General features: G+C 42.3%; 3 protein-coding genes across 4 annotated transcripts; 1 reads left to right on the forward strand and 2 right to left on the reverse strand.

Moving 5' to 3' along the window:
- Positions 1-5686: 5686 nt before the first annotated feature.
- use1 (unconventional SNARE in the ER 1 homolog) lies at positions 5687-12970 on the reverse strand. Of its 2 annotated transcripts, XR_013964468.1 has the most exons (9): positions 12137-12970; positions 10160-10209; positions 9433-9511; positions 9006-9158; positions 8582-8597; positions 8426-8450; positions 7738-7900; positions 6352-7526; positions 5687-6315 (listed from the first exon to the last, which is right to left on the reverse strand). XR_013964468.1 is itself a non-coding variant. In XM_080769485.1 (8 exons), exons 1-8 carry the CDS (start codon positions 12236-12238, stop codon positions 7344-7346), a joined length of 771 nt encoding a protein of 256 aa, XP_080625611.1. In that variant the 5' UTR covers positions 12239-12970; the 3' UTR covers positions 5687-7343. The 2 variants fall into 2 exon arrangements, 1 of the variants encoding a protein (XP_080625611.1); XM_080769485.1 differs by having other exon boundaries at positions 5687-7526.
- Positions 12971-15207: 2237 nt separating this feature from the next.
- LOC308319419 (myosin IXB) lies at positions 15208-93483 on the reverse strand. Its single transcript, XM_080769484.1, is given in 46 exon segments — positions 15208-15971; positions 16659-16798; positions 16903-17024; positions 17991-18029; positions 18253-18376; positions 18857-18988; positions 19106-19211; positions 19638-19766; positions 21208-21400; positions 21798-21871; positions 21982-22093; positions 22199-22240; positions 22806-22976; positions 23134-23241; positions 24132-24313; positions 26199-26302; positions 31588-31697; positions 31893-31962; positions 32317-33633; positions 33834-33994; positions 34265-34414; positions 34529-34651; positions 34815-34925; positions 35050-35130; positions 35233-35355; positions 35516-35555; positions 36786-36899; positions 38787-38879; positions 39503-39578; positions 42287-42482; positions 42737-42878; positions 43660-43781; positions 44288-44422; positions 44876-44992; positions 45500-45589; positions 45759-45888; positions 47056-47156; positions 47943-48042; positions 50547-50609; positions 53582-53676; positions 68793-69253; positions 69256-69271; positions 69276-69302; positions 69545-69764; positions 70449-70643; positions 93050-93483. Coding segments are annotated over 45 exon segments (7050 nt in total). The 5' UTR covers positions 70583-70643; positions 93050-93483; the 3' UTR covers positions 15208-15417.
- Positions 93484-98475: 4992 nt separating this feature from the next.
- Positions 98476-99937, forward strand: s1pr4 (sphingosine-1-phosphate receptor 4; the record flags this gene model as incomplete). Its single annotated transcript, XM_080769952.1, has 1 exon — positions 98476-99937. The coding sequence occupies exon 1, from the start codon at positions 98717-98719 to the stop codon at positions 99935-99937; it is 1221 nt and encodes a 406-aa protein (XP_080626078.1). The 5' UTR covers positions 98476-98716.
- Positions 99938-122092: the final 22155 nt, after the last annotated feature.

Consider the following 122092-nt stretch of genomic DNA (forward strand, 5'->3'; position numbering starts at 1 on the left):
TTTCCTACTACAGCCAGCCCCAGTCCCACTTTTAAACGCTTAAGAACTATAGCCTGTACTTTGTCGTACGATGAATAACACACACACACACACACACACACACACACACACACACACACACACACACACACACACACACACACACACACACACACTAGGGCTGCACAATATATCGTTATCGTATCGATATCGAGGTATGAACATGCACAATATCAGTATCGCAAAAAGACAACGGTATCGCGATATAGATATATCGTCGACATATCGATATATCGTCTATATCGACAATATATCGTCCACTTCTAAAGCCAGCCCTCTATTTTAGCCTGTGCCCCTCGGAAAATAAACCATCACTCGTTTGTCCCTCTGTCCTGTTGTAGCCTGGCTCCAGCCCTGCATCGCTAGCCAGGTCCATTAAGAAAATATGTTCTGGCGATTCAGGTCTGGAGTCTCCCGACGACGGTGTCAGCTAGGGCTGCACGATATATCGTCATCGTATCGATATCGAGATATCTGCCATATATATCGTGATATGAATTTTTGTCCATATCGTGCAGCCCTAACACACACACACACACACACACACACACACACACACACACACACACACACACACACACACACACACACACACACACACACACACACACACACACACACACACACACACACACACACACACACACACACACACACACACACACACACACACACACACACACACACACAGGCTCACAAAGCCTTAGTACCGGCAGCTGCCGCTACCTTCAATGCAACCCGCTGGGAGATCCAGATACACGAAAAGGTGAAAGAGCAAAGAACCAAGAAATTAAGCTTCTCAGCAGCTCTACCTGGGTTCTATACATCAAAGGCTGAGCAGCAACCAGTAGGGAGGTGTTTGTTTCACTAGGGACTGTTTCAGCTACGCGCTGCCTGACAAATAGGCTGGAAGGTTCAGTGCGTTAACTCACATGTTGACACTTGGCTAGGCACTCTTGGGGATAGAGGAGCAATAAGGGTTTGCTGTGAATGACATATAGATTGGGTTTGTGGGGTGCTCATAATACTTGATTCCATTCCCACAAATGCACGCAAGCATGAACGAATACATAGACATCCATCCATCTTCAACCACTTATCCGTAGTCGGGTCGCGGTGGCAACAGCTCCACCAGAGTGCTCCAGACTTCCCTCTCCAGAGCAACATTAGTGACTTCCTCCTGGTGGATCCAGAGACGTTCCAAGGCCAGTGAGTCGATGTGTTTCCTCCAACTGCGCCTTGGTCTGTCTTGGTCTCCTCCCAGTGGGACGTGTGTTGAGGACCTCCCTAGGGAGACGCCCGCACATAGACAAGTACAATATAATCTCAGGAACAAAACCCTTGTGGCCAGCCATATATGATATTCTTCTTCCAGTGGAGGAATATGATGTTGGAATGGACATTTCCATTTCTACAGTGCACACAAAAGAGGGAGCAATCAATGGACAGAGGCTCTGTGCTGCAAGACGACGCATTGCTTTTATGGTTAAGGTGTCATCCGGTCCACCAGTAAATTAGCTGGCTACGAATATGGAAGTAGCTCTTATGACCTTATGTATATTAGTATTCCATGTTTCAAATATGCTATTGTCAGTAAAGAATACAGCACATAGATAAGACAACTGGGGCCGCAGGGAGCTGCTTCAACACAGATCTGTCTGTGCGTGTGTGTGCATGTGTCTTTTGTTGGCAGCGTTGCAGGAAAGGAACCCTCATTAGGTTGGATGGAGACACAGACAACACAACCACACACACACACACACACACACACACACACACACACACACACACACACACACACACACACAGTTGCACACAGTCACACACACACACACACACACACACACACACACACACACACACACACACACACACAGGCAGGTGGGTTCTCTCGAGGGAAACGGTAACGGCAAAACGAAAACAGGGAGACCTCCACAACACCTGTGTATTGTCAGGAGAGATCATGAGATTGAGAGCGACACATTGGTTCACAACATCAACTCCGGGAGGATGTGACACAGACCAGACATGGGCCAACCTAGCTATCTGCAATTAAATTTATTGCAAGTTCAATTAACAGTCAATTTAGCTACTTATGGCGTTGAACTCTGCATAAATTGCATAATATGAATCTTTTGAAAACATTCTGCCATCAAAGATACAACTCTGTATACTGCATAAAAAAGAGGCTCATAGCTGTATCAAAAGAGAGAGCGAGCGAGCGAGCGAAAGAAAGAAAGAAAGAAAGAAAGAAAGAAAGAAAGAAAGAAAGATAGAAAGGTAGAGTAAGTGATTTCACTTAATTCAAATATCACTTATTTTTTTGTTTTGTTGTGATAATCCTCTCTACTATAGAGTGTGCTGACCATATAAGGAGTTCCTCCCTGTCCCCAGTTAACCCCTGGGGGTCAAAAAACCTTAGGTTTTGTTTTTGACTCTCTATCCTGATTGGACGAAGGCTTAGGTCCCACAGCCAAAAACGAAACCTAAGGTTTTTTGAGTGAAATCACTTACTCTACCTTTAAAAGACTGGAGTGGGAGTGGGTGTTAAAAGCTGCAGATCTGCACTGTGGAGGAATTACGTGTTCTTCTGCTCTTCTAGAGGGATCAAACCAATTAACATGTGCGCACAGATGTACGCACATGTACGTGCACCACACACACACACACACACACACACACACACACACACACACACACACACACACACACACACACACACACACACACACAATCTAATCTAATCGCATCTACTTAAATGTACAGGTGCATCTAAAAATATATATATTGCGGAAAAGTTTTCTTCCGTAATATAATTCAAAATGTAAAACGTTCTTAAATTCTAGATTAATTGAATATAAAGTGAAAATAATGAAAACCTTTTTTTGATGATTCTGGCACACACTCTTGAAAATCAAAAAAATCCTATCTTAAAATAACAAACATTTGTATTGTTGAATCTAGTCTCTCACACCTTCCTCTTGACAATAAAACATAGATTCTCTGTGTGGTTCAGGTCAGGCCAGTTGGACAGTAATACCATGGTCAGTAGTTTTGGCTCTGTGGGCAGGTGCCAAGTGCTGCTGGAAAAGGAAATCCGTATATTCTTAAAGCTTGTCAACCTACGGAAGCACACAAATGGTTGTGTTGACTCTACAATTGACAAAACACAGTGATGATTTGGGGCCATGCTATCTGCATTATCTGGCTGCACTGTCAGTGAAAACTTCACACTGGAGTAAACACAGCCATCTACCAGGATATTTTAGAGCACTTTGTGCTTCAGTATGTTGACAAGCTTTATGGAGATGCTGATTTTCCTTTCCAGCTCGATTTGGCACCTGCCCACAGAGCCAAAACTACTAGAAATTGGTGTAGGCCTACTGACCATGGTATTACTGTGCTTAATTGACCAGCCAACTGGCCTGACCTGAACCCTACAGATAGTGTATGTTTTATTGTCAAGAGGAAGGTGTGACAGTAGATTAAACAATACAAATGAGTTTAAAGCTGCTATCAAAGCGAATCTGGGCTTTCATAGTGTCACAGACTTATCACCTCCATGCTACGCCCCATTGATGAAATAATTTGTTTAAAAGTAGCCCAGACCACGTATTGAGTGCATAAATTAACACACTTTTCAGATGGTCGACATTTCTGTATTATAAATGGTTTTGTAGTGGTCTCATAAAATATTCTAATATTTTGAGACCGGATTTTCTTTGAATTTCATGAGCTCTATGCCCTGATAAAGATTAAAACGAAAAAAGCTTTAAAAAAATATATATATATATTTCTGTATGCGCAATGAATCTAGAATATATGAAAGTTTCACTTTTTTAATTATATTATGGAAGAAAATGAACTTTTCTACGATATTCTAATTATTTTAGATGCACCTGTATACTAACCAAGCCCCACAAGTCCATCTATGTAGGACAGTGTGTAGACAGGCTACAGCACAGAGAGCAGGTCATCTTTGTGGAATTTCAGTTAAAAGGGGTGCCATAACAATTACAAACATGCCAAATCCCACCAGTGACAAACTAGCTGTTCAAGTTCAAGGGGCCGCAAACGGAACTATGCCTTGAACAGCCAATCAAACATTGGGCGGCAATGGCCTGAGAATGGACGCTCAAACAGCTGCTGTGCCTGACACAACCTCATTTGGTCTCTTGGTGGACCTGCATACCTCAGCTTCCGAAAGCAAGAAATACCCCAAGGGGATCCCAAAATATACAGCAGGCAAGCAAAGTCGGGCCCTAGCCCAGCCAGCCATGAGGTGAGGCAGCAGCCAGGGAAGGGCCAGGGCCAGGGGCAGAGCAGCAAGCCTGGACAAGCCAGCCTGCTACGCAGACCTCAGAGTTGTAGTCTGCATTCAAACCAACAGAGACATTACTGTAACTTCATTCTTAACTTAATTAGAACTTATTGGCAGTTACTCTCTCTCTTTCTTCATTATATCCTTGCTGCCAGTGTTTTGCTAGTGAGCGTTGATGCCTAACTAGTATAAAGTTGAGCAATAAAACAGAACAGAGCTCTACTCTGAAAGATTACAGATGGCCCCGCACGGTATGTGCCGTGTTCAATTCTGTAGCCTACTGCCTTTATTTAGCCATACCTCCATCCTCAGTTTTAAATAGGTAGTGGAGTTAATTTGGGATTCGTGGCTTGTTTGGGCTATTGAGGTCATTGGGGTTATCTACTGCCATTCTAATGTCACGTCTGCCACCTGGTGGCCACGTCGACTTACTGCATTACAGACACAAAAGGTACTGCACACAGAACACTGAAGTCAATTTTACATACCGGTACCCTCCATTAATTAACGTTGGTTTAGAGTTTAGACAGTTTCCATCACATGTACGGTATACAAGAAAAACGAATATATTTCCAAACAAGGGAAAGTGTGCATCATTTCTAGTTGAGATACAGCATGTCACGTGTGAAATGGCAAGTTTTAAAATCCAATGTCTATTCTATGATTAATAGTTCAGAATGTATGATGTAATTTATTTATTTTGTTAATCAATAACCGACTTTCTTGGCCACGAGTCATGACCATCAAATTGCACCATAATATGTCAGATGAGTTACAGTTCTCATTTAGATGAACTACTATACCATATCAAAGTATACTCAATGTCACTCAAACTACCACTTCTTCCACATGATGTGATCCACATGCCCCAAAAATGCCTGGAGTAAAATCCTACCAGTTTTTCCTTCTGAGCCTCTTGTCTGGGATAGGGACGTTGCAAATACATGTAGAAACTGAACTGTTTCAGAAATACAAATGTCAGTGGAATGTTGGCCCAAAACTTCAGTCAGTCCACAATGACCAAATACACTTACTGTATATTACATCTCCAACTAAGACATACTGTATATCTGAATTTTATGGTCAACGGTTAAGATCAAAAAGGTAAATTACTGATTGACATATTGTTGCACATAACTTCTCAATGATTCATCATGGCCAGATTTAAAGCTTGTCCAAAGTGACTCTTTCCATGCATTACTTCCCAAGATGACCTACGATACTAAGTAAGCATTTCACATTACAAAGATAATGACTTGGTGTTTTTCTGGTCAACTACGCACACCTCAGTATTAACCTTGTCTGTCTATTGCTGAGGGAAGGGGATAACCTTTCACAATAATTTACTGTACACAAAAGACAAAACACATCATCACCACCACCACCACTACAGTCATAACATCAAGACACAAAACAAACCAAGCATACGACTGTCATTAACCAATGTAAATTTGGGGAATAACGTGCAAACAGAATGACCAAATTATACAAGAGAAAGCAAAATAATGCATTTGATAAGAGATAAAACAGCAATTATTTTTTTCTTTTGACCTCTTAATACTGAATGACACTAGGCCTTAGGTGAAAATGTGTCTGCCATTAGGCCAAACAATATTCAAATTTCAAAGCAAAAGATTTAGCAATCTAGTTTAATGAAGTCAGATAAGTGATGACACTACTAATTGTCAGGGCCACCTAATTTTATTGCTGGACACTTCAAAGTATGTGAAATATCACTTTAATCACCAGGAAGAGACAGACTGAGCATGCTGGCACTGCAGAACTAACAGCCTAGCTAGCTAGTGGAACAATTACACACCAGGAGCGTGACGAATAACCAACCCAAAAATGCGTTGTGAATGTAATGTGAAATATTTTCTCATTTACCATATTATGGTTGATGCCTCATTAACCTAGGTTGCTCCTTTTATTTACGAGGAACGTTTTCCACATTGCTTTGTCGTCACATGCTGTGAGAATCTACACATGACACAAAACACATTAAAAATATATATATTATCAGGCAAATTAACGACACTAGCCCAGCCAGCCTGGGCTGGGTCCCGGTGTTTGAGGACATTAAAGGCAGGGGTGTCATAGGCCGGGTATCTGAAGATGGAGGGGGGGGATTAGTGTGGGGAAGGGATTTGCGTGCATTAGAGAGCACAATTATTTTCTTTTTTCACCTAAATTGAACACAATCAACGGCCAATATACTTTCATATAGGGGAAACAGAGTTGTCTAATCACAGCAGGGCTTTTCTAACTCCGGCGGGATCATAATGCATCACAGACATCCAAGCGGGAAAAAACAGCCAGTCAAAGTGGTGGGGACGACGTCACAGATGTGTGAGAGTGGAGGTGTCACGTCGAACTCACCATATATATGGGTGTGACGCCCATGATTAACGGACCACTCATCCATGTTCAACCTTATCTTGAATCTTCATGTAGTCATCATCAATGGCTAAGAAAAACTACAGCCGTTCTCTTCCTGGAAGCATGTTGAAATGGAGCATAAAAAACAAACCTACTAGTGCCACTAGTAGGACGATTTCTTACCTGTCCACACAGCCCTCCTCTGAGACGCAGAGTGAGTGGACAGACATGGTTACATCTTGAGAATTGAGGACCAATTATATGAAGATGAAGTTATCCGTTCCATTGGATATTAAGACAACGCTTTAGTTTCTGATGATCGTCAGTTCCTTACCCTTTCCCGAAAATGATACTGACGTTTAAAAACATAAAGATTCCTATAAGCCTGCAAAGTAAATAAAACATTTAACTTCATAACCTTTCGGTCCATCAAAAAGAGCTGATGTGGAACTGACCCCAGCTGTGCTGTATAGAACGCATACAGTACAGAGTCTACATACGTAGTGTATAATAGATATGTGCAGGCCTATATTCTTATATTGTTCTGTAAACCGATGTTGGTCATGGAATTTAGGTTTCCAGGCGGTGCACACACACACGGCGGTCATCTGAGCCTGGGGAAGATTCTGATGAAGAGGATCATGCTGATGAAGGTGAAGGAGACCAGGATGAGCATCAGCCACAGGAACCAGTTGACAGCCTTTTTGGTGTGCTGCTCCAGACGCTCTGACTCCGTCTTCAGCTTCTCAAAGTTCAGGTCTGCCTGACGCATCGACTGGCTAAGAGTCTGCATGGACAGAAGGAGGGAGACCCAACAATACAAATATTGTCTGTGACATGTGAACACACACACACACACACACACACACACACACACACACACACACACACACACACACACAACAATACATACCCTCAGGTCATGTCAAATAAATATTGTCTGTGAAATGTGAATAAAATGTTTGAACACACACACACACACACACACACACACACACCTGGTTGTCCTGTTTGATGAGGCTCTGGGCTGCCAGGGTGTTGTTCTTCAGGTTCCTGGCCAGGTTGAGCATATCTTCAGCGAGCTTCTCCTGCAGGTTGTGGTGATGTTGCAGCACAGCATCCAGCTCTGCAGCAGACTGACGCTCATCCACAGGCACACCTCTGCAGATGGAGAGATGATTGCAATCATATTTAAAGGCATTTAACATTCAGAATATTAATAATACATACATTTTATTTATAACGCACTTTACATTTGAAACAAATCTCTACATCAAGATTTGTTTTTTTTAAATGACTAAAATAAGAATAAGCACACAGGGCATCTAAAAGTCCCCTTTTAAAAGCATCCACGGATTGTGGTGCTCTCAAGTGGCATTCCACAGCAGAGGAGCAGTTGAGCAATAGGCCCGGTCCCCCATAGAGTGTCGCAGTTCCTTGAGGGAATAATGCATTAAATCTAAAGTGGTGCATTAAATCTAAAGTGGTGGAAGGCCGAAACACCCGCTGATTCAAAGGCACACTACTGAGGATGTGTCCCAAAATTGACATCATACACTAGTTAAGAAATACACCTCCAATGCCACTCTTAACATCAAGGCAATCTCATGTGAGCCCACACCATCTATTGGCACAATGGACAGTATTAACATCACGTCCCGTGTTTTATGATTCTTAAATATTTACCTTCTGTTTCGCAAATCTGAAGTGCCTATGAAGGATAGAAGAAAATCACACCAATAAATGTTCATTCATCCATTAAATAAATAATATTCTAAATGTGCAGCTATTTTATAAAGGGATACTGATATAGATGTCTCTTGAGTTCATTATGAGTCTTACCTTTACCAGACATTCCCTGTGAAGAGACAGAAAAGATGATTCAGGATGTATGCATGTCTTTCATCATTTTACTTATTGACCACCCAAAATTGGTGTACAGAAATATTTTTTTTTTCTTTCTTCCAAGTAATGTTTATTTGACATGTTCATCAATATCCTTCATGGTGATGTGTACATCACCATGGTGATCACCTTCATGGTGATGTGTACATCACCATGGTGATCACCTTCATGGTGATCACCATGAATGGTATTGATGAACATGTCAAATAAAATTACCTAGGTATGTTAAGAAAATGACTGCGGCTTGTTAATGGACCAAATGTAGAACCAGTGCACCGCTTCAATGCAGAAGGAGGAATCAGGCTACCATGTAGCAAAACCTGGAGCATAATGAAAACCTGGAGCAAATAGGTCATCTTACCGTGCCCAGCAACTCATTTCTCATCTCCCCTGTACAGCGAGCTTTGGTCTGCATGTGGACAGTCTTAGTGGCTGACATTCTCTCGTTGGCTATTGTGGGTGTCCGGCCAGGAGCAAGGAACTGATTAGCTAAGGCTTTCTCTGTTGGTGAAGACTGCACACAAACACATGGGAGAGCCATAAGATGGGAATCCAATGCTGGCAGAAGCATAGAGTACATTACTTTACAATTTAGCAGAGGCTTACTGTATAGTTTTTCTAATAACTCAAATAAATAAATTGCATAAGGACTAGAATGTAATCCGCAGTCCGGATTAAATTTCCGAAATAATGTTTCAGAAAATTGAGTGACAATATATACATTCAGTTTAGAATAAATGAAATTCTTGAGAATAGGTAATAATGTTTTAATTACTATTAACACTGACCAGTTTCTCTGCTTCGAGAAGTCCTTTGAGGAAATCTACTTTCCTTGTGTAGTCTGACAGGACCTCTGGTGTGGGCTTGCTGGGGAGAAAAAAGCAAAAAAAAAGCTGCATAATCTTAGAATAACATGGTATTACTGAAACTATGTAAATCAGTTATGTAATTAACACATCCAAAGGCCCACGACGGGCTGGATTGCCGCAAAGGTGCTAAAACAGACAGAGTTGTGTTAACTCAATGCGTCAACACCGCCCCTCCTCGTCTAAGTACCTCCCAAATATAATACTTTTATACGACCTCCTAAAGTGGTTAATGTTGTAATGTGATTTGTCAATTATAAGATATTTTCTAGGCTATGAATTAGCCATTGTGAATATATCATCAAAAAAGATGTGAAAAATGTATTAATAACAATGACTAATAATGCTGTAACAATGACAATAATAAACGCCAATGTTGATTGTTGGCTGAACAAAGTTTGATTAACTGCAAATTTTGAATTACTAAAATGCCATCTTTCTACCTACATCCAATCCGTCAATAGCAACAACATATCTGGCATTGGCAGAGAAGATTTGTCTTTTTTTCATGGGCACAAATGCATGTTCCTTATGAATGGGGTACAATTTAAAGGGAAAACTGTCTTCCCAACTGTATAAAGGTTATTGCCAAGAAGCATTGTTACAGAGACATAAATGTACCTTTTTGTTCGAATGTTGTCTGACTTACCTTGAACTCTTCCTTAAAGCCACCATCATCTCCTCCAGAGCACCAACATACTAGAAGTGAGGAATTTAAGACCATTGTTTGTCTGTTAATTCATATTACACTGTAGTGTACTGTAGTTTAATACGAGTAAGTGCGATTGTCAATAGCTCACCAGAAGTAGTAATCAAATACAAATTACTGTAACCTTGTCCTTAATTGGAACAAGACTATCATAGTTGTATATTATCTAATAGTAATCTCAGCAAGGCAAATGGCTTCTTGGTTAGAATGGGTGACAATGTTATCACACGTAAAGATGAAATTACCTACCTAGGTTCCATCCTGGAGGCTAATCTTTCCGGTGATAAAATGGCCACTAACGTAATCAAAAAGGTCAAGAACAAGATTCCTTACAGGATCTCCTCACTGGTCAAGAAAAACACCTTGAAGACCTTAACAGGAGCCCTCGTACAAGGTTTCATTGACTATGCACAGCACCTCAAAGGCACTTAAAACTAGGCTCCAGACTTCCCAAAACAAACTGTTCAGGCTCCTACTTGGCCTCACCCCCCTCACCCCTGACCACTTTGACAGGCTGGAATGGCTTAGGGTCGATGACAGAGTACAGCATCTTGCAATGGCTTCTGGTCCACAAGATTCGACACACCACCAAGATACCCATGTACCCGTCTAGAACCCATTCTGGGCGGGAACCCCTATTGGTATCTTACCCCCTCAGGCCGGGCACCCATATTGGGGTTCTGTACAGTATGTACAGTATTAAAAAATGTAATTTTTTTGATGCTGCTATATAAATATTTGAAGTTTTTCAGAAACCTTAGGTCAGGATTTAGAGGCGTTTTTAGAATCGGCCTTAGGCCTAAATGGGTTAATGTTAACGAAGTCCACACCAACAACATCAGAGGGAGTGCAACGAACCATGTACAACCCAGATTCGGCACAAACAAGGGACTAAATTATTTTCGCTCCTATGCCACCAAAATGTGGAACGCCCTACCAACAGTCATTAAGACATGCGAATCCATTGACTCCTTCAAAACTGCTCTCAAAGGGCACCTACGGACGGCTGCAATTCAAAACTGGCCCCGTAAAATCTGAATCCCCCACCACCCCACCCCCTTTCCCCCCTCACTGTATATGTTTCTTTCCCCTTTTTACCTCCTTTATGATGAATTCCTGTTCTGTTCTTTGACTATATAGAAGTGTCTATTTGTACATCTCTAAATGTTTTGATGAATTGAACATGGTGGACCCTCTTGTAAACAAGTGTAATGCTTAATTGGCCAATTGGGTCGTCCACTCACAGTTAACAGTCTTTGTATTAAGTTTGTGCTTGAAATGTACTGTAATTCTGCAAACTGTTCATAAATATTTCAATCAATCAATGACATTTGCATAGCTATCATACGAAAGTAAAAGTCAGATCAAATAAGGCCATTATTGTAGAAAAGACGAGGCAGATGGTAAAACATACCATAGAATTAGATTGTATGCAAATGAAATTAACATACAATTTTGATACCAAATGCCAAATGGATCAAAGTCAAACATCATATTTTTGGTCCCAAAAATCACATAATGACAACATTAAAACAGACAACAGACAAACAAAACTATACATACACACAGCAAGGCGTCCAACTCACAAGAACAGTCACATAATGTTTCAGCAGCAGTGGCACCTTTTTAGAATAACGCACGCTCATCATACTTTAAAACAGATATCCAGGACCGGTGGAGATTTATAACGAGTATTAAATGTCATGTAAAAACAGTGTCAAATATAACTCAGTTGTTGACTATTTCGGTATAAATGACATGTCATTGCGGTCAGTGGCGACGTGGCTATCAGTCTTTTAGGCTTCGCAGCGCTGACTGTCAACAACGCTGTGACATGTCACTCTTTTCTTTCTACTAAACGTTGAAGAAGCAATGCTGCCTTGAGAAATAAAAAATAGCGGCGATTCGTCCATTTACCTTTTCTAATCTCCATTCCTCTTCCCCTCGTTTCTCAGAAGCTATGGACTCGCAACGGGACAACAATCGGATAAAATTGATTTCCAACCTAGACGAAGCCATGTTGTCTAAAACTGAAAAGACGTCGCGAGGATTTGACGTAGGCAGAACTCGAGTGGGCGGGCCTTAAATTGTAACTCGTTTGCTATCGTTCTGCGCCTTGTTTATGTTATGGATATACATACATACTGTACAACTTTGTCATGAATAATTTAACAAAAAATACACGCACAAATAAATTGCATTAAACAGTGCTGCCGGTGTTCCATTTCAACAGGTTCCCATGTTATCTGGTTTCTGGGCTGGTGGTGCGCGTTCACGAGGCAGTTTTTCAGCAGATGTTTGATTGATTGATTTATTTTTTTAATGTATTTTTCCATAATTGATTTTTTTCAATATTGTTAATATTGAACTCTGAATAAAAAAAAATTAACCCGAAAATACGTACAACTTCAACCAGCAACCAGAAAAGTGCTATATAAAACATTGTATGAATGTTATAAATTTGTATTTTGATTTTGATTGGTATTCTGAATTCAGTTCACCTGTTGACGAAGGAAAATATGAAAAGAGGGCGGCATTTTTCCTTTTTTTGATGACGACAAAATGGACTCTTCGTTGCATTTACATTTAAGATACAGCAGCGCCATCTGGTGTACAGCATAATCAATCACAGCCATGTTTTAGGATGGACAGGTGGATTTCTGCTGTACCTGCTGAATGCTGATGTAAGCATGATGCTTTTGTTTGACACAAAACAATCAAGGTTAGACTTTTGATAGGCCTATAAACAATTCCCAATATATATTTTTTTAAATGGTTGTGTTTGAATTTGTTAACTCACCCCAATATGACTGCAGAAGTTGTCTGATCTTAAAGGCAGAAAAATAAATACATATTTTTCATTTCAGGTCATCTTTAAGTAAGTACAGATAGGCAAGCCATTTATTTAACGTCTTCAACAGGTTGATAATCAAGGGAGATTGCTGAATAGGGTACACGTGATGTTATGATTTTTGGTAATCATATCTGCCAGCATGTCTTTGCCATGAGGAGTGAATCCTTCATGTGGAACCAGGCATCTTCCACCAGCAACCTGCAGCCCAATTTGCAGACCAGAGAAGAGACCATTCCTATGGCCTAGCATTTGACTGCCTGCAGGCAGATGTCTCCGGATTTCATCACGATATCAGTATAATTTATCCGTCAGTCCAAATACCATACCAATATCTTACAATTACTCAACGACTACTACTGTACCATCAAGTCAAATATGAGCTTTACCAAAGTGAGAAAATAAATACCTGCCAACCATACCACTGCTGCTGTCAAATTTCAGGTTAAGGATAAAAAATGTAGACATGCAGTTCTCACCCCCGGCTAAGATTAGCATTTACGACAGCATAATTACACCTTGTGAAAGATTGAATACAACCAGACAGGGTAATGACCGTGTTCTTCCCATGTGGATGTCAGACTTCATGTAGACAACCTATGATGTCGATCATCAACGATGCATGACGTTTTGACAATGCTCTCCTCCAGGAGATGTCTCCGACTGTTAATGTCAATGTTGTAGTCCGTCTCCAAAAACCCTACAACTCTGTTAGTTGATAATGCAGTGCACTTAATCCATGGGTTTATCTGTCTGCAAGTGATGCACTTTGCCACTTTGTCAGGACAAATTGAAGTAAAAACATACGCTACGGTGTACTGTAGATACAGAACATTAAATACAGATGTTACTGTAGTTCAGCAGTGATAAACATTCTGTGTCTTTTTTAAAATGACATCACCACAGCAAAGGTGGTGGGCCAATCAAAACAAGAGGGCAAGTGTTAAACGCACCATGTTCTGTATTGTCCTGTTAATAGTAAGCATTACAGCTCACATCATTCACTCCCTGTTCACATCAACACATCACCTTCCTTATCATACAGACAGACAACAAACAGCATCCAATCAGCAGTCAGAGAGTAACATTAGTATTACATTATCATACAGTGGGCCTAAGCCATGTTCCAACAAGTCTGACATATTAGCGCATGCCATTGACTGGCAGGTACGGTACAGCTAAATGCTGCTTCATACTCATAAGACAAGTGTCTTTTGACAGATTTCCCATTTTAGAATTAGTTGTTTTTGCCCGTCGAGTATAAAACAACCTTAAGAGAAGCCGTGTTTGTATTTAAGAGAACAGTCAAAAACCTTTGAGCTTCAAAGACATCATGGCACAGCCCTGGTATCGTAGCTGGGTTGGTGTTTCTCCGTTCAGCAGGGAAAGTGCCGCGTGCTGCTCCCATTGCCCTTTGCCGAGTGAAAAGCGGTTCAGCATTGTTCCTTCCTACAGTATACTGTGTTGTGCTATGGGTCAAAGGTGAAGGAATGAGGCTGCTGACCAAGGCACCAGAACGACATTCACAATGTGTTTGTGCATGCGAGTGGGTCAAGTCCTTGGTTAAACTTTAAACACATCTTGAGTTGGTTGAGCACAATAAACACAAAACGTATCATACAAAAGGTACTCTCCTAACCCCCCCCAACCCCACCCCTGTGGCTCCATTGAGATACAGGTAAAAAGGACCCATTGAGTTTGTACACTGACAGCTTTACAATACAAAATCAAGGCACTAATTAACAGAGCACACTCGTTTGGCTTGCTCTTTTGGAGAACTATGGAATGGAAAGGTGCAAATTCATAGCTTGCAATATTTCCTTGAATTACGTAAAAAAGAAAAGAAAAGAAAAAGCAGAAAAACAAACCAAAAACAATGGTCCATCAGATGAGGCTGTCCAAACAGCCAAAATGTGATTTTGTTATTTCAATAGTAACCTCAATATATTAACAATGATAGAAAAAGTGCATGGCAACATCTTGTCCTGTTACGTTCATTGTCATATGTCAATGAGAGTTTAAACAAAATGTGCAGTTCTTTTAGCTCCCATGACAACCGTAACTGTAACAGTCTCCATTTGTCTCTTCCCGTTCGGCCTTGTTACCCCGCCATAGAAATTACCCATCTTTTGTTACGACGTTGGTCAATTACTTAATTCAGTTCTATGGGTTAGGATCCTCCTATGTATTTCCTAGTTCCTATCCTCTCCTGGTTAACCTAAAACCTAGTTTTATTGTCATCTATGATATCTACTATTGGTGTTTTTCCTACTGGGTTGTATGCAAGGGTGTCTTTCTATGCCTGTCATTCTCTATATAAAGTGGAGCCTTCTTGCCCCAATCAGACCTAATCATCCATATATGGGATATCTGGGTCAGAAAAACGTCTATGGCCTTTCGCGGAGGAGGTTAGTATTTTGGTGTGCTGGGGCTGAGGAGAGGATGTAACCATTGTAAAGGAGGAGGAAGAGGAGGAAACAGAGGAGGGGCAGGAGGAGAAAGACAACAATGGATCAGAGTTGTTGTCAATATACAGGGACTGGGTGCCGTCTCTGCGTTGGCTTGGTTGCTCTCTCTTCCTGAGGAATTTAAATGACGATCGATGATTTCCAGAAGGAGTCAGACCCTGGGCGTGGCCTGGAACTACAGGTTGGCCATGGACACCGGGAGGGAGCTTCACTGTGCCAGGAATGATGGGGTTTCGCCTCTGCAGCGGGTGCCTGGAGGATGCAGAGGAGGACGCTGAGGTGGAGGAGGCCGAGCTGCACACAGAGGAGGAAGAGCTAGCGTGGCTGAGGCTTGGCACAAAGGAATGCCCACCAGGGGCTTTAGCTCGCAGAGGCAGGGCACATAGTTTAGGAGGGCAGGCTGGCTTTGATCTCCTCAGGGGACTACCTCGCCCTGAGACAGAGAGAGAGAGGGAGAAAGAGAGAGAGAGAATAAACAGTCAGGAGTAACATCCTTTCCCTGATACATTTTAAGGTCAAACACAGCCATCCTGAAATGGTCTCATGGTGTCATGGAATATCATGTCACCATGTTAACCAGTAGTGAAGCATGACCTATGCACATCAACAGTGGGTGCTGGGTTAAGTGACATTTTGTAGGATAGCATGGCAAGCTACTAAGCTTCTATCCTAAACAAAAACAAAACACATGAAAAAAATGTAACTGTGTAACAGGGAGGCAAAATATTTGGCTTCAGCATTTGAAACTTGTGAATGTGCACAATGCATAAAACTTTGGTTTTGGTGAGCCAAAATGCTCAATTATTTAATCGACAAAGTTTGAGCATGCTACTTTGCAATACATGCATATACAGTACATGCCTTCACCAATGTACAGAAAAGCATGCAAGCGTGCGCACACACACACACACACACACACACACACACACACAGTTGCTCCAACCTGCTTTTCTACAGAGCAGACGGCACCACCACCATCACCATCACTGCTCCAGACCTGCACCACAAAAGACAGTAAGGGCCAAACCCAGGGGCCCCGTGGACTGATCAGAAACCCACAGGTGACTGAGAGAAACAGGTAGAAGGAAGCCGAGGCCAGACTGTATAACTGTATACCGACCTTCAGGTTCTGAGCCTTGGGCAGGGCAGCGCTGCTGTTCATCCAGGAGGCTCTCTGAGCTCAGCGAGGCTTCAGAGTCCAAGTTCTCCTGGTCTGAGCCGGGCTGCTCCAGCTCTGGCAGTCGGCACGCCAGGTCCTCTCTGGAGGGAAGGGGGAGGACACTCACGTCAGATAAAGGTGTGCACAACAAGCTCATGAAAGACGTCATTCCAATGTAATGACGACAGAGTTAAAAAACACGTACTTCTCCTGCTTGATGGACTTAATGCGCGCCATGAGGTTCTTCTCGGTCTCAGTCTCTGTGTCCGAGTCCAGTGGCTCGTTCTCAGGGACTGGGCTCAGCTCAGAACTGGCCTTCTCATGCACCTGCAATCAGACACGCCATCATCACACACGCCTCACACAACCGGTCTACCAAAACGGGGCAAAAAATGGCTATTTGTTTTCTTCATAGAACATACTGAATACTTGCCATACCATACAGGGGCCAGTAACTAATATTATGTCCATTTCTCGTAAAGAAATCAAACATGATTTTGACCCATATGTGAAATCTAAACCACCTTGGTTAGTGAATGGAAGTGGAAAGGACAGGAGGGTGGATGACGCCTGTGTAGAGTCATGCAACCGCAGCACAACATGTCGAGTCATGCAACCGCAGCACAACACATCTTGCAGGCCTTCGGCGAGATGCAATAACTTTCAAACCAAAGTTATTAGGTAGGGGTGGAAATGCATACAGTGCCTCAAACAAACCTAGTGCACAGAATTCCACAGTTTTAAGAAACCCTGCTGTACACAGTAGGTGGAGCTTTGACGTTAGACAGGACCCATCACAACAATTAAAAAAAAGAAAACATAATTTCAATGGAAAAACACTCCTTTGTAAATACCATAACTTTCAAAGCATTCGTCTTTCCATAAATATCCCATTTCATGTAGACAATGTATGAATTAACTGGAAAATCATGAAACATACACAAATTTTTATTGTTATTGACGTAATACTTTGAAAGTCATGCTGTTCACAGGAAATGGCCTTAAAAAAGAAATAAAATAAAAAAACCTATTTTGCAAATGCACCAGGGATAACAGGAGAGAACCTTCACATCACAAACGGAACTGATGCCAAGCTAACACAGTCATGCAATGCACTACCAGGTTAGTAAGAAAAGAGTTAAGGGATTATAGAGGAGATCATTGAAGTGAGGTCACACAAGTCACCCACATCTACATGCCATGCGTAACGATTCTGCAGGGCACACTACCACTACTGCTACTACTGCAGCTACTGGAACTACCGGGAGAACTTGATGCATGAATGATACATACCACCACTCCTTTGTAAGAGAGAGGTAAATGCCAGTAGTGCTAAAGAGAGACAAGGAACATTGCCCAAGTTACCTATGTGACTGGAGGCACAGTACTAGAATCTGTTGATTTTACAACAACAATCTGAGGATGACTGGTCAAGAGATAATTAGGGGTATGGCGTAAGAAATAAGTTATGTAAAAAAACATGTAAATGGCAGTATGTTAAAATCCATGTGAGCCGAGGCTGAAGTGGGACCAGGGTCCAGACTGTATCCCTCACCGTGTTCTGTCTCTTGAGTTTCAGCTGGTTGACGGCCAGAGTCTCGGCGTACTCCAGCTGTTCAATCTCCTCCATCTTCTCATTGTAGCGTCTGGTCTGTTCTTTGATCACCATCTCCACACACCTGCACACAGACACAGGGAATGATAGGGAAAATCACACCTGTGTGAAGTGAGCGGTGCAACTCTATATATATTGTTATAGTTACTGTACTGTGGTCTGTATACTGTATTGTAGTGCACTGCACTGTGCTCTCTATTGCAGGGGTTCTCAACGTTTTTTGGCTGAGGACTGCCAAAAAAGCTTTGGCCATGTCTGCAACCTCAGGTTAACACATTATGTGCCCTTTCATTCTTTCAAAATGGCGACGTGGGGTGCCCACTTTTAGACGTCCACAGACGTCCTGGGCACTACATGCGGTAATTCCTAGGACGTCTGTGCCCAGTCAGGGCAGTCTCACATGGTGGTCTTGAACTACAACTACAGTGTACCCAGCCAGGGCAGTCTCACATGGTGGTCTTGAACTACAGTGTACCCAGCCTGGGCAGTCTCACAATCACATGGCGGTCTTGAACTACAGTGTACCCAGCCAGGGCAGTCTTACATGGTGGTCTTGGCGACGTCTTTCATGCTCGTCAGAGGATCGGCGCTGTCTGGACATCGCAGGATACAAGGGGCAAACACTATGGCCAGTGAGTTAGAAGACATGCGGTTGTGAACCTCCATTTTGGACACTCTGCAAGATAACAGTCACACACAGCTGGAGTTCAGGTTAAATGTGACCGAGTGGGTACAGTGCTATAGCATTGTTGCCCAAATATTTCTGTTGAGGCTAAGTGAGTTCTCTACCTACCGGACTAGATGGAAAACCAGTCTCTCCAGTGTGTTGAAGTTGGCTGTAGGCAGCTCTTCCAGCATCTTGTAGATGGCGTGGAGTTGTTCCTGCTTCTCTGGAAGCTCTACATAGGGAGGGAATTATGGAATAATGACTCACTTACTGGCAATAAACAGATACGACAGATCTTTATATTCAGTTGTTGTAATAACATTAAGTGTGAATAACAATAAAATAAAATAAATGGCCACAATGGAACCAGTGCATGAATATACATTATATAACCTATGAATTACAGACAATAATCAGTGGATATGAGTGTGCACTGTACATCAGTACATTACAACAGTGGGTATCTGGATCATTTAGGAGATAGTCAAAACCAAGTTCACTTTAAATGTTGGGTTGGTTAATGAAATAAACCATTTCATTCAGCAGTAGGAGCCCAAACCACTACAAAGACCGATCACAGGTGCAGTTCTTGTGAAGGAGCCCAGCTTACAATTTAAATTGTTAAACAATGCCCTCTAGTGGGGACTGGCATCCTTACCCACAGCACGCAGGAAATCATTGTAATGAGTGAAGGTCATGAGGGGGTCAGGCAGCTCCCTCAGCCACTGTTTCAGCAGACCTGTCACTGTGTGGATGGGGTAGTCCTCCAGACACACCATATGAGGGTCTGGAAACAACACCACATCAATACAACATTAACAAACATAGACAGAAGGACCTGGTCGGAATAACATGTTCCTTCCACATCCGGCCGGCCCGTCAGGTGAAAAGAAGCAGCGTGGACTCCTTATGCATAGAAGGAAGCATGAGGTCAGTCCACTGCCCTCCCCAGGTTGGCAGAGGAAGTGTAACACCCAGGATTACATTAGATAATTGACACAGGGTGGGAAAAATGGGTTGGAAAATCATGGCATAAATATTTAAGAAAAAACAAACAAACCCCAAAATAACAAAAATGTTACTTTTCAAGATTCAAATTCAACATGTATTCTTTTGAGCGGTATACTTTGATTTTGTTTTTGTATTTGTATTTAATCTGCTTTAATCTATTCTTTCTTTCTTTCTCTGTAGAAAACAGAAAAAGCTCGTTATCATCATCTAAATTCAAAGTATGGACTAGAACAGTGGAGAGACCCAGTGCTAACACACCTACGTCTACAGTTTTCTAAATCAATCATGATTCATGATACCATACCAATATGACAGGCCCACCCTAAAGTTTTGACCATACCAATATGAAAAAAAAATCTCCAAATTGTTTCCACACATTTTCAGATGTCAACAGATGTATCGGTAGGTCGTAGGTGGAGGTCTTTGATTGTCGGTTGGGTTGGTAATGGTAGTCAGAGAATCGAGGTGATAGCCTTATGTTATGACATCCCAATGTAATCAAGGATAATAGTACATTGACATAATGTCTGCATGAAAATTAGACAGCATCTGAACACACAAAATTACAGTAAATGCAAATTACAAGTTATTGAAACCCAAACTGACAGATTTAATTTGAGTTAATATATTTACTAAGCAGCACTGTAATTTTAAATTTCATAATATTTAACAAATGCCATATAGTATCCCATGATCATTCATGCATACAAAAGTAGCCACGTATCCAATGTTAGTACGTAATTATTCCTGCCAGGCTGAAGCGGCCAGAGGTGGGGATTATGTTTTCGCCCCCGTGATTCTGTGAGTCTCTCTGAGTCTGGGAAATATCTTCCCAGAGGGGCACACTATTTTATTTGCTGATGTGTAGAGTGACGTTCACGATATATGCATGTCACTGTAGCTCAAAGTAAATTATATTACATCATAGTTTTACCATACGGATAGTCGCGTACTGGGAGAAGGTATCCACTATCCAATTAATAATGGTTATAACTTGTGCATGTACACATTTTGCCCTACAGTTTGGTAGGGCAAAATTGTGTTAGTGATACAGTACATCGATGAAGGTCGTAAGACTAAAACGTTGCAACAGGAAGCAGTGTTTACATGATTCACTAAAACTTTCAATCAACTAATGGATTATTCACCCTAAGTGTAATACACACAGAGTCAGTCAGTATGTTATCGGTTAATACAACTTGGCTAGGAGGACTGACCGTTCTCCAGAAGCTGGTGCAGCTCCTTCATGCGGTTGGCAGAGCCAGACTTGCGGTAGATGCCCTCGGTGTAAAGGCCGTTCATCTCCACATGCTCCAGTAACATCTCCAGCACCATGGGCACAGGGTTCTTATCGCTGATCAGGCGGCACACACGCACCCCAAAGTGTTGAGCGCCAGAGTCCTCATCACTCTGTGAATGGACATAGCATCACAACAGTGATCAATTCAATAACATTCATCCAGATTCAACAGTAAAATCACAATTTATTTAAAGCTGCAACCCCCAACTTATTTTAATGACTAAAACTGTATTTGAAGCAAGGTAGACTGAGTATGTTAATACAATATGACCAGCACATTTACAGTGGTTGGAGGTGGTCCCCCTACTCTGCCGTTGAATAATTTAGACCTCGGTGTCAGCTAGGGCACCTACTGGTTGACAAGTAATACTGCCTGAATTTCAAAGGGCAATATAAGCGGGTGTTCTGTCATTGCTCAATGTGGCATATCTGGGAAGGACATCTGACTAACAGATTGCAGCATTAACTCTGAGAGTTGTGCAAATGTAACCAGAGTGGACAGCTTACCTTTTTGGCACAGAACGTGTTGCAGTCTGTCACTATTTTGCTGATGCACTTCTTATGGCATACCATCTTGCAATCTAGAAAAAAAACATAAAATGTTTTAAATAAAATGTATGACTCTTCAGTAGTTGGATATACAGAGGCAAAACAAGCAAGCCAAGTAATTAGTTTTGGTGTTCAAACGTACCACTGCACATGTAGGCCTTCTCCATAGCCCAGATGTAGGAGGTGCACTGGTCACATGACTGCATGATGCTCACCTGGTAGTTGCTGAACTCATGGTCCATTGGACTCTCCATCTATCACACAATCAATTATGAAATAAACTCACATAGAGAAACAGGCATTGCAAGAGTGACATACCACAGCAGACGAATATGGCTGGTCACCCCATGCATACTTACACTCTTGTCCTTTTTTCTCCTATTCTTCCTGGTTTTAGCAGGCTGGAAGACAGATACAAACAGTAAAAACAAGTTAAAAATCAAGTCAAAATTGTATTTATAAAATATTTGGTTTAAAGTTAAGAGATTCCAGGTCACATAGACCGTTAATTATGGGCTTTGGCCATTTGTTATGACAAATACCGGAAAGTACAGTATATCTCCCTATATATATAGTATATCTCTAAAATACAAACAAAAACAAAACAAATCCCCCTACAGACCTCTTGGTCAGTAAAATACAAACAAAAACAAAACAAAATACAAACAAGAAACGGGGCCACAACTCCATACTAACGTTACAAAGACAGAGAAGAGACGTTTCATTTTCTATGCAATGCCATGTTGTCCTGTACCACAAATGAACAATGCACATGCATTTAAAGATGAAGCAAAGATGTTCAAGATGCAAAGTTCTGCTGTATCTTTGTACCTATCACTGCAAGCTTGTGTTATGTGCAGGTGAAACCATACTGCTAATCACAAAAATAGAAACCACAAAACGTTTGCTTATTCAATTTATATGTATAACCCTCATTTATACATAATCACTGCATTCTTTCTCTACCTTGGCAGGTTCAGCCGCTTCCTTCTTGATCTCTCCCCGGATGAATCCGTCGAGCACCGACTGGAACAGGTTGACCACCAACTGGACCTCTCCTTTCTGATGGTCCCCCGCCAGATGGATCACCTCGTTCTGGTAGCCTTTCATCAAGCCTTTGTAGCCAGTGGTGGGTTTCTGGTACAAGTTAAGGGAGAGGACGACAAAAGGGAGTGGAGGTTAGAAAGTGTGACTGAGAAAGTGTGTGTGTGTGTGTGTGTGTGTGTGTGTGTGTGTGTGTGTGTGTGTGTGTGTGTGTGTGTGTGTGTGTGTGTGCACATGTGTGCGGACTCACTGGCAGAGAATACATGGCCTTGATGGTCTCTCTAAACTGCATGGTGGCTGTAACAAAGATGGCTTCTGTGGCTGACAACTGTTTCCCTCTGGAGCGGAAATCATTCACCTGCACAGGCAAAGAAAGGTTCATCAAACAAAAGGCGAGTAATTTACTGAGACAGAAACCAACCAAATGAATCTGTAAGGGCCAGTTTAGTAAACACTGAGGATTTGACTGCGTACAGAAACAGTATAATAATGCGGTCCTCAGTGGCGTGCACAGATAGACACTAGGGGATGCTAGAGCACCACCTGCCCTTGCCCTCTGGACAGCAATGTGCCCTTTTGAAAAAAATGGCACATTTATTTTTGAAGCACTGAGAAAACTGTTGAGCCTTTCTTCGTCCTTTTTTTCTTCCAAACTTGACTACGGTAGTAAACTTTGACAGAAAAAGACTTGCTCACCGTATAGAAAATATAAGTAAAACTCCTTGGACTGAGACTTAAGAAAATATTTTTGATTTTATTTCATCATGCTCATAAAGTGCTCTGTGCTCAAAGTGCAATTAAAAAGCAAACGTTTCGGTCCTAAGACCTTCGTCAGTGCTATCATAGCACTGATGAAGGTCTTAGGACCGAAACGTTTGCTTTTTAATCAGTGCTAATTTTTTAATTGCACTTTGAGCACAGAGCACTCACTTTGTGAGCATGATAAAATAAGATAAAAAATATTTTCTTAAGTCTCAGTCCAAGGAGTTTTACTTCTATTTTCTATACGGTGAGCGAGTCTTTTTCTGTCAAAGTTTCCCTTACATTTCTTTTTGTACAGTGTATAGTTTGTGGACCATGGTGACATTGATCAATTCTTGATAAAAAAAAGCTTCTAATTTATTATTTATAATCTATAAATCTCACACTATTAAGGCAACCGCCGGTTCCATAAGGTGCCCTTTTTTTCACGTGAGCACCTGCCCCTCTAAATGTCTGTGCACGCCACTGGCGGTCCTCGTATAATACCTGGTTGCCCAGGATCTCGTCTAGGTATCGTAGCTCGTTGGCGTTGGTGATCTCTCTGTCCAAAGAGGCGTTCCACTGCTCGGAGACTCGTGTTGCCCGGCTGATCTTTATGGTTGGGTTGCGGCTCAGGCCTTTACCATGAGCGTCCCCATGGCTCTGAGATTGTGACCGAGACGCGTGCCCTGATGTGAGGGAAGGGAGAGATATCACAAAGGCTTTGATGAGAATCAATGACGCTATTACAAGATTACACTGTGAAATCTTAAGTGGTAATTAATGGGTCAATGTATTGCCATTTGTACACTCTCTGGCCCCTTTTCCACCGGTTGGTTCCCAATGGAAACCGGTTCAGTTCTTTTTGGTTTTTAGTCCATGAGCCTGAGCTCCAAAATTGAAACGTTAATTATGAATTGAGTGGGCAAAACCATGCCTATATTAGATTATTATCACCATGAAATTTCCCCAATTGAGTACTTACACGAAGACAATGATTTATTGTATTACAAATTTTACATTTTTAAATATGCAAATGAGGCATTATGTAGGAAAATATGCAAAATAGTCGAAAATATGATAAAGCTACTACTGTGGAAGGGTTATCATGTATTAATTTACTTGTATTGATCCTATAAACAATTTAATATAGGGTATAGTTTTCCCACCAATTTTGGAGCTCTGGCTCAAACCAAAAAGAACTGAACCGGTTCCCATTGGGAACCAACCGGTGGAAAAGGGGTCCCTGAGTTAAAGTAATACTATGGATTTTAATTGGTATACTACAGAAATAAATATTGATGAAAAAAAAAGAACTTAAAGTTCAAAGGTGACAAATTCTAAATGGGCATTGCACAGAACGGTTAAATAGTATCCCTATTCAGTAAAAGTAGCAAAAGTTCTACAGGGTCACAAAACGTTTTCGGCAAAGATACTACTTTCGCCGGTGCCTTAACCCTTACCTCTAAACTTCTTTACCTTTTTTTACAATTTTGAAAAACATCTTTAAATAGTTCAAATAGCTGATCTACAAGCTCACATGTCGATGTAGATCAGCTATTTGAAGTATTTTAAAATATATTTTCAAAATAGTAAAAAAAAGAAAAAAAAAAAAAAAAAAGGCAAATAATTTCAGGAATAACAGGTAAGGCATCAGTGAAAATAGGGGATGCACTCGCAGATTAGAAACACCAACATGCGGAAACAACGGTCGGACATGCGATCGAACATGCGCTGCTCCCGTGCTTGCGGTTAGGTTAGTGTTTGAGGTAGGTTGACGGTCTAATGACAGTCGGACCAACAGTATGTCTAAACTAAGCCCTGTACCCAAAAATGGAGCCCTTAGTGTCTAGGGAAAAAGCAGGGGGCCTAGTATAGACCCCATGGGGTACAGCGGTCAACTAAGTATGTAGGACTTAAGTTATTATTAGTATTCATTAACACTCAGCCTCCTCTTCCAACCAAAGCAGAAAGTATGCATGAGCTGCATAGTCCAAACAGCACTGTGAGCTCACAGTTATTTTATTAGCATTGAGCCTGATCCAGCACGGGACACTATTTACCCAGAAAGCAAACAGCTTGATTAGTTAAGCCCCTGGAATTTTTATAATAATAATAAACCTGTGTTTTCTTTCCACATTTCACTCCAAGAACTGGAGTTGCTAGACATTCGAGGCCCAGCTCCACGTGACGTTGAGTAATGCTTAACGTTGTTGTGCGACAAAGTACGAGGCTCCAACCTCCTGAGTCGTGACGTCTTCAGGATAGATAGCACACAGGCCAAGCGTCACAGTAACATCTGATTGTACTGCACCAGCACCACATTTATTGTGCAATTCTCTTTATCACATTATGTTTTATACTTTTTGAAATGAACGTTTTAAACAAAAAATGTATACTGACTGAAACTGCCAAAATATTGAGATTATTGATGTCATAGTACTGACGTACTAATGCTGACGTCATAGACTGGCCACATGACATCCGAGATCCACATGGAAGCAAAGCCGTTATTAGACCCCGTCTTGTTTTCCAAGTGAAACGTTCATCCATAACAGTTTCTATATTAATTACCTTCTTCGAGAGACTGAGCCATTGTCAAATCCCCATCATCTGGAGTGTGTGCCTCCTTGTGAGGAGGACGCTTCTTCAGAATCTTCCTCAGGAAACCCGACGGCCTGCATGTCACAAACACAAAAACTCTGTTATCAAACATACACAGTTAATCAGAATCCTGCTCGAGTTGTCCTGCTTTTTGTGTTGCAGAACAAATCCCTGTATAAACAACTGAGATGTACCTCAAAAGTTCTTCAAATTCCCTAAATGAGCAAAGGGTAAGCAAGACATTCCTGTTTCTTTTCTCTTTTTTTCTTTTCTTCTGACATTCACTCCACCCAAGAAGAAATATGAATTCCATTTGTCTTTCTGTCATAAATGTTTCATCAAATACAGGCTGGCAGTTATGGAACTGACATACAGTATTAACCTAACGGTAAATAACCCATAACGACACATCTCATCAACACTGTAGTTTATCTGATTAAGTACCGACATGAAATGATTACAAATTTCATGTGTTTTTCTGTCTTTCCTATTTATTGATTTTATTTTCTATGCAGGTTTTGTGTTTTTACTTCTTTATGTGCTGCTGGTGAATGTGCAAGCTTAAAGTTTGCACATTCATTCAAGGCCCACTTCCTTTTCTTGCACAGTTAGTCAGTTACTTTGCTTATTATTTTTTATGCAAAAATAATGCAATAAAGTTACAATATAGAAAAGTATGATTAAGCAACAACACAGAGGAGGGTGTGCTTTATCGTGGTTATTGACATGGCTGTGCTGCAGCATTCACAAGGAGAAACTCAAGTCAAGTCTTTTATAAAACGTTTACCAATTATGTCTACATGAAAATCATAGACAGTTCTTTCTAACATTTTCAAACCATATACTGCATTGTCATTATGTTTTAAACTACCGGTAGCTATTATAAATGTGAGATGAATCACTGTTGAACTAATTCTTGCCAAAATATGATCAGAAACGGTTATTGTTTAAAACACCTCCCCGCACCTCTAGCTGACTGGATTCATACAGCATTAGTGGTGGGCAGGAAAATCATTGTTAAGGAATGGAAGTCTGAGGTTTTGCCTCCAGCACATGTATGGTTCACTTTTGCTTGTTTATTGTATTAGTATATTATGATACGGTTGATGATGATGCGTGTTTGGTCGTGTAAACTAATTTAAACTTTTAATTTGATTTATTTTTATTTGTTTATCTTGTCTATCCTTGTTTTATATTTTGTTTCTGTGTTCATACATAATGTCCATGAATACGTATTCTGTTGTTGCTTGTGTTTGCATTTTATGTTTTATGTTTTCTGTGTGTGCAAAAAAATCTAAATAAAGTACTGATCATAAAAATAAAAATAAAGGTTATTGTTTGACTGTATTGGTCAAAACAATTGAGATAATTTCCAGACAAACCCACTATTGTTATTTACGTATAAGCAGAGCGATATAATATAGAACTGTAAAAGACAGACTTATACCACACATCTCAACCAATAAAGATTGTGTGATTTGACCAACTCGAGTATGATGCAAACAGACACAATCAAAAGAAAGATCTCGACTTAAAACGTGCCACACTGCACACAGTCACTCTGTTCCAATAACATCACTATAGCAACAATGCAAATTAAAACAAAGGACCTGATCCCTCTGTCTGATAATTGTGTTGGCTCCATGTGTGAACGTCAAGCATTCCATTTCTAGGGTTCAAGCCAGTCCATTCAGAGTCAATTCACTTATCGGGAATTTCCGCTAACGTGTCTCTTTCCCACAACACACTTTTCTGTGTGTAGCTATATATGGTTATGGCAAAGTGTACCGAGCACCACATGAGGGAGCCAGGGATGGTTTGATTACAGAAGACAAAGTGTTTTCCCATGAGCCTCAAGACCTCCATGTGGGTTAAGATGTGACTCAGAATGCTGTGATGTGAAGGAGTATCCCTCCTCTACACTGTTTATCTGTCCTAATAACTTGAAACCCGGTGATTACGAGTAGAGTTTTATATCATGGCCAAGGAGAATAGTCAATTCTGACTGAGTGGAGGGTCCACATTCATTTCAAATAGTAATATTTCTGCCGTTTGAGCTGCATCATTGTTCTAAATCAGGGGTAACCAACCGGGGGTTCGCGATCTACTGGTAGCTCGCCAGAACCTTTCGAGTCGATCGCGAAGTGTCAGACCCATTGGAATGCAAATGCTTGCCTTTCAGGCTGCTCCGTCTCGCAGCCTCGCACTGACTGAATGAGAAGAGCAGCCGGGCGATTCCCCGTCATTTGCATTTTGAACGGATCGTTCACGGAAGTGACCGGATCGGTTTCGTTCACCAAAAAGAACTAGTTATTTTGATTCGTTCGTTCATGACCGACTAAACGGCGGTGAAAAGTTGACTTCACTGACTGATTTATAAACGGCTTCGAGTCAGTGTTACTTCCATGTTGCGTAGCACTGTCCAATCTTTGGTATCTTTGGCAGCAGCAGCTGTAGGCTATTTTGTTGCGTTAATGAAACCAAACGCTACACGCGGTGCAGGATTATTATTTCATGTGAATCATGTCAAAATGAAAAGATGATGATGTGGTTGGCACACAGCGCAGCAGCAACGCAGCACAGCAGCCCGAGAACACAATAAGAAATATAACATTATTATTCTCCTCCTCCTCCTCCAACAACTCGATAACGTTCTCATTTTAGTTTGTTACTCATTTTCTGAGCCATGCAAATAAACAACAACCAGCACTGACTGGAGACGGAGAGGTTCATGTGCCCTGCGCGTAAAGCTTAGCCAGAAACAGGACAGTCACTGCGTCAGCATGGATGTAGCCTCGGAAACCCAGACGTTATATTTCCAGCACAGAGGTGAGGGGGGGTATCGCACGCTGAGAGCCACATACACAGCTGCATTTGGTTTTTAATTAAAGGCACGTTCTGAATATACCAGTCTGCAATGCAAACTAATAGCCGAGTGCACTCCAGGGCATATGCATAGGGAAAGAATGACTTCTGTCCGTGACAATAATCAATGCTACAGTTTGAATTCTGTACACACGCACACATAGAGCAAAAAATATGATAAATATGAAATATGAAAACCTGTTGAAGTAGGCCTACAACGCATGAGTCAATTAAGTAGCTGCTTTTGTATCAAACCCTTTCCTCTTTACTGAGCCTACTGTCATTGAACTGCTGTCCGATAAAATGCAGGATGTGTTTGCATTAACTTCAGATATTTAAATGGAGATTATTGGATTAGTAAGTGACTGTCACCTGCAGGTCAGAGCTAAAGAGAAGGAATTTTGGTCTCTTGTGAGCAGAGAAGTATCCCCTGATTGTGTCGTGTGCACTGAAGCTGCATGCCTACTTTGGTTCCACGTACTTATGTGAAATGGCCTTTTCACAAATGAAAATAATAAAATCCAAGTTTAGAACTCGTATGACTGACTCACATCTTAATGACACCCTCAGACTGGCAATCACTAAATATGAACCAGATTTCAAAACGCTTGCAGATAAAGTGCAGTCACAGCAGTCTCATTAAAGGTGGGCTGACCCTGAGAGTATGTCACCATATCTGCATGTGCAAATATATATGGTCATGTTATGCCTATGTCATTTGAACATCTGCCAATGTGAATATTCATTGAAATGAGAAACAAAATATTTCTAATACTAATTATTTCTAATTTGTCTTAATATTATTTGACATTGATAATATAACTTACTATAAGTATTTATTCTAATTTAAGCTTTATTCTTTGTGTGGATGTGTGCACATGCATTGAGCCTGTCAGAAATAGCAACAAAACAAGTGTTTTTTCTAACACGTTTTAGTGGTAGATCTTGGCTTACAATTGGGAATAAAATGGGCTCTTGGGCTTGAAAAGGTTGGTTACCACTGTAAATGAATATGCATAATAAACGTTGTACTATATTTTCAGTTATCTAAACTAACATTAGCTCAGATACTTTGGAGTTTAGAAAAACACAATATATTGTTTGTTGGGAACACCGTCACGTCCCAAAAGTTTACAGAAGGACAAGTTAGCTCTCTTTTGGATTTTGATAGTTACGGCTCTCAAAACAATAAGAGGTTGGAAAGGCTTGAAACCAGCCAGGATGCATACTACAGAGAAGGTGACTAATGGAAAGAACAAGTTATAGGAAAAAGTTTGTAAATGCGTTATTTGAAATTAATGAACTGCTAGAGGGGCCATACTACTGAAGAAATATTTTTTTATATCCTCAAGTATTGAGAAACAATAACGAAAATGAAATATAATAAAATAGAAGACCTATTATCAAAACGACATAAAGCATAATTTCCCCCCCTTTTTTATTTACGGTAGTATATATAATTTGATTTATCCCCCCATATAAAAGGAAATGTATCTGGGCACCTGAATTATTATTTTTGTTTATCCCCCTTTTTGTATAGGTGAAAGTTTTTACATTTCAAGACCGGTGCCCGGCTGTAGAGCACAGAGTCGGTAAAGATGGAAGTTGGAGATCAATGACCCACCCGACTATGCAATACCTGTTGTACCCGTTACACCCATCTGTGCCCACATATAAAGATTTCTATAAAGACACAGAGAGACACAAAAGCTCCATATATGGAGAATTGGAGATATAAGGGTGATCAGGTCCAGAGCCCGGGCAGAGGATTTTGTGCTGCACTCCCTGTGGTGGCGTGGAAAGTGTGTGTGTCGAATTTGAAGTCGGTGGGATAAACGGTTTTCGAGTTACGTGGATTACACACGTACGTACAAAATAAAATATGTGGAAAATAAAACAAAATGTTTGGGTCACTGTGTGTTAACAGGAAATGTATTGATGAGGTATTGTCTTAACATGTTTTGACTGAATAAATAAGAATGAATGAATGATTGAGCTAACATTAGCTAAAAACAATCCTTAAAAACTGTGGAACACAAAAAGTATGTACTGTATGTCTTGAAGGACATGCCTAAATCAGCTGATATTTGTTTCTAGGTTGTTACCATGGCTTCTCTAACCTGATGTAGAAATACTGTAAGGTAACGCTAATTGACGAAGATAGTACCAAAAGTTTATATTAATATGAATAAAGTAAACAATATTAGTAGCCAATAGTTGGCAAGTTTTACACGATGGAGAGCCTTGGCTTGAAATGTTGTCATTAAAGTAGAAGAAGATGACAGGTTTATTCTTTATTCTTCATGATATATTCTAACCCAGCATTTCAACCAAGTGATGTGCGTATTTGATTCGTTTTTGTAATAGCTGGCAAGAGATTCTTGAGCCGTAGCAAATGAAAATAGAAGTCTGGGTACCGAGGCTATCCCTTCATTATCTCTCTCTATACAGCAGCAATGCAACAGCCCTAGTGTGTGAAAGTGCAGTACAATACCTGTCAGGTGTGGTTGCATGACCCGAGTCTTGGTGGTGACCCGAACCATCTTGTTGCCTCCTTTTGATGGAGCCGCTCTTTGAGAGGTCAGGATAGCCGTCTGTCTGCACCTGCAGCACACAGACAATATGACAATCTACTGTAGACAAGATATAACACAATAACTAAAATAACTTTAAGTATTTATAACTGGTCTTGAAGAAAAGCATTTTAAAAGAGCCATGTTCAAGTTCAGATCAAATCAGATTTTCAACCAAAGATTACATCTACAGTAAATTTCAAATAGTCTTGTTACACTACAGTACCTCTGATATGGCACTGGCTCCATCAGAACCTGGAGATAAGCTGTCTATTGATGATGAGGCTCCTCCACTCCTAAGGACAAAAGGGACAGAGATACGCAGATGGATTGTCACCTCAGAGCTACCATATCATATCCACTGATTAACCACTTAGCACCCATATCTGGGGCTAACTAACATACTGTAGATCTACAAGCTCACAACACATTTTGTTGTGACAAGTTGTGAGCTTGTAGATTGCCTATTTTCGGTGGAGAGATTTGGTGTGGAGGGAAATGGCACACCAGGTACAGTGCCAACTCAGGTCATTAAAACGACAATGTCAATTGGAGTGTCACACTCTCAGATGAATAATTGATTTTATACAAAGATGAAACCATAATGAGAGTTTAATGTGATGTACTGCATTAAAGAAGAGAGGTCGTACTGTGAATGTTTCTTCCTCCTGTACTCCACATCGTGGTATGGAGGGGGACTGGTTTTCTCCGAGTGTCGGCTGCTGCTCTTCTTCCCCCCTTTCCACTTATCCGGCTTCTCCTTTATCCCCGCAGGGCGCCGTTGCAGGCCCACACCCCCGACACCCTCCCCATGACCGTTCCTCTCTGGCACAGTGTCTGGAAGCTGCAGGGCCAAGGAAGACGGACGAACTGGGGCAGAAGCATCCGCAGAAGAAGGCGCTTTGGCCTCCTTCTTTCCGCCTTTGTCATTCTTACCCTGGACATAGAAGTGGTACAAATCCAACTCATTGCTGTCAGACCTCTCTTTTAGCCTAGGGGCCTCCTGACCTTTGCCCTTTGGCGGAGAGGTTCCGTTCTTGCCGCCGGCTGAGGAAGAGGTGGACGCAGCTCGCTCAGTTTCTCTCTGGTTGCGCTCAGTTTCTCTCTGGTTGTGCTCCAGTCCCCTGCGTCTCCTCTGCTCTCTCTTCTCCTGGCTCCTGGAGACCGGGCCTTTGTGGATTGGTGGAGCACGTATTCTCTTCTGCTCATGTTGGGAAGGAGTCGGTAAGCCTTTCTTTGAACCAGCTGATTGAGTGGTCACTTCAGCACCAGGATCTTCTGCCTGGGCCTGCTGCGACTGTCCCAACTCCTGGTTCTCCTCCTCGTCTTCATCGTCTTGCTGGGGTCCGGTCTCAGCCAGGGTACCGTTGATCTCCAAATCAGACCTGGGGGATGCAGATTCTCCACTCCCTTCCTCCTCTCCCAGCCCTTCGTCCTCCTCATCCAGTGGCTCCTCCTTGCTGTCTCTGCTGGGCTGTGAGCCAGCGGCTGCCACTCCCTTCTCCTGTCCAATCTCTTCCGCTGGGTGATGATCCTCCTGTTGGCTTTCATCCAGGGTCTCCTCGGTCACCAGCTCGATGTCGGGGTCCTCCCTTGTTTGAGGCTCCACATCAATAACTGCCTCCTCCTCGACCACCACCTTCTCCCTTGCTTTCCGTTGCTCCTCTTCCAGGTTCAATCTCTCTTCATCCCTCCTCTTCCTTGTTGCCTCTTCTTCAACTTCCCTGGCGAGCGTATGTGCCTCCTCAGCTTCCCTGGCCAGCCTGGCTGCTGCCTCTTCCTCCTCTGCTCTCCTCCTAGCTGCCTCCTCTTCCTCCGCTCTCCTCCGAGCCTCCTCCTCTTCCTCCGCTCTCCTCCGAGCCTCCTCCTCTTCCTCCGCTATCCTCCTTAGCTCCTCCTCTTCTGCCCTCCTCAGAGCTTCTTCTTCCTCTGCTTTCCTCTGTTTCTCCTCACGTATGGAATTGCACCTGTAAGAGTTATAAATCTCATTATAATGTATAGGACAGACAGAACCAAGAAAGCAAGGGCCTCTGGAACAGCAAGACTAATACATTTCTGTCCATTGGTTATGTAGATGATGAGGACTTTCTAACATTATGAACAATATTATGTCTTTCAAAAGTCCGACCACAAGATGAGTGGGTGTCTGCCGTCTGGTTCCCGTTACCTCCTGCGTGCCGAGTGTCCTCTGACCAAGGCTTGGATCTTGGTGATGCCCTGCTTGTGTCGATGATACTCTGCTCTCTGCCTGGATCCCCTCCACACAGCTTGGATCACAGTGGCTGCTTGCCTCCTCCGCTCTTCTCTGCAGTACCTACGCCATGAGCGCTGAGGGGAGAGGAGAAATAATGAGAGAATATTGCGTTGCGTGTCACATTTTACCGTACGAACGAGTTTGTTCAGAGTGACACAAAAGTATGCTTCAATTGCTAGATGAAAGAAACAAGGACTTATTTTAAAATTAAGACAGGCATATTGGAGCAACTAGCAGACAAAGCATTATAAGGAAATTATAGGGTAATACTTAAGGTATGATATCATTTTGTTGACCTTAGTTCCTCTACATAACCAACAGTGTTGACTGGTAAACACAGCTACCTGGATTAAGATGGCCGCCTGCCTCATGTCCAAGAACTCTTTCCTCTGCAGTTGGGCCCTGAACCAACGCTGCAGGAAGATGATCTTATGCATCACATCCTTGTGCAGCATGTCCTGCAGCTGCTGACGCTCCAGCTCTTTTAGGTAGACCTGGGTAAGAGGTACAAGACAGGCCCGACAGTAATGACACTATAGCTAAATAAAAATGACACAATGTTTATCATACAGGAGCTTCAGATTAAGCAGGAATTTGCGGGGCCCCACCTTAGTTTTGCCTATCTGGTAGTTGGTGGGGTTGAGGCCTTTCTTCTCTAGGAGCACTGCAATATCATCCTTGGAAGCCGTGGCTGGTTTAGGTAAAAGCACCCTGAACTGTTGTAGGAATTCCTAAAGAGACAAAAGGATATTATTACCAGACTAAAGTGCTAGTGGAGGTTTATGCAGTTAAAGTGCTTCAAGATGGATTATAAAAGAAAATATATAATAATGGTTATAAAATCAAATGGACTGGACAGCAGTAATGCATTATTATAATGATGGCCTACAGTACCTGGAAGGTATACTTGGCTCCGTAGCCTGACCTCCTGATGCGCACCGTTTCCAGCATGCCTGTGTAGCGCAGCTGTTGTAGAACCAAACCCTCGTCCAGACACATCTCCTTCTGCTCACACAAACACACAGAAAACATCTCTGTCCATTACCAATCAACACACACAATTAATTAGACTATGATAAGCAACCACAAGATGTTCTGGCTATATGAGTGATGTGGGAACAGCTCTTACCTTCTCCGCATTGGAGCGAATACAGCGAATGAAGAAAGGCTCTGCTCTGCCCAGAGTCCCCAGGAGTTTGGTCAGAGAGGCCTGAGACACACAGTGGAACAGGGTGGGGTCATGGGTTAAGTTCAAGAAGACTGGTACGGTAGAGAGGCACTGGTAAACTGTGTACACTGTTGTTGTGGTCACCTGGAACTGGGCACTGATGCTTGGTGGTTTCTTCTTCTTGTGTAGGTGAAGCAGACTCTTGGTGGTGCAGTCATGCAGCGTTAGACCCACAATGAACTTCAGAGACTTGGAGTCCAGCAAACTCTGCAGGGTCGAGTGACAAACCTCAATCAGGTTTCATTTATTCAAATATGACATGGCAGGTGACCGATTCTTGAAAGGCGTCAAATCTTAAATCATAAACAGAATCATGAATGATGCAGTCATAGGACTCCAAAGACCCTTTCTCTGTGATGAGGTTTACCTTAGGGATGATCTGCTTCTGCTTGGTGTTCTTGTTCTTCCTGTACGTACAGTAGAAGGGCACGGAAGGACAAGTTAACAGGCATGTGTTAAAAGCGGGACAGGGGAGGTAAACACATCTCATTGCAGCTGGAAGATGTGAGGGTTAGTGTGATGGTGAGGCTTCATCATGCACTGTCAGTCAGTGAACATTATGCCAGAGATGCACCTGAATGATGGAATGAATGATGGGATGAAATGGGGTTTTACACCGTGGAAGAGTGGAAGGATAACAGGAAAGAGGGATGCCATGTCTATGGAGGCACAGAGAGACAGAACATGACCTCCAGTCAACCAATCAGTCAGCCCTGAAGAGGTTCAGCACGTCAGCATGTCTTCCTTCTACTTCTGCCATGTATCACTTGCTGTACATTGTCGCATGCTGAGTAGCCATTGAGGTCAAACTATCGGGGACACCTCTAGATGTCGCTTTGCTCGTGCAGCAATTAAAGTATGCATTCAAGCCATCACTTCTTTAGCCTTTGATTTAGCCAAGTCAATCTACAAAATGAATACAGCACACAGTATAAACACACACATTATGTGAATACAGAACAAGGTGGCAGCAGGACCTGTGTCTCAAATCTAGGCCTTAGCCATCTTATTCAAGCTCTAATAACCAGTACTGTCCTGCCGTGTTCTGCCTTCGATAAAGAAACCAGGAATTCTCTAAGGGAGGCTTTGTTCTCTGACGCATTCACAGAGAGGTGTGGTCCCACTTTGACAAGCTATTAGTGAGCATGTGTGTCTCTTGTGTAATGCTTTCTGTCTGCTGTCTGAACAGGTAGGCAGTGTGTTTTAACAAGGTGACTTTGTCAAACACTGTGTGAAGGGTCATTTTTTAACCTGCTTTTAAAACACAGGTCTTTGATGGCGACAGCTATCCACAGATAAGCCACATTTTGTATTTTGGCTTTTTGAAAATGGCCAATGTACAAGCTCAACACGATGTGACACTTTGTGAGCTTATAGATCTCGTATTTCTGAAAGATTACGAACATTAAAAACAACTTTGGAACACGAGACTTAAAGTGCTTAAACTGGTCTAATCATCTGGATTGAACTTTTAGTCTAAATGAGTCTAAGCTGGTCTACATTCATCTAGGTTGGACTCATCAAGCTGGGCTTAGTCTGAAGCTAACTGAGCCATCAATCATGGGCTGAGCCAGGCTAAACTAGACAGGACTGGACTTGAGGTGGGTGCCAGGGTCTTGTCTGCCAGTCAGACTCACTGGAGGACATGACGTGGGAAGCGAAGACGACCCCAGGACTGTAGCAGCTTGCGGGGGTCCTCACCATCCAGCTGTAAGTCCTTAATGGAGCTGATGATCTGGGCATGCATGTCTCTGATCACACATACACCCACACACCAGTACAGTATAGAGGAGCAGAGAGGCGAGGGGAGGGAGGGGACAAGAGCAATGGGACCGGGAGTGAAAGGAGGACAAGAGGGGGAAGAATAAAAAAAAAGGGAATGTAGGACGCAAAAGAAGTTAGGACACATGTTGAAAATAAAACACCACTGCCACCAATACAAAACACCTCAGTACAGGAAGAACACACTGCAGGATGATTGGGAGTCTGACAAACAAGACTCGTTTCAGGACTCACGCCGATCGTGCATGAAGATTACTTTACTCTCCATCCATCTCTGTATTCAGGATCATTCACATAAAGCAGTCAGATGTGACAGACCACCCAACCATGCTGTACTCTCCATCCATCTCTGTATTCAGGATCATTCACATAAAGCAGTCAGATGTGACAGACCACCCAACCATGCTGCCTTAAGCCCAATTCATACTTTGTCACACTGTCGGTGCCGTTCGCCAGTGACTGACACCACGATACAACAAAGTATAAATTAAGATCAGAAACATAAACAGTTAAACACACAGAGTGACAGAAGGAGGGGAGGGCATTAGGATTCAAGCCCGTATGCCAGTAGTTGTAGTGAGCATGCAGAGCTGAACCAAAGCTCGCCGTGGTTGGCTGCCTCCGTCATGCTATGGGGTGGGACTGGTGATTATTGTCACCAGTGAAGACAGCATGATATTTAGACCGTCAACCAGGACCGGTGGTGTCTTTGTTTCTTTAGTTCCTTGATAGTTCTCGTTGTTACTTTGGAGACTTGGGTGAGGAGGGTGCTGGTGAGGTTAATATTTGGAGGACTCTCCAATTTCTCAGAGCTGGCTCATGCATCGCTCGCGTACTTACCCATCACCAAAGCAATAACAAGGAGGTCAAGCAGGAGAAGAACAGGCTACTGTAATATATGTACTAAGCAGGACACTCTGAAATTGACCTTACTGTTTAAAGGCATGGTATTAATGAGGTTCAGCTGTATTCTTCCTGCTTATTCAAACTGACCTAGTAATTTCAGATGTGAAAACAGGACAGGGGGCCACGTTTCAGAATGATCACCGCTCAACATAACAACACTGCTAAGTTCCGTTTCATTCGGAGATTGCTCACACATCACTCTGTCTATTTCACTACTAGGCAAGTAGGCATGTCTGTGTGCATGGGCTGTGTGTGTGTGTGTGTTTCTAGCTCTCCAAAGTTAATGTCAGTAATCTGGGCAGCTAACCAGAGCAGCCCAGTAAAAACAACCTGCTAGTGTTCCGAAGCAAAATAAATAAACTTGGGGAAGGAGTGAGATTACTACAGTTATAAGCAGGGCTAGGGAGAAAGAGGATTACAGCTAGGAAAGACTTCTAGAGGGTGGCATTGTCTCACAGCATCATGCAGTACTAGTGCATTGCACTTCCTCTAAGAAAAAGCCTTACTGACCATCCACACTGTATGTCACATATTATGACTCTGAGAAGAACTTTCTCAACACTTTTGAGGAAGCTTTGTTTTAGTACATACTGTAACTGGGGACGCAACTATCGATTACAATTATTTTATTCTATCGATAATTTTTTGATTAATCAAATAATCAAGAAGCGGTAGTTTTACATCAACAAATCAATGTTAAAATTTTCAAATACAGTTTTTATAATCAAACTAAATAGATTAGTCTAACTATTGCACCTCTACAATGCCTGCAGCATTTCTGAACTGTTCAATACTGTGCTTCCTCAGGTGACATGTGAGCAAACGCCGGAATGAGAAACTGGGCTGGTGTCCATTACCCCCCACAATGAAAACTACTACACACGCACACAGTTCCCTTCCTGCTTGACCATATCCCTTCACGCTTTACCCTGGCCTCTGAGCCAACTTACTTCTTACTCTCATAGCTAGCAAAGATGTCTTCAAAGGCCTCTAGAGGGCGATCCTCTGAGTGATCAAAGTAGAAATCGAGCATAGAGGCTCGTCTGTGGAGGGGAGAAGGAGAGGAGAGAACCACAGACACTGAGGTCACCGAAAGGCGGGAGGAAGCAGAAGATATGGGCAGGCCAGATGAGCTGAAGGAGGATTCATATTTTAGTGTGATGAATCTGAGCCATCCAATTTGTTCAACTGAACTTCGGAGCGTTAATTTAACTAAGAGTTACAGGTTTATTTTTACACTCGGATTTAAATGAACACTGAAGACTTCATTGTACACTGAACCGCCTTCAGCTCCCTAAAACCACAGTCCAATCTTTCTCCGACCCATGCAGTACCATGTGAAAGGTCCACAGTCCACGAGGCAATAAAACAATTCCTCCGAGAATGTGCATCACTAAGGGAAACATTCACAAGTTATTGCAGTTTATTGTGCATTACTAGAGGAAATGGTTGCAGTGGTTGAATGTCTGTTCAACACCAAATGGAATTTGCCCCCCGTTCTTCTCCCTGTGAAGACGGAATGTTTATCAAGGAGTTTGCAGCGATGCTCATCTGGCCTCGTCTCCTCATGTGCAGTGGTTCACCTCCAGGGCAGTTACACAATCAATATACTGCATATTGATGACATTCCAGGTATAGTGTGTGGGGAGGGGGAGGGGAAGCTTACTTGTACATCCGCTCCACTGGGTTATTGGACCTTTGAAGCTCTCCTAACGGGGTCCTGGAGGTGGGGCGAACGACTCCTAGAAGAGAGAAAGACACACACACACACACACACACACACACACACACACACACACACACACACACACACACACACACACACACACACACACACACACACACACACACACACACACACACACACACACACACACACACACACACACACACACACACACACACACACACACACACACACACACACACACACACACACACACACACACACACACACACACACACACACAGGATTTGCAAACATTTGTGGACATTGCATTAACTGACATTCATTCCATATATTTTTTATTATGTTAATTATTTGTTGTACCTGTATTTACTTTCTACTGTATGTTGTCCATGTCATGTTCCTGCGATTATGTGTGTGTCTGGAGCTAACAAGTAAGACGCGCAAACGCGGGAAGCGAACGCAGCTCGTACATATTTGTGGTTTAAGATTTTTTTAAGTAATTTTTTTTTTAAGTAAAGTTTTTTTTAAGTAAAGTTTTTTTAAGTTAAGGTGTGTGTGTGTGTGTGTGTGTGTGTGTGTGTTTTTGTGTGTGATACAGCTGCGCCCTCTGGTGGCGGGCAGGTGGTGTAACAGCGGGACAGACAGACAGACAAACACACACACACACACACACACACACACACAGACATGATCTGCTAGGTCTCATAGTTAGTGCTCACTGCGTTCGCAAACACAAACCACTGGACGTACCAGTAGGCCTAAAATATCACTCCACCCCAAAATAAAACACACGCACACACGTGTATAAACTGACCAGGGTTACATGTCTGTGGTCATTCTTTTGTTTTGGTTTTGATCTAGATCTTATTTAATCTTGTTAACCGACATTAAAATAGCTTCCTGCGTCAATGGGTCACTTCTGAGAACACAGAAATAGTCTGGAGGATTGAGGCTTGGATGAAAATGGGTGATGTCTACATAAAAGCCTCACGTTTCAGGTCTCTGTGTCCTCTAGTGAACTGACCTTAAAAAGACTAATTACACAGAGAGAGAAATGTGAGAACTGTGAAGTTGTGGTACACACTGTACATGTAAAACACACTCTACAGTCTGAGAGGTCAGCCAGCTATGGTACCAAAACACACTCTACAGTCTGAGAGGTCAGCCAGCTATGGAACCAAAACACACTCTACAGTCTGAGAGGTCAGCCAGCTATGGAACCAAAACACACTCTACAGTCTGAGAGGTCAGCCAGCTATGGAACCAAAACACACTCTACAGTCTGAGAGGTCAGCCAGCTATGGAACCAAAACACACTCTACAGTCTGAGAGGTCAGCCAGCTATGGAACCAAAACACACTCTACAGTCTGAGAGGTCAGCCAGCTATGGTACCAAAACACACTCTACAGTCTGAGAGGTCAGCCAGTGATGGAACCAAAACACACTCTACAGTCTGAGAGGTCAGCCAGCTATGGAACCAAAACACACTCTACAGTCTGAGAGGTCAGCCAGCTATGGTACCAAAACACACTCTACAGTCTGAGAGGTCAGCCAGCTATGGTACCAAAACACACTCTACAGTCTGAGAGGTCAGCCAGCTATGGAACCAAAACACACTCTACAGTCTGAGAGGTCAGCCAGCTATGGAACCAAAACACACTCTACAGTCTGAGAGGTCAGCCAGCTATGGTACCAAAACACACTCTACAGTCTGAGAGGTCAGCCAGCTATGGAACCAAAACACACTCTACAGTCTGAGAGGTCAGCCAGCTAATAGCTATGGTACCAAAACACACTCTACAGTCTGAGAGGTCAGCCAGCTATGGTACCAAAACACACTCTACAGTCTGAGAGGTCAGCCAGCTATGGAACCAAAACACACTCTACAGTCTGAGAGGTCAGCCAGCTATGGAACCAAAACACACTCTACAGTCTGAGAGGTCAGCCAGCTATGGAACCAAAACACACTCTACAGTCTGAGAGGTCAGCCAGCTATGGTACCAAAACACACTCTACAGTCTGAGAGGTCAGCCAGCTATGGTACCAAAACACACTCTACAGTCTGAGAGGTCAGCCAGCTATGGTACCAAAACACACTCTACAGTCTGAGAGGTCAGCCAGCTATGGTACCAAAACACGCACATTAAAATCCTGAGTTAATTTAACACTGAGCATGTTACTGTGTAGTAACTCATCATAGACATTTCACAGAGCTATTTAATTTCTAAAACTGGATTACAGTGACTATGTTGCATTTGATCTACATAATAATTAAAGTATAATGTATATATATGTGTATAATTTCTAACCTTGCATTGTCCCTTGTGTGAATATGTACTGTGTCTCTAGGCACATTTATGTCCCTACACTTTCAATGGGACAAATTCCTTAACAACACTAAGCACTATAACGGTATTGTCTGCCTTGCACCAATTGTCAAGAATTGCTCCAGTGCTTTGTGTGTCTTCGTCCTGAGATGCATCGGATCAACCTGATTGGGCTTAAGGCGCAAGTGGAACCTACCTTTAAGCCTTCCTATAATTATATTGTTCATCACTTTCATCATCATTGAAGTTGTGGTGTGGAGTCTTAACGATTTCATAAACAATATCTTTATAGTTATACTTGGTGTGAACAGCCCATTATTGTGCTTTATAAAGTGGTATTCTGATTGTAAATACTAAACAATCCAGTGATCCACTATTGCAAAAGTCTGTACAATAACAGAGTAGCAGATTTTGACAATGCTGATAACATACCTGCAGTCTTGGCTGCCCAGCGACGGCCAGCCTCGTTGAAGGCAGCCATGCCTCTGATGGTGGCGCGCAGGATCCCCCAGCGGAACATGGCTACCGGGTCCATGCCAATGAGCTGGCGCACGTAGGCCCGGTCGCTGCTCCGCAGGAGGGCCACGATGTCAGGACGCATGTGGTCTGTGTTCTTCTCCCGGAAGTCCTGATGATAAAGGGGGAAGTGAGAAAACACTAAACAAAGAACAAAAGCAACAGGCTCTATTGATGTGTAACTGAGACAAATGAGCCATGTGAAAACAGCTGTTATTCTGTGTACCCAGTGCGTGTCACGTCATCACGCACAAAGGCCCAAGACCTTAAAATAGGGTCTTGAGGTCTTGTTGGTTTCTACCCTAAAGTTTATTTTTTTATTTTTTTTGCCACACACTATTTAGTATATGAAGCCTCCATCTTTACCTTAATGTGGTACTTGACCTTCCCGGCGAAGTGTTGAATGACAAAGGCGGGCTCCATGACAGGCGTGGGGACAAAATACTTATTTCCCTGGTGTTGCTGCTTGAATTTGTTCAGCAAGGTTTTATCTGTAGCATGTGGGAAACTAAAACAGAGACAGAAGGTAGGATTGAGGACCAGGATAAAAGGGATACAGGCAAAGTGTGGAAAGGTTTCAATCCAGTTGAATTTGAGACAATAAACCCCATAATCCCTCAAAGCAGGGCAGTTTTTCGAAACAGGAATTTAACCAGCAGGAATAACAGACATAAATGTATAGAACAGACATTGCCATTCATAGTATTCGTGGGCTTCCACGTCAAATGTGAAACAGGAAGTAATCAATCCATGAGGTCTCTGTGTGTGGCGCATTTGTTTGATATGAAGATGTGTTGTTTATGGTATCCATAACAATTAGTGTCCTCAGGTCTTTCAGCTGAGTAGTTGGCTGTGGGTGCTTATGACCTACTTTTGTAACTCTGCACAAACCTATTAGTCAATAAGACAAGACAGTGTCTGATAACGGCCTGGCTCCCATGCAGACACCAGCCAGTGACATCAGTCAACAATGATTCCATATTTGGGCAAGGCCTGATCCGTCAGGCTGAACATACTGTAGTATACCCAAAATATATGTGTGCACGTACTTCCTTGGACTACTAAGAATTTGATGTTGATCGGTCTAGCAGTTTCACACACACACACACACACACACACACACACACACACACACACACACCTCGCTGTCAACAGAGCCATGGGGTAAAAATGGCAACCAATAAACTAATTTAGATCACACATGTCAGACACCATGAGAGTTAAACCCTTCCACCACATACAAAAACAAACTATTGTGTGTGAGGATGTTACTCTGTACTGTTACTTACTTGCTCTCCTCATCCAGCAGGTAGAGCAAGCCAGTGGGCTTCTTACTGATGAGGTGGATACAGCCCACGTTGTCCGTGTAGTCGATGTTGTACCAGGTGATGCCCTCTGCCTGGTACTCTTCCTGCATAGAGACAGGACATGGTATTCAATTAAACCAGTACATCAGTCACATTAGCAGGGATCGCAATCCTGAAACCAATTCCATCTTAAGTTACATAACCGGTTTAACTGACTGGTTAAAAATACAAGATGCTAAAAGATGATTATTTTTATTACCGTGTTTGCACCAAAAACATCCACACCCTACAAAAACTGCTGACTGACTGGTGTGTTTAATAACTTTAGAATGTTTTTGTGTTCTGTCATATGTACTTTACATTTTGTTTAACCAGTTCAGCAGCACTTTTATTGTCATCAAGTACTGTATGTAACCAACTTACTCCTAATTAAAGAAACCTAGTTATTTGGATGACATTGGAAGATAGTTTTATGGGTTAAGAGAAGAGTCTGTAATCAGGTCAGAATCCAGGCCAGAAAGCAGGATGGTGTAAAGATGGCAGGAGGCACACGTGGTCTATTCATCACAGAGAACAAGGCTGCAATGTACAGACAAAAGGAGAGGCTCACCTGCTCTAGTTTGAAAATGTGCTGGTTGAAGTAATACTGCAGCTGCTCATTGGCGTAGTTTATACAGAATTGCTCAAAACTGTTTCTCTCAAAGTCCTCAAAGCCGAATATGTCCAGGACACCGATGGACAAGCACTGGAAAACAGACATGGCCACAGTGGAATGTTACGTTGATTCATAGTCCATAGGAGGACAGTGTTGCTTGCCACAAAGAACAGATTTTTAGTATAGGAGTATAAAATTAGGTTACTTTTAACAACACGCTATTAAAGATCCCACCAGAGGAGGGAAACCAGGTATACTTAATTAACTGGTGAGAGTGTACACATAAAATGGACATTTCAACAAATACTATCCACTTTTTTGAAGAAAAAAAAATCTTCCTCCTATAATAATAATACCTGATGATCATGTTTTAGGGTGGGGGAAAAAAGCATCATCTTTAAATGAGGAATGTATGGCTGTAATCACCTCAGACATCATGTCACACGTGTCATGTCGCATTAAACTTAAAGGTTGGTTCATTATTGTTCCTTATTTGTGCAAGTTGTTAAGTCAAGTCATTGCTTAAAGTTTTAAGAGACTCACTGGGACAGATTCCTCCATGTCTTTCTTGTTGAGCAGTGCATGATTGATGCGCAGAACAATCCAGTCAAACAAAGCGCTGTACAGAGACTTTGCCATGGAGTCTCTGGCTGTGATAGCCTGACGGAAGGAGAAGAGTTGAAGGTTAGAATCAGAATCAGCTGTATTGTCACAGTTTTACAAGTAGAAAGGTGAGTGAAATTCATTTTTGTGCATAGTTCCTAGTTACTACTAGTGCTGAAAATTATGAATCAACTTACAGATAGAAAAAACTATTCAATGTAACTTTCTTAATTGATTACTTGTAATCGATCTTTTTACAAGTGGGAACATAAAACATTGTGGTTACAGGTTCTAATGGTAGAATTAGCTTGCTTTTCTCCATATTCATAAAATTATAATTAGGTGTTTGTTGGTCAGATTAAGTGAGCAATATATTGACATCCGCCGGCGGAGATATAAGATATACTGTATGTCAGGAACATTGGACAGAAGACAGCACTTCTAGACGGGTGGCATACAGAAAGAAGGAGGGACACACGTAGACACACACCACTAATTAGTGTGAAGGATAACACTGTTACACTAATGACAGGCTGCAGAGATGGATGGATGCATGGTCCCTACCTCACTGTGGCTGTAGGAGAGAATCAGTTTGTCATTCACTGTCACCGTTTTCCTCTTTGTCAAGGCTTCGACCAACAGCTCCTCCTTAACCTGGGAGGGAATTATTAAGACACCGTCACGTACAATACATACCGTAACTTACACGTAAAGAGTAATTACAGCTACACATGAAAATCAGGGTCTTGACTTTGAGCACACAAATGTAACCAAGTGGGGACACTCAAGAGTTACAAATGGATAAATGAACAATGAGACACACCTTGAGAAGGTCTGAGAGAGTAGCCAGGACCTCCGGAGGTCCCACGTCCAGACCCTCATCTCGGCCCGTGGACTTCCTCCTGTAAGTCACGTTGCCCAGATACAGGATGGCCGACAACACAGAGAAGATCCTGCAGCACAGAGGAGAGGTTGAGCGTTCAATGCAAACAAAGAGCAGAGGTTGAGCGTTCAATGCAAACAGAGAGCATTATCCTGACACTCGCAGTCTCATGATAAAATGTGCAAAGTCGATGCTTAACGACGTGCTAATTGTTGGTCTATTTTGTGCTGCCCATGCCTCACTGAACTTCATAAGACCATTAGCCACAGAATAAACAAACAGGCTTTTCCTGCTGATACAGTATTTAACTTGAGGCACAATGTGCAGAGAGCTGAAGGGAAGTATCATCTTCAGAGAATGCCGTTTCCATCGTAACTGCCCCGTAACCGTTTATAGATGCGAGTTCCCTATAGGCTTTTGTTTGGTGTTCATATTCTGTATTTTATTTAACACTTTGAGAGCTGCGCCCTCTAGTGGTCTAATGGTACCTCAGCGCCATGCTTCCGTGTGTGTCACATGCTTCACAAAGACGAAACCGAAAGCACATTGTAGTCTAGCAGCTGGCGATGTCGTTTATCTTTCACCAGAAACGGTAATATGTCGGACACAATGGGATCAAAAATCACTATTCTCATCTGAACGCCGGACGGATTTGACAAAAAGATGGATCTTTGAGTATTTCTCAGACAGGCAGGAAAGAAATCATAATGATTCCAATGGGGTGCGAGTGCATTTCGCCTTGTGCCTGGAGGGACATAGCAATCTGCCTAGCAACCTGGGCGCAGTAGAGGTATGCGTTTGGCTTCTGCTGGTGGATTTTAATATAAAGTGATTACCTGCGGCGCCGCGGGTTCGGCTATCAAATGGTAATTATGATAAGCCGTGGTGCCACGGGTCATGGCGACAAGGGTGTTAATTGTTTCGGTGTTGCTGCTGCAAGCTTACAACACGTCGCTCCCCTCCAAATTAGAGGAGACTGGTTGTGGCCGAATAGGTTCAAATTCCTAGACCGGCAGGAAAAACTCTTGGCAGGAAAGTGAATGCGCAGTGAGCCTTGAGCAAGGCATTCAGACTGCGGTTGTATTGGACAGCAGCTCCCAGGTGTGAGTTTGTGTAATTGTGTGTGTGTGTGTGTGTGTGTGTGTGTGTGTGTGTGTGTGAAGGGCATTGCTGAAAAAGTGCATAAATAAAGGTTTAAAAACAAACTATGCAGTATGCCCACAGTCTCCACACTCACTGTTTCTTGGTGGCTGGCAGGAAGCCCACCATCTCCATCGCCTGCTGCAGCCTCTCGAAGTCATGACGAAGGTCCTCCTCATCTTCTATCTTGAAGTTTTGCTGCAGATGTAGAGACAAAGTATTAAGACACAGATGGAGAGACACAGGAAGGAAATAACTTAACCCATTTTGGGCGGGAACCCCTTTTGGTGTTTCAAACATTGTTATAATTTAGCTATTGAAAAATAGCAGATCTACAAGGTCATATAGCGCACCACAGTGGCGTGCTACGAGCTTGTAGGTCTGCTGTTTTTGAAAAATCGTGAAAATATTTATTTCAGAAAACTGGAGGATTTAGAAGATTATTATTATTTCTTTTTATATAACTTAAGGCAGGGAAGTACAAGGAGGGATAAGAGAAAAATGGGAAGAGTCGAGGAGGAGGGAGAGTGGGCAGGATTAAGAAACAGAAATGGATGAAAGGCAGAGAGAGGGGACACAAAGAATGCCTCATTGACATGCAGTGCACACACGTGCAGGAAGAAGGAAGCATGAGGCCCATTCAACAGCACGCCAATCACACACCGCATAGCCACTCCCTCAGATTCAATAACAACGCCACCTTCCATGGTCACCTCACATACCACGTCCACCCATTCATGCAGTTCAATGTCAATTGACACACATTTGCCGAGAACACATTCACAGAGAACACTGAGAATATTCTAACAAAATTAAATGCATGGCAATTAAAAACACATTTCGTGCAAGTCGTTCACTGGCAGACCAGTCGGCGTGAACCTACAGTCTATGGTGTGAACAGACAAGAACTGAATGCATGTGAAGGAGGAGCTTTGACAAAATACAAGATGGAGCAGTTCTTTCAGCATCTCAAGCAGCACCTACCTGCTTGAGGTAGAGGTAGTCTTCTGGTGGCAGCAACTTGAACTCCTTCCTTTCCTCCTCAGACGCACCCAACAATAGATAGTAAAACACGTGGTAGTTCCTGGAAGAGTGCATATGCACGACAAACAGAGACGTCAAATTAAGCCTGCCATCAACCTGGCTTTGGTTTAGAAAAAACATCCCTGTTAATGATAAGGCCCCGTTTTATAAGCATACACTTATAATTAGAGAGTGGACAATACATCAGAGGACAAAGTGTTGAACTTGAAAAGTGTAGTCGTCAGAGCTCTTTTAATTAAGCATCCAAAGTTAACATACTGCCAAGCTAAAACAAACAAACAACAATGCTAAGAATATTACAATAAGATAATTAAAACAAGACAATACGTGCACTGCTAAAAGACTGGTATTCATTTTCCAGTCTTGTCGTCAGTGGGCCAGTAGGTAGACAGTGACACAGGTAGGTATTTAAGGTAGGTACTGTGTATTGTAGGTAGGTGGATATTGGTAACAAGGTTATTACAAATGAACTCGGCACCAATGGGTTGGATTGGGTGGTCAAATCAAGTAATCAAATGATTCCCGAGCGCGGCACGGCTGCAGCTAACTACTCCTTGGCTGCGGCTCACCGCTCCAAGAAATGGGAGAACAAATTTCACTGCGGTAACGTGTGTGACAAATCGTACGACTTTGAACTAAATAAAAACTAGATGTGGAAAAAAACACAATGCTGTATTGTCTATTTATATACAGAAAATTCCTCCTGTAGTCTTTGTCGACAAGCATGAGGACGCATTGAGACTCGATTTGGTTCTCATGTCTTGGCTCCCCATTTTATTAAAGAATTGAATACTGAAATGAGCAAACCCACTCGCAAATCTAACTGATAATTATAATTAATTCTTTAAAAGGTAGGACTACCGGTAAGTGTTATTTTTTTAAATGTTAAATATATCTATATTCTGATAGTACTCATCATTGCCATTCACCATATTCACACGGCAGCCATTTTTCTATTAAATTAATGAAATAATGCCACCCCAGGTGTTTATTAAAGTGCTGGAGAGACAGGGATACGCCTTTTACTGAACAAACACGCGCAATAGCAATGACTACTACGAGAATATAGTACTTTTACAAAACTAAAACCTTACCCTACCTTTAAGAAAAAAGTGAATTCCACCCTGGGTGGTTTATAAATGACATTACATATTATTCTGTGGATGAGTGAGTCAGTGGCAAATTAGTCATATGCCCTGGTATGCTCTCTACTAAATGTATGCCAAGGTTTAAAAGTAAACAGTTAGTCATACTAGCAGCAGCCAACCCGGAGTCTAGCCGGCTATGAATGATAGTATTTCACATACGGTAGGTGATTTACAAAGGAGGGACACATGATAGCCAGGTACAATAGATGTATGCAACAAGGAGACAAATGGACTAGTAGCTCCTTATACCAACAGAACAGGTATTTTGCATTTGTTTGTGTAGGAGGGCAAGTTAATGCTTAACTCCGTAGATCAGACAGGACTATACCGCACATCACATCAAAGCAGGGCTCACCCAAACGCAACCCAGTTAGACCGTGATCTACCCCGTCTTGTTTACACCACTAGTCCAGTTCAATAGCAGCTTACATTCATTACACCACTGATCATCCCAATGATCCAAGGAGGAGCCAGACTGTATAGGCTGGGGTTTACATCAGTCAATACTTTACAATATCTCCCTTAGAGATGGGGTGAGAAGTTCAGTCACACGAGAGAGACTCGGAGTAGAACCGCTGCTCCTTCACCTGGAAAGGAGTCAGCTAAGCTGGTTCGGGCATCTGGTTGGGATGCCTCTCGGGCGCCTCCCAAGGGAGGTCCTCGACGCACGTCCCACTAGGAGGAGACTCCGGGGCAGACCAAGGCGCAGTTGGAGGAAATACATCGACTCACAGGCCTTGGAACGTCTCGGAATCCCCCAGGAGGAAGTCACTAATGTTGCTCTGGAGAGGGAAGTCTGGAGCACTCTGGTGGAGCTGTTACCCCCGCGACCCGACTACGGATAAGCGGTTGAAGATGGATGGATGGATGGAATACTTTGTCAGCCGAACATCCGGTTCCACTTTGGATCCAGTGTATTCCTTCTGAGCATTATGGAGATCTAAGGGTTTGAGGTCAGATGTAGAGTTGCTGGCCAATATTGATGACATCAGGGAACTATCACTGATGATGTCACGTGATGTCACGAGGCATGACCATATATGGAGGCGTGGGGTGACGGATGGATGGACTGACGGGAAATGCACGTTTTCATAGTAAATGCCACTGTGATTACAGTACTATCTTTTACTAAAATTTCGGTTTGAGTATACTGCGTGGTGTAGACTACACCACTGCACTGATGCTGTGCAACTGATGCTAAGTATTAAATAATGTTGAAGTGCTTAATCAATTCATTTAAGTATTGCTGTTAAAATCGCTAAGAAAATAACCGATTGTTGCAGCCAAATCAAAAGGCACTTAGGGTACCTCTCCATCTCCCCATGTTTGTTCAGAGGACCCCCTGAAGGTCAATGTGGGTGGGTGAGGGATTGTGACCCTGCCTGATGCTCCTCACCTCTCATTCTTCTCTCTGGAGACCAGACGAGACTTCTCCAACAGATACTTCTCCACCACAGCCCTGTAAAATACAGAGAGAGAGATAAAGATGGTGAGCCAGAATATGACAGGAAGAAAGGGTGAGAAACAGGGAAGGAGAAATGAGCGAATGAGAGAAAGAGGAGGGTGGGGAACAAAGAAAGGAGAATAGGGAGGAAAAAAGAGCATCAATCACTTGATACTGAATGTCGGTCATCTGATCCTATCACTCAGCTGTTTGTGTGCGGGTGCGTGCATGCGTGCGTGCGTGTGTAGGGGTCAAATGTGAAAGTGGACTGGTAATGAAATGACATGGAGAGGGAGGAGGAGGGGAAGTGAGGACAGATGGTGAGAACAATAAAATTGTGAACAGAGGCTGGATGGACAGTGAAGCAATGCACACAACATCACATAACACCACACAACGGCACACATAGACAATAGCCTTACTATGGAACTAATCTGATTTCAGAAGTACGGGAATTCCCTTTAAGTCGGCTTTTTGTTTGTAATTTTGTTTAAAGAACAGTGAAAGACGTGAAATCAGAGACCTACTCTAGTGTCACCAGAAATAAAAGTAAAAAGTGTCTGCATTCCAACCTTCCAAAGTCACAGATTATGTGATTGTAAAGGCAGTGGTTTCCCACTACAAAAGTCTGAGGTCATAAAATGAGGCTAAATTTGATTTTACACGAGATGACCAAGGCTTGAATTAAAACAACATATACGTCAGTCTTTTATGACACCCTCAGTAGAGAGTAGAGAGCTTAGGTATCAGGGACTGTTGTTGTATGTCTGTGAGACTGAGACCCAACTAATGTCATACTGTACGGTCGACGGTTGCCAACATTCCTTCTGCACGGCATGTGTCCCTGTTCTGGGGGCAAACATTCAGTGGAAATAGCAGATCTACAAGCTCACAATGCGTCGCAATGTGATGCATTGTGAGCTTGTAGATCTGCTTCAAGCTGATAAAAGAGAGAGCTTACTAGACCCCCGGGGGCCTCCGGTCAACTAGTATGATAGGGTTTAAGTGGTTAAGGAAGAGGATGTGTAGGACAGTACTGCAGAGATGTAGACACTAGACATCAAATAGGTCAAATAGCCAGGTGACTCTCTTTCTCTAACTGTGCTTTCCATCTCACTTTTCCCAATCATCTTCCCTGCACGCTCTCTGCTAAAACTAATGAAATTCTGGAGGAGTCTGACCACAAAGAGAAAAAAGGGGAAAGGGACGGGTGATCTAAAATAAATGTGTGGGGTGTCATGTGTCCCAGCCGCAGACACATTGACATAAAGCTGCAATCCATAACTTTTTTAGTAAATAAAACGTTATTTAGACCAATCTGTAAGGTAGAACATATCTATCTATCTATCTATCTATCTATCTATGTCTATCTTGTTTATTGTGACGATGGACCATGTCCTGCGACTCCCAATCAGTGGCAGAGAGGAAACACTGGGGTTCACACTGGTCCACAAAATAATGTGTGCCATTATTATACATTGTTCCAATACTTGATTATATACAGTACGTTCAAAAATAGCAGATGTCCAAGCTCGCAGCGTGGCACGAAGTGACACACTGTGAACTTGTAGATCTACATTTGTTTTTTTATAGCCAATGTATACATGGAAAACGTTGTAAAATGATTGTGATGCTGTATCAACACATTCTTCTGGTCCTAGTAGCTCTCTCAGTTCCCAATGAGGAAGGATTAGATGGCGAGAGAGCCCCACAGTGAGAGAGATAGAGAGCATAAAAACATCCTGTCTGTCTGTTCGTCCGTCAGTCAGTCAGTCAGTCAGAGAGCACAGCGGAGCGGAACATTAGCTAGTCCCAGTCTTCCCTTTGTTAATCTCCTCTATAGACTGTGAATGACTGCCACTGGAGATAGGCAGGCGACAGGCAGCCTTTGTCAAGCCCAGTGGACAGCAGTACGATACTGGAGCAATGAGTGTCCAGAGGCTTCAATGCAAGAGATGACACAATATAAGGAGGGTTGGCAGCGCCGGCACTTCTAATGGTATTGAATGTGTGTGTGTGTGTGTGTGTGTGTGTGTGTGTGTGTGTGTGTGTGTGTGTGTGTGTGTGTGTGTGTGTGTGTGTGTGTGTGTGTGTGTGTGTGTGTGTGTGTGTGTTTATATTGCTCGTGTTTCCGAGCCTTAAGGGGGTTGGCGGCATAGTGCAGAAAGGCCTCACCTACAGTAACTGAATTCAACCACCCTTATTGGATTACCGACTGCTCTCAGGATGAGCAATTCAATAGAGGGTGATGAGACCTGGTGCTATTAAGACCTAATCAGGTTGAGTCTGCCCCATTACTGTGGCCTCATGCTGAGCAGCTGGTGCCACAGACACGCTGCCGTTTCCATGACCATGTCCATTTTGTATGTTGCTTTTATTTCTGATAGTTTATAGAGCAATGAAATGCCTCAACAAAACAATGTACTCATTCTTGGCGAGAATCTGGGCATAATTATGAAATATTTTCTGTAGCCCTGTGCCACATATTTTAACTATTTAAAATCTCACAGAATTACACATGAGGTGTTTTTCAGGTGTGCTGTGTTGTGCAACTGCTCTCCTCACTCCTTCCTGGGCCGAGGAGGAAGTGACACTGACGCTGCGGCTGACCACATTGACATGATTCCGCCCAACCTCAGAGTACTGCTGAGAAAAGGGAAGAACGTACTCGTGTCTGCATATACATGTAGCCTACAGTATGCACAGAGAACAAACAACAAATAAACTACACAGAGGAAGGTTGTGGTCCAAAGAGAGGACGATGGTTCAAATGAAAGGCCACTGGAAGGAGGATTCTGAGTATATTGTCCATGTACGGCATGGTAATCTACACTAGCACATTCTGGCTACACTGAAGTCCACATGAGAGCATACAGGTGGCTGTTGAGGGGAGTGGATGACTACAGTATGTGTGCTCGCACGCACACGCGCATGTGCACACACACACACACACACACACACACACACACACACACACGGTTACTCACCCTCGGACCACGCCACTCTCCAGGTAATTCACTTGGATGAACTTGCCAAAGCGGCTTGAGTTGTTGTTGTGGGCCGTCTTGGCGTTCCCAAAAGCCTGGCAGAGTAAACAGAGGAAGAGAAGAAAGATTACTTTCCATGTGGCAAGGACAATGGTCAAAGAAGAGATTCAAAATTCCCAATAATGTTTTTTCTTTTTTTTTCTCCCCCTTTTTTAAGCAATGCTAAGTATGGCTAAATAAAGGAAAAGATCAAATTTATGTACCGTAAATCTAAATAAAATACAAACTAAACAAAACATGCTGGATTCAGCGTGTAGGAAAAACACTGCTAGTTAACCACTTTAAGAGGCAGCTAAAAACCCATTTCTATGACCTTGCTTTTAACTGATTTTGTTGTAACCTTATCTTAAATTCACTTTCAATTTCAACGAATTCTACTGACCAGAATGGTGCTCTATAAATAAAGATTATTATTATTATTATAATTCAGTACACCTGTGGCTCAACAGAACTGCAAAAGCCACTACTGCATCTGCCCCGTCTCAGTCTGTTTCCACATCTTAATTCATCTCTTTTCAAGCAGGTCAGTGGGGTTAAAAACGCTCAGAGTCAGAGAGTGTTGCATTGGGGAACACAGCATTCTTGCGCTGGAAAGACTACACCTCAATCAGAGTGCTTTGAAGTAAACAAAAACAACAACAAATCACTGTGGCAATAAAGTCTCCCCAAAGTCCAGAGGTCAAAATACTCGATGAAAGCAGCAGCTGACATGACAGAAGAGGGTGGGGCTATCTCTGTTTGTGTGTGTGTGTGTGTGTGTGTGTGTGTGTGTGTGTGTGTGTGTGTGTGTGTGTGTGTGTGCGTTTTGAGGGGCTTAGTGTGGGGGGGTAGGTAGGGTGAGCATCTGTAACTCGTTGTCCCCTCTTGCCCTCCACTAACTATCTTTCAATCCATCTCCTCCTACTTTGCTTTAGTTTCTTCCCTCTATCCTTTTCCTGTTTTAAACCCTGCCATTTCCCCCTTTCTTTATTGTGTGCGTGTGCGTGTGTAACATGCAACATTAGGTCAGTGATGATAAATGAGCTTGGGAGGGGTCTATATGTATAGCAGTGTCAGACCAAAGAGAATTAGAGAGCACCAAGCCTCGGGCCAAAGCCAAACTCAGCCAGGGGTGCGCACAGAACTCAGCCACCAGTCCTCAATGAGGGGCCCTGTTTACTCCATTGATGAAGACACAGGAAAGCACTCTCTTTCCCTGCTGCACATACTCGCCTGTATAAAGATAGCCTCTCGCCACACACGCACACACACACACACACACACACACACACAAAAGCAAAAGACTGCGACACGGGAAGTTGACTCTGTGCATGTTAAATAGGAGCCACATTGTGTTGTCAATAGCAGTTGCAGGGTGAATTCGATACAGTGGTATTTCAGCAGATTAGATGAAGGCAGGGGGCAAACACAAATACTGACAAAGAACCAACCGTTGACCCATTTCCACTTCTACTGCAGCAACAGAGCAGCCAGTATTAAGGTCTTTTCTCCAATACTGTCTATTATGTATTAATTTGTTTCAAGTTGTGCGTTCAGTGACATCAGTGATATTCCACACCATTTTACGTCTCAGGGGAGGTGTGTTGCTGATTGTACATTTGAAACTTACTGTACATAGCTACGGCTATGTATTTTAATTGAGTTAAGTGTAATCCTGAAATAGCTTTGAGACCAGAGGGCAAAAAAGAGTGTGATGCAACAGTGTGTTGGCGATGGATGATGAAAGAGATAGTCTGAGTTCTGTTCAAACGTTCCTCATCCATTACCAGAATCATCCTTCCAGAGTCTAACCACAACCTGTTCAGACAGGACAGGACTCCCAGTGCGCTTACAGTCAATGTGAGTGAGTGCTGTGTGTGCGTCTGTATGTGCAAATGCACACTTCTATGTAAATTGTTGATGTTATGCATGTTAAATCCTTTATTGGACCTAAGCCGTTTATTTCTTTGGGTGTGGTCTGCCACTGCCTTGGTCGCTGTCACAGTTCCAGCATTCGGGGCCAGTTTAAGTTGGCATTGGCCATCGGAGCTGTCCAGTGTGGGTCTCTCTCAGGCAATACAACCAACCCCTGGGAAATCTCTTCTGCTCAGCCCAGGCTCCGTTCGTGATGGACGGAATGCTAAACATGTCATAGCATCGTTCGTATTCGAACATGCCCTTCAACAGACTCCCCGATTGGCTGGAAGACTCATCGGGTATGAGGAAGTGAATGACGCTTAGCCAAGCTGTGGTGCCCTTGGAAACCTTCTGTCTAATCTGCATACTACTGAAAGAGAGCGAGAGAGACAGGGGGCGGAGACAGAAAGACCAACGATAGATAAAGGAGTCTCTGTCTATGTCAGTGTGTAAATACGGTGGCATTTGTTCATGTGTATTTGTCACTCTGCAGTATGGTTCAGGGTTTAGGAGCTTATCTAAATATGCAGAAACGCAGATCTGTGACTAAAGCGATAAACACACCGTAGACACAATGTTATTGTCACCTTGTCCTTTACTTTAGGAAGTTTGTCTACCCACTATAACTCAAGCTTTGGTTTGTTGATGTTGATGCAACATGCATGCCAATGAAGTGATTTAACTGACTAAAATCATATTATATATACATATAAAATCATATATACAGTATGCATACTGTGCCATCATTGTGCACATATGACATTTGAGTACACAAAGTACTCGCCTGTTTTTCTGTGGTAGGCCTGTTTTCCTGAAGCCTATTCAACTGTATATTTCCACAGCCACTAAGCCAGAACTACAAGAATACAATCTTAAGTCCAATTCAAACACGCACGCATCACCACGTACGCACGGATGACCTCACATCTTTCAAAACAGATAAGGAGACAGTTTTCAAAGTGGAAGGTTATGAGACATTTGTATCAACAAGTCAGTTACACAAACATGAAAAAGAAAAACCTTTTAATTACAGACACAGTACTTATAATCAAGACTTTCAATGAGTCTTAATTATGAAGCCGAGATACCGTGGACTATGGTATCTTGAGGCTTGAAATTGAAGTAGTGGTGTTATTGATTATATTCGTTATGAATCACCTTCTTACTCTAATCTGAATTCTGGCTCTTTCAACCTAGGCTTTATAGTCGTGGCGATGTCACTGACATGACATCGTGTTGCTTCCCGTTGTCCTGGCAACACTCCCCCCAATGAAAGCTTGGGTTCACCAACTGTGGTTTGTCCCCTTCAGCCTCTCTCGTGACGGCGGGCTCTGAAGGCAATGCTGGGAGTTTGATTAGTCGTGCTACGGGTCGCGTGTAGGTGCGGTTGTCTATCTGCACCATGGCATCTTCCCCTGGCAGAACCTCCATCACTTTTCCTATTTGCCAGAATGCTCTGGGGAGCTGGGGGACCACTTCTCCCGTGTTTGTATGGGCGCCAGAAAGTAACGCACATAGCGCCATCTCCTGCGGCTGAGTATGGCTTCGGGATAGATGACTTGTGGCATTGCGGCATCGGGCCGGCCCATGAGAAGGTGTTCGGTGTTAATGGATCGAGGTCTGTTGCGTCTGAAGTCCAGAGGCCTGGAATTCAAGATGGCTTCTATCTCGATCAACGCTGTGGCTAGTCAAGACACCTACTTTATTATTACTTGCAAAATGTTATAGTTCTCAACAAGCTTTGAGCTATAGTTGCAAGCTAATACCTTCAGTCCTGATTTTACATCATCAAAATAAAATCCAAAGAAACTGATATTGTAAGATTAGAACTAGGGCAGAAATTGACACATTTTATGCCATTTCATAATACAGTATAGACTGCTCATTAATATGCATTCCACTGAGAGTCCTCCTCGTCCCTGAAAGTCAACTTAAGACAACATTTCCACACATGGGCATCTCGCCGTAGCACCGTCACTCGCACAAAGGAATAGACAAAACCGCCGCAACTAGAATTCCCACATTCATCTGGGGCAAAGGTAGGAACACACAGACCACAGACCAACAATAACAATCATGCTTTCTGGCCAACGTACATTTACCTACAAGTGTGTACAGCCAATAATTATGGGGTAGAATTGATGAACCAAGCACCAAGCTAATAAACAATATAATCACTGGTAGTTACAATAGTGAGGCAAAACACCAATGGTAAAACAGTATTGATGTAATGAATTTGAGAGGGGCTTTTGGGAGTTCACATGATGGTGGCAATGACTGAATACAATGTCAGTAGTACAGTTAGACCTCTATGGCCCTCATTTATCAACACGGTGTACACCAAAATATGGGTGCATGGCGGAATTACCGGCATTTATCATTTCCGCAAAACCTTGAACTTGAACGTGCGCCAGGACGTCGTAGAAAAGGCGAGAGGAGAAACAGACAGGGTAGGCCTACAGCTTTATTTAATTCATGCAGGTGTTCGTTCTTTATTTATTTAAGATAAAACACACCAGTTGGGCTTGCAAGTTGCGTGTGCGTGCGTGCATCTGTGTGTATGAGAGGGGGGGGGTGAGGCGGGCAGCAAGGCATGCAGGGGAAACTTTTTTATTGGCCTTTTCCATCATGTAACTATGGTTTCCATACGTTGTTTGGTCGTATTGCAGTTGTGCATGTCGCAAAAACGAGGGCGAGGCTTGATTTCATAGGGTGTGCCAGATTGATTTCAGGAATTAAGGAAGGATCAGCTGTTTGCGATCACTTCATAAATGTCATGCCGCCGTGAGTGTACTCCAAAACCTACACTCGAATTTGAGGCAGATTTTACGCTCAATTGATAAATGAGGGCCTATACGTCTATAGTGTGCCTTGCTACAGCCACTGTACTGTATATACTGTAGAACCAGCTCTATAACTTGACAAATATAAGCCCTCGCCCTCGGGGTATGATTCAAAATCACAGACAGGATAGCAGCCAAAACATTGTGTTTTTGTTTAACAGCAGCAGATGTTGTGTTACAATGAGGACAATTTTACTGTTCCGTTTCATTCACTCGTTGGGTGAAAGCCAAGGCCAGAAACAAACTGGGTGGTGATCTGATTAGTCTTGTGCAGTACAGCACAGCATGGCACAGTTTTTCTTATTGCTTCAGGGAATACGAATGTTAGGAAAACTATACTGCAGGGCGTCGGGTGACATTGAAGAAACCATTCATGTGAGAGCATATATTGAATGGCAAAACATGACAATGACATGTTATTTTCAAGAGAGACAAAGCATGTTTGAAACAAAGACTAGTCATTGTATGACAGCTAAATAGTCAGTTAACGACAGTGGAAAATATACAAACTTATGTTGATGTCGCCAATCACCATAGTGAAAAAAACAAAAGAGGAGAAAAGATTTTGGACTAAAGTAAATGGAGTGTAATTGCTTCAGTATGCAACTGCTGATTTTAGTAGTAAATAAATAGTAGCTAAATGTTCTTTTAGTTGCAGAGTTGCATAAAACACTATCAGCTTTAACTTCTATGTGTGAGTAATCCGCTGTCTGGATGTGGGGTGAACAAGATTATAAGGCAATATATTACTTATGTTATACAGACCATTTTTATGACGAGCTATTAGTACAGTATGATGAAGTACACTAAAGGTTTTCAAGCACGAGTCTTGCACCAGCGGCGTGGCATGTCACCATTTTGGAGATATTTTCAACCAGCCCCACCCAGGCACAGGAAGGTACCACCACATCAAGCCCCAGCCTGTGATGTGGTCACACTAGTGCACTGCTCACTACCACGAATAGACCCAGACATGTCCTACTGCACGCAGCCGCTACAGGCAGACATGTCCTACTGCACGCAGCAGCTACAGGCAGACATGTCCTACTGCACGCAGCAGCTACAGGCAGACATGTCCTACTGCACGCAGCCGCTACAGGCAGACATGTCCTACTGCACGCAGCCGCTACAGGCAGACATGACCTACTGCACGCAGCCGCTACAGGCAGACATGTCCTACTGCACGCAGCCGCTACAGACAGACATGTCCTACTGCACGCAGCCGCTACAGGCAGACATGTCCTACTGCACGCAGCCGCTACAGGCAGACATGTCCTACTGCACGCAGCATGTCCTACTGCACGCAGCCGCTACAGGCAGACATGTCCTACTGCACGCAGCATGTCCTACTGCACGCAGCCGCTACAGGCAGACATGTCCTACTGCACGCAGCATGTCCTACTGCACGCAGCCGCTACAGGCAGACATGTCCTACTGCACGCAGCCGCTACAGGCAGACATGACCTACTGCACGCAGCAGCTACAGGCAGACATGTCCTACTGCACGCAGCCGCTACAGGCAGACATGACCTACTGCACGCAGCCGCTACAGGCAGACATGACCTACTGCACGCAGCCGCTACAGGCAGACATGTCCTACTGCACGCAGCCGCTACAGACAGACATGACCTACTGCACGCAGCAGCTACAGGCAGACATGTCCTACTGCACGCAGCCGCTACAGGCAGACATGTCCTACTGCACGCAGCAGCTACAGGCAGACATGTCCTACTGCACGCAGCCGCTACAGGCAGACATGTCCTACTGCACGCAGCCGCTACAGACAGACATGTCCTACTGCACGCAGCCGCTACAGGCAGACATGTCTGGCATATTTAGAAAATATGATTCAGAACAGATTACGAACATGATTTCGTTGACTAAAACTAAATCAGAACTAAATAAAATCTAAACTAGACTAAATTTCCAGTAGATCCAGTAGTACTTTTATGATGGTTGTGCTCGGGTGTTGCATTTGGGTGTTTTCGCTCTATAAATAGCAGATCTACAACACGTTTGTAAATCTTAATGATTTTCAGCATGCAACCAAGGGTAAAATCAGGCATTATGACCCCATCAAGGCCAGTGAATATACATTTTAGTCGACAAAACAGTATATTTAGTCGACTAAAACTAGACCAATACTAAAACATTTCAGATGACTAAAATAATGACTAAATTAATTGTATTCAAAAGACTGACTAAAACCAAAACAAAATTTGTTGTCAAAATCCACACCGTTACATAGGCCTAACTTGTTAGTTTGCATGTATTATATGATGTGTGAGTGCATATGCTACAGTGACAAAAAACTGGCCATGCCATCTCTTCTCATACTCATGCCCATTGCCCACGGCCAACACACTGAGGGCACCCAGCCTGTCCAAATATAGTCAAGGGGGGGAAAAAAGTAAGACAACCTAGAACTAAAGGATAAACAATGGATCCACATACAGAATGGCCAGTTACATAAGTTACTCCTTTAGACTTCCTGAACAACAATACAATACTTTGGTGTGTGTGCAGCCCCCCGCCTCAAGGTCCTGGGCCAATGGCAGAGGAGGACAGCTGCTGTTACTTCCGGTGTCGTGGGTGATCTCCTTCCTGTTAAGGAGAACTGATAGGAACTTCCCGTCTGTGAGACAGAATGGCATGGAGAAGGCTGGGGAGTGCCCATAGAGGCTGTATTTATTTATAATTGATGTTTTATCGCAGGACTGTGTCTCTCGACAATACCAGTATACAGGTATATACTTTTAGCTATAAAAAAGTTCTGTGGTCTTGGCCGTGCAACAAAATATAAGTTGTAGCTAAGAAGGCACTTCAAGGCAGGCTGTTTGATCAGCTGAAAAGCAGCAGGTCTGATTGGCTTGGCTCGTCCTGATTGTGGCGGGCACTCAATCTAATCACTCAAGCCCAATTGATTTTCCTGAACATAAGTCAGGTATTGGAAATCCTACTGTAGGTCATTCATGGCAATTAAACCCATCACTCAATTAAAACTATGAATTTCCTTTCAGTGACAAAGGCTTTCCCATTGAAATTAATGGCAATAACTAGTTTGTCACCTGTGATCTAAATAAAAAAAATATATATACTCTGAACACAAAACAATGACCTCCAACAAAACACAAATATGCCACACATACAGTATGGACGAAGCAGCACATAAATTGCCTTTGATATTCACAGACCATCCGGCTGGGTGGACTGAGGAGGGGGAGCTGTAGTGGTGGGAGGCCCAGCTAGCTCCTTGACAAAGTGCAGAAATCACACAGTGCTATTTGACCAAATTATGATGTCATGCAATCAGCTTGCTGTGTCCAGTGCAGACCGAGTCTGCTGCTCATTCTGCATGATTATACTAGTACTTTTCTACAGTACTTTGCAGTTTGCACTGGAGAAAACAGAGCAGCAGAGTTGGCTTTCATCCAAACTGCCATCTACTTGACATAATCTGTGAAGAGTGGTGCCACATTCACTGCATGAAGGTCAAACATGAATTATAATCATTTAATAAACCTTTATTAAATGTTGCCCTTTAATTGTTACAATGTACAGAATGTTCCATTGACCACTTAAAGGCAGGAGCTTACTTTGCAGTTTTGTATTGTAGTTCATTGTATAGTAACTCAGTAGTAAGTACATTTACTTAAGTACTGTACAGTTTAAATACATTTTGATACCAATACTTTTGTAATTTCACTCCAGTAAATTTTGATTCCAGACATTTACTTGTAACAGAGTATTTCTATAATGCAGTATTGATACTTTTACTCAAGTACAAAATGTGAGTACTTTCTCCACCACTGGTGGTTCAGATGGATATCTTTTCTCTGTAAAGCTGGTGGGTTTGCAGCTGACGCAGTAAAAACCCAAAATTACTTATCCCTCTTAGGAAACAGCCGGCTGCTCATATGTTTACTGGCTGTAGGCAATGCATGTTTTGACGCTGATACAGTTATAAAGATAAAGCTTGGTTTCTGTTTTGAATCATTCACAAACAACTGCACTGCTGAATATCACGCCATTTGTTGCACCTTTTGGGACTAACATAAAAAATAATGTTGACCTGCCGTCCCACATAATGTAGTTCTCCCAATGCTACTTACGGCCCAGTATACCACCGCAGAATTAATTCTATTTACTCCAAAACACAGACTAACCAAAAGTCAGAACACGAAAGTTGTTCGGCATGAGGAGACACATGTGTGTATCATTGCCAACAGTCAAACGGTTCATGAGCTATGCACGTTCAAAGTTTGCATTTTAAATTGAGTGCTATAGCCCCACCCTTTGGCCAATGGTCATGGGCTTCGCATAGTCACCGTTTGGCATGGACCTCTACCAGATTCTCGCGTTTCGCGAAAACCGACTGCACAGTTCAGCCAGAACTGCGGAAGAAGAAGAAGAAAAAACCCCAAAACAATAAGTGTCCCTTAAAAAGTCTAAAAGGATTTTTTTATGGAAAGAAATCTTCATGACCCAAGAGGAGCCGGTATGGTTTTTAATGTCAGACTCTATTAACTTCAACTACAAAATCTAATTATAAAATAAATAAATATTTTAGTATAAACATATGTAAGAAAAGAACATTGTGGAGGTACTGTGGCCTACTGGCAGCATGTAGATCCAGACACACAGACCGCCATAGACGGCTAAACGGCTTAACAGCCATGATGTAAAAAATAATAATAATAACCTACAAAATAAATGAGCAGTAGCTTTCCTGTGTCAATTGGCTCCTCTAAAACCACTGCTACGCGGAGTATATGGGACATGTCCCACTGGTACACAAGAAGGAATCCCAAGTTTTCCCGACCGATTAGTCTTTTAGAGTCTAAAAGACTAAGAATAATTAAAAAACAGCTTTAATGTATTAACTCTCAGATTAAATGGACACCATGACAGCAGTTCAATGACAGAAAGCCATCATATTTTTGACATACAACTCCAGTGCACTTGCACAAGGTGTCAGACTATTCTCTGTACGCAGAGATGGGTCCTGCCGATATTAAAAAGAAAAGCCATTCAAATCCTTGCATAGAAAAACCTGACACGAGGTGAAAAGCTTAACCGAGAAGAGGAATAACCAGTCAAACCAGTTCAGCAGTAAAATACCAATTTAGACACAGTACCTTCCAGGTGAGCTTGTATAGAAGCTCCATCAATGCTACATAATCGTTGCTGTCCAATCATATTTCAACTTTTTATGTATTTTCATAAAGTAATGCCATACTTAGTGATTTCTTCTTTTTTTTTTTAAAGGCTGAAAACGCACGTAGATTGGATATTTTCACATTTTTCTTAATGTTTTTAAAATGGTAATAGAATATGAACTGTTTTGGTAGGTTTCCACCTGACACCTAACCATGGTTTTATATGAATTGTAATGTATCTACTCATTTGGAACACTACACAGATTTGACCTGGGAACACTATCACACAGAACAGAACAGAATGGAGCAGAGCAGAAGAGAAGAGAAGAGGTGCAATCCATTAAAGGCCTCCAGCTCTGCTAAGTTTTGTTGTAGGCTATTTCAGCAGCACAGGAAACTACAGAGCTCAGTCAAGAGTAAAACTCCAGAAACACTGATCTCATCTCCTGAAAATGTGACCCTGGGCTAGAGAGCTCCCCTCCATGACACACACAGACACACACAAGTGCACAACATGCACATAGGCGCACACGTCGTACATGCACTTACATGTGCACATACTGCATACACAGGATCAATGGGTGAAGCATAGCACTAAATGGCTGGGGTTAAAGGTTCCATTACCACTGAGGGAGGCCACCCATAAAGGTATATTAAAACCACACGCACTGCTAACATTTTAACTATTGTAACCTAAGCATCCAAGAAAATAAAGGTGAAAATCAGCTGGAAAGCACCAAAGAACTCAATGTTTCAGGAAAGAGACAAACAGCAGGGAACATAATTTAAGATGAATTATTACTTCCCCTGTTTTGTTTTCATGTCAGCACATTTATGACAAAAGTCCTAGCTGGCTCTTTGAACTGAATCGAATGCAGCTGATCAGCTCAGATCAAGTAAATCAACAATTTATAGTGTGGGAAGAGGACACAAAGTCACCTCTTCCTGTTAACCTTTCTGAACTCTGACACAATGCACTTCCAGTGATGACAATGCTGCTGTGGCAGGTACAGTACAGCTGTTAAAAGGATATCCAGAATGACTGTATCAACTGGTTCCCAGTTGGAATCCCAATTCTCTATATCTGGTTCTTCCCCAGACTAGACCCGTCTCCCTGTCTGTCCCCCGACCACAGCTCTGGGCCAAGGGAACCAGTCCAGCATACTACATTTGGGGATTGAATGGCAGAGTGGCAGTCCCGTCTGCCAAAGGGACCAGAACTCTGCTGACAGAATGGGAAAAACTAAAATCCCTCCCTCCTTCTCCAGAACCAGAGATTCTGACCGACTGACAGACATCAACAGGGCAGAGCTTCACTCATTCTACTGCCTTTGAAGGTTGCAGTGCTCCGCGGAGGGGATCCTCACCACTGTCGAGTCAGTGGGTTTTGAAACAAATGGAAATAAAGACATTGTTAAAAGACTGATGGATGGATGGCTGGCTGAATGACTCCTGCCAGAAAATGACTCCAGCTGCACATTATTCTACCAACCAACATGCAGTAAATGTTTAAGATGATACTTTGCAAATGCATGTTCCCAATTCGCATCGACTGTAAGTCACTTCTATTGAGTTCTACCTCATTCTCCTCCATAAAGCGTCCACTGTGAGGCAACTCCTGGCGGTCCATGGAACAAACTAACACAGGTCAGGGAGTTTTCACTGTTGAATTTTACTTCTAATAAACTACATTCCTCATGAGGCTTTGCTGGCTGAGTCTTTATTTTTAGCTACATTGCTGAGGAATTGAACAGTGAACTATGTAGGAGGGATTTATTGTCAGATTAAGACTGAGGCACATTCGATTCCAACACCAAGGGACAGCTAATGAATCATGGAAGAATACCAAGATTTCCATCACCTTTCATCAGTTGTATCCCATTCCGATTTGTGATTTGAGATCTCCAACTTCTCTCTAAAAAAAACCATAGATAATAGTTATCCCCCCCCCCCACACACACACACACACACACACACACACCCCCTCTGAAGGTCCTGTAATAGATGACACACAGAACTATAGGGTGGTCAAACATGTCACAGATTAAATAAAACAATCATTTCAACATCGTGATGACAATAACTGCTCAACATCAACACCGCCCATTCTCTGTTGTATGTACAACGAGTAGAAGTGTAGAGTCATGTGCACACAATGATAATCACAGTAATAACCCTGCTTTTGGTCTGACCCAGAGGAAAGTTCTTCCATATGTGAAAGTCCCTTTCTCATTACAGGGATACAAACAAAACTCTCTGCCACGTAGCTGTGGGATCAAATTAGAAAACCCACACAAAAACCTAACTGGCCCTCCATGATGCAACCTTGAGTTGTCAAACTATGGGAAAGCCAACAGATGCAAGCATGTTTATGTTCTGTATGTGTCTGCACAAGTGCCTCTAATCACCCTAAACACAACAGAGCTGTATTTGGCCACTATTCCTTTACTGGCTACAGTCCAAATGTATACAGGAGACATATATACTGTAACTGCAGATATATTTAAAAAAAAAATAGGATATACAAATACAATGCATAAATATGAATTGAACAGTTAATTGTTACCATTTTCCAGACACTTGCTTACATAATATGACAAAGCTGACATGCCAACAGAAATATAAAACAGATGCAACATTGCGTAGACTTGCTTTCTTCCACAATCTAAAAATCTAATCATGTAAAACGTGGGATTCACATCAACAGTGATTGATGGCTCCAGTTTGGATCATGGAGGTCATGTGGGCAGCATGTGCATGCCATAGATGACATCAGTCACAAAACTGATGTCATCTATGGCATCAGTGTATACGACATGACATATCTTTGATGTAAGCCCCCAAAATTGGCCAAGGTTTGTCCTTGGGATTGTGGGTGGGGGGAGGGTGGGATAGGGGATTGAGTTTTATTTTTATATTTTAGTCGCTGATGCTTGGGAGCGGTCTGGCCCGTTCCTTGTGTGTGGCTGACTGCACTTGACCACTGAAGGCTGAGCTCTTGTGTAGAATCTGTGGAGAATTCTGTTTTTTATTTTTTTTGGAATCTGTGACTTGATGGCGTTCGTACTTGCCCCTGGGCTTCTGTTATAAAAACCTACATTAAAATATTTTGAAAATAAAAATGGGCGGTTTAAGCCCGATCAGAAATGTAAATATTACAAATAGTATAATACTAATGTGAACGGCTACTTCTGTGGTCTACTGGCTGTATGCACAAGATATCTGCCGCTTATCGGTTCACTGGTTTGCGAGATTAACTCCGGACACCCAGACAGACGGACCTCCTGCAAAGCTGCGCCGTAAAAAGAAATTGGCTACAGGGGGTACCTCACAACTCTTGCTCGTCTCCATCAAACAGACAGGCACTCAGTCTAGTCAGTCAATCACACTAACAAAAGGAGACTCTCTTCTGTCTGTTTAGATTCAATACGACACTAATTCACTCTGGACTCAAACAATCAGCCAATATCAACCAATAAACCAATATCAACTACTATTATTGGCTTTTAACAAAGGAATTTGTATTGTCACATAAAGAACCAAAAATGCACTGAGGGGAAAAAATGATTTCATTCTCTTATGATTACACTATAACATGACAAAAAACATAACAGTTTAGAATTATTTTCATACTGTAGTTCATGAAAAGGCTATGCTGATAATTTATGGAAAATATTATTGGGTCCAACAGCTTTCAATGCTCAATTATTTCTTGAGGTCCATGCAATATCTTTCTTTACTATAACACCAAAGTCCAATTTCTTGTTTCCATCCCCCAGTAATCAAAGCTGGTATCAAACCCAAAACATCTGCTTCGGCCTAGACGAGAGTCCCTAGACTGGAGTCAGTCAGTCTGTCTCTCTGCTTGTAGAAAGCAGCAGAAACATCTCGCCTCTCACAAAACACAGAGTGGGAAGTGGAACAAAGTCACCTGATCAAACATGCTGACCACAAAGACACAGCGGCTGTTAGTCAACAAGCCTTCTACATAAAATTAAGTTTGTGAACTCTAGTTCTACACAGATTTACTATGCAGAAAATGACGTTAATGTCATCGGCTATTAAAAAATACTGAGATTAGTGCATCCATTGCTATCACGATCAACAGGATCAGAATTCCCTTCAAAGTAGAGAGGCGTCTGTGTTGTCTTCCAATCATCAAGTTGGCTCAGCAGTCCTCCTAGATAACAAACAGTCTTATCTTTTGTTCTCAGCATTGTCAGCAGGCCACGTGAAGTGTTAACAACTAAAAACGTCAAGCGTCACACTTCCCATTCTCTCTTTCACTTCTTTTTTTCTCTGACGGTGTCTCCTCCACTAACCACAGCACATACACAGCGAAGCACATACATACACCCCCCTCAGCTAAAAACAATAACTGGGAAACAAAGGAGCTCTGCAGCTCTGTACAGAAGGAAAAGACATTAGATCAGGAACATAAAGGATCTCTGGGACGATCATGTGATGCTATATCACTCACATAACCACACTGCTGGAAGTAATCATCATCCATTCAACTGAGACAGAATCCAGTGTATGTTGAGGACTGTGTGTGTGTGTGTGTGTGTGTGTGTGTGTGTGTGTGTGTGTGTGTGTGTGTGTGTGTGTGTGTGTGTGTTCATCATTCATCAGTGTTGGAAGCGACTACCGGTAATAACATTGAGCTGTGCATTTCAGCCGTCATTAAGGCCATTTTGCAGAAGTGATAATAAATTTGGGACCATGAGCAGTAATTGTTACACTAGATCTGGCATATAAGTTGATGACTGATGCCGTACTTTCACCCTCTTTATGAAAGCGAGCACTATAGGAAAGAAGAAACTGCTACCAAGCCAAAGTATGCTCTCTGTAAACCTTCAAGTTGCCTCAAATATGACGTAATCATATGTAGACGAGCAAATCGGCTAACCAATCACATAAATTCAGTTGTTCATGAGATGATGTACGATGATGTATAATGGTAAGAGCTCCCCTCATTTCACACGAGTGTGATTTTTAATGTTTGTTCAGACAACACAAACATTAAAGCTGAGGGGTTAGCGCCCCTCAAAGAAATCTCTTCTCTATCCACAGGAAGAAAATAACCTTTTTAGTTCTAAACGGATTTCACCTTTACATGCTAAACAGGAGTACAGGGGTATCAACGATCAGTGGACAGGACACCTGCATAAAGGATTTGTAGAGTAGACAATCCTAACAGAAAAACACAGGAGTTAATCTGTATTGACTCGGCGGTGTATGGTGTTAGCTTACCTCCAGGACGGGTCCAGCCCCCAGTATGGTCCTCTCCACCCCGCTGGCGTAGCCCTTCTGGCTCAGAGCGGTCAGACAGTGGATCAGGAAGTTGGTGCTCTGAGTCTTTCCTGAACCGCTCTCTCCGGAGATGACGATGCACTGGTTGACCCTCTTCCTGAGCATGGCATAGTATGCCACGTCTGCGATGGCAAAGATGTGGGGCTCCAGCTTTCCCAGTTGGTGGTTCTCGTACATCTTGACATACTTGGGGTTGTAGATGGGCAGGAACTTGAAGGGATTGATGGCGATGAGGATGCTGCCCGCGTAGGTGTAGATCTTCTTCTTGTGGAAGCGCATGCGCAGGTTGTTCAGAATGCTCTCCTCGTTGAGGTCGGGCAGGTTGCAGAGGTCCGCAAAGTCATCCTGTGGCGGCGGGAGGAAGCCCCTGGCGGTCAGCCTCTGGGCGTGCTGTTCCTTGGACAGGGCTGGGAGGTGGACATACTGAATAGCTCCGTCGTCGTTCCTCTCCTGGAACATGGAAAAGTAACCCCATTTTAAATCATTTTTTTATTAGTATCAAATCATAACTATGGGGTACACACAAACACACAAAGCTGGGCATAGGAGGGGCTAGCGCACCTCAAAAATGAGGTAGTACGTAAACGTGATATGAATTAATACACATAACTGCCGTTTATGTTTGTGTAAGGTTTTATCCATGGATTTAGCACAAAGATGAATTGAGCTGACTCAACAGTGTTCCACTATACCTGCAGTAAGAAGTAAAAGCCCAGGCTCTGAGGATGTTCATCCTGAGCCTTCCGAGGCCACAGCAGCACCCTCTGCACTGGCAGGTCCCCGGCCTCCAAGACCCATTCTTCTCCGCCACATTCCTTCACCTCTGCCAACACGTAGAGACGGCTAGGGTCCAGCCCCAGCTCTGAGGTCGCATCCGTAATCACAGAGGCTGCTGACGCATCCTTCTGCACTCTGAACGGAGAATGAAGAAGGTTATTAAATAAATGTGATCCATACAAGATCACACAAGATTACCCCATTACATTTATTAACTAAAACATGCTCAGTAGAGCATACAGGTGCTTCTGGCTCCACATCGCCTTTTGGCCAAATATAACTTCATGGTGCAAGAGACCATTAATCAGTTCTTCCGGGGCTCGTGATAAACCTTCCTTCAAAGTACTATTGTGCTATGTTAATCCTTGCAGATGTTTAGAGCATTTTTGTGGCAGACTACGGCCACTAAAACGACTCCTTTTGGCTAATCAATGTGAGAAGTTACTAAATTATTTCCTTGGCCCAGGACCCACTTTTCCACCAAGTTTTCTGCAACAGTCAGGCAGACGAACGCATGGACGGGACACATGGGAGCGAAAACATTACTTCCTTGGTGGAGGAAATGAAGAAAAACATAAATAGAGAGGCTCTTGTTTTGGCCATTTTCTTTGCTCATGGACCACAATGCAAACAAGCTCAATCAGTTATTGATGCTATATTAAGTTAACTGATAACTTAATATAGCATAAAAATCAGTTTAACCACTTTAAGCTCACAACGAACGCATCGTGATGCGCCACATTGAGCATGTAGATTATAATCTTGAAAAGTCTTGAACAAAAGTGTAAGAACATTGCAGTTGCAATGACATGAACCAACCTGAGGCAGCAGCAGGTAGAGGACTGGTCATCCAGCCGGGGGTAGATCTGGAGTAGGTAAGTAGGTAAGGTAACTCCCCCTCCTCCTCCACCTGCGTTCGTTGCCATGGTGGCAGCGCCATCTCTGACACTCATTCTGGGCCAGGGGGAGTGGCCTCAGCATGCCGCACCCACTGCCACACTCACCATGCAGCACCTGGTGAAGACATTACACATGGATTAACTCATTTGGATTTCATGGTATATATCCTGTTATAATAATAACAACAACAGGATACATCATGTTCAATTATACACAAAGTAACACACAACTTAGTTCAGAGAAAGATAGAGAGACATTGACCTTCGCTTGTAACTTCCATGCTGGATAATATGATTCAGAACTAAGAAATTCCAATAAAACTGTAGCAATGGTTTTACAATATTACAGACACACTGAAATAGTCCACATTCCAGTGCGGGGCATTCCAACGTTGTAAAAGGCCTAACAATTAGTCACTCTGTCATTTCAAAGGGCAAACAAAAAATATGTTAAGCACAGAAAGACAGAGTTAGACTGCATTTTAGCTCACATTCAAAATGTAAACTTAAGCATAAATGTTTGTCTTGGATTGGCCCAGCAGCAGGCATACTGTAACTATGGAAACCGAGGACACAGACTAGATAAATAGTAGTTTAGATTATAAGATTATAAACTGTGGATTAAATGAAACGGCAATAAATATAAAATGAAGGGTATATATATATTTAGATTTACTGTGAAATATTCCAGAAATATTGACCATCATTATTTCAGCAGAACCTTGTTCTTTATCCCAGCTAGCCCATTGAAGCCAATCATCACTAGCGTGGATAGATACCTGTACCAAGCTACGCTATAATCACATGATTGTTAAACGTTCCGTTTACAGTTTTAAAAGCCCATGGAGAGACAACAGGGCTCAGAGATCAGGCCAAATTGGCCTGGTAGGCTAGTAACATGAAGCTTTTACAGCAGTAAGGAACATTTACACACAAATCTTCTTGAGTTCTATAAGGACACAAAACAGGCATGTGTTCATCTATGCTTTTTATTTCAACAATCAAACCGCTAAAAAGATACCCTTAAGACATGAGCTGATAAGTCTTACTGCGAGCTGTAAGTCTATTTTATACTGTAGCTGTGAGTCTGTGACGCAAGTGCTGCTCTTCCACCTGACTGACCAAGCCACAGACATGACGATGTAGGTAACACATCACCAACAACACAGCTCCATCCACTACATAACAACGGGGAGAATAAAGAGCTCTGAGGACTAAATTGTCACTCAACAAGTTAGACTAGGCGTGGTATAACCCACAGGATGTGGAAAAGGTTTTTCTTTTTGTCTCCAACTGACAGATAAGTCAACACATTGTGAGCTTGAAGATCTGGTATTTCTTTGGAATGTTTAAAAATGTTCACCAATAATAAATAAGCCATGATGTGCGAGTAGTCAGTACACCCACTGGACATAGTATGATGCAGGGACTTACCCCAGTTAGCCAGTTAACTAAATGATAAATGAAGTCATGTTTACACACAGTGTCCCACTTCCTTTATTACAATACGTTTCTGGTGAAGGGGGGTATTAACCTTTTTTTCCCCTTTTATAAGATATTTTGGGGCCCTTTAATGCCTTTTATTGATAGATTGAAAGAAGGTTGACAGGAAATGGGAAGATAGATGGGGGATGACACGCAGCAAAGGTCGTTGGGATCAGGAGTCGACTCGAACCAGCAACACGCTGTCAGGCTGGATTATGTGGTCAGATGGGTGGGCCACGAACACTTGAGATTAAAAGAAGTCGAGAACCATTGGTGTATAGTTTATATCTTTGGCTAAATAAATAATGCCCAAGTCACTCAATGTTAAAGAAAGTGAACAACATCTAGCACATCTGGATATCCACATATCTATAAATATTGACTTATCTCAGAGTAAATTAAGGGCACGTCTTTCTCTTGCGGTGCTGGTATAAATACCAAATTAGCTTTTATAATATTGCAGTGACAGTCACTCACCACACAATCTAAAAATAGCGTTGCCACTGAAACTTGACTGTAACTAGCCGCTGCAGTAGTAGTACAGCAATTATGGGCTCTTCCTCTAAGTGATGGCAACCAAGATACAAAAACAGACAGCATGAGACAAAAACCACAAGTCACATAATGATTACATGGCATGTGCAGTTTGTGCACGCACACACAATGTGCGTGCACTGCACAAACAAACATAGTTGCCCGTCTCCCATAACAGAGATGACTGACTGCAAGGTGACAAGGTGATGAGTTAAACAAACCAGTCCTTCCCCCAACCAGATGACGAGTTCAACAAACCAGTCCTTCCCCAACCAGTGCTCATTTGTCCCGCAGAGGATTACTCAATATTCTCTCTCCCTGGCACGGCTCCAACACTATGATCCCACATCATCATTGAGCCCTTGACTACTAAAGACAACACAAAAGAGCATTGTTCAGGTGGAAAAGGCGAGGGAGGGATAATATCCATATTCAAACAGCCTTGAAGATGCAACAGGAAAACAACCTCAGTGTTGAGAACATGTACAATCATTACTCTATTCAATAGCGTAATCATTAGAGTATATTTCCATTACAAAGGTTTTATTGTGTATTTAGAATGAAGCTGCAGCATAGGTTTAAATGTGGTCATCATTCATTAAGCACAAGGGGGACTTCCAGTGGCAGTAGCCACACTTGTCCATGTCCTTTTCCCAAAACAAATTGGTCAGTGAATGAACACACTTCCAGCTCTACCCTTGGATATTAACTAGTTAAACCCATGGTCTCCTTCTGTTTCCCTATACATAATGGGCTATATCTTGCGCCACCCTTTACCCCTTATCCCTAAACTTATTTGCCATTTTTTACTATTTTGAAAAACATTTAAAAATAGTTAAAATAGCCGATCTACAAGCTCAAAATGTGTCGATGTATATCGGCTAGTTGAACTATTTAAAATTAGTTCATGGATAAGTGTATGGATAAGGCGCACTTAAGATAGGGCCATAGATCTGTTATTTGGGCCAAAATGTTCGCCGCAGAATAGGGACGCTAAAGTAGTAATAGAGAATGTATCCTCAGTGCACACACAGCTACACAAAAGGAAAGCGTACAGTTATGAGCCCTGAGCTGTTGTTGTTGAACAGGATGAAGCAGGAAGTTCTGCAGGGCAGATATAACATGATGTGTGAGATCAGCTGCTTTTACAGACAGGAGAAGTTGGCATTCATTACAAAATCATTTGCGCCTCATTTTACACTGTAATTTTGCCCTTGAAGGGTAGTGTTAAGTTAAGAACATAGGACAGTAACAGTATTTCATACTTTAGCTAGTTATGCTGGTAAGCTTATCCTATCCAACATAAGCAGACTTCTCTCGCCCCGGAACTGCAGTAAAATCATCACCGTTCATTTTAACTCTCTGAGAGTGGAGCCAAAAGGACCCATATTTGTGAAATGTTTTATACTCTCCGTCAGAGTTGGCTAGCTGTAGATAGTGTGAGACTGTGGTTACTGTACCAGACTAGCAAGCTGGCAGCCAAAAACACTATCTCCTTGGTTCCTTCTGTGTGCCAGTCAGTCTTGTCCGTCTGTCTGTCTGTCTCTGTCTGTCTCTGGCTGTCTTTCTGCGTCCGAGGACCTGGCTGGCAGGCATTATGAAGCCGTTGCCATCGTTTCTGGCTCTCCGTCAAGCCATAGAGAAATGTGACTCTTTGAAGGAGCCTTGAGCCATTTCAGCATTGATTCAGTCAGTGGAGCATCCAAATGGACCCCAGCCAAAGAGGAATAAGATCTAGGTTACATTGTTTGTAACAAATATCGATGGAGAACAATGATCTATAGTGTACTTTGAGTCGCATAGACAACAGCTGGGTAAAGTTCACACTGATGATGGATCACGTAGGCTGACTTTGCATCAGAAAATGCATGCTGTGTAAACTGTAAGCCTCCCCTGGGGTAACTGGAACCTGGTCTAAATCACTGTGGCAGGCAGACTGCACTGCTTTAGTAACCGGATCCAGAGGTCTAGTTCTGAAAGCATGGGGCATGATGGGGGCTTTCGTTCATCGTTGGTGTCATTCAAGCGGCGATGGTTTATTTTCCTGACCAGGAAAATAAGAAATCTTGTAGACTGAAATGTGCCAAAAATAAGCAGGCTATGGGGAAAAGGCTTGGCTCAATGGCTCCCATAAAAGTTATTATTACCGTTCATTATGCACTGAGATTTTACATTCCCACTACATAGTATAAACCTTATTATTTTCACTGGCACTTCCAAACTGAAGGCTCGCCACGAGACAAACAGGTAGCACATAGAGAGTTATGAATATGAAGATCTAATTATTTGTTTCTGCACTACAATATCCCATTTTGTGTCAACCATAAGACAGATGTGATTGTTCCCTCGCTGTTTTATGATGGGAGTTTTATCAGAAAAGATCATATAACCAGGCACACGGAAGAAAGACCATGCATTGGACCACCCCATCAGTTGCGGAGACAGACATTTAGGGGGGCAACATAGTTGGTAATGTTCCAAACCAAACAGAATCATACCCAGGCATATCTTCACAGTCATACCCACTCAGACGATCAGACCAGCTAAAACTCATAGATTTAGATGAGATGAGCCAAGTCCACATTGATTCTGCATTTTTGTTAGCTTCTCACAATGTTAACTATGTCAACATTTACAAACAGTATGAAGCACTGAAGCAGTCTGTCGAATGCTAGCTAGTGGCACTAGCATTAAAAGCAAATTCATAGCATATTCATTAATATGAATACTTCCTTTTCAGCTATTTCGGTTGTTTCTTGCCGATTAAATCAGCTTCACTAAATTTGTTACAATCAATTCAGACAGTGCTGGTCATAATGTTTTATTTATGAATGCATTCACAGGAAGCAGTTCATTGGCTACAGTGATAACAAAGTACGAAGACTTATGTTATGAGACCAGCAAATACAACAGAGCCATGGGTTAAATGAAATTCTGGAATCATTTAAGATACATAGAAAAAAAAGGGGGGGGGAGGGTGGGGGGTGGACTGTGGAAATAGAGCAACTTAACGGCTGTTTGTGCCTTTGCCAGGCTGGCTGACCACAACCCCAGAAACATGCCGGTCTGTAAAATGCCACAGCATGCAAAACTGCAGAGACCACAAAAAAAAAAGAAAATACAGCAATCATTATCCTCCATCATGAGCCGTCTGGTTTAAATCTGTCACTTTAACTCCTCCAACGCCAGTGCCCCCAAAACCAACTTCAGTGTTATTCATGTCTATAAAATAGACTGTATACACCAACACTACACCAACAGTGACATATACCAAAGAGCAGTCTATCTACTGCTTGTGCAACGCATTGTGAGCTTGTAGATCTCCTCTTTTCGATGCCCAACCAAGTATAAATCAGGCATAAGGAAATGGAAGTGGGTGGGAAGGGGAAGGACAAGAGAACAAGTTCAGTCAACATAGTGACGAGAGAGAGGGGAGGAGAGAGAGAGAGAGAGAGAGAGAGAGAGACTAGAGAGAGAGTCCCAGGAGTCAATAAAAGGAAGATGGAGCCTTGGAGATATTAGCCAGTCCTTTTTGAGAAAAACACGAGACGGATACCCAGCATTCCACAGATAAGCGTGATGGATCTCCTACCCATCTGCTTTGTTAAGGCTTAGCCTGGCTGGCACTATGGATCGAGGAGAGATACAACTAGCAAACAGTACTGCAGCTGATGGTAGCCAGGGCCTCCTTAGCTGCTTAATGTGTGGTAGGAGAGAGCATTAACAACAAACAAGTACCTTAAACCTGTTGTTTCTTCAAGGAGTAGGCAGTGCTCAACTGCTCATCCCCCCCTTAGACTCAATAAACCCCACCCTACAGTATCTGGCTTCTTAAAATAGGCTTGTGGAAACAAAAGTATAGGCTAAACCCTATAGTAGAGTCCATTTTTATTTTATGACAAAGAAAATATAAAATGAATGGATGCTGGCATTGCTGAATATTATAAGTTTGATGAAACTGTCAAAATAGAGCATTGGTCTTTTCAGCCACTGTTTTGATTGAGTTAATTTGAAAGATGTTCTCTGGGACCACACATTTCTTGGCTGCTGTAAAGATCTCCAGTCCTCTGCCCCCAGGGAGCTATTAGACTGTTCTGTGAGTGTGAGACAATCTTTCATGGAGCTACACTCTCAGCACTCAGATAAATGACATCATTCTTAACATGCAAAAGAGGCACACACGTAGACACAGGCTGCTCGCATACAATCTCTATCTCGTGTACACACACACACACACACACACACACACACACACAGTAATACATTATTAAAAGTTAACTTCGGGAGTTGATTTTGGGGATGGTAGGCAACTTGAAAACTGGATCCTACTCATCGTTTCCCTTCCCTCCCTCCCTCCTTCTACTCATTGCCTCCGAGTGGCTGCGATCCTTATTGGTCCTTATTCTGCTCTGTCCTAAGTTCCTAACCCCACTATCCTCACTCCTACAAGGTTTTTAAAAGAAGGAAAGGACATCAATAGTAGGCTTATATTGGAAGGTAGGTAGGTACTATGGTAGATATGTCGCAAAATTCATAAACTTGTGGATTTGATTTGAGCACTCAGTGATGTAAATAGGTTTTCAATGTAAGGGGTGGTCTTTTAGATGTGTCCCAGGGACATTTTACGAGTCCTACTTCAACAACGTTAGGAGTCATATTTTGTATTATTATTATTAATTTATTTTACAAATTGCAGCATTTAACTCCCATTTCATCTTTATGGTTATAATATGGTTATATTCAGGTAGAAAATGTATCTGAAAGAAAAAACATGCACAATTCTAAATCTGGCAACAAACAGTGCAAAGTATATGCAAACTGAACAGTATACAAAGTAAATTAAATAGCACCAAAATAAATACATATAAGTAAATCAAATTTGTGGTACACTCTGAGCTAAATAAAGTGTATGCCTGTATGGTGCATTTATGCACAGCTCTTGTCAGACATACCTGTGAAATGGCAGATTTTTGCCAAAATTGTTAGATCAACAAGCTCGGAAAACAATCAGCAGGACTGCACTGTTATGCTCAAAGAAGTGACCCTAAAGAAATGGGCATTTGGTCTGAGGCTGCACAACATGGCGGCATCTGTGTGTTACAAATATAATTTCTATCTTGTTTTTACAATGATTTCTATGTGGATCTTATTGTTTATAACGTTGAATGAGGTCTGATGCGGCCGTGAAAAATGATTGTGTCCGTGGATATTCTTTTACTGAGCTTTTTCCCCGTTTATATTTCTCATTTGACCTGATTACAGTAGTGCATTCAGGGACCCCCAAAAGGGTACACGGTTGTGTCCATTTTGGGATGCAAAACGCAGCCGATTTGCAACACTGAGCAATTAAAACTCATTGAAATTTGAACCTGCAATCCAGTCAATCCACAGACACAATCTGACTTTGAAGAGGGAAAATGTGAAGTGACAGAAAACAATATTCACAAGATCGACTGTTGCATAACCACAATTGTTTATTATTTGTGACTTCCAATGTCTATTTACTGTACATGTGTATGAATACTTTATGCAAGCGCACATTTCAATGTGCACATGTAGATTATAGATTGCATTTTTAGTGTTCAAATCAAATCTACATGTTCTTGAATTTTGCAACAGCCTTCATATATGTGTATGCCCTTTACTTCTTTACATAACAGTGTTCGAATAAGTCCCACCCAAAAGGGAAGGACGGGAAGAAATGGGAGGTGTGGTGTGTCATACTGTTAAGGTAGATGAGATAGCCTTTTAGCCTTTCTCACGTTGTTGCCTCTATAATGGACAGTCATCCTGGTAATTTATGACCGCTATGTGAATGCTTTAAATGTTAACGCACTTACTCAGCCCCAATAACCAGCCAACTCATCTACATGGTCCACCAAAGACAGAGAGCACACATTTGCACAAACAGCCATTCAGCACTGAGACACCATTGGGTGACTAGTGTGTCTGGCAGGAAGTGGATTAGTCAATGACACACAAAGGCCAATGAATTGAACTCCGATTTAATATGAGAGTTATGTCTGTCACTGTACGGCGGTTCTATGAATTGAATTCCGTATAACTCTCGGAGATTGTGGTTTAGCACTCGGACAGTCAGAAGGCTCCTCCTCTGAAGCCTACGGATGCCAGTGAAAATGAGGTCGACTCATCCTGCTTTGGAACTCCTTTTGCCTATTAACACACGGTTCAACCTGCAGGAAGTGGGTGATGTCAGCTATGTGTCTGGACTCTGGAGGAACAGTGACATAATGACTCCACTGCAGAGGCAGAGGTCAGAGGATGACTGGTGGTAATCCTCCAAGTTCAAGTACAACAACCAACCTCTCCCATCGCTGGCCTACTGGTAGACTACAATGACCTTACAGTGACAACAACTGAATCTCACTGACCACCACTAACGTGCCTTTTACGACAACTAGAAGTTTGCACGCCTACTGCCCGCTTACGTCTAACGCCACGCGTCTATGTGGCACTGCGATCTGAGTGAGGCGTGCGCACGCGCGCACACACACACACACACACACAGCGATTTATCTTTAGCCACTGACTGTTTTTTCCGTGCTGGGCAGCTTGTGTGGGCGCTCTGTAATCAGTCCATTGCATCACGGAAAATGCAAACACCCAAAAATCTGGTTTGAAAACGCAGAGGTAAAGTCAGTGACGTATCATGGCCATAAAACACAGGCGTAAACGACACTTCCGCATATGTCACAATCTATGACTTGGCCAACGGAACTTGAAGTTGTGTGTGTGTGTGCACAAAGTGTGCTCTTCTCAATTGTATATATAGATCATAGACTGTAAAAAATGTGGACAAAGCGTTCCGCAGGTCTAACATGAACGTAAAATGAAGCCTGTCAGTCCTTGCAATGGAAGTCGCCATCTTTCTAGATCCGTTTGGGCCCAGCTGGCCCATTGGCTGGCCCAGACAACGAGGCGGGACATCCCCCCTTCTTCTTCGTTGGTTTTTATTTTGACTCGAGTGGGTGGGGGATCCCGTTCATAGACTATAACGGTAGCCACGCCCCTCAGAACATGCGCAACTTTATGGTCATTTTTTTTATAAATGGGATCATAATTTTCCAAAAAGAATATTATGACATTAGAAATGAGACTTTAAACTAGTGACTGGAAGCGAAAAGTATTCATGACCATGTTTATTAAGGTAATACAGTCTAGGTGAAGTTGGGCCCAAATACATGGACTTCTATGGGGCTATGGGTTTTTTTGAGCCCAATGACAGCGCCACAACAGGCCATTATATGAACTTTCATTTCCTTAGTGGCTTCACAAAATATCTGTCTGACTGCCCCCCTGATATAGATGCAACCTCTCACGAATCACCTTCACTGGCAACACAATGCGAAAGGACACCATGCTTGTCCCTGTGATTGAGATCAGAGAGGTGGCAGTAAGTAAAGGCTTGATTGATGAAGTTCAACAACAAAAAAGGTAACCTTATAGAAGTTATTGGATCAGGCGAAATCCCTCAGGCCGAGCAACTTATCTCACTTTACAGACCATCTCAACCATCCTAGAACTGACTCAGAGTTGATTTGATTAAAAAACCTTTCAGTACAAATCAGAGTGACAGTAAATACAATAACATGGGCTGAAATGCATTTAGTAAAAGGGAAAGCAACATTTCCTGTAATGTTATCCAGCAATAGTGCTAGGAGGCAATTCAAATGTCCTTCCAGGTCAGACCTTCCTTTTCCTTTGTCACAATAAAAGCTTCCCCATTTCCTCCCAATTTAGTAGTTATGCCAGTCCAGGGAGTCCCACAGCATGGGAATGTATATTACGTGAAATGTGAAAAATCACACCCGTGTGAAGTGGGCGGCGCTAATATATTAAAGTCTATATCATGTTGATTAGGTGATGTATTAAAATGGTGACGTAAAACAAACGGTGCAAACACAAACATTAAACGCCATTAACAATAACGAGACAATAGGAAGGGGTAGTTTGCCCCCTGGGTAAGGAAATGTAATGTAATGTACCTTCATTGTCAATGCGTTTACAAGACAAACATTGAACTAAAGACAAACATTAAACCTGTGTATAGGAGGTCACAACACGTGTGAAGTGAGGGGCGCTCTTATCATTGTACATCACCATGCATCATCTCATACTGGCCAATCAGAATGCCTGTTGCCTCAAATTTACGTCATATTCGGCGGACATTTGACCTAATTTCTTCTTTCATTGTCGATGGCAAATATGATATGTGTGGCGATGAGATGACGTATATTTTCCCTTTATTGTCAACGGGATTAAATGTTTGTGTTGCAGACATTTTGTGGGGACAAAAGCTGTATATAGGAGGGGCTAGCACCCCTCAAAGATTCTGGGGTGCCCGCTGGCCTAGTGGTCCAGGCGGATGCCACATATAGGCTCTGGCCTGACAGTCGAGTGTTCGAGTCCCGTTCATGACGACCTTTGCTGCATGTCTCCCCCTGTCTCTCTCTCCCTCTTTCCTGTCAATCTTCACTTGTAGCTACAGTATCAAAAAATAATCTTAAAAAAATAATTTAAATACACAAATTCTCACTGCATTTCATCCCCCTCTCTCTCCTGCCTTTTCTGTCTCTTTTCCACTGTGTCTATTTGAAATAAAGCATAAAAATAAATTTGTTTATGAAACAAAATGGAACCACAGGCAGCACGCTTTGTCGCTTTATTACTTAGTTTAATTTCGCGACATCATCATGAAAGCATGATCGCTATCACTTCATTGAAAGTCTACCTACGTTTAAGTCTATTTTCCTTGCCAGTTGTCAGGACAGATAAGTCACTCTGCTGTAGAACCAAACAGACGAGGCCAGATCCTGTCTTCTCAGGGGAAGTGATGCCCAGCAGGGACACTAAAGTAGTATGCATCACCACCACCGCTCTCTCTGGCTGATCTAATGGACATGAGAGGGGATGGGAGTGCAGGGACTCAGCCAAAGCTGGCTGCATTGTACTTCAGGCACAATGAGAGACGGAGAAGAAGTGAAATACAGAGTAGGCCCACTGTGCGTGCGTGCGTGTGCTTTATATAGACACAGTAGCATTTGTGTGTGGACTGTGGAGGGAGCGTTGTGGTGTGGGGATACATTTGCTCAGTGCATATTGGTGCAGGAGAGCGCTTGATGTGGAGGTAAATCACCCTCAGCGTTGGGGGTCTTTATGGAGTGCAGATGCACCCTATGTGTCTGTGAATGGACCGAAGCACCACCCACTGCAGCCATGTGGCCTAGAAACGGCTCAATCAGGGATTTAACTCATCCAACAGACGCCAGCCGGGCCAGTCAGAAAGACAGAGGTGGAGAGAGAAAAGCGGAAAGAAAGAGAGTAGGGGTGTGGGGGGGTACTTTAAACTCTTCTCCTCCCCCTCGTCTTTAAGTCAGACCTCTGGCCGGCCGGCCATGAACAACAAAAGCAGAGCTGGGGAGCATCTGCTGCTTCTGTCTAGAGAGGAGGCTAAAGAACGGAGAATCTGCAGGGATTCCGCATTTGACTTGTTGATGTTGCCCTTGTCCATTCACGGCACAGACCGAGTCCACGGCCTGAGTCCTCTTCCCTGACACGAATAAACAGATAGAAAGGGAACAGAACAAAGGCACCATTTCAATCCATAAACCCCAAGCCTAATTATACAGCAGCAAGTCTATTACAAGTGAGGACAAAAAACACAAAACGTTAACAATGCCTGCACTGCTTGCTACAGTATTCCTACACTGACAATTCTAAATTAGGGTCCATGTGGTTCCATGTACTTAAATTAACATTTTGTACAAATTCCTGTGACTAGCGAAATCACTCCAGCTGGAATGTCTGTCATAACAGATTAGCGCAACCCACGCCTCCATAACGATAATCAATACCTCAAAGGTCATCTGAGTGTGCCGTATTGATCTGTCAGTGCAGATGATATGCATGCGCCTGAATTATGCATTGACAAACTGATGCAAGCTGGCCACATTTCACCTCGCTTAGAGGTCAGCTTGACTCTGTGTTTCACACAGGTCTCTGTCTGGCATGCATGGAAAGGGAGGGAAAGACATAGACATTAGAAAGAGAGTAAAGAAATTATTTGGGGTTTGGATTGATGTACGAGCATGTGAAAAATACTACACTGCAACATCTTGATTGTTAAATTAACCACTTTCACTTGCTGTCATTATAGGCAGAATTTTCCAAATCAATTTCCAAAATAGCTGATCTACTTGAAATCCGTCAGTCATACAACAAACTGAACAAAGTATATTAGATTAGATGAAGTGGTTAACACAGTGTAGTTTATTTAAAAAGGACTACCTACCCTGGCTTTTGTCCCTGTTCTGCTCCTAGGCCTGTGTGTGCATTAGACCTCTCAACCAATGCTGCAGGGAATTCATCACCAATTTGAACCACAGCTCAATAAAACCCCTTTTTTATGTGATTTTCTCAGCAGGTCAGTAATCCTGCAAGCCTGGATATTTCTCTCACCCATGTGTTCTACTCTCACTCTTTAAAAAAAAGCAATTTCTTCTCTTTCTCCCATGCCCACAACAGCCCATGTTCTCTTGACACGACTATATTACCAACTCCACTGTCTCACACAATGTCCCATCGCCGTTTTCTAAACCGTCTCCCCATTCTTTCGCCCCCTATGCAGTAAGCACGTCACCACTGCCTCCCCTTGCTTGGACCCCCTACTGTTATCCCCGTTCTGCCCCCCACTGCCTCCCATTTGGCACTGCTTAACTCAGTCCAGATGCCAGGGTCTAAATGAGATGAAATGAGTAGTGGAGAGAAGATGAGGGGAGAGGAGAAGGAGAAGAGTGGAGAGTTTAATATAAACAGCCTGTGTCCCGTTATATTTGATTTACAAGTTATTCTCCCCTCTTCTGCCACTGTGCCCACTGGCCAGTCTGTCTTTTATGAGACCTGAGGGCAGACCCCACAACAACTTAAAAACTGCTCCACATTTATTCAAACCATTCCAGATCAGTCACACAGCCCTACAACAGACAAAACATTCAATGCCATTTCAATGCAAATGCACATGTAAAATCGGTATCATGTCCTTGACTGTCTGTCAGAGTCCGTTTCTTAACCCAGATCTTTCATCCATAGTGGCCAATACTCTGAAAAGATGATGCATGATGGTGGAGAGAAATTAATGTCTTCAATCATACTATGATGTGCCTGAAACTCTAAACGTAAAGCAGCTACATCCACAAGAAATACACCAGACCGACAGTCGAGTATGTTCTCCTTAATGGAATCCAGAAGACTCTGCTAAATCTGATTGGCTGCACTGAGATTCCACGCTGACTGTCTGCCTCTGGTTGGCTGTCCTGGGATTTCATGCTGACTGGTGGTGACAGGGGATTCCGGAGTTTTACATTTCCGTACCCAGCAATCTTCAGTCAAGTGCCGACTAGCTGGAAGGGGTGGCCCTTATCATGTTGGACTATTAAGACTAGATTTGTTTAAAAGAAGGGGTGGGCAGATCATCCGGTCCGGCAAGGAGTGCATGGAGGCAAACCCACTGATTGCTATGCTTACTTGTGCTCATACATATCATTAGAAACACAAGCTATTGCATCTGGAGGAATGTTTTGCTTCAGCCTAATGCCTGATTTATACTCTGCATTAGTGTTGCTGGCCGCAAATAAATGATATGTTATTTTCGGCCAAGGGACAGTGCCCATACCCTAGATAGGCTAGGTGGGGTTGGCAAAATGGCATTTCTTTTCAGTTTGCATGTTCTCCCCGTGTCCCCTAGGGCAGGTAGTAGGTACCCTCATAAAAAACATGCAGTAATACTAGTCTCTAAACTGCCTCCCCCTGACGGAGGCGAAAGGAACTGGTTCGAATAATGTGTTCCTTCCACACGCTGCATCCAACCGGGGAAACTCCCCCCTGTCCGGTGAAAAGAACTGCACTGCTCATGCATTGACGGAAACATGATGAGGTCAGTCCGTTGCTCTCCCCAGGTTGGCAGAGAGAGTGTAGCGCCCAGGATACACTCAGTGTCTAGTGACTAGACAATTGACACTGGGTGAAAAGTTACCTAAATGAGTTACCAAAATCATGAGATAAAAAATGTAGAAGATACAGAGTATAAATTGAGCTTAACAGCAAACTGACCTGTGCAGCTGTCCAGGTTGGTCTCACGCTAAGGAAACACTTCCTCTCTTTGAGCTAGCACACATACATTCACAGACACAATCTGAAGATGTTGGCCGGTGTTTGTGTGCGTGTCTGTCGGGGGGGGGGGGGGGGGGGGGGGTCAGGAAGTGAAGGAGGCAGACAGAGGGATTATTGTACACACTCACTCATGTGGGCCACTCTGCTCTAAAAACACTTCCCAAACACATGACTCCATTGTGGCACCAGAATACTCACTGATGCACACACTGCACTGCACCAAGTTCATGCTTAGCACTACGTCACACACACACACACACACACACACACACACACACACACATTAACCTAGCCTCCATGCCACAATGACAAGTCTCATGACATTTGGATGATGCCATTTTAGAAAGCAATTCAGTTTTCTTGTGCCATGCCGTATTGAGCTACATAGGGTAGGTATGTTAATGTTTCAATGTATTTTTGCATGAATAAAAGCGTGCAATGAAATTATCATCAGAATCAATATTGTAGCCTTGCATCGATCACAAATGTGCAGGTTTAATGAGAGAGACAATTAAGTACTATGCATGACGACACAGAGCAAATCTAGTAGATTGTGCAGCACCGATGTGGGACAAAATTAGCTATTTAATAGCAGCACATTAGGAGCTTTCTGTTTGGTGAAATGAGGGGGAGATCTACTGCAGTCATATTCCCTGTGGTGCTCCTCACAGAATATCACACCAAGGAGAATGAACTCAACTCACACATTTAGCTGGCTTTGAAGATGGAGCTTTTATAACATTGCTTGAACAAAAGTGATTGGGTTACACTTTACAGTCTGACTCTGACATCGAATGACATGAAGGAAAAAATAAAGGGGAAAAAACAACTACATATACATACAATTTAGTTTGGACGCTATATCACTCCGAACTAAGCAACACACACCATATGGATCAAAGTATATTTCCCTCCCAGTGCACCCCCCTTGGAAGGAACATTTGAATGGTTTCCCTCAGATGAAATCTAACTTACATATGGAGTCATTCAGCAGTGACCAGGGGCAGACTGGAAGGTAAAAATAGAGTAAAAACAAACAGAGCAAAGCTGAACCTGGCCAATAGAGAACATACAGCCAAGGTCTACTGTTCCCCCCCCCCCCATCTCTCTTTCCATCTGTACCTCCCTCCTTTCTCTGCTTCTGCGTCTCTCTTCTCTTCTCTCCCTTTCGTCCTTTTGTTCTCTCCTTCTCGCCCTCTCTCCAGTCCCGTCACTCCCCATGGCCGCCCAGACATCCATCAGTCTGCAGTTTAGACTCAGCTGCAGACTGGGACACAAACAGTATCCAGGGCCAACACCAAACACAAAGTCCACTCGTACTGCAGCTTGTCCACAATGACATGTCCCTGGTTCTTGGTCCATCCTGGCTAAGTAATGTTTCGATTGAAGTCGAAATAAAAACATAGCTAAATTGTATACATGGTTACACAATACATGTGCAGTAGGATTGTCTTCCCCATGAACTACAGACAGACCACAACTACACAGGTCTACTCGTGGATGTAACATCATGTCGCAACAATGTCATGTAATTATTAGTGTAACTCCGCCAAGCCGTAACAGCTAGGGCTGGCAGGAATAATGTTTTCGCCACTGGCCATCTCTGAGCACTGAGACCGACACAGCGTGAAACGTTGCACACACAAATCCCAGTAGGCCAAGGAAAGACCTCCACACATTGTTTTTAATTGGCCTCGTGGTGACGTTATAACAGGCCACCTTTTGAACTATAACTCTTGAACCATACCACATAAGGTCATACTATATATATATATATACATACAAGATAAATCCCTGCATTGCTTGGCTAATCTTTACCCCATTTTTCTACTAATGTTTTAGAGCCCATATACTGTATCTAGAGTCCGAAGAGTTCAGGGCCAGGCCGCTACGTGCATGGCCCTCACTCCTACATACACCATATATGCCTATAATGGACATTATCGGAAGCTTATGTCTTGAGTCAGAGTGACGTGGATGTGGCCCACCTGCCCACCCTCCCTCCCAATTTAGCCACTTTTAATATAGGATAATTACTAACACATTGGCTGCCACTAATAACTCTAAGGGGTCGGTTTGGTTACATTTGTACACTGACTTAAATGAAAACTGAGGCTTTTACTGTGTAGCCTCTGGCCTTGGTAGTATTCTGTCCATACCAGCATTGGAGCCAGGGTCAAGCCTTGCTTCTCTCCCTGTGTAGTGCACCAGCCAGCCAGCACTGTTGGACCACAACAGTACCAGCCTCAAACCTGGCGGGCACACTTAGTGGGAACGTTTCGTCACCCATGTCGCTTTGCCTGGCTGAGTTTCATCCTTTTTTCCCCCTGCCCTGCTTTTCAGGCCGCTCTCCCTGGTGCCGTTGAATGACAGGGAAGGACAGAGGAATGAGCCAGGCTACACAGTAAAATCCTCAGCATTAATTTAACTCTGAGGGTGCACGAATAATATAACCAGAATCTACCCATTACGGGTCCACAGAGAATTGTACAGTGTAGCTCTTGTCCACAGCCAACTGAAACCCAGACACAAGACACTCAAAGCCCATTTCTCTCAATAGACGTATAAAACTTTATATAGCTTCTATCAAAACAACAAACATGACGTGTGGTGGTGTATCAAATATAAAAGTGCCATGTGAAATAACAAGGCGGGGACCAATGGTCTCTGACATCATGTAGGCAGATTGGTGGGATGGTGGATCTGAAATTATGAGTTCACATGGGATAAGAATTCATTTAAAAAAAAGTCCATGGCCAACTGGCAGCGTGCACAAATAATTTGGCACTGATCGGCCTAGTGGTTTGTGAGATTAGCCGTGGACAGACAAACACACGAACGCTCTTCTATGTGGCTCGCCCCTTAGGAGCCACACCATGAAAACAGATTTAACATTTCAAAAAGGTTTAATTATGTAAATGATGGCCTGATAACTTCCACTTAATGCCAGTGCAAAGCAAAAAAGTATTGTTAGATTTCAGCAAAATAATTGCTTAACTTTTAAACTGGAGTTATAGCAATGCTACCTCAGAATTTGTAAATATTGTATTCATTTACATAAATTAATATACTGTGAAATTTTATATTCAGATTTGCTTCGGGCAAATTGTTCTATTGGAAAGTATCAGTTCTTGCACCTAAATGACACTAGTCCATATCTCCCTTGTTACAAGACTCTCTTGTATCAATCTGTCCTTTAAGTCGTCTCCTCTCTTTTTTAATCTGTGCCTGCCCTTCATGACTAATTCATCATGAGATGAAATCAATCAGGGTTCGCAGCTTTTCACCCACACAGCTTTCACCAGCTTCCCCAGTCGATCCATTTCATAGAAAGAGCAGGTGGTCTCCATGTACATGAAAGTGGAACGTGGCCTGTGGTATCCAGGCTCATATTCATATCTGCCACTCAAAAGCTGTGGTTCAGGATGTAAAATGTATATTACTTTCACAGCTTATACAGTACACAGTATACCATCCAGTACACAAATAGAGAAGGACATTCAGAAAGCCATACTAGGACTGGGGAAAATATTGATTATACCAATATTTATGAGACTAGATTTTTTTATTTGTAATAGTGATTTGGCATAACTGCTGTCTTTTCCTGGTTTAACACACAATACAGTTGAGAGCCATACAGGTAGCAATGAGACGAAAGGCAGACAAGTGGCTGAAGTGGTTTCTTTAACTTCTTTCAAATCTGTGTTATGGTGAACAGTACTTGTTTTAATTACATTAAGCGTGGCAATTAATTCACTATGTTGGAAGGGAGAGAGCTGCCAAGTTCCCAACATCAGGGGCAATGCCGTTTTGGATTTAAATTTGATTTGTTGTTTACAGTGAATTGTCAATTTATCTGCTGACAGTATTTTTGTCAGCGTTTCATTTACTCACTCTGTTAGTCTGTTCTCTCTAGTTAGCTGTGTAATCACAGCCATGAGACTAGTCTTATCTTTCTATTTGATTGATAATCTGATTCAATGCTGAGCTGACAACTAAAGCCTTTCTTCCTGAATGTATAATGACAAATAACAGAGCATATGATCTAATTGGAATGTTAATCCAATAGAGAAATTAAGGCAATCATACCCATTACGTATGTTTGTCTGATGTTAGTTGGCCAAATGAGCAGGTTTAGCCCTCTCAGAACTGGGGTATGAAGCACTGCAGTACCAAGTCAGGAAAGTGCTAATTATAATACATTTTATTTATATTGCACTTTACATTTTAAATAAATCTGTGCAACAGTACAGAATAAAACATTAGCATAAGTAAAAACAAAACCAAGGGACAGAATCACTGACCACAGTGGACCATCCCGTCTGCATATACTGTACATACTACATACACACCCACCTCTATTCAAGGACTGCAGTGGCAGTAGTGGAGAAAGAGCGGAAAATCCAAGGTTACAGTATATCTTTGAACTTTCTATAATCAGGACTGACTATAGCAGTACTGCTGCGGCACCTGTCACTGGACTCAGCAAAGAAGGGTGGGGGGGTAGCTGTAAACTAGGCTAACTGCTGACCTAGCTACTGTACAGTTGTTTCTAACACTAGGCTACTGTTAAAACAACGGTAGATCAAATGCTTGCTAACCCTTTACATTCCATAGATTTGCATCATGCATGTGATGATGAGAAGTAAACATTGTTCCTGACTGTATTACACTGAGGCCCCCTTTCCACCGGTTGGTTCCCAATGGGAACCGGTTCAGTTCTTTTTGGTTCTTAGTCCATGAGCCAGAGCTCCAAAATTGGAATCCTATAAACAATTTAATATAGGTCTAGTTTTTCCCACCAATTTGGGAGCTCCGGCTCATGGACTAAGAACCAAAAATAACTGAACCGGTTCCCATTGGGAACCAACTGGTGGAAAGGGGGTCTGAGGGTAAGAACACCTTTTTACTGACAGCTTTCTCACTCCAGGCTCCACTCCAGCCAGAGCCTGCTGTTTGAGAGCTGGTGTAAACAGTCCATGCTGTGGACAATGATACGTTATCACTCACTGTAGATTAACCTAAATGCAAAATCATAATCATTCACGATCCGCAGGCTCAATGAAAATGACTTTTAACTGGTCTTTCCATAAGTGGTCTTCCATGCCTGTAGGCTGAGACTTTGCCGACTATTACAATCATTGTAATCACAGTCAAATTGCTTGTTTGCTTTTGTTTAGTTTTTGCCTAATAACATGGTCTTATTGTGCAAAGGGTATATATTTTTTTCCCCATATGAACTCTGCTATTTAGGGTTGAAACAGTGGGTGGGAGCTATCTTTGGAAGAGCTTTGTTCCGTCTTGTTTTGTTTTGTCCTGTCTGTGTGTATGGTTGTACTGCTTTGTGAACTGTATTGTACATGTATCTGTGTTGAGGACCCCCTCTAAAATGAGATGCGACATCTCAAGGGGCTTATCCTTTCAATAAGGTATAAAAACACCTAGAGTTTTGTCATTAATCACCATAATCACAATGATCCTATCATAATTATATTTATTTTCATTGTAATTAATGCAAAACAAATAGGTCATCCCTAAACAGACCGTCTTCTTTTTTCCTCACTTACACCCTACAATTACAGCTGCTGGGCCTATTTATAAAGCCATAAACTTGGTTTGCCCACATTGAATGAGCCATGTTGCCAGGGCCAAAATCAAGCATTCTGTGTCTCTCTCTCACACACATAAAATCCAGTGGGATTGTTCACAAACCAACCACCCATGCCATCTCACCACCCCCCATATGACACACCCAACAGCATTCCTGACTGTCACACTGCTGGACTTCAGTGCCCACATATGGGATTATGGCACATTTACGTGACACACAAATCTTGTCAAGTCTTGCCAATCCTGAGTCCCACTTCTCCCTTGTGATCTCCTCTTCTCTTCTTGTCTCTCCCATCCATTCATCTATTCCCATTTACTCAAAAACAGGGCTCAAAACTAGGGATGGGATGATATACGAGGTTATCTCAAAATTGCACATGTGATGTAACTGGGCTCTACGCTGGCTGGTACTGTTTACATTTGAAATAGAATCTAGGCCTCCACACTTGTACAGCACAAGGTTACTCAGTTTATCCACCACAAATCAAGCTGCATCGGACGTGGAAAGTGTATGGATTCAATAATACTAATGAACAACATTTTGTGTTCGATTCTCGAGCCCGGCAGACCTTTGTTTTCTGGGACCGACCCAGATCACAGATTGTTTTTCTCATGATCGGCCGATACCGATCTTGTGTGTAAGGGGGAAATTTGTCAAAACTGTTCCTGTGTGTGGAGAGGAAGGGGAGAATGTTTAGGCCTGTCACAAAGATGCAAAATGATGATACTATATCTCTCTACCAAATAAAATAAAAATCACACCCATATGAAGTAAGTGGTGCAACTCCGTGTCCGAAATGGTTGAGAAATGACAAAGTTACCGTGTGTCAGACGCACCCACACACCCACCCACACACAGTCACTTCAGGAAGTGGTTGCACCATTTAAAAGGGGAGAGAGATTCTACAGTATAGTGTGCACTTTACTAGCTGTCCATCTGTCTGTTTTAGCCCATTATAGACAACAAAAATCAGCTGGGAATGCTATGATGCGCAAACCAGATTTGATACTTCTTTATCAGTGGTTGAGTCTTATTCAAGCTTGGGTTCCGAATTCAGACATAGACGGCGCTAACAATACATACAATATGTGTAAGAGCCATATGATCTGGGTTTTTACAACAGTGTAACAAAAGAAGGACAACACATAAGCCAGCCCATCCCAGTGTTCTTGGTCAGTAATACTGTGTAAGCAACAGAAGGGTAGAGAAATCCTCACAATAAGCAGGTTGGTACATAGATGCACAGGTCTTTACATGTCTGTGGATTTTTTTTGCCAGATTCTCAGAAAGCAGGCCTGCCACACTGCCACTGCACCTTATAAAGTTGTGTGAACTTCATTCAATGCTCTATCAAGGCACACTGTACTCTGATCCAACCTGCCAGACAACAACAGACAATGTCTACTCATTCCTTGAAGGTTTGAGGAAGGATCACATCAACATCAGAATCAGTGTATAGATGAACATAATGTCACATAGAGGGATTTAACTAGTCTGTGCAAAGTGTGCAAGTGTGCATACAACATAGGCCTGGCCAACAGAGCTAAGAGCCTGTCTGGAGGGAAGTGTAAATACATTATTTCATCAAGAGGAAATGTCTTGGTAAATGTTACCGCCGCACTGATGCCACTGCAACAACACGCCACAATATATAGACCAAATAAAGAGCAAAACAGAGAGGAGCTTTGAAGTGAAATCCATGTAAACCTAATTGTACTGTTCCTATTTGGAGCTTTATGACGTGATTAGTTTTTTCCACCACCCAGACATTAGTCATGTGCTGTAGCTACTAGAGCTGGAAATGGCAGTTCCACTGTGTGTGTGTGTGTGTGTGTGTGTGTGTGTGTGTGTGTGTGTGTGTGTGTGTGTGTGTGTGTATTTGGTACAAGCTTATGCCACCTGCCTAATATCTCCAAGTACTAGAAAGTGAAATGTATACTGTGTAATTTGTTGCACTCTTGTATCCCATATCATGATGGTAACTTAAAAATAGTACAGTGCATTAGTGTTTTCAAAAACAAAGCCCCAGAAGGTAGGTCAATGTTAATGTTATTTCAGACTTTTCTTCACTTAATGCTAACCACAGGGGTTTATCATAGTTCACAGCAATCATCACAAACTCTACAATTACAGTCTGACAATTACTGTAACTCCAAAATGTAAAAATCAAATGTCAAACACCATTTATTTTCAATTAGACTTGAAATGCTTGTCTACATCAAACTCAACACCCTGAACGTTTCTGGATTTCAACTGTAGCCTACTCTGAAAATTATGCCAAAGGGAGTCTCTTTCACGTCTTTGTATGACGTTATAGTTACATTAACATGAAGCAGGGCTTAGCAGGCTACGGGGACATCACTGCAATAACGTCATTGCAACAAGTTAGCCTACATTCTCAACTTACTCACAAACCATTAAGGTAAATGTTGTAGGACGAGTCCGTTTTGTCAAACCTTAATTACTGTCTCACTCAGTAGACTGAGTCGTATACGCTTAACACATAAAAGTATTGTCATACATTACATACTAATCTTTGGAATAAAACCATCAAAAGCCTTCTAAAATAGGCTAAAATGTTAAGACAAAACTGTGCTGCTTGGAGCAATAGAACATAATGTATATTTTGACAAGTTCATTGGCTTGCTTGTCTAGCCAAAACAAGCACGTACAGCGAGATAAGCAACTTTTTATATATTTACCTTTCTCCGTCGTCTTTCTCATTGCCTTGGAATAATCCTTTATTGCATTATCCGCGATATGACTGACTGAAGATTCTGGTCGCCGTTTCCAAGGTCTTTTTTCTTGTTCTTCTCTTTTGGTGAAATCAGTAACCTCCTCAGTACTATAGCAGACAGGCTAACAACGGACTATAGTACAGACCAGAGCAGACGTTACCGTTCCAGACAAAGATCAACACTGACTGAATGTTACTGAATCAGTGTGAAACCGGCTTGGGAAAGAATGACCCTACTAAAACGTTATCCTTACCTACTTGCCATCTCATTGTCTATGCTAATTGAAGATCAGTTCTCTTTGAAATGAAAGAGGATCAAAGGAAAGGTGCATCCTTCCAAGAGAGTACTGATTGGCTATAGATCAGCTAGCTGCTAGCCCGTCGCTACTTCCTTTCTCTTGGCGAAATAATTGCAGCAGGCTGTGTGTGTGCTGTACGCGGTGGAGAGAGAAAAAAAGTTGACAAAAAGCCGCAAGCGAGCTGCTGTACAATGAATTCACCCTGTTGCACCAGCTCATTTGTTGAAACAGGGCGCCACCCACTGGATAGAAGAAGCAATTGCACATGTACGCTATTATTTGGAACATCTTATCATCTGCTTCAGTGTCTCCTTTTATCCAGCAGATGCTGACTCCTCACCAATAAATATGCATGAGGCCAATAAAGGTTACACACTTCAACATATCGGATAGTGTGCCCAGATGTAGCCCATTGAGCTTCTTAACTCATTGGACTACAATGATTTTGGTTACATGATTATCAGCTTATATAATATATATTGTAGCAAGTGTTGTAGTTTTACCTCATGTACTTTCAATACTTATAATATGCATGGAAAAATTAACAATACCATTGTTCATGTCTTTTGATTGATTGAAATATTTATTAACAGTTTGCAGAATTACAGTACATTTCAAGCACAAACTCAATACAAAGACTGTTAACTGTGAGTGGACGACCCAATTAAGCATTACAATTGTTTACAAGAGGGTCCACCATGTTCAATTCATCAAAACAAATTGTCCTCACTGATGATTGGATGGATGACAGAGATGCACAGGCAAATATGTTTCTCCGTAAATGTTCTGTGTTCTGTTGAATACTTAACTAAAGTGTTCACTGTTCAGAGCCTGGCGCATCTCCTTTCGTACGGGGCGAGGAGTATGCAGAGGCTCAAAGTGGCTTATGATGCTATGAGGTTGTTGCTCCACATTCCCAGATGGCATACTGCCAGTCAAATATTTATAACCAGCCCCATGAAAAGCAGCGACACACATCCAGGATTAGAGAGCATTGGTGTGCGTGCATGCGTGCGTGTGTGCGTGCATGCTATGTATGTATGTATGTATTGTATGCATGCATGCACATGGGTGTGTGTGTGTGTGTGTGTGTGTGTGTGTGTGTGTGTGTGTGTGTGTGTGTGTGTGTGTGTGTGTGTGTGTGTGTGTGTGTGTGTGTGTGTGTGTGTGTGTGTGTGTGTGTGTGTGTGTGTTGGCTGTTGATGGTGACATAACTAAGGTACGTTTCAAGGTTGGTATAAGGTCAATAACGGGTCTAAAGGATTTAGAACAGCAGTTGTAATAGACATTAGTTGGTAGCAGTACAGGCCATGTATTGTATAGCCTACTTGCAAGGCGCAAGTTGGCACCTCGACAGAGTGCATTTCTAGTCTGGAACTTAAAACAAATGTGTGCCATAATACAAAAATGATTTTGTAATCATATTGGTTCTATATTGTTATTCAACCCCATTTGAACAACACTCCCTTTTTCGACATACAGACAGACAGACAGACAGACACACAGGCAGGCAGGCAGGCAGGCAGACAGACAGACAGACAGACAGACAGACAGACAGACAGACAGGCAGGCAGGCAGGCAGGCAGGCAGGCAGGCAGGCAGGCAGGCAGGCAGGCAGGCAGAGATAGATAGATAGATAAACCAAAATGTACATCAACATAATGACTAAATCATGAGACATACAGTAACACAATGTATAACACAATGTATACACAATGTATACACAATGTATACACAATGTATACACAATGTAATAGAACAATGTAAATTGCAATACACTTATAACCCATTTTCCATTCCATTTCCCACATGCAATAACACTACAATAAAAAATCACAACAAATCACTGGGAAATCCTTCTTTTTCAAATGGCACACCCTGGGATGCTGCACAGCTCCCGAGTGTAGATTATATAACTGGGGGGGTTCTCTACTCCCCACTGTGACCATTTGTTGCAGTTGGGTGCAAAAGCTAATGGGCAATGTCTGTGTGCAATTAGCAAATTCAGATCAATTGCTCCAGGCACTAAGGAGATGCGGGCAGTAACGACATAAAGTTTTCGATGGCAGATATCTCTAAAGGTATAGGTAGCTGTAGCTCAGCTTCTTTCAGTGTGTATAGACCTACAGCAATTCATCTCACCTCTTTGTGGATAGAGCACAGTAATGTTTGATGTATGATTTTCAGAGTAAGGGCGTTGTCAGCAGTTGTGGGTCTTGTTCCGGATGCAGACTGGAAGTTATTTTCAATATTCTCGTAAAAGGATGTTTTGTTGTTGTGTTATTTCTCGAATTACATTTCCACACCCTTTTACGAGCAGTCTAAGAACTGCATGCTCTATGACTACTACAGAACTACAGGCTATAAGAAAAAGAGAAGTTGTGTCCAAAAATGTGCTTGAGTGCTAATATGAGAGGCCCCATGATTGTTATACCTCATTTCTTAGTACCGTTTCTAGGTCAAATACTGTAAGTCATCTCAATGACATAGAATGCAGTATAATATAATAAAACAATGTATTTGCATTATTTCCTCGCTGACATTTGAAAAGTGTATATACAAGGGAACCTTCCTATGTCCTCCAAGTTTAAAATGTAAAGAATACTAGTGTATACTGATGGGGTTTGAGATGTTGGTAGAGCCTTTATGTGCATGTCCTTGATATGTTTTGTTCTGTGTTGTTGGAATGTTTTCTTGTTTCGCGTTGTGCTTCTTTGGGGCATCCTCCAGCGAAATTACAAATAAATAAAGTACAGTCAGATAACTCACGAATAGATTGAACAAATATTTATTGTAGAATGAGAATACAAGTGTGCATATAATATTTTATCTTGGCGTTCGGCTCATTCGGCACATTTATCTCCCTGCTCGTCACAATTATACAACCATCATTAACCATTAAGAGCAGAGAGATATGTAATATTATAACAACACCCCATCATGGGGAACAGAAATAGCAGAGCCCATGGTGGTGCTGGGAACAAACACCAGCTGCACAGCATCAGGAACGCATATGCAGAGGAAGGAACGCAGGAAGAATCCAGACTTAGGTGAGCTTAAATACACTGCCCAATTGGTCAGCTGATTGCCACGTCAGCGAATGACATGTGGGTCTTGCATAAGACTGAATGAGCCCCTCGAGTATATCTGACTGAATTAACTCTGCAATCTACAGTACGTGCATTTTAATTTCACTTAATACTGTAAAGGTATAGTATGACGTCTTATGCAAAATGGAGAGCACATCGTTTATTTAATTACTAGGTACAGGTACAGCTAGAGTTATAGATGGACTTATAGACACAATAATTGGGCATTGAAGACAGGGTGATGGATATCAACTATTCAACTCACCTCTGATCACTTCAGAATCCACAGGACAGAACACCTTTCGCTGACCTTGGAAAAGTGATTATTATAGTATTATTATAGTATGCAGCAATAGAAATAATTCTGCAGTATTTATCCCCAATCTGAATTCTATACAGACTGAGCTTTATGGAAAGTCACAGTGCAGCTCCTGCTTTCTGCCTGATGGACCTTTGCCATGTTTCAGGTTAACTCATATTGGAAAATAGATTGAGCGAAGGTAATAAAATGGCCTGGAGCCAGTAATCTACCCACACTGTTACCACAGCTGTATGGCGAGGTGTACGAAACCCTATCTGCTGCTGCAGGGAGGGACCACTCACCATCTGATTGGGAGTTCCTGTTTTTCTCTTGCTTTCTTCTGAGAAATATTAAGAAAAATAAATTACCGTCATTACAATCTGTTGTAATAATGCCTGGTTGTGTGCCAGTGTCTTGTGTGTAAATGTGAATATCCTGCAGGTTGCAACACCAAAACATCCTATAGTATCATGCTATTTCAACATCACTACTACACTACTATGCGTATCATGTGAGTGTTCTGAAATGTTCTTTCCTGTATGTCATCAAGGTCAATTTCGAACAATACAATACAAATTGAGGATATTGCATTGGTAAAGTTAGCTCATATGTAGGCCGACCAATGACTGCTTATCAGTCAACACACTTTTTGACCAATACATAAGTATTGTGTATTTGTCAAACTTTTGATGCTATATTGTTATATTGTGTGTGTGTGTGTGTGTGTGTGTGTGTGTGTGTGTGTGTGTGTGTGTGTGTGTGTGTGTGTGTGTGTGTGTGTGTGTGTGCACTGTGCACACGTACACGTGCGCGTGTGTGTGCATGTGTGCACGCACGTGTGTGTGTGTGTGTGTGTGTGTGTGTGTGTGTGTGTGTGTGTGTGTGTGTGCATGCGTGTGTGTCTTGACTCTTGGGTGTGGTGTGTGAACCATCTACAACTGGCTTACTTCCCCATCAAATAATAGCACCAAGAATCTACCCACAGTGCTCAGTGATGCTCTTGAGTGATCTCTTCAGCATCACCTCCAGCAGTCAACAGTAAGTGCTAAAATAACTTAATTCTGCATCTGACAGAACAGATTCTACTCTATATTAAGCTGTTAGTAATTAGTTATATGTTTTCATCAATATTTTAAGTTTCTGCTTAAGCCTTAATTGGTCTGTTACTTATTAATTAATTGTGAGTAAAGATGAAGGTAAATGGTGCTCATATGAAATGGTTTGCAATCTTAAGTTTGCAAAAGGAACAATTATCTTTCAGTATCTAAATTGAAAAAGTGTTACGTTTTGCATAAAGTGCAGATTTTTAGTTTACAATATTTCTGTCGTAAGTGGCGATTATAGTATTTCTTATAGTAAGTGCTGACTGTGATTTAGAATGGCAATTCTTTCAGTTTGTTGATGAAATGACGCGTCAGTCTATTTCCTTCACATGCTGATTTAAATCCCCTCTGAAGCGGTTTACTTCTATTATCGTAACCACAGACCACAGTGCTCGGGGGAAAGTGTAGTGACACATAGGAGAGATTTAAATTATGCCTTTTAAATGGACTGATGTGCACTATACACTCACAGGAAACAGGCAGCAATTGGCTATCTGGATAAAAAAAAAAAAAATCAGGTCTATTGTTTAGATTTTTGATACTTGACATTATCATCATGTATTTCTTATTCATACCATATTGGTATTTTTCTGATTTTTGTATTTTTCAGGTGTGAGTTCTATGTGGCCATAGGAGTGTGATAGCCTGTTTGAGAACAGGAGTTCCACATTCATTCCATTGCAGCTCATCACAGCAAGTTCGAACTGCTGAGCCTCTGTCCAGTGAAGTCCAGCTTTTGCTTGCTTGACCCACACTAGGCCATCCACTGTGTGAGCCAAGCTCAGGTCTGCCCAGTTCAAGATAGCACTGTGTTCCCACACCCGGCTTGGCCAACTAACCATGGATAACCTCTTGTCTCTCCGTTCCTCTGCCTCCTGTCCACACCTGTACCTCTGGTCCAGTGATAACAATAACACCATCAATGGTATCAGCAATGTGATCATGCAGCACTACAACCACACTGGTCGTCTCCTGAACCGCACCACTTCAGGCCAACAGAAAAACCACGTCAGTGTCACCACAATAATATCCCTATTCATCAGCATATTCATCGTTCTGGAGAATCTCCTGGTACTTTTAGCTGTCCTCTCTCGGATCCGCCACAGCCGGCGCTGGATCTATGTCTGCATTGCCAACATCACCCTCAGTGACCTCCTCGCTGGTGCCGCCTATGTGGTCAACATCTGCCTATCGGGCAACCAGACATTTCGCCTAAGCCCCTCTCTCTGGCTGTTCAGGGAAGGATTGCTGTTCGTGGCCCTGGCGGCATCCATATTCAGTTTGCTGCTGATCGCTGTGGAGCGTTACGCCACCATGATGAAGCCAATGCACCAGAAGTCAGCCAGGAAGACGTATAGGATCTATCTCTTGGTGTTACTCTGCTGGCTCCTGGCTCTGGTCATAGGCTTTCTCCCCATGTTAGGGTGGAACTGTGTGTGCAGCCTGGACGATTGCTCAACCCTCCTCCCTCTATACTCCAAAAGCTACATCCTCTTTACCCTCATCATTTTCTTCATCATCCTACTGACAATCGGGGTGCTCTATGGTGCCATCTTTTGCCACGTTCACAGAAGCACAGAGCTGGGACACAAGAGCAAGCGCTCTCTAGCACTCCTCAAAACTGTGATCTCCATCGTAGGGGTTTTCATACTTTGCTGGGGACCTCTCTTCCTGCTCCTGCTGGTGGACTTCTACTGCGTCTCTCGCCAGTGTGGTCCTCTGTTCAGCGCAGACTGGTTCATATCCCTGGCGGTACTCAACTCTGGCCTGAATCCCATCATATACGCCCTGGGCAGCACCGAGCTGAGGAAAGCTATCGCCGGACTGCTGTGCTGCTGCTGCCTGAAGGCAGGCCTGTGCCGCCCGGACGCATTCCAGTCCAAGGACACCAGCAGCACGTCGGGGAGCAGGAGGGACAGCCTGAGGAACAGTTTCAACAAGATCAGGAACCTGAGTGTTGTGGCATCGCCACCTTCGACACCATGCAAGGCCCACAACAAACCCAGCAAGAAGCACAGGCGCAGCTCTACCACCACCTGCCTTTCAGTTTCGAGTGGTTAGACCACAACCATGGCATGACCCCACCCAAGCTAACAGGTCTAACGGTTATTTCTCAGAGTTTTGTCATGAGATAATTACTGATTATTACACACGCTGGTGTAGTGGGCCCATATTCTGCAGAGATGTGCAGAGGAACTTAAAACATTATCATTTTAGGAAATATAGAAACATGTATATAACTATATATGATAGATTTATCAGAGAAGTTATGAGTCGCATGGCCATGGTGCATTGGTGTCTTTTGAATAGATTTCCATCATCCAGTTGTATGTGTATATTGTATATAGTTCCAATTACTACTAAGTTGTTATACTGTTTAAAATGCTGTACATTTTATAAATTGTGAAATAAAAACAGAGCTATTTTATATAAATACGTTACATGAATGGTCACAGATATGTTTGTTTCAGGATAAATTCATGAAAATATAAATAAAGATATTTTTTACTTTAACAATAAACAAAAGTTTTTCAATTAGATTACTTGACTGGTGTGATGTGATGTGATGTAAACTACCATCCCTTTCCTCTGGAGGGAGACATGCAATCAAAAGGCTTGGGCTGACTCCTGGAAGAAAAGATTGAAAACATTACCATCATACCATGGCCACAATTTGAGAATCCCATCGGCAAATACGGATAAAACAGCGACCCCTGTTTCTCAACAGTGTCTTGAGAGACTAGTGTCCAAAATGCCCCTCTGCACTCTTATTCAATGAATAACCTTTAGATGTAATCAAATACAGGTCAGAGCTGGATGTCCTAGTACATCTCACCCCATAACGTACTGTTCTAATTCTGTCACAGACAAATATTTTACTCATAATTTGAGTACAGTAAATGAGAACGAATAGTACTGTGCAGTAAAATCAAAGTATTCATTCAACATTGAGCGTGTACAGATGTATATAGCCAAAATAGTTGCATTTTGTATTTTGTACACAGTTGCATAATTATGGATAAATAAGTGTCTGACGAATAAGTGTCTCACTTAACATCTTTATTGGAAAACGTCCATTTCGACAGGCATAGTATTTTCACACTATGACAGGCCCCATGAGGCATGAGCAAATAGACATTAATTTGTGACTGCAGTGCCCGAGGAACGGTAGAAAGTAACGGAAGTCTCAGCAGGTACTTTTCACCCCAAAGCTATATCATGATGATATACCTTTGGGGGGAAAAATACCTGCATGATATTATCCTACTGTACCTGAATGTCTGCACTCTGCAGTCATAGATCTGCAGACATCTGTTTAAACACAGACAAGCAAATAGACATTCATTTGTGACAGTGCTGGAGGAACAGTAGGGCTGATGGCTTATTGATAAATATGACAGGGCAGGTAGATATGTCTCGGCAGGTATTTTTCACCCCAAAGCGTCTGCTGAACTATTATAACGTCTGTAGGCCTACACTGGAACAACCTGTTTTGACATGAGATGAGAATATAATGTTCTTTTTTTTTTTTAAATTTTTATCCCACGATTTTGTAACCCAGTTTTCTTTTCACCCAGTGCCAATTATCTAATGTAATCCTGGGCGCTACACTTCCTCTGCCAACCTGGGGGGGCAGCGGACTGACCTCATGCCTCCTTCTATGCATGAGGAGTCCAAGCTGCTTCTTTTCACCTGACAGAGGGGAATTTCCCCGGCCGGACGTAGCGCGTGGAAGGGACACGTTATTCCGACCAGTTCCTTTCCCCTCCATCAGGCGCCCCGGCTGGCCAGGGGGAGGTAGTTTTAGAGACCAGGATTACGGCATGTTTTTGTGAGGGTATCTACCCTAGGGGACACGGGGAGAACATGCAAACTCCACACAGAAAAGCCCTATCGCCAACCCCCGTCTCGGGTATGGGCACTGATGACGCGGAGGAGGGAACACGCCGCCAGTGCCCACAGCGTCCCCAGCGGGAATCGAACCCAGGACCTTCTAGCTGTGAGGCGACAGCACTACCAACTGTGCCACCGTGCCTGATATAATGTGAATATAATGTTCAACATATTGCAGGTATTTTCCCAGAGCAACCCCAGCTGTATACATTTCTCAAGAAGCAACCCATTATTATTATTATTCAGGTTCACGTTTCAACTCATTAAATTGTCTTTTGTTGTTGTTTTTGTTTTCTTGAGTGGTGCAAACACTCCTATAGACAGCTATGTGTGTGGTTGTGTCCCTGGGTCTGTCCCCATGTGTCCCTGTGTCCCTGGCTGTGTCCGAGCACGAAAATAGCGTTTGTTGACCACCAAGTGTCACTGTTGCACAGCCTAACACACAGACAAAAAACAGGCCAGGGAGGGCTTGTACAGTACAGTACAGTACAGTACAGTACAGTACAGTACAGTACAGTACAGTACACCACTCACTTCAGGCGGGTCTGAATCTCAACATCTCTTTTGATCTTTTCAATTTCAACATTTGAATGTCACCCAATTGGCAATTGTGTCGTCTATGAGGCAACAAACTGTATTATTCCTAGTTGGTCCACTCCATATGTCATTATTGCCTATCAGTAATGGGTCAATATGTACATATTTGTAAATCACACCAAATAAGAAATAATGCAAATGAGATCCAGATGGAGGAAATTACTCACTGAGTTTATGGCCGTGCGACTTGTGCATGCATGTGTGTTTGTTTGTGTGCGCTTGTGTCTGTCCATGTGTGTGTGTGTGTGTGTGTGTGTGTGTGTGTGTGTGTGTGTCTCTACAATATGTCACAACTATAGGCACATGCTGGCATTAGGAGAGAAAAGGGAATGGAGTATATTATGGAGTGAATTTCAAATACTTTCCTATCTTCTTTCTCAATCAAGAACTTGCTGTGTAGTTGAACTGCATGCTTTGGTAGATTATAAAGTGATTACGTGTACCAGCTAGGCTTGTATAGACAAGGATGCCATGTTTGTCAATTGATACCATCTTCACGGTTTCCTTTAGTGGCTCAGTGGTGGACAACAACAAAGTACATTTACTTGAGTACTGTACTTAGTATTTACTTTTAAATGTACTTTTGTATATATTTACTGTATTTTAAGTATTTTTTTAAAAAGGAAGTACTCCAGTAACTTGCAGCTGAGTAATATTTAACCAGGAGTATACTTTGACTCAAGTACTGCTCGGGTGGAGTACTTTGTCCACCACTGCTCACTATGCAGACAAGGGAGAGGCGACAGGGAACGGAAACTATACCAATGACTCCATGTTCTGGAAGCCATTCAAGCAGGCATTCCTCTCCTCTCTATGACGTGTGTGAGACTGGCACGGGCTCGTCTGTGTGAAATGGAAATGAGGCGTTAAGTGAGAGGAGAAGAATGCCACCTTCATTGTCTTAGCTGCAGGTGAGGTGATCATTGTGTCACACAAGCATGAAAACAGATCATTACTACAAACTATACACACACCTGTACATGGTGATTCTACAGGTAGCTGAAAATGTACACAATAGTGTGTGTGCCTTTGTGTCTTTGAGTCTTACATCACAGTTTCGCTAAATATATTTTAAAACACCAAATCGGTCCCTGCAGACAGTTTGTGAGGTTTCTCAAAAGTCATCAGAGGCCCCATTTTGATCACTCGATCATGTTCCTCTTTTTTGTGGTTATCGAACCAAACAATTCATTGCTGGTTTATCTGTTCCCACATTTGGGCATATATGTACAGTATGAGTATCATGTACACCTTCTGTGAGTATTTGTGAATTCCAACTCCGTCACACACACATTCCTCTATTTTAACAGTTAAAATAAGAATGGAATAGGGGATAAGCCTCCCTCGTCTCAGGTCTTGGCTTGGTTCCAGGCCCGGCGCCTTATGAAAAAGCAACAGCAGATTCCAGGCTTTATTAGCCGTGGGCTCCGATACGTTTGTTATTTGACATGTCAGGGGGCGGGGCTGATCTCCACTCCCTGTCCCTCTCTATCTGTAGTGTCTTCCATTCCAGCCCCCGCCCCGTCTCTTTCTCTCTCTCTGATACAACAAGAAGGCCCCTTTCTCTACTCTAATTAAGGTGCGCTGGGCGGTAATGGTGGTTGCGTGCAGAGTCTATACAGACGTGGCCATGCCCTCTCTCTAATTACCTAACTGGCTTTGCCTCCAGGTGTTCAGCAGACAGCTAATGATGTACTGTCTGAGCAGTGGCGAAGGCAGAGGGTTAACTGGAGTGTTAGCACTGCATGGAGCTCAAGGCTGAGCCCATGGAACCTTCAGGGCTCAAGTTGAGGCTGAGAAGTGAAGGAACAGTTATGTGCAACCTGAATTATACTACAGTAAAGCTGCAGCATTCATTCAGTCAGTCAGTGTCAGTCCGTCAGTCATTCAGTCTGTCTGTAGGTCTGTCAGATTAATCACTCACTCATTAACTTACACACTGAAGTACTTCATTATGTCACACATTTGCTCGCTCAGTCGCTCACTTACAGTACATATTAACTTACTGTTCCTGTGACTGTTCCCAACTCTTCTCCTTCCTATCATTGTACAGGCCCAGCAGATTGAGATGGGCTAGTCACCGTTTACCATATTTACCATACCTGAGTGTCACAGAGCACATCTCCACCATATGTATGTACTGTACCTGTGTAGGTCACAAAATGGGGAAAACATGTAAACACAGTGGCATACAAGGAAGGGTGAGGACTTACATGCTTTGACACCTGGCAGTGCATTTTACAACATACCTTTGTTTGTCAACAATCTGTATAGGGACATGGAGGAACATGGATTTTGGGGATATATTTGAAGCTTTTGTTTTGTGCATAATCTTCCATGTGGTATGGCCTGCCCTGTCTGTCACGATCTGGTGGTGGTGGTGGTGAGGACCCAAATGCAGGACAGCCAGGCAGGAGTAGTGATCAAAACCCATGGTTGGGTATTTTATTTAACAGGTGACCAGAACAGAAATCACAAATGCAGAGTGACACTAAACAATGAGCCGACAAGGACTGACTGGGGAACAAGACTAATATACACAGGAGGGCTGATTACACATGAGAAACACATGAGGAAGACATGAACATAGAACCAAAACAACTAGAACAAGAACATAGACATGCTACAGCTAGATAAACAGAACATAGAATCAAAACAAGTAGAACATAACATAGAAAAACAACATCTAGATGAGCAAAGTCTGAGACCGTGACAGTCCAGTGTCCACATTACAGGACAGGAAAGCAGACAGTGGTGCTTTGTGTGTGTGTGTGTGTGTGTGTGTGTGTGTGTGTGTGTGTGTGTGTGTGTGTGCGTGCGTGCGTGCGTGCGTGCGTGCGTGCGTGCGTGCGTGCGTGTGTGCGTGCGTGCGTGCGTGCGTGCGTGCGTGCGTGCGTGCGTGCGTGTGTGCGTGCGTGCGTGCGAGTGTGTGAACATATTATGTTAGTGAGCATATGCACAGTTGTACAGTATGTGTTCAGACAGTGTGAGGCCGACAGCCTGTCAGCCAGGTATCTGTGAGATCAGAAGTTATCTGCTTTTTCTCAAGAAAACGGGATGATTTCATAGGCTGGCAAGCCATGGACATCACGTTTCTTTCTTTGTATTAAGCCCAGAGCATATGCCCCCACACAAACCCTCTCTAAGAAAATAGCCGGTGTATTTGGCTGCCTTACAGTGTCTACATTCAGCCATCAATAAAGCCTGTGTATATAGTTGTGGATACTATTATGGCCAATCATCAATCACAGCTCTCACCTTTTCCCTTTGGGCAGCTGACATCATGCTCTTTGCCAACACACAGAACAAAGAGGACGATGGGTGTAGTCGCTGCTTGTCCACATGCACAAATCAAATATTTGCATTCATGACCATTTTCTGCTCTGTGTGTCTGCGTCTTTTGTACCTGGATTCTTGCCTGCTAGCTGGAAACTGTGGTAAATTATGGATCATATAGTACATTTACTACTTGGTTATGTACCTTTTGCATAAAGTTACACTGAGGTTCCATTGCATTATTCTGGCCGAGTCAAAGTCACTTGGCAAAATCACTAACCAACAGCTTTTTGTACAGACAGGGCTTTGCCTCATATTGGCTTCGAGAGGCATTGTTGAAACAGTCATGTTGCATGTTGACTTGTTCCATGCTGCTTTGTAGCGACTTACTTTTATTCTGTTTTTGCCCAAATAAATACGGAGATTTTGAAGTTGATCCATGTTCAGAGTGCCTTCTTCCTTCTTTGCAGGTTTGGTTTGACACATTGAAACATTCAGGAAAAATACTACAAAACCCAAGTTCTGTTGTTCCTGGGTAGACTGTGTGCCATTTCAAACACAGGTGGGCTTTGATTAACATTTATGTTTGTCTACAGCTGAACATGTGCGTGTGCAGTTACCCATAACTTCAACATACAAAAGTATCTATTACCTACACACACACACACACGTTCAGGCAGTGGGAATAAAACAGGTGGAGAGAAAAAAGGGAGGATGAGGAAAATCAGCTGTTTCCTCTTCTCCTTTTTGAAACGAGGGAGTTCTGTCCACTTACTGTACCAAAGTGTTTTCCGATATAGTTGCCTGTAGGCCTATATTTCTATTGAGGCAGAATGTGGTAGCAAATCTGAGCGTGCTGTACACTATAATATTCCCAAAGTTGGGGTCGCGACCCTCACCCAACATGGGTTTGCGTGACACTGGGTCGCAACATCATTTTGGGACATCATTCAACAGAATGAGTGAATTACATGTGAACATTATTACAAATACATTTGAACCATAACTGTTACAAAACCCCACATTAAGCCAGATTGCTAATGCTGTTTAGCAATATTTGGTTGCTCTGGTTACCTTCCCAACAAAAACAGCTTAAGGAAGGTACAGTATGGTTGCTGCCAAAAATGTATAGGCTACTGATAAAACTGGAAGTCTCCAACTTCTCCATGTTTCAAGGGATGGCTCAATGAGATGCTCTCAGCTAGCCTGGAACAAACCCATCATAACGGTCAGAATACACAAGCCAAGTTCCCAAAAATGTGGATGCCAATCCTGGCAGTGCTTGCTTGACAGTTGAGTATACAGTATGTTCTGTATGGCTGCTATGATGCAACCGTGCATCTTTCATAACTATCCCTGCTTTCTGATGGTCATCAGATGGTCATGTTTCCTTGTTTTTTCTTTGCGTGCGTGCAATGTATGTATGTATGTATGTATGTATAAAACATATACCTACAGGTGAGTACACAAAAGACCTCTGTTAATTCTCCTTTCTTAGAGTAACGAAAACAATTACTAAACACAGCAAACCTTGTTTTCTCCCTGGATTGGCTCCTGTCCAACTGCACTGACTTTGCTCTTAACCTTGGGAATGTAGGTGGTCATGTTTTCTTTTCTGTCTTTAATCCCCCTTCTCATTCTTCCCCTTCTTTGGCTTGAACACCATATCCACTTAACTAATTGTGTTGTGAAAGATGTTCCAAGGGTGATGATGTGGCACTGGTTTCCAAAAGTTTTCTATAAGCGAGGACACACTTTTTGTGCGGACAAACATTTTCTCTGCTGTGCAACTTCAGGGTCTTCTTTTATGTCTGTTATTTATTTTGTCTTTAAATCCCTTATTTCAAAAAATATGATGAAAACTAATTCATTTTATTTTATTTTATATTATTGGCATTGGAGTACTGTGTGAATAATGGCAATACAGTTAGTTAGTTGATAGACGACGGATTCTTTGGAGCAAAGGTATTTCTTTCCAGTAATTGTAGCTTTGGCACATATCAAGCATAGCAGAGTAAGCTATCTAGCTCACACTTTGTGGGTAAGAGATTTTTTATTAATTAAGTCTAAGCTCTGTATTTCCTAGTGCAGTGGTTCCCATACTTTTCAGGTCTGAAAATAGCAGATCTACAAGTACACAATGCATCGCTTCGTGCCATGTTGCAAGCTTTCTAATTTTACTACTTTTTCGGATTATGGATTTTCTTAGTTTGTTTGTTGTAAACATAATTTTTTATTAATTTTCGGTCATGGTCAATGGTCATAAATAGGTCCCGACCAACTGTTTGGGAAACAGCAGGGGTTTTCAACTGAGTGTGAACCAGGAACCACCATGCTTACTAATACCTGGGGGAACACTGTTGTGTCTGGTGGGGGGGTTAAGCATGGAATTGTTCTTGCCGACTGGAGTCCGTCTATTATTGGCTATAGTGGTAGACAGGGACAGAGTCTCTTATCATTTTCTGGCTCCAACCTTGCACTGTACTTATTCTTCAGGTATGTCAGTGTGGGGGGGGGGGAGATTCTCACAGAGATATGGACTGTCTTCCTATCACAAAAGTGCCAATAGTTATGGTTTGGGGGAAAGAAAGAAAGACAAATGTAGTGTTAATTCACTTTCCTATACATTACTGAATACATGCATGGCCACTGGCCAAGTGGTCTGGGACCTCCACGGAACACCATTTGAAAACCAAAGTGAACGGTGCACAATAACTAATAACTGTAGTTATGAATGTGTTGATACACTGTTCTTCTAATTGCACTCAAAGGATTACAATAAGAATTACAGCATACACTTCAATTCGTCAAGAAACAGTTCTTTTTTTTTTTTAAACTTAGTTTTACCTGACAATTACGGTTGGCCTGAAACATATGAATCCAATAAAGCATATTCCTGCTGAAAGTCAGTGTTCAACTGTAATAAGCGCTTGACTTCTCGTGAGACCTTGGCATGAAGTTAACATTTCAAAGAGCCTGTCACTCTCTCCGTCTGCCTCTCATCTGTGAAGTTGTTGTCGAGTGGGTTCGGTTGCGGGGTCGTGACCTTAGGTTCAGTCTTCAGTGGACCTGCGGCATCAGTAGCTCCAACACAGGCCCATGGTTTTTCTCACAACTTGTCATTTACACGCTATAGAGCAGCAGGAATGGACTGGACTCAGGCTTTGTTCCCCAGCTGTTCCCGTTCATCCCCAAAACACAATTACCCAGGCCAGCACACAGCTACGGGCCAGAACCACACATACCCTTGATTGAATAGCGGAGGGGTAACAAAAGCAGATCAAGCCCAATAAAGCAGCCACATCATGAAATCTGGTCAGCCTTTGAGGCCTGAAGATAAAAGGGACCCTGACATCGCTATGGAGACTAAAACGAGAGACAAGGCCGGCGTTGGAGGCTTTGGTCTGGGTAACCCGTTTATGACTGTGTAATTTTGTGTGTGTGCTTTGTGTATGTTTTTTTGATGGGGGCTGGAGAGTGTGTGGTGTATGTTTATGATTTCAGCATATGTGGCAGGAGGCCCAGCCAACTGGCTGTAACAAGTGTGTAACTCTAGAAGGGAGCTGGATCAATGCCCCTCTACAGTTAGTTAGAAATCCTTGTTTCAGTCAAGAAAGACACAGTAAAATCTTCCGTGTGAATTTTACTTTTGTAACTCTGAGAATGTAAAAATGGTTTTAGGTCAGCGATTATAAACCTTTGGGCCGGGAACAACTGGTGGTCCGTGAGGGTATTGCAAGTGGGACCCCAAATAATAGCCAAAACACTAAGATTTTAATGATAATATAACATACAGTAAAATAATAATGTAAAACCTTGAGATCCAGAACAGGTTGAGAACCACTGGTTTAGGTCAAACTTATAATCAACAATTTCAGAAAAGAAAAAACATGACATAATTCTTTCTCAGTCACATTTCAGTTTTATTCTACTAGTTATGAATGCAGTTGTTGATACATTACATAAAGGTCTTGCTACACAACAAAAAAAGGTCTTTCTGATGACAGCAGAAATATTAATTCATATTCATTAGTTGGATACATTTTCATGGATATGCACATCATTGTGCATTCGGTTACATTCAGTTCATACAATGTTACATCAGGGGTCTTTCAGGGACCTTCAGGGACCTCTTGCGCTGCTGTTTCACTATCCTAACCAGGAATTACATTTCACAAATTATCAGATCTACGTGCTCACAATGTCATGAGAAAACACACGTTTACATTGCCTTTGATTAGCCTACTGAACATCCTCCTTCTGTGACGCATGTAGAAGCTTAATTGGCAAGTTCCCACATGCCTCACGGAAGCTTGCCCTCACTGGAGATATAGTCAGACGGCCCATAGCCGAAGGAGGCGTCTACCTTTCTATGTCTGTGAACCCAATGAACCACCTGGTAAACAAAAAACAAGCAGCACTCAGATGAGGGCTGAATAACCTGTGCCTGCAAAACTCATGTCAGAATGGACGGAGCATTGCCCTGAAGACAAGATCCTACCACTGATGTGATCAACTTAAAAGCCAGATTAACCCAGGTGAAAAATAAATATATTTTTCCCATACTTAAGTACACTTTTTGCACAGAAAGTATGCTAAAAGTATACTTGTACTGCCTCGAATCATATTAATAGTAAAAAAAAAATCATATTTAGTACAATAGTAATTATTACATTGAGAATGCATTGTAATTATATTTTTGCTAAATATAATATAAGTGAACATAAATTAATTTGTAATTTAGCACATTTGTGATAAGTGTACTAAATGAGAAATATATTTCTAATAGTATGAAAATATGCTTTTCATAAGTGCATTCATTTTATGTTTTTAGTTGTCTAACTTAAATACATATAATTTCAAATATATTTTTAATTATTATATTTTAATTGTATTTAAAAAAAATGCATTCTTAGCATATTTTACGTAAATATATTTGTAGATTTTATTTTTAATACATTATAAATACAATAAAAGTATAAACTGCTTTCAGTATATTAAGTTTAAGTATATTAAGTACTAATGTGCTATAAATACTGCCAGGTGAAATGGGAGTGGCTAGAGGAAGTCCATTTCCCAGCATACACTGGGGTGCCAAGGACCGTGTTATTGTTCTTATTTGAATATTAGAAAGTGTACTGGAGTTATGTTATGTTGGTAGTATATTTTAAATGCATTTATTTAATACTCTATATACATTCAATATATTAGAACATAAAATATAAATATAATATAAGTATGCTTATCACTCATTGGAAAAAGTATACTTGGGATACTGGAAGTATATTTTCAATTAAACACAAAATAAATTATTGTGAAAGGCTTAAAAAGTATAGGAAAAATATATTGAATATATGTTTTAGCAGATCTTAAGTGCAACTTAAGTATAATAAGTACAACTTAAGTGGTTTCAAAAGAACACAATTTAAATAAGTACATTTAGTATACTTTAAAAAACTAAGTATAATAAGTATTTGTTTTGTTTTACCTGGGAATGGCGCCACACACCAAAAAATAGCTGAGCTACTGTACAAGCTCATACGTTGTGGGCTTGTAGATCAGCCAATTTTGGATACAAGCAAGTATAAATCAGGCATTACAATGGTAAAAAATCACACCTGTGTGTGAAGCGAGGGGCGCTCTTATCATCGTACCTCATCATACATCATCTCATTCCGGCCAATCACAATTTGCGTCCTCACCTGTGTTATGCAATGTTTGTGTTTACACAAAGACAAACACTCAAAATTGTCACAGACTGCACACACACACACCAAAAGCTGGACATAGGCCCTGCAGGACATAGGCGCCTCTCAAAAATGTAGAATAGAACTTCTAGGTAGAGTCTATTTCTAATACAATAGTAATGCCACGGCGCCATCCACAATCAATGGGGCTGCTGGATAAGAGCAGATTCATTGTCTGGGCTAACAAGCATTCATTCCCCTATGGGTATAAACTCTTAAAGATGAAACTCTTTCCTTTCTGAGGCTGTGATTTATACCTACAGTAGAGACAGGGAGAGGGGGGTGAAAGAACATTGTGCACATTCCCAATCACTGATAATGGGGGCAGCCAGGGTGACATCAATTACACACAGACATAGCAGACATTTCACTGGGATTACCTCACAATGAGCTCCCTCTCAGTCTGGACTTTGATATCTCAAAGAGAACGGGTGAGAAACAGAGGAAAAGAGAGCAACCTTGATAAGAGAGGAACATGAGGCTGAAATAAACATGAAGGCTAAACAGAACAACAAGGGCTGCATCACTATGCGACAGTATATATTCACACCGCCACTCAGAATCTCAGGGTCTACTGTACATATACCTGTAAAATGATGAATCTGTTCATGAAAAATTCATAATTTGAATTGATGAAGGGGCAGTCATCTAACTCTAGCTACTCTGTCCCGGAATAACTTCAGATTTCAGTGCCGATGTCTGACAGGTAGGAATGCTCAAGTTTAATTCCATCAGGGACAATCATGGCAGGAGCCAAGGACCACCACATGCCCCTGCCCATCCCTCCGGCTAATTGAACAACAGTGCAGGGCAGTGGAAAAACGCTGAGACTGCGCTGTGTGCTGATTGGAGGATGATGGTGATGCAGAACAAAGATTCAACTTGTTAGTGGGCTCCACTCCTGTTCCTGCTGAACTGAGCCAGTTTTCAGATTAAACACTGATACCAGTTCAGTAGGCACGGGAGGTTACAGCCCCCTCACCACTTCATATGGGAAAGCGCAGCCTGGATCCCATTATATAGTATAATATTATATGATATAAGTCCATATTCTTGTTTGTTGGCAAGAGCTGGCAAGCTGATGCTGAGTTAAGTGAAGTGGACAAAAAATGGGCATGCCGGGACATATCCGCATTCTTGAAATCACAATAGATCCAATGGTACATAGGAACTGTGTCTAATTGCATCACTCATTGAAAAAGTATTCAAATACCTTAGTATGCATGATGGTTCTTGCCAGGTGCATAGCAACATATCCATTGCTACATTAAGTCTGGTTAGAAGAGCTACACTCTGTACAGTGACCTTATCCAATGTATAAGCCTGAGTATCAATGTTCTTAATGGGTCAGGGGATCTTAGTATAATCTGATCGACAGGAGGAATTGACTTTAAAGAAATGTTTGTTTCTGAACAAATATCAAATATTGGTTAATTTTTCTAATATTCTGGCCCACAAAAGAAATCAGGACAATGCTTACATTTTCGGACTGTGTCCTTGGTATTTTGGCATAACCTGATCAACAGTAGGAATTGAATAATAATTTGTTTCTGAACAAATATCAAATATTGGTTTGTTTTCCTAATTTTCTAGCCTTTCTTTAAAGTCAATTCCTCCTGTCAATCAGATTATACTAAGATCCCCTGACCTTAATATATTTAATGGAAATCTCCCTCTAGGATGTAACAAATTTAACAATACAACAAAATTAAAATGTGGCAATGTCAGGTTGTTAGCTATTGTAAATATTATCAAGTTATACAATACATGTATACAAAGTGCTGCTCCCACTATTTCCATTAATCTGTTTCAGAAAAAAACAACACCTAAATTAGCAGTAAAGGCCAATCACCCAAACTACCTTGAAGGTTTTCAGGTGTTGTTTGTTCCTGGTGTGATTCATGCCATGTGATCTGAAGCTGTAGAGTCCGGAAAACACAGAATACATACAACCCACACAAACTCCTGCGCCGAACCATAATTCTCATTCATTAACTCCCACGCTTGTACTGAATTTCTTCCTCTCATTCTCCCTCCCAATATCCCTCTCTCCCTCTCTCCTTTCCTCCCTCGGCCCTCGCTCCCCCTTCTTCATATCCAAAGATCATCAAGTTCTTTCCATTCACCGGAACAAATCCCCCTCCGCCGAAATCAACTATTTCACCTCAGGCACTGAACTTAGCCACTGTGAACAACACATAGCAGGGATCAATGCTCACCAATTAGCTAAGCTCTGTGCCTTTAGCAAGTGGCTGGCTGGATTTGGAGGGAACAAAGACTTGCGCTAGACCTTTACATGACTACTCGGTGGTAACATTGGTGGTTTCAAAATCTGTGGTGCTCCAGATTCAAAAGTTCATTTTGCATTCGGCAGGGTCCATTTCATTCTGTGCTTCAGAGTATGCTGTTGCCAATGAAGGATCCTTCCCTACATTTCAAGCAGCAGCAACAGTGAATCCTTGGATCATGCAGCCATAGGCCAATTTGGATAAAATTTGAATTGCAAGTAACAATTTCAGGCAGCCTGGCTTTTAGTGTTTTAGAGGTGTTAAAACGGTATCAAGGGAAACACATTACATTTCGGTATCTAATTCCAACCGGCTAATCTCTTTAGGTCTTGTGTGAGATCTTTTTAAGCAACATTCCTCTGAACATGAAAAAAAATCTCTGGTCAATATGTCCATTATTTATTTCACTGACTCCATGGCAACGTCCAGTGTCTTGTATAAATTCTCTCTCTCGGAAAAGAAGAGTGGCTGAGAGTAGCTGCAAACAACACATGCCAGACCCACCACGGCATGTAAGGATGCACCTGGATCACCTGGTGAGCTGTGAAGGAGTGGAAATCCCTGGCAATGTGATTTTCGTTTCTCTTTGTGCATCAAATCACGGTGCCAGGAACCCTCCCCACCACAGCCAGGTTGGTGGCTATATCCCCTCTGCCCTCATTCACCCTCCTCACCTTCTCCACCCTCTACCGTATGTTCCACATGCTTCATCCTGCAGCTGTTGGACACCTGTGACCTGAGAGAAAGAGATAGAGAGAGAGGGAGAGAGGGGGGGAGGGAGGGGGCACATAGTTTTAAAAGTTGTAATTCTATAACAGAACCGTTGGAACCCACGTCTCTGACAAACTCAAACCCTCATACTTGAAGTCTGAGCAACACTTGAATGCTTTGAACAAGCCATCAGAGCTGGGACTGACTGATTTGATCAAGTACAATGAAGCTCAAACCTCTTTCTGTATACGGCCTGGAATGTAAGACAATACACCTGACCTCGGTAGAAAGAAAAAGTTATGAAGTTTGCGTGGACATGAGGAATGACTATGCAATGTTCTGCGCTGCCTGGGCCGTGCGTCAGCAGCACACAGCAGATGTGAAGTCTTGTTGGAATATGCAGACCCAGCTGCCTGCTCGGCCTTGCTTGTTTAATGTGACTCAGAGACGAAAACACTGGCTCTGTTTGGAATGGCGGGGGCCGCAAACACTGTCTGGTGCTACTGGACATCAATAGTCATGGTATAAAGTGCCAGTGTAGGAAAACTGAATATCAAGCATATGGCCCAAGAGGAGTGATGCACGAAGGGATACCGCCTCTATCCACTTTAAATAATCAAAGTAGAATATGATTGCGGTTCTGCTCTGTCTCTCTCACCTCAAACAAGGGCTTTCCATTCATCAAACAGGTCAATGTGGAAATATTTTGATCTCGGTTCCCATTCTAAATCACTCCAGCTCTTGAAGTCATTGGGTGGATCTGGGTGAGGGAAGACGTACAAAAACAAACTCCCACACTCTTTACAACTCCCCCCTCTCTGCATTAGAATGTCCTGGTGTATTATTATCTATTGTTGTTGTTTATGCTGTTTTGCAAGGAAAATTCCAGGGCCACCCTGGTGGGAAGGGGATAATGACAGGATTGTTGAGCGGTGAGGAGGAGGAGGAGGTTAGAGTTGAGTCTCAAAATTCTCTCCTTGATCCCTTTGCATATGTTCTCATTGCCTCTCATTCCCTCCTAACCGGATTATCAAAACCATTGGCGGACCAGATCTGAGCTTCCTGCCATCTGACTTTCTCCCATTAAGGAGCCAAGAGATGGAAAGAAAATACTTCGGTAATTCACCCATTTTAAAGACTGTCTAACCAGACCAAGGAAAAGACTATCATTCTGACTATGATCCTCGTTTACAGCATCTTGATAATTACACATAATTTCCTGGAGGACTATCCTTCAGTTCCACAGGGCTACACTTAAAGGTCCATAAAGGAATTACAATATCCGCTTACAGGAACCCCATTGCATCTATACATTGGACAGAGTGTCTTCCACAAGCCTGAATAGCAGCATGCCTTGGCTCTGCGTGGTGTTTATAAGTCTGTGCACAGTCACAGCACATGGTGTACAACTTAGCGAAGTGGTGCGGAATCGTTTCCAGACAGAGAAATATGTCCATCGTGTCAAACAGTATGAATGTGAATACTCTGTCTGTCTGTCTATCCCTCCCTACCCTGGAATCCTCCTGAATACAAAATGTTGTCTAAGTTTGAAAGGTGGAACTAAACGTTGAGCTTCACTGCACTGGCTGTAGGGGAACGGAATGAGCGATTGTGTTTGTGTGTGGGTGTGTGACACTCATAAAGCTGTGTTTTAATGTGTGTGTGTTTAAGACAGAAAGAAAGTGTCAATGTGTGACAGTTGACTCAAAGGGAGTTGTCTGAGTTAGTGTTTGTTTGGTAGGTGTGTAGGCTTAATATAGGAAATGTTTCGTTTGTGAATGTGATATCATTCTCCACTAATACGCACAGTCAACACTGCCAAGTTAAATGGTGGATTAAGTCGACAGATGTGGGCCAAGAAAGAGAGAGAGTGGCATACTGTATAAGGTCAGTTCTGGCCGATATATTAGCTATTGTTTGACTTTTTTGACATCAGTATTGGCAATTATGCAGCCGATGATGTGTCTCAATTTCTTTCCCACTTTCATTCAACCGGTGTCCCTATTTTGGTTATATTTCTGTAGTGTATATAGGCCTAACAGTATTAAAAAATAGCTGATCTGATCTACAGACTCACAACTTGTACTTTTTTTGTTGTGTTGTGTTACAAAATATCGGTCAAAACATCGGTAATCATGGGATAAGAATCGGGATCTGGCATCGGTGAGGCTCTACTTTATAGCAATTCATTTGCTGGTACAGATAAGTTAAATATGACTTGAAACCCAAGACAAGCCTGCAAAAAAAACATACGATTGGCATAACTATAGTAATGTATCTGAATGATGTAGTACAGTATGTACAGTAAGACATACGTACATGGAATCTTTCATCTAAAATGCAATGCTGTATAGTTGGCGTACAAAAGCCTCATTGAAAGTGGTGGGATTTTTGGGTGATTGTAAATCCCAAACTAATGTATTTGATTACATTCCCTGAAACTAATGTATTTGATTACATTCCCTGAACTACAAAGAATGCATTCAAGTTTTTCATATACCTTCTAGAATTCCTAATCTGAATCTCTACTTGCTGTCGACCAGAAACTATGCATTTTTCAAAAGAAACATGAATGGCACTGGTAGCTAAAAGTATGCCTTATCTGTAAAATAAATTCTGTTAAATCCGTCCGATTTTACTTATTCCTAGTGTAGACAATAATTCAATTCAATTTTCTATTCTGTTCTATCAGTTGGCAGTGATTTCCATGTAGCCATAGCAACTAAACAGAACACTTAGTCTGGTTTGTTTGTGGTTTGCGAAAGCATTAGGTCAAGACCACTAGTTTGTGTGAGGCCAAACGAACATAATTCACAACCTTTTGTAAGTTCTTATTGTGCACAAGGCACAAGGCATCAAAGTTTTGAACTTTCGGAATACTACTGTACAGAAATAGGTTCCCGGCCTGAGGGGGTAAAACACCAAAAGGGGTTCCCGCCCAGAATGGGTTGAGTGGCACCTCAAAAAAGAGGTGTAATGCACAGAATTAGACCGGAAGATATACTGTACATAACATACTGTACTTAGACATACATTCACTGATGTGTGAAGTTTCGCATACAGCAATCCTGTGTGCTATGGGGCACTATTCTGAGTAGTTTACTCAGGGGATGTTGGCATGTTCTGTATGTGATGGTGGTAGGAGGGTAGTGATGATCGCAGGTGTTAGTTTCACAGCTGACCACAGCTCTGCTGTGCTGAACTCACTATGCATATCGCACACTGGTGCTACCATGATTTGTCATCCCCACTGTCACAAAAGGCAAGTAAAGCAAAGTATAGCCAAGAGAAGGAAAGAGAGTTGTTTGCGTGCAGTGACAGAGAACAACTTCCACTTCTTAATGAAATGCTAGTCTATAAACTCTTGCATGCTGGTTTATAGATTCCGCTTCCCCAATCTGTTTCATGTGCAAAGCAGATGCCATGCAAAGTGCAAAGCTCCTCTGAATTATAAAGCATTGCTATTCTTGTTTGAAAGAGTGAAGCATGGGGTCCAGGGACCATTTAACACAGAGATTGAATCTGAATTAAATACAAAATCCCAGGCAATTGCAATTAGCCAAAATGACACTGACCTAAGTTGTGAATGTAAATGGTAAATATACAGTATATTATAAATTGCCTGGCATGGCCAGACTAACATTAATAGATATTCTAATCTAGAATCTCTGTGAGGAACCTGCATTGTGTGGATAAAAAATGCTTACAATGCGCATTATATTTACCCATTCACACATCAACAGCAGAGGCATCCAAGCGTCCAAGTCATCTATGCACCAACCTGCTCAAAGGGAGCAGTTACAGTAAGGATACACTACAGCACTGTTTCACAAACAGTGGGTCGGGACCCATTTGTGGGTCACGGACCAATGTTTATGAGTAAGAATTCCATTTTCTTTTCCTACATTTAAAACAACAAGCAAACCAATCTAATTCCCTAAATAACATTAAAAAATATAAAAAGAAGTAGTAGCAGGCAAACGTCTAATCTCTTTTGGGTCCCGACGGTTTTGGAACCACTGCACTACAGGGTCTCTCAAGGACACTTGAGAAAGGCCGGAGATCGAACCTTCTGATTCCCAAGTGGCCACTCCACCACCTGAGCCAGTGCTCAAGCACATAGTGTAGTGCTTGTTCACCCCCAGAGATACTCTGTGCAGTTTCACAATTTTTTTGCAACACAGTGGGAGAAAGCTTGTAGATCGACAATTTTCGCTATGAATACAGGTGTGCCTTGATGTGGACTTGCCCCCTGGTGTGCTATGGGCACAAAAGTTTGAAAACCACTGCTTTAATAACCCTGGTTGGGTACTATGATGAGATCAGAGAGATACAGCAGAGATACATGTTTCAACTAGATGGCAGGTCATGCCTTTGTACATACAGGTAAGTTGAGGTGGCATGGGCATTAAGAAGTCCTCATCAGTGCTGGTTAGATCTGGGCTTCATCATCCAGCCCATTAGGCTGCTCATTATAGATAAACCCCAACTCAAGTCTCACAGACAAAGTGCCCAGTTTTCAAGCTGCATTTTGTCCCCCCACATGTTCTATCAAGTATAATCCACTTTGCATCGTGTTAATGCAATTTGGCCGGGTGTAATTTCATGCAAAATCAATCATTACGAATCTTTTTTTGAAAATGATGCGGAACAGATATTTGAGTCTAACCGGATTTAATTGCTGAGTCTCCTATCAAAAGAACGACTTGTTTAATGGGTTTGAATGTGCAGTTACCTTTGTACAAGCATTGACACACCTCTTGTAGAAACACTAGAGGTATAAAGGTAAAAGATTTGATCTAGCTCTCCGCACTGACAGGAACATGATCGATCATAATGCATGAGGGGAAATGGCACGACTGCATAAAAGCCTGGTGCGCACTATCTCTGAATCTGATAGTGGTAGCTATTAGCTAATAGCTGCTGCAACCCTGATAACATTCTGAGTGGAGGAGAGAGAGAGAGAAAGAGAGAGAGAGAAGAGCTAGAGAAAGAGAAACCTCAGAGCATGACTGGGAAACAAGTGAAAGTGCTAGAGAAAAAGAGATCCGTAGATTGCGAAAGAGGCAGTGAAAGAGAGGTGAAATCAAGCAGAAAAAACTGATAGAGATATGGTATGTGTGTTAGAGAGATGAGTGAGGGAGAGAGTGCTCAAGTGAGCAAGTCATCAGACACAGACAAACATTACTACTGCTGGGTTCATTTGAGGACGCACTGGAGCCACTATGCACAGAACAAACTGATTTACTCAACTACAGTAGACTCAAACCAAAGCAAAGGTCAACCCTTCAAAACTCTTGAATCCTATAAATATATGACCCTGTCCCTGTCCTTTCCTCCTATCCTTTTCCTTCATCTGCATTGATGCAAATGTGGTTATGAGTACTAGTCTTGCCATCTCGATGGCAACACTGCCGATGCATGCGCTTGCACCTTTCTAGCTGTTTCCCATTCAACCAGACGAAGGAAAATGAGCAGAGGAGATGGGAGAGGCAGCCACGGCAGACTTTTGAGATGCATCCGTCACCATGGCGTGTGAGAAGGCCAGGAGGAGTTGGCGTGTTCGGATCGTGACCTCTGTAACCGGCAGGCTCCCTCCCACTCCAAGCATGCAATCTCTCCACATACTGAGGCCTGTTTTTCCACCACACATGGCTCCAATTGGAGGCTGCTGCCGCTGTGCTTGCTGCTCCGAAAAATAACACCCTTGAAAAACCTGATTATGAAATCAATGATGGGCATGAACATATGGTATTGAGCTGACTCTGTCACCACATTTAACTATTTCTAAAATATTTCTGTCTAGTGTTGACCTAAATAAGGTATTCATAGTAATCACAATGAAGTGTTTTGCTATACAGTATGGCGCATTTGCTATACTACAGCTCATTGGCCATAGTTGTCATTTCATGATAATGACCTGCTATTTGATTACAATCACCTGTTGTTTGCCACCGACATGTCTGCCATCGAATACAATGAATAGAAAAGGGAGCTTGTTTGAATAAGTATGCCATTGGTTGAACATGTCCTTGACGTCTTTATAATAGGTTGTGTGCACATGTGCATGCATGTGCTAGTGTGTGTGTGTGTGTGTGTGTGTGTGTGTTAGAAGGCATGTGTTTAAACTCTTGCCCCAGCACCAACAAGGAAAGCTGTTTACTACTTGGTTCATCGTAAAAAAGTAAATATGCGTCAGTCGGGTGCTATCAAAGGCCCCTTCATTTGGTCCGTGGCTAAGACGGCTTGGATGTGTGCTGTAATTGCCTCGGTTCAGACAGCAATTCCCTGTGGTGGAGGCATGGTCTGGCTGCAAGAGCCCAGGGAAGCCATACTGTCCTGTACACTTAAACGCTGTAGTTGATCTGAAGAGAGCAAATGAACACACAAAGTGCAGAGACCAGGAGGGGACACACCTGAGGCCAGAGCCATTCGAATGCACACAGACAAAATGGATTCATATAAACTAACTTACATGCATTCACAGTGATCCATATTGATGGAAAAGACATCAACAAGCAAACCCGAATAACAAACATCTGTTCATTGTTCCATGACAACGCCCCAAATCGCATCTGACATTTTTGTGCTATGAACTGTGTGTGTGTGTGTGTGTGTGTGTGTGTGTGTGTGTGTGTGTGTGTGTATGTATGTAATGTATAACGCTGTCTCTTGGTGCCCAAGACAAATTTCTCCTCTGAGACAATAAAGGCTATTGAATTGAATTGAATTGAATTGAATTGAATTGAATTGAATCTGACACAGTTATTATTGGATGTGCAGCGTACAGTAGTTTTCAATTTAAGGATTCAACTTCGCCTCACAGTGGTCTTAGGTTCTCTGTGAATTTAACTGTGAAACGGTATTTATTTAAGCATGTAAATATTTACTACTAAAGTTATCAAAATTAAGATTTTTTTGTCAGTAGGCAACTGGTTACTATGAATTTTACTGTATACTTGCAACATAATTCAGTGTTTAATACTAACACAGTAATACACAATGCTATTAACGCCATTATTAAGTTACCATGTTACCATTTTAACTTGTGACATGCATAGTAAGCCATCATAATATCTCTTATGAAATCTAATTGCTATATAAACTATTGCATAATGGTAATTCTCAAGTGAATGATTATTGTGCCAAAAAGAAATGTTTTGTCAAAGTTATAACGTGACCTTGTCTCGCTGCCTTATCCATGGGAACAAGTCTGAATGTCTGACTTAGCAGACCCAGATAAAGCCTTGGAGCATGGTCAAATATTTGAACTATTTGTCTAAAAATGTCCCGAGTGCTTGACTTCAGGGTTAGTTTATCAAATCAAAACTCCCTTTCCATAACAGTGGTGAGAGTATGGAATTCTAGGACCCCCAACAACAATAATGAGCTTGCTAAGAATGGGCGTCGGCGAGGTCCCCACAAGGAAAAGTGCAGGTGTGTGTGTGTGTGTGTGTGTGTGTGTGTGTGTGTGTGTGTTATTAAATAAATTATAATCTGCCCCACAGCAAATATTTGCAAATGAGAGGCCATAACTAAAATACTCAAAGTGAGACAGGCAGCCACGGAAACAGTATCAGTAAAAAAAAAACATATTAAAGACAGAGAATAAGCAAGATTTTTAGAAGTCATGACTCGTGACACTCACCATAGTGGCCCCAGATCCAGGCAGCTATTTGTTCCTTGGGATGTGTGAGTCAGCT

This window comes from Protomyctophum bolini (genome assembly GCF_963924005.1).
Source record: "Protomyctophum bolini genome assembly, chromosome: 8".
NCBI lineage: Eukaryota > Metazoa > Chordata > Actinopteri > Myctophiformes > Myctophidae > Protomyctophum > Protomyctophum bolini.

What these genes read in the sequence shown, in the direction of transcription:
- use1 (XM_080769485.1), bottom strand. Translation starts at nt 12,238, where the DNA reads ATGGCTTCGTCTAGGTTGGAAATCAATTTTATCCGATTGTTGTCCCGT. An exon ending in GCTTTAAGGAAGAGTTCAAG is followed by an intron (nt 9,512 to 10,159) that starts GTAAGTCAGACA and finishes TTTTCTCCCCAG; the next exon opens with CAAGCCCACACCAGAGGTCC. An exon ending in TTCTCGAAGCAGAGAAACTG is followed by an intron (nt 9,159 to 9,432) that starts GTCAGTGTTAAT and finishes GTTTGTGTGCAG; the next exon opens with TCTTCACCAACAGAGAAAGC.